The 142,873-nt window shown below is 35.8% G+C and overlaps 11 protein-coding genes, 1 long non-coding RNA gene and 2 other non-coding genes across 23 annotated transcripts; 10 read left to right on the forward strand and 4 right to left on the reverse strand.

Moving 5' to 3' along the window:
* Positions 1-11,180: 11,180 nt before the first annotated feature.
* On the forward strand, positions 11,181-16,120 carry LOC142613163 (pto-interacting protein 1-like). 2 transcript variants are annotated; one of them, XM_075785380.1, is made up of 8 exons: positions 11,181-11,422; positions 12,903-13,014; positions 13,313-13,563; positions 13,651-13,777; positions 14,019-14,292; positions 14,687-14,819; positions 14,942-15,028; positions 15,560-16,120. In XM_075785380.1, the coding sequence occupies exons 2-8, from the start codon at positions 12,930-12,932 to the stop codon at positions 15,686-15,688; spliced, it is 1,086 nt and encodes a 361-aa protein (XP_075641495.1). In that variant the 5' UTR covers positions 11,181-11,422; positions 12,903-12,929; the 3' UTR covers positions 15,689-16,120. The 2 variants fall into 2 exon arrangements, with proteins under 2 accessions (XP_075641495.1, XP_075641496.1); XM_075785381.1 differs by having other exon boundaries at positions 11,217-11,422; positions 12,920-13,014.
* A 7,410-nt stretch (positions 16,121-23,530) lies between these two features.
* Positions 23,531-29,755, forward strand: LOC142614155 (putative sugar phosphate/phosphate translocator At3g17430). Of its 2 annotated transcripts, none has more exons than XM_075786700.1 (10): positions 23,531-23,804; positions 24,365-24,616; positions 24,712-24,819; positions 25,670-25,701; positions 25,787-25,837; positions 26,482-26,543; positions 26,640-26,901; positions 27,671-27,936; positions 28,027-28,115; positions 29,244-29,755. In XM_075786700.1, the coding sequence occupies exons 2-10, from the start codon at positions 24,533-24,535 to the stop codon at positions 29,322-29,324; spliced, it is 1,035 nt and encodes a 344-aa protein (XP_075642815.1). In that variant the 5' UTR covers positions 23,531-23,804; positions 24,365-24,532; the 3' UTR covers positions 29,325-29,755. The 2 variants fall into 2 exon arrangements, with proteins under 2 accessions (XP_075642815.1, XP_075642816.1); XM_075786701.1 differs by having other exon boundaries at positions 23,681-23,804; positions 24,457-24,616.
* On the forward strand, positions 28,337-28,517 carry LOC142614349 (small nucleolar RNA snoR2/U65). Its single transcript, XR_012840424.1, has one exon. It is a non-coding gene; the product is annotated as a small nucleolar RNA snoR2/U65 (small nucleolar RNA).
* Positions 28,698-28,837, forward strand: LOC142614348 (small nucleolar RNA snoR2/U65). The gene has a single exon (XR_012840423.1). It is a non-coding gene; the product is annotated as a small nucleolar RNA snoR2/U65 (small nucleolar RNA).
* Positions 29,756-35,434: 5,679 nt separating the features above from the next.
* LOC142613561 (uncharacterized) lies at positions 35,435-39,041 on the forward strand. The gene is made up of 3 exons (XM_075785947.1): positions 35,435-35,956; positions 36,059-37,610; positions 37,706-39,041. Exons 1-3 carry the CDS (start codon positions 35,656-35,658, stop codon positions 37,887-37,889), a joined length of 2,037 nt encoding a protein of 678 aa, XP_075642062.1. The 5' UTR covers positions 35,435-35,655; the 3' UTR covers positions 37,890-39,041.
* A 3,948-nt stretch (positions 39,042-42,989) lies between these two features.
* LOC142613861 (uncharacterized) lies at positions 42,990-49,358 on the reverse strand. 5 transcript variants are annotated; one of them, XR_012840318.1, is made up of 7 exons: positions 44,815-45,245; positions 44,647-44,685; positions 44,334-44,409; positions 44,094-44,200; positions 43,666-43,692; positions 43,432-43,564; positions 42,990-43,315 (listed from the first exon to the last, which is right to left on the reverse strand). XR_012840318.1 is itself a non-coding variant. In XM_075786376.1 (6 exons), exons 1-6 carry the CDS (start codon positions 49,281-49,283, stop codon positions 43,261-43,263), a joined length of 405 nt encoding a protein of 134 aa, XP_075642491.1. In that variant the 5' UTR covers positions 49,284-49,358; the 3' UTR covers positions 42,990-43,260. The 5 variants fall into 5 exon arrangements, 2 of the variants coding, with proteins under 2 accessions (XP_075642491.1, XP_075642490.1); XM_075786376.1 differs by lacking the exons at positions 44,094-44,200; positions 44,334-44,409; positions 44,647-44,685; positions 44,815-45,245 and adding exons at positions 47,957-47,987; positions 48,768-48,860; positions 49,218-49,358; XM_075786375.1 differs by lacking the exons at positions 42,990-43,315; positions 43,432-43,564; positions 43,666-43,692 and adding an exon at positions 43,780-43,968 and having other exon boundaries at positions 44,815-45,146.
* A 4,824-nt stretch (positions 49,359-54,182) lies between these two features.
* On the forward strand, positions 54,183-56,763 carry LOC142611531 (putative pectinesterase/pectinesterase inhibitor 28). Its single transcript, XM_075783582.1, has 2 exons — positions 54,183-55,173; positions 55,893-56,763. The coding sequence occupies exons 1-2, from the start codon at positions 54,183-54,185 to the stop codon at positions 56,585-56,587; spliced, it is 1,686 nt and encodes a 561-aa protein (XP_075639697.1). The 3' UTR covers positions 56,588-56,763.
* A 1,013-nt stretch (positions 56,764-57,776) lies between these two features.
* On the forward strand, positions 57,777-62,433 carry LOC142612671 (peptide chain release factor 1, mitochondrial). Of its 3 annotated transcripts, none has more exons than XM_075784798.1 (11): positions 57,777-58,137; positions 58,211-58,329; positions 58,762-58,860; positions 59,621-59,804; positions 59,947-59,995; positions 60,084-60,162; positions 60,370-60,444; positions 60,521-60,598; positions 60,874-61,032; positions 61,875-61,970; positions 62,057-62,433. In XM_075784798.1, the coding sequence occupies exons 1-11, from the start codon at positions 57,981-57,983 to the stop codon at positions 62,249-62,251; spliced, it is 1,290 nt and encodes a 429-aa protein (XP_075640913.1). In that variant the 5' UTR covers positions 57,777-57,980; the 3' UTR covers positions 62,252-62,433. The 3 variants fall into 3 exon arrangements, with proteins under 3 accessions (XP_075640913.1, XP_075640914.1, XP_075640915.1); XM_075784799.1 differs by having other exon boundaries at positions 57,779-58,137; positions 58,214-58,329; XM_075784800.1 differs by having other exon boundaries at positions 58,002-58,137; positions 58,222-58,329.
* A 16,670-nt stretch (positions 62,434-79,103) lies between these two features.
* On the forward strand, positions 79,104-81,939 carry LOC142611800 (protein RADIALIS-like 3). Of its 2 annotated transcripts, XM_075783945.1 has the most exons (3): positions 79,285-79,840; positions 80,770-80,863; positions 81,428-81,939. In XM_075783945.1, exons 1-2 carry the CDS (start codon positions 79,554-79,556, stop codon positions 80,855-80,857), a joined length of 375 nt encoding a protein of 124 aa, XP_075640060.1. In that variant the 5' UTR covers positions 79,285-79,553; the 3' UTR covers positions 80,858-80,863; positions 81,428-81,939. The 2 variants fall into 2 exon arrangements, with proteins under 2 accessions (XP_075640061.1, XP_075640060.1); XM_075783946.1 differs by lacking the exon at positions 80,770-80,863 and having other exon boundaries at positions 79,104-79,840.
* A 2,160-nt stretch (positions 81,940-84,099) lies between these two features.
* On the reverse strand, positions 84,100-85,523 carry LOC142613651 (uncharacterized). Its single transcript, XR_012840300.1, has 2 exons — positions 85,377-85,523; positions 84,100-85,035 (listed from the first exon to the last, which is right to left on the reverse strand). It is a non-coding gene; the product is annotated as an uncharacterized LOC142613651 (long non-coding RNA).
* A 22,797-nt stretch (positions 85,524-108,320) lies between these two features.
* Positions 108,321-112,101, reverse strand: LOC142614076 (uncharacterized). The gene is made up of 4 exons (XM_075786617.1): positions 111,565-112,101; positions 110,627-111,210; positions 109,115-109,630; positions 108,321-108,780 (listed from the first exon to the last, which is right to left on the reverse strand). Exons 1-4 carry the CDS (start codon positions 111,782-111,784, stop codon positions 108,643-108,645), a joined length of 1,458 nt encoding a protein of 485 aa, XP_075642732.1. The 5' UTR covers positions 111,785-112,101; the 3' UTR covers positions 108,321-108,642.
* Positions 112,102-125,462: 13,361 nt separating this feature from the next.
* Positions 125,463-126,847, forward strand: LOC142614173 (uncharacterized). The gene has a single exon (XM_075786719.1). It carries the CDS (start codon positions 125,523-125,525, stop codon positions 126,729-126,731), a length of 1,209 nt encoding a protein of 402 aa, XP_075642834.1. The 5' UTR covers positions 125,463-125,522; the 3' UTR covers positions 126,732-126,847.
* Positions 126,848-128,121: 1,274 nt separating this feature from the next.
* Positions 128,122-130,252, reverse strand: LOC142611569 (two-pore potassium channel 5). Its single transcript, XM_075783638.1, has 2 exons — positions 129,138-130,252; positions 128,122-128,622 (listed from the first exon to the last, which is right to left on the reverse strand). Exons 1-2 carry the CDS (start codon positions 130,082-130,084, stop codon positions 128,490-128,492), a joined length of 1,080 nt encoding a protein of 359 aa, XP_075639753.1. The 5' UTR covers positions 130,085-130,252; the 3' UTR covers positions 128,122-128,489.
* A 2,798-nt stretch (positions 130,253-133,050) lies between these two features.
* On the forward strand, positions 133,051-135,086 carry LOC142613869 (acyl transferase 4-like). Its single transcript, XM_075786384.1, has 2 exons — positions 133,051-133,514; positions 133,962-135,086. Exons 1-2 carry the CDS (start codon positions 133,101-133,103, stop codon positions 134,811-134,813), a joined length of 1,266 nt encoding a protein of 421 aa, XP_075642499.1. The 5' UTR covers positions 133,051-133,100; the 3' UTR covers positions 134,814-135,086.
* Positions 135,087-142,873: the final 7,787 nt, after the last annotated feature.

The raw sequence follows: 142,873 nt of genomic DNA on the forward strand, positions 1-142,873 counted from the left end.
TGACCAAAATACTTGAGAAAAATTTGTTGCCTTGACACTATCGATCTCCTCTGTGCTTTTGCCCAATTGCCTCTATCTATCTCCTGTTTGCCACCAGTTGTTCACTTTTTAGCCTGTTGCTTCGTTTTCATTGCAAGGATTAGTTGTCCTCACTGTTTTGCTTGACTAGAATCTTATAGGCAAGGGTAAAAATTGGAGCTAAGGAAGATTAATGGGTGGCGGCGCTGTAGCGATGAGAAAAGGAAGACAAGTAAGTAGAAAAGTAGTGCCTGTAGAAGATGTATATTGGCAAAAATTGTGGTAGGGGTCTAGGGGATTGATTCTTTTGCACAAAATATATATATATATATATATATATATATATACATACACACAATTAAATATAAAACATTAAAGTGGGTGTCCTTTTCTTTTCTTTTTCTTTTTTTTTTCTTTTTTTTAACTTTTTTAATTTTTATGAAAATTTTTTCTTATTTTATAGCAAGTCAATAACCTAAAAAAAAATTATATTATTATATATGTCTTACAAGTTACAAGATAAGACAGGAGTCTTGACAACATAGTTATGTCCATTTTGGTAAATTATACCTATCACATACATTTTACACCAATTTTATCCAAATATTCAGTTTATAGAAACCACATTTTTTCATAGTTTTACCAAATAGTTAAGTGTGATTTGATAAATAGTATTTTCAAGACGCATGTTTTAAAAACACAATTTAAAAAAAATGTATTTTTTAAAACAGTTTATCCAAACCGCCCCTTACTGTACTTCCAAACTTCATTTGTCCCCGATTTTTAAAAAGTGCCCCTCCTTAATTCACCTTAACTAAAAATCCGTTCTTCTTCAAGATAATCCACTTCTTAAAAGAAAAATATCCTAAATGTTGTGGGTCCTATATAAAAAACAAAAATCCTAATTGTGGGTCGGTGGGTCCAATATTTTAAATATAATAAAAGAAATCAAAGGTGATATATATCTGATTTTTCGACCTTTATTCTTTATTTTAAAAGTATTATATAACAAAGCGGCGTCCCTTTAAGTTTTATTTGAGTTGAAGGTTTTTTTCTTTACCCTGATTTATATCTCAATTTACTCATAAGTATTTAAATTTCTTAAAATTCAATGGATCCTTGAAATCAATACACTAATAATAATATTTTTTAAATTTAATGAAATATACTTATAATTATTTTAGATTACCAAGAAACATAAAAATAATTAGATCAAATTGAACTCGAAATAAAGTTTAAATCAAATTATCAATGTAGATTTTTTTTTTTTTTAAATTATCATGGATCCTTATTTACGAATCAATTTTTCTTTTTCTAACTAAATTACAATATATATCTACATTGTATCTCGGCTTTATAATTGATTTTTTTATTTAAATAATTTGACAGTTACAATAAGTAAAGAAAGATGATTTACAATAATTTGATAGTGGTGAAATTTTAAAATATAGTCTCATATCCATTATATTCATTGTTTTTCTTTTGAGAAAAAATCCATTATATTATTGTTGATATTTCTAATTTAACTTTTGTTTACTTAAAGTTTAAATAAAAGAGGAAACTTTCAAAGACTATACTACTTTTATATGAATAATAATAATAATAATAATTAACAAAGTCTCCTCGGTACACGTAAATCGATCAACGTGAGATTATTGTATTTAATTAAAAAATAGGTGACCTATTCATCAAAAAAAAAAAAAAAATTTTGGTGACCTACCTTACAAAACCTCTTCATTGGTAGTCTTAGTTTAATCACGTTGGGTTTTGGGTATTGGAGAGTTTTATATCAATTTTCTTGTTTTTTGGCCAAATCATAGTTCACATGCTCATATGTACCTGTTAAAAGGAACCAATTACCAGTAGGGTTGGGAAAGCTAGTACTATAGGAAAGCTACGTGTTGTACAAAATAATGTTGTGCTTGTGCAACTCCTCCTAACATTTAAGTGTACCTAATCAAGTTCTATTCTTATTGTTTCTCAAAAAAAAAAAAAAAAAAGTTCTATTCTTATTGGTGTTTAAATGATGGGAAAAGTTAATTGATGTCTTAAAGACATTCGTTTGGTAAATATTTTTTAAACAATTTATGAAAAAATAATACTAACTATTTTTACGGTTTTTATATTTTCTATAAAAATAATTTTAAAATATCTTTAAAATATTCTATTTAAAAATGTTCTAAGTTCATTCTCATCAAAAAATGCAATTATTTTAACATTTAACATCTCAAAATCCTATTTTATCAATTTTAACATACCGCTTTACAATACACCCAACATCAAACATTCTATTTTTTTTTACAACTTCATTTAAATAATATTATTTTTATTTTACCACTATGTGTCTCTCTTTCTCTGATGAAACCCATCACTTTCTTCTTAGTCCAAGTAACCTCAGTCACAGCCACACCCACAACTAGCCACTGCCACGACTAGTCATTGCCACGGTTAGCCACTGCCAACCACCACCACCATATAAAAATAAATAAATAAATCACTAGCCGACAGCCACCACAATCCCCAACCACCAAAATCACAAACCTAAACTCACAATCTCATCACCACCCAAACCCACATCCTCATACCACCATCAACCAGAAAAACAAAACACAAAAACAATCATTGTCACAACCCATGACCCATCACCATCCACAACCAAAAACCCATCACCAAAACCACACCCACAGCCAAACACTACAGCCACAGCCACGGTTAGAATCAAACCTGAACCAAAACTCGAATAAAAACCCACCACCCATACCCAGATGGACCAAACACCCGCCAAACATTACAGCCATAGCTCTGGTCACAACAATAACCACCAAGAAACCACAACTACAAGAACCACAAAAAACCGCCACAACAACCACAAGACACCGGCCACAACAACCATAAGAAAACACACAACACGTCGATCTCCACATCGATCTCCTCCACACCGATCTCACACCATCATGCCATTCTCCTCACCACCAAGCTGATCTCAAACGTACAATCTCAACCGCACCACCAGGTCGATCTCCATGTAGATCGGTCCAACCCAACTCTGGTGGCAAGTTTTGAATGAGAAAAAGAGAGGGAGTGAGGACTAAAGGCTACCAGAGAAATGAGAGAGATATGGGAGACGGAGAGATAGAGAGCTGGAGAGAGAATAAATAAATTCAAAATTATACAACCTTGCTTCAGTACCGTGAGGGAGATGATGCTTGGGTTGTGAGGGAGAACTAAAGAACGAGAGGGAGAGTCTGAAAAAGTGAAGGAGAGTGATGAAAGTGAGCAGCGTATGAGGAGAGAGAGAATTAGATATTAATAAAATATTATAACATCTTGCTAAAATTTAAGTTTTAGCATTTTTGCATTCTTTGATGAGAATGCTATGAGGACAACCGTTAACTAAACACTTAAATGATATATAATGAAACGCTGAATAAGAAAACAAACAAGTCTAACTGGAACTTCCAATCGATGCCTTCTCAGCTCTCACTGTATATAGCACTCCAAGTGCCAAACTTGCATGGTCCAATTGCTAGTTATATCTGAAACCCATGTGAACTTAATTAATACATATATTAGAAAAAAAATTCTGATTTGTTCCTCAATTCTTAAGTAAAACTGCATCCATTTTTATAGAGTTTTAGATTGAATTATGCCATACATACATGATACATGACTTAAAAAGATTTGGAAATTGTTCATAGATATTGAGACACAATATTTGTATGCAATCAATATTCATTATTTTTTAAATTATATCTATTCTATTTTAGTTTAAAACCTTATATTTCGGTAAAATTGTATGATTTGACTTATTCCAAATATGTAGGGTTCAAATTTCTATCTTGCATTTGTTATAAGCAATTAAAAAACATCTATATTTTAAGCATGGCCTATTATTACTAAATTTATTGCTTTTATAAACAAACCGGTCACTCTCACTCCCATTTTTGTTCATCAAAAAAAAAAAAACACATCTTTTATATATATATATATATATATATATAGAGAGAGAGAGAGAGAGAGAGAGAGAGAGAGAGAGAGCAAATTTTAAGTGGTTGACAAGTGTCAACCTTATTACCAATAAAATGAATTGATGAAATGATGGGTTATTTATTTTCCATGGTGAAAAACCAATTACTCTTAAAAGTACATGCAATGCAACCAAGGAAAACTATTATTTTAAACAAACCTTGGGCGTAAACCTTCAGTTTTTCATTTTCTAAATTATTAAATATTGGACTCCCCTTTTGAATATATTAAGAGTCAAATTGGATGATCTTATTTTCTAGTTTATTCTTTGCTTAGGTTTGATTAGGAGACACTTTTTTAAGAACTCATGTTTTGTAGTTTCAATTATAAAGCTGGGTTTTTCAAACAAGATAAATATTAAAAAATAAATTCATCCAATCATAAGTACATAATTAGGTTCATGAAATATGAAACGTTGAATTATTAACCATTTTAACGGTTTATTATTACAAGCACACCAATAATGGAGAGTGATATTGATTGGTTGTCCCAGCAATCCAATAATGTTTTGGACGCAAGCATATGTAAGAAAGAAGAAAATCTGTCGTACTAAAACAATTTGGTTTTTTCTTCTTTAAAATGAAAAAAGAAAAAGGGTTTTGATAATCTTACTTATATAGCCCAGAGTGCCAGAGAGTTGTTGGTCTTGCCAGTGGCTCAGTCAGAAACTGACAAGGTCAACTCAAATAGTCTACAGTTGTGCAGGGTCTCTAAGGTTAACCTAGGTATTACACTCAACATTGTTGAAATTGAAAAATTATTTTAAAATTATTATAAATAAAAGTAAAAGTTACTTAAAATAGTACAATAGAACTTATAAATAGTGCCAAAAAATGTAGTAGGGCCCATAAATAATAGCAAAAATAAGTTAAATAGTGAAATAATTTTAATTTTTAATCCTCACCCAAACGCACACTAACTATTCAATAATAAGTTTTCAATTTCAGCAAAATAATCGATATTTAAACACACTCTTAATATGAATGGTTAAAATTTAAAGTTATAAAAAATAACTTTAAATCTTATCCGTTAAATATAAAAATGAGTAAAAGTAAAAAAAGTAAAAAAAAGTTGTGAGGAGATTGGATGAATTGCTTGCACCAGATTCCAATCCTGCAAAATATTACCTCGTTCACTAGCTCCAACTCAAACGGATCTAAAATGGGTTGGGCTCAATCACCACTACGAACTTCAAGGTATATAAGCAAGTTAGCTTTATCATGAAATTAATATAGGGAAATTTTCTTCTTATCTATATTTGTAACATGGTCAAGTGGTCAATGTTAATGGTTAAAGTTGAGTTTTTCATTATAATCAATCACCTTTTTTTGAGAAGTTACAATATATGAGTCAATTAAAAAAGTGTTTATTCATTTTTGCTTCCCAATACAGACCTAGGACTCATTAAATTTGTTCTTAACGAGTGCTCCAATGCTATTAATTATTAACAAAAATTTTAATAATATTTCATGTATTTTGTTAAACACTCTCCCTCTTGATTAGGAACAAAAGAAACTCTCACTCTGTTAATATCTTAGATAAATAAACATACAAGTATGCAAAGATTTAATATTTAGGTCAATCTATGAAGTGAAAACTCTCTCTCTCATACAAAGTTTAGAGGGCGTTTGGATTGCGCGTTTGCGCGTCCACGTCCACGTCTGATTTTTTTTTTTTTAAGCGCGTCTGTCACTGTTCATTGGCCATGAACAGTAATTTTGGCATGAACAGTATTTTTACGCATTTAAAAATTATTTTGCTATAGTGTTTTCAGTTTTTAGCAATAAGTTCTATCCAAATAGACCCTTAATATACATAACTATTAACTTTATTGTTTTAAGAAGGATTCAAGCATTGGCGAGTATAATATTGACACATTTTGTGATATCTAATGACTGAAGTTTGAATCTCACTTCCTCTCCGCTTCTCCTATTTGCCTAGCCAAAGAAAAAAAAGGGAAAAGAGAGGAGACCATTTTGAGGGATTTAGAGCTGGAAATGAAGAAATATAAAATGTGCACAACTAGATAGGTGTAAGTGTCAATTGTCACAGTAATTCGGACTCTAGCAACAATATCATGAACAATCCATTCCAAATTATAGTATATATATACATAACATATTGAGTTTACAATCAAACACATGTAACAGGTCTTTTTTCACCTATTACAACAATATATTTTGATGTGAAATAAGTGGTTACTTATTGCAACAGCACGTTTAGATGTAAACCTTATTTTGTTTTGAAATATATATTTCAAAACAAAATAATGTTTACTTATTACAACAACACATTTAGATGTAATAAGGTAATTCTTGCAACAATCTTAATTGATGTAATAAATTTAAGTTACTATTACAACAAAAAACAACCCACAGATGCAATAGTATATATATTACCTTAATTATTTTTATTGTTGTAATATTACTTGTTGTAACAGGTATTTTTTACATAATTTTAATCACATGACTTTTTTATAAATTGCTACACAGTAGATTTAATAAATAATTCTAAATTTTTTTAGAGCTAAACTTTGTCTTAAATGAAAATTAGAATGATAGTACCTCTCATTCCAGACTTTTTGGAAAACATAATGTACCCTTTATTACCATATTCTTCTCCTGCTTCCTTCTTTCTTCTTCTTCTTTCTTTCTTTCTTTCTTTCTTTCTTTCTTTTTCTTTTTGTATTTTTTTTTAACATAATATTCCACTGACTGAGCTCAAGTGCTCTTGATCATGTTAACTGTATAAAAAAATAAAGTTTGTAACAGATTTTATTCATTCTTTTTTCTTTTTCTTTTTGTCATTTTTCTTCACCATGACCTTGGTTTTTGTAATCGTTGCGTATGGGTAGGTAATGAGCACATGACATGAGCCAAAGAATCCAACCACAAGAATAGGCAGCATATCTTCTTCAATTTTCTCCAACCTGTTATATTCTATAACAATTCACAATTGTCAATTGCTTTTGTGTAGCTAGGAGACCAAACAGAGAAGAAAACCTCTGCCCTCAGATGACATGACCCGACAAATCACCTGGACTAGCCATGCAAATATTTTATACTCTTCTTTTTTTGGGCCATAGACTCACTCCAAAAGCCGAAGAAAATAAATCTAAGAGATTGCAACAAAATGAAATGGAATTATAATTAATTTTATTGTGGATTGATTCAGCATGCGCTTGGATTGCGTTGGGGCGAAATTTTTTAGTGTTTTGCTGAAAAAATGGTAGGTTCTATGATATTGTTTATGCATTTTTTTGTACTATTTATGGGCTCCACTACACTTTTTGGTACTATTCATGGCCCCACTGTACTATTTCAACTAACTTTTACCTTTATTTATAGTACTTCTAGTAATAAATTTTCAGTTTCAGCAAAATAAACGGTATCAAAACACACTCTCACAAATGACAAATTATTGAATAAAATAATTGTTTTTGAATGCAGCTCAAGCAGTTGGAGGTGGCAGATTGATTATTAAAAAAATAATAACATGCTTAGATTTTGTTTAGATCGTCTCCTACCTGACAAGAGATTCTTCCAAAACCATTATGACTATGTCCTTGTATAATACATGTATAATTATTAATTATAATTACAAAATAATACTACTTTCTTAATCTAGGTTTTGTCAAAGCTTATAAGGAAACTATATATTTTCATAACTTATAAGGAAGCGTTATTATAGAAGGACAAAGCCACGGTAATAGGTGGTTGAACTGTTTTATACATAATTTCAAAGAGAGAGACATGCCAAATTTGTAAGAAAAGGTGAGGCAGGTGCAGATGTCAATTTTCTAAGATGATGGTGTGTCAACTGTCAAGTGTCAAGCCATTCCCCTTGAATTTTGAAATGATGTGTGGAAATTATGTTTGTATCAAAAAAAGTTAAAATAAATTGTCCGAATTCTGAACTGTCCTAGATTTTCGTGCCTTGATCATGGGTTTTGACCTTGGTGACTAAACCCGTATTGGACGTTCTCAATTATTGGTGAAGATATTCTCTGATCCAAATGTTTAATAGAAGCCCAAAAGCAAAAGAATTTTACCAATTAAAGCAATACTACCGTTTTAAGTTTCATCTTATCCATGTTTACCTTTTAAGTTTTAACATCAGAATCAAAGGAACGTAATTTACCCAAGCTAGTTTTGGTGTGACACCACACCATGCCCAAATCCAAATTAAGGTAAATCCTGATTTGAGGTCATAATATCATGGTAAAAAGTGTGTGTAAGATTATGTGCAATAATTAACCTGAAATAAACATTGCTCTTCAAATTATAGGCCAAAGAGTTCACCAAAAACAACTCAGAACTTTCAGGTTGTGGCAGGGTATAGGACTAAGTTTATGCAAGACTAAAAGAATGTAAGACCTGGTAAATTGGGAGTCTCTTGATTAGGTCAAGTCTTTCTAGTTTCTAGGGACATTTCCCAATTCTCAACTCAATAGCATGCTGCCAAGAAGCTAATTATAGGATAATCAGTTTGACCAACCGCCTTTGGGCACAAGCATGAGGCATCCTCTCCTATGGGTAGTGATTATTCAGAGAAATCCGGCATTAGCGACAACATTTTCAATGTCAATTGGCTCCGGAAACTGTTAAGAATAAGATTTGTATATAGCCAAACTGCAGTGATAAAAAACTTGGAGCATGTAAGCAATTGTTACTTGCGATGACATTCACAATAGACAAAACATTCAATATGCACATTAGAAGGACAAAAATAAAAGGTAAGAAAACAAAAATAATTTAAGCTAAAACCTACATAAAAAAAAGTTGGCTAAAATGTAAAATGTACTTTCTAAGTTTGACTAAAATTTAACTTTACTTTCCTTCAATTGAATCCTTTAAATTTCAAATTTATTCAATTCGGATTTTTTGTCTAATATCATTACAAAAAAAATTGCTTTTAAGTATGCAATTAACTAATGATTTTTTTTTAAAAAAAAAACTAATGAAAAAAATTGAAAGTATTTGTACATAAACATTTTTATTAGTTTTATAGATTTTTTATATAAAATAATATATTTTTGAAGGACAATATTTTAACAAAATTGGACATTAGCCTTAAGTTGAATAAATTTGAAACTTTTGAAATTTAAAGTACTCAATTGAACGAAAATAAAATTAAAGGACTAAAATGAATTTTAGTCAAATTTAAATAATATACTTTACATTTTAGCTTTTTTTTTTTTTTTTTTTGTTGTTGTTGTTGAAAAAGAGCATAAAAAGTTTGAAACACTGATGAATGGTAGAACATTACTTTTCATGGATAGGCAAGGTTACGGTAGTAATCTTCCTCCTTATCCACAATATTCTTTTCATACAAAGCCACCACAATAGTATTCATTTAGAGGAGACCTGATTAGCTATAATCATGTAACGACAATTATATAATTTAATCAGGACATAACATGACATTTGGCTTTTATTTTGTATAAAACCCATCATGTCCCACACATTACGGTGATATAAGTTACATAATTGATGGCCGACTCATGTATCACTCATTTGTTCACATCCAAATTAAAAAGTTTATCAAAAATAAAAGAGAAATGATATGTTCACAACATTTTTACAACAAATCCTAAGTGGCAAGTTATTACTGGTTGTTATTGTTAGGGAAAAAAAGTAATCTTAGTGTTAGGTTCAAATTTAAACTAATAACAACTAACCACCTGTGATTTGTTGTAAAAATGTTGTAAAACTGTTGTGGACGTAAAGTGATTAATAATTAGTCTTTTCACAAAGCGCGTGTATTTTAAATCATAATTGAAACTAGTTATAGTTTGAGTGTGTCCTCAATTTAATGGATTTTTTTTTTCCTTTCAAATTTGAATTTTTTTATTTTGAGATATGAATTTTTTTAGAGTTTTTATTTTTATTTTTTATATTATAGATAATGTATAGAATTGTTAGTAGGGATCAAGTTTGATGAATAATTTTAAAATTTTCAATTTATCTCTATAGTTTTAATTTCATATCATTGTTAAATAAGGTATCAAAGATTTTTTTTATAAAAGTTATATACTTCAGATAGATAGATAATAATTCTTTCAAATCATCATATTCTCCCATATAAACTCTCTCATCAGCCTACTTTAGTAGTTCATAAGGAGTAATTATAGAATACTTTTAGAGTACCATAAATGCATATTCTCTTATCTCATGAAATAATAGAGTACCCTTGGTATAATGTTCACTTCACAAATATAAGTGATTGTGGGATGTGAGGGGGCAACAGAAGGGAGCTTCACACACATATATACTTGGATTATGTTATAGTAGAAATTTTATCTTGTATATTAAAAAAAAATCATACTAATTAAATTTATGATAAATCCTACAATTCATGTGAAATAGAGTAGTACACATTTATAGTATTTCGGAGTATTCAATAATTTTCTATTCATTGACTACTACACATACTTAGCGCAATGGTCACTTCACAAGTATAAAATGCTTTGTAGAGTATAGGGGCTAGGGACAAGGGGCGTTCAAGTCTCTAGGCGAGAGCTTCACACACATATATACTTAGATTAAACTAGAGTTAAATTTCTATATTGTATATAAAAAAAAAAAAAAAATTCCGTTCATAAGTTAATCTATGATCACAATCTATTCTATCCTATTTTGGAAAAACTTAGCAAATGTTCTAAAAACATTAGTTTATGGTATATTTTTAGAAATATTTTATGAAAAAAGTAATAATTAATTTTTTTGACAATTTTTTTTAATATTTTTTATAAAAGTAATCTCAAAACTTTCTTAAAATTATTTATTAACAATATCTTACTATTTCTGATACGGCAAAATCGGTAATTAAGGATTGACTAATCACATGTGAATAGTGGTAATCCATTAGCAAAAGTCAAGCAATTAGTCATCACAAAAAAAGACTAATTATTACTAGTAGTATTATTTAAACATAATTAGGGTGTTTCTCAGTCATTGGAAAAAGACTAATTTAGCAAAAGAAACACTCAAATTTCAAACCAATCAGCTTCCGACACGTAACAAAAAATTGTTCAACTTTTATAGTGTAGTCAAGTCTGGCTAGCTCAACCTCATCAGCCCACTTTGCCACACTATCAAATTTAAATAATTAATTAAATAAAAGTAAAAATAGAAGTATATATAAATTGCTGTGAGGAAAATCCAGATCCTGTAATAATTTGTATATATAAAATAAAATTGAATTCAATTTTCTAGACTTCAAAAGTCTGAAAAGCGCTTTTAACCTGCGCACTCTGTCTCTGCTTATCGTGCGCACACCTTGTACGGCTTCGGAACTCAGATCTCGAATCGCAACACTGATTCAAGCAACAGTGAGCTCTTCGTGCTTTTTGTACTATCGTTTCTCCGATTTCCAGGTACGGATCGGTCTCTGTAGCTCTTCGAAATTTTCAGTAACTGTTAGCTTTCGTAAAAATCGTACCAGTTCTCGCTTTGTGAATCAAATTTGGCTTTGAATTCGTAGATGATGAAGTTTCCGAGTAAGAAATGAAGTGTTAGTTCTGTTATCTAAAAGCCTGTGATTGATCTATGTTCTTTTTAGTATAACTATTTTTCGCTATATATATATATATTATTTACTTTTTATTTTTGGTTGTGATTGGTTTTGATCTGCTGAATCTGTGTGTGCATGTTAGAATTTATGATGCAAAGTGAGGTTGTTTGAACTTGAACAATGATATGCAAAAAAAAATTTGAGACTGAATTTGTGGAATTTTGAAGTATCTTAATGTGATGAACTAATAGGAGTGAGAATTTGAATCAAATCTCATTTGTGCAAGTTTTTGTTACTCAGACTTGCCTTGCCGAGAATTGAATGCAGGCAATGTTTGGGCTTTTGGTTGCAGGGAAGTTTATTTTAGGGTTTGTTTATGAGTTTGCGTAAAGCGTTATTTATTGCGGAGTTTCATGAGTTTTTTCGTGTTATAATTGTTGAAACATTGCTCTGATTCCTACTTGTACTACTTGATATCTTTAGCAGTTTATGTGTCAATTTGGCTACTATGGTGGTATTGCAAATTGCAACTATATCTAGGGTCGGAAATGTTGTGTTGGAATTTTGAGTAGTTATTTGCGTGCACTTAGATAAGAGTTAATGGGATTGTTGGTTATATGATAGACAATAAGGTATTTATGAAATTAGTTTTGTCATTATTGGGTTTGGAGTAGCATGATTTGAGTAGGAATGCTAAGGTTGTAGCCAGTTAGATTGTAACATGGGTATAACTAGAAGGCTTAATTCGATAGCTAAAATTCAGACACTTAGGTTGGCTACAGATATTTCTAGACTCTTCATTTAGCTTCACATAGGTTCATATTGTTCATGTATTGTCATTGCCATAGGCCACATTATTCTTGGTCTTCTTCTTGTGCACGATAATCTGTCTCATAAAGAGCTATATGTAGTAGGAATACAGGAAATCTATGACTTGAACTGAGGACTGACCTCAAAAATGAAGGAAGCAAAATGAGGAAAATTTAGATTGCTTTTTTCCCATTATTTTACTTAAAGCCAATCCTTTTAGTGGAACAAGGAAAATGTATCATGATTCTGATTGCGGAATATAGTAGCATATTGCTTGTGTGTCTATGGTAATACATTCGCATATATTGAACCATGACAACAACTCATTGCATTTTCTTTGAATAGATTGATGGTATATTGTTCCTTTAAACTGCATTATTAAACATTTATTTTTGAAATGAATCTTTTGAATGTTGATCAACTTCTCATAAAGCACTTCAGCTAGTCTGTTCTATATTTTCAACTCCTGCAAATTTCATGCATAAATGTCAGAGTTGCTGCTTTGTTCATTTTGTCTGATATTTTTTGATCAGAGAAGAGTATTCTTTAGGCAAAGAATCATGAGCTGCTTCAGTTGTTGTGACGATGATGATTTCCACAAAGCCGCTGACACTGGGGGTCAATATGCGGTGAAAAGTTCAGCAGGTATTTATGATCCTAGCTAGAGTTGTTGCATCAAGAATGAATTAATTCAAGCAACTATGTGCTTAATCACTAAGAAACACTTGAATCAAAGGAGTTTAAAAAGTGTACCTTGGATACTTGGATTTAAGCTGTATGGTTTATGGTGCTTAATGCCTTTTACACTTAACAGACATACACACATGGTGCTCATATACTGCCTTTTAATTGTTTCTTTTTCTCTTGATATTTTATTGTTATATTCTTTTTGTGTGTTCATTCAGTTACTGATTTCGTTAGTGTAATCTGGATTGGTCTGCAGGAAATGATGGAGGTTATCATGCATCAGAAACTGCACCTAAGGGTGCACAAGCTGTGAAAGTTCAGCCCATTGAAGTTCCTGCTTTACTAGTGGACGAACTAAAGGAAGTTACAGAAAACTTTGGGACAGATACTTTGATTGGAGAGGGATCATATGGAAGGGTATATTATGGGATTCTTAAAAGTGGGCAGGCTGCAGCCATCAAGAAGTTAGATGCCAGCAAACAACCTGACGATGAATTTTTAGCCCAGGTTTAGAAGACAACTGTAACTTGCTATCTTTGCTATGTCAATGGGATAAGTTAAGCTTTATATTTTTATTAATGGTTGACTTTACAGGTTTCTATGGTATCAAGGCTGAAGCATGACAATTTTGTTCAATTACTTGGTTACTGTATTGATGGAAATTCCCGTATTCTGGCCTATGAGTTTGCATCTAATGGATCCCTTCATGATATTCTACACGGTATGTAGGTCTTTTATTTGCTAGTCTACATGGTATAGAAGATCAAAGATCAAATTGCAACTGTAAAGGTTGAAGGCATAATAATATTTTTGATGTTTTTGCTGCATTTTCTTGGTTCATTTATATGCTGAAGTAAGAAAGTTTCATATGTAACTTTTCAATTTATAGTTTAGATTCATTTTTCTGCCATATCACAGTTTCTGAGTAGTGTTAGTGTTCTATTTGTAATTTATTTATGCAGGGAGGAAGGGAGTTAAAGGAGCACAACCTGGTCCTGTTCTTTCATGGGCTCAACGAGTAAAAATTGCTGTAGGGGCCGCAAAAGGGCTTGAGTACTTGCATGAAATGGCTAGTCCTCACATCATCCATCGTGACATCAAGTCCAGCAATGTACTAATCTTCGATGATGATGTTGCTAAGATTGCAGACTTTGATTTATCAAATCAAGCTCCTGATATGGCTGCACGTCTTCATTCCACTCGTGTTCTTGGAACCTTTGGTTATCACGCACCTGAGTAAGCAATTTGTGGACATTTGCAATCATACATGTTTTATTGAATAGCCCATCATTTGTTGTATGAAGTGTGATATATAATCATGAAGGAGATTAATTCGCTTAACTATGCATGAAATTGTCTGCCTAAGATTTTGTTGAACAATTATGATAGGCATCTCCTTTTGTAACTCAAATAGTGCTCCTTTTGGTTGCTTAGTTATTTTGTGACGACAAATGAAAACTTGGCATTTTCTCTAAGGCTAACCGAACTTCAAAAGGGTTGCAAGTCTTTTACATCCTTATTAAACTGAGCATCAGCTTGGGCTGCAAATGATTCTATATTTATAACTTGATGTGAGACTGCATTCCTTGAGCACCATACTCTTTTTTCATTCTGTACTTGTGTTTGGCAGATATGCAATGACTGGACAGTTGAATGCCAAGAGTGATGTGTACAGCTTTGGTGTTGTCCTGCTTGAACTTCTGACAGGGCGAAAACCTGTTGATCATACATTACCACGTGGACAGCAGAGTTTAGTTACATGGGTACTAAATTGTCCTACTTTTTCCTTACATCTAGCACATCCACTTTGTTTTTAATTATTTTCAACTTAAAAATATGTTCCATGCACCCAAGCTGATTACAGTAAGGTTTTGAAATGTGTTAGGCTACCCCAAAACTTAGTGAAGACAAGGTTAGGCAGTGTGTTGATACAAGACTTAATTCAGAATACCCACCTAAGGCCGTTGCAAAGGTATTTACTTTGGCTTATTTTTTATTGTTGCATTCCTCCTTTGTTTTTTGTTTTTGTTAATAATCGATTTGTACTACATTTCTGATTTGGTAGTATTCCTGATTAACAATGCACAAAACATGTCAAACATGCAGCCTCAGAACATAAATTATGCAGGTGGTTAAATATGACTCATAAGAGTGTAATACTTTTTTCCTTTCCATTCCTTTGATGAAGAGAGATAGGTGGTTGTCAGAATGTGTCAAGGACAATTGCGGAGTCCCCGCCCAAAAATAATTTACACATGTACAGACAGACAAATGCTCAATTGAAAAAAAATAAAAGGCAAAAAAGAAAAACCCAAGAGGGTACAATGGCTTAGATTTAGGTACTGCCCAGAAATGGAAAGCATTGTTATAAACCTTCAATGCACACTTGGCCGACCTTTATTAGAACTAAGGCTAATTAGGCCTTAAAAGATCTGTTGTATCAAGCCTTTTCATGGCCACAAAACATCTAATTTTGTTAACCCTTCGTCTGTCTGAATTACAGATGGCTGCTGTTGCTGCCTTGTGCGTGCAATATGAAGCTGACTTCCGGCCAAACATGAGCATTGTAGTTAAAGCCCTCCAGCCACTGTTACACGCCCGTCCTGGACCTGCTGGTGAAGCACAACACTAGTGATTCTGTCTCTCTCTGCCTGTGAGTGTGCGCATGTGAGCATGCATATATAACAAATGGATTGTTTCAGAGTGGTGGTAAATTGTTTGATCAAGGTTCCATGTGCTTCCATTATATACACACTGTTTATTTGTTCATAGTTTGTGGGGCTGCTTTTTTTTCTCGTCTGGAATTATCCTTAATTTTTTTTTTCTTTTTCTTTTTCCCTTCCCCCAAAAATGGTTGCCATCTTTACCTAAATTGATGTGTAGCTTACCCCTGTTTGTCATCCGCCCTTCCCCATAATAGTGGGGTACCTAAAAGTGTACCCAAGTAGCACTCTAGCAAAACATTGTAGTATTGTGCCTCAAGTTGGCTTTGGGCGAGACATTGTGTATCTCCATTAATTGGCATATACTTCAGAAATGAAATGTTATGAATATTCTTTTTTTTTTCCTCTCATTTTGTCATCCATCAAAGGTAAATTGATGAGCTTGCTCTTAAACTACAACATGGTGATTCAATGAAGAATGTCTAAAAAAACAAACACTGAAATTATAATTTAAGATGTGATTGTTCTAAGAAGTAAAATGCGCATGGCTGTCACATAACAACTTACAGAAGATCAAGAAGCCTAATTTGATGCCCTGAAACTAGGATTCCAAATGAAAGCTGCTCTTTGATAGCTTTCTTATGCTCCCGGAGCTGAGTATCTTATGTATTGCCGAACAAGATGAGCCAGGTGATGAATAATTGTATCAGGGCTGTCAACTGCCTGTTAAGGGTTTCTTTGTTTTAGTTTAAAATGTCAGTTTATTTATTTTACTGTCAATTTACGTGTAATTCTTCTTTTCATTTCTATTAAAAAAAAAAATCATTTCTTGCAATTACTTTTATGCATATTTCTTTAATGAAATTAACCAATAAAAATAAGATCATTAGCCGTTTATAATCAGTTTAGCATTCTCAAAAGGCATTTTACCGATGTAGACTCAGAAAGAACTGCAAAAATTGGATACAAGAAATGAAATTGTAACATAAGTAAAGAAGAAATTTTTGATTTAGTACAAAGTACTAAGTATAAGAATTATTCACCTATGACCTATTCATATTCCTAAATTCCAGGAAGTAGAAAAAGATGTTTACAGAAGGGGTGATTTATGTATGTTAACAATAAGATACTTAAGGAGCAGCTATATGACCCTAATGACATTTTTTCCCCTCATATGTTAGATCCAGCATTCAGGAGTCGAATTCCCTTAACTTTTATTTAATTTAATTTATAAAAAAAAAAAAAAAAAAAACTTAAGGAGCTAATGGCCTTTAGGAGAAGTGGCTATCATTTCAGTCTTTTTTATTTTTATTTTTTATTTGTGTCAATTTAATCATTTTGCCTATTTCTATTAATGGATATTAAAGGCCAAAAAATATATATAATTTTAGTTTTTTTTTAGTTCCTTAAAAGAGAAAAAACCCAAAAATTAAAAATTTTCTTTAAAAAAAAATTAAAAATATACTAGTACATGTTTTCCTCCAATTAAGGGAAATCCATTTAACATGAAGAAAATTTTCTTTTCTTTAAAAAACTCGAATGCAAACTTTTTACGCACAATTTTTTTTTTTTAAATTACTACTACTCGAATGCAAAAACCAAAAACCAATCTAGATTATTGTGGTGGGTCTTTTTGTGATTTTGGGCTGGACTACCTCCTGCTGTATCATGGCCCGAATATTCTGGATAGGAGAGTCGGGACCGGTTCAGTTGTGACCCACCTTGAACGAGCTTGTACATAAACAATATGCCTCATTTGCTGAAACTTTAATCACATGTCCACGACAGACGCAATTGCTATAGAAGAGCCACGACAGACAAATATGATAAAATGATAATGAAAGAAATAAGTTATTGTTAAGGCAAGACAAGCGAGAAATCCTTAGTCAAAACAGGAAAAGAAAACACATTTTGAGTGAGGTTACAAAGACGAGATGAGAAGTAATAACAATAAGTGAGAAAAATCGAAGAACGAAATATCAGTTTGCCACGTTTGATTGTGCTACAGGGGTGTGCCCAAAGAGGGAAACCACTTCCTCAACGTGGGTAACTTCACAGGATGACCCTGCCATGGAAATTACCCACTCAAAGGGAATGGGCCTAAATGGCTTGTGCCTAAAATGAGTCATATTTTCTCCTTACAGAGGGTAAACTTTTAGAGGGAGAGAAGGGATTAGCTTATAGGTGAATACCTGTCATTCTACACTCTCTGTTTTCTCTTCCTGACTCTCTTTTTTCTCTGTTTTTGTTATTTCTAATTTTTTTTCTCCTCTTTTCCTTTTCTCGGTGCTTACTTATCTAACAATGTTGTAATTCTCTCCTAGTGGTTACTATTGTCGTCCTCCTTGATCCACTATGCACGACAAAGGCCCTTTATATACTGCCTGTCGTGACCGGCTTTTACTATTTTAGCCTTTAACTACCTTTGTCTGGTCTGGGTGTCTTTGCTGACCACCACTGGTTCCTTAGCTGTTTAGCCATCACCACTTACCTGTGCTTGTTGCGCCACTCCCCAGCACCAGACAGAGAAAATTATTCTTATCCGTCACGGTGTGAGTGTTTTCTCTTCCTATCCCTCTTGGCATGCATCTAGTGGTTTCAACTCATCCTTACTTCTTTTGGGTAGTATGTTATTTTAGTAGGACATTTCCCCCCCAAAAGAACCTGAGCAGAAACCCCAGAATAGGCTTTCCCTTCTCCCCACTGCCAGACCATACCCTCTCTTACCTCTAACCCATGACCCACCACTTCCTGTATTGGCTGGGTACATGCTGGTGATGTATGGGCCTTACGCGTGCTCCCATTCTGTGTACGTCCAAAACTTATCCGCTGCTCATGAATTTGCCATGGCCTGGGGGCTAGTCTGTGCACTTTGCCGCTCATCCTTGACCCCTTATAGTTTGAATTGCTTTCTGATTTCTCATCCCTTACACCTTGCTTGGTTGTGGGTTTTTCTTCCTTCAGCCTATTCTTTGCTCTTTTCGTAATCCTGCTGCTATTTTTCTGTCATACCACTTTGCTGTCCCTATAGTGGTATTATTTGACTCGTGCCTGCTGGCTTTCTTTAAGCCTGTTGCCTATTCTTCTCCTAACGACTCAATAGGGTCATTGGTTTTATATTCATGCTACTTTGGGCTTTTCTTGACTCATTTTGTTGCTTGTGGGCTTCATTGTCCCATTTCTGTCTTCGTGAGCATCCTTGGCCCATTTGCTAATTCTTCATTCCCATGGGCTTTTACTAACTCTCTTGGGCCCCCTCTGGCCCAATTACCTTATTCCTCATCCTTGGGGGCTCATGGGTTTCCCATCAACCCCTTACTTTCTTACTTCATTACTTTGGGTCTGCCGTGGCCCATTCTCACTTTGCTACGTCACAAAGTGCCCATGTGTTTTCTACTTCTCATTCTGGGCTCCTTTAGGCCCATTTGCTTACTCAAGGCCCATTTATGTACTTTATAGGCCTACGAACAACTGCTCCTGCCATCTAGGCTTAATGGTTTTGCTAACCATCCACTAACTCTTCTCTACTTATATTGTTGGATTTCTTCCTGCTATTGGGCCTCAAAATGATCATCAACAATTATCAATCTCAATCTTTAATTATTCCATTCATCTCAAATTGTTTGTCATGTTTAAACAAAGTTATAAAAAATTATAGTTTTTTAAATTAAAAAAAGTAGCCATAAGAAATTTGAAATGCAAAGTTATCAGTGGGAATAAAACTCTTCTGGATCATTTTTTTTAACAAACTAAGTGACGTGATTAAAAGGGCTCCTAGACTCCTACAACAATTAAATGAATGTTTCACTGTTGGAGTTTGGGTATTTTTTTTCAATAAAAAAAAAATCAAACCTAAAAAACATACTCCTAATTCAATACAAACACTATCGGCTTTGCATTCTGTTAATGCTCATTTTGGCAAGGAGACCCAATAGCAGGAAGAAGCCCAACGATATAGGAGGAAAAAAGTTAGTAAATTAAGTTAGAAAACAATCAAACTCGAATAACAGGAACAATGGATCAAGGGCCTAGAAAATAGCAAACGGGCCTCAAAAAAAGCAAACGGGCCTAAAAGAGCCCAGAGAGAGAAGTAATAAACCCATGGACACTATGAGAAATAGAAAACAAGCAAGAATGAGCCAAGGAGGCCCGAAGTAATGAATTAAATGAGTAAGGGGTTGATGAGAAGCCCATAAATCCCAAAGGAAAATGATATGAATATTTGGATCGAGGAAGCCCAAAAGACTTAGCAAAGACCCATGAGAATGTGGAATTAGAATGGGTCAAGAATGCCCAAGGGAAGGAAATAGGCCGAGGATGCCTAAAAAGGATGAAATGGGCCAAGGAAGCCCGAAACAACATGAATACTAGCCCAATAATAATACTGAGCCACTAAAATTAAGCAAAGGAAAAGCATATAGCAGGCCTAAAAGAGGTCCAGCATGCATAGGGCAAATAATGATATAGCAGGTTCGACAGAATGGTGCGGCAGAGGTACCGACAAACTCGCTAAAGGGATAAAGAATGAATTAGAGAAAGAAAAGCCCACAATCAAGCAAGGCCTAGTCCATGAAAGAAGCAAGCTATGAAGAACAAAGGCTCAAAAATCCATTCACGCCACAAGAAGCCAAGAATGAGCAGCATAATGCACAGATGAGTTTTTAGGTCATGGTAGTCATGGCAAACGCATGAGCAGCAGACAAGTAATTGGCACACATGGAGGTGGAGCACGCACAAGATTCAGGCACCACTAACTTGTACCTAGCCAATACAGGAGTGGTGGGCTATGGACCAGAGGTAAGAAAGGGTATGGTCTGGCGGTGAAGAGAAGGAGGAAGCCTATTCTAAGGTTCCCACTTAAACACTTTTGGGAAAAATGTCCTGTTGGGATTGCATACTACCTAAAAGAGGGAAAAATGAGTTGGAATCACTAGAGGCATGTCATGAGGGATAGTGAGAGAGAATGCCCACCCTTATCCGGATGGGAATGCCACGGTGAATAAGCAAACAAAATAAGACTCTTTGTCTGGTAATGGGGTGTGGCACAGCCAGCATAGGTAAGTGGTGGTGGCTGGATAGCTGACAAACCAGTGGGTGGTCTGGAAGGACACCCACACCCAGACAAAAGTGGTTAAGGGGTGAAATGGTAAAAACCTAGTTACGGCAGTCAATATAAAAGAAGCCTTCGTCGTGCACAATAAAACAACAACAACAACGAGAACCAGGAAAAGAACAAGAACACAAAAATAAAAGAAAGAAGGGTGTGATAAATAGAGAAGCAAAACTTAGAAAGGAAAGAGAGTTAGAAAGAAAAATAGAGAGAATAAACAAGAGTGAGATGGTAGGCATGCACCAATAGGCTAATCTCTTCTCTCCCTCTAAAAGCCTATCCTATATTGAGGATTAAGTTTTTGAGCATAAGCCATTCAGACCCATTCTCTTAAAGTGGGTAATTTCTGTAGCAGGACCTTCCTATGAGATTACCAACAATGTAGAAGTGGTTCCCTCCTTGGTCTTAACTCCGTAAGGCAACCAAGCGCAGCAGACTAACCTTTTCTTATTTGTTTTATTATCGATTAAATATTGGTGTTATCTCATCTGCATTATTGACATTATATTTATATTGCGTCTTTATTGGCATATTGCTCTTTTCTTTTTTTTGGTTGGAAATTCTTTGCTTGTCCTGGCTAACAATAAGCACATTTCTTTTATTATTGTTATATTACACTTGCCTGCCATAACTTTCTTGTAACAGTCTCATCTTCTACAGGCATATGACCAAGGTATTAACAAAGAGACTCTAATTTGCGCACAAGCCGAATTGAGGTGAGTTGCAATCAGACCGGTCCTGACTCTCTTACCCAGAACCTTTGGGCAGTAGTGTGGCAGGAGGAAGCCCAGCTCATAATCTCAAAAAGACTCACCACACTTTCAAATTCAAACTTATCTTTTAAATGATATCTAAAAATAAAGACACTCCTAGCTACTATAATGGGTCTATTGGGAATATATATTTTTTCTTTTTAAATGCTCATAAAATAAAGTAGGGCATAATAGGAAAATTTGTAAACTAGTGAATTTTATGTGGCGTTTGGTACCGGGGAATCCATATTACTCCTGGTATTCAGATTCCTAGAAAAATGATTCCTTACAATTTGGATGCTTAGGAATGCAGCTATTCCTATGTTTGGTTTCATTGGAAATCTTTTAAGATTCATAAGAATGTGAGATGATAATGTTTGATTTATTCCGAAAAATCTTAATGAATTATTTATTTTTTCCATTCTATCCTTAGATTTGAATGTGAACAACCAAGTCTTTAAAAAAAAAAAAATCTTCATCTAAATAAATAATGAAATACAAAATATAAATTATTAATAATTTGTTGAGCAACACACACAACAGCAAAAGTGAATGCCTGGCAATAATGGAGGGTCCCTTTCAAAATTTGTTTTTTCCACATGTGAAACCTAAATGAAAATTTGTAAAAAAAATATCAATATAGTTGTCTATCCTGTTTATATTATTTTGGCGGGAAAATATAAAGATAAGGGAAAAGATATTGATAATTTTTTTTCTTCTTAATTGCTTAAATGATAAGAAAAAATGGTTAAAATTGTCAATTTATAATAAATACAATTTTTTTTTTAAGTTTGGAAATCTGGATACCCGCCTATCTTAAAGAGAATCTACATTCCTACTAAGAGGGGTTTAAAGGAGGAATCTAGATTCTCCTGATATCTGATTCCTTGGCGCGAATTGCAACCAAATATGAGAATCTTTAAACATTTTTAGGAATCCTAAAATATTACCTCGTACTAAATGCCACGTTAAGTTTAGAAACATAACAATATTTTGAGATATTCAAAATAAAATACATGACCAACCATTTGAAACATAGTACTATTTAACTATTTATCCTTATGTTGTCAAGATAAGCTGAACTTTTAAACAGTAGTATCAAAGGTTCTCCTGCACTTAGAAAAATTAGATATTTTAGGGGAAGAGTTAACAAGGACATTAGTTTATAAAATATTTTTAAAAACTTTTTAAGGAAAAAATAATTAATTTTTTAGTATTTTTCATAAAAGTGATGTAAAGACTTTTTTAAAATAATTTATTAATAATTGATTTAAGGACACTGATTAATACGATATTTAGTTCCATACTTGACATTTGAATGTGGTTTTGTATTTTATCCTCTCTCCATAAAAAAAAAAAAAAACCCTATTAGGGTCTGTTTTGGGATCCACTTATTTTGCTAAAATTAAATTTTTTTTTACTAAAAGTACTGTAGATAAAGGTAAAAGTTAGTTGAAATAGTACAATGAGACCCATGAATAGTATAAAAAGTATAGTGATACCCATAAATAGTAATAAAAATAGATAAAATTTAGATTCAGTATTTTAGGTGCTGTTCCTTAAGTTTTCCTTTTAGGATTTAGCCATATGACTACTTAACTAAAAAATACATTTTCATTCCATGAGAAAAAATCTGCATGGCAGAATCTTAAGAGAGGAACTTAAAGAACAACACCTAAGTACTGTACCTAAATCTTACCCAACAAAAATATGATAAATGGTAAAATAAACCGGTAAAATTAAGCCTTCACAATCGTGCACTTTAGTATTATAATTTTGTTGTTTTTTTTAAAAAGCTTTATATTTTGTGGCTTAAATAAATTGTGGGTCAGAGCCCGAAAGAGAAGTCTCAACCGCCAAATGAATGCAAAAAACGACGTCGTTGTCATCGATGGGTCTGTAAAGTACCGAAGTTTATATATTAATGAATGTTGGCTGTTATGGCAATAAAGACGAAGCAGAAACCAAAAACAAAAACAAAAACAAAAACAAAAACAAAAAACACGCTAATATATAGTATATGGGTTATATTACTCACACACGCCTTTGCCTTTCTATCTTCGGATCTCTCTCTCACTCACTCTCTCAAACCCCCAAACCCCGATTCTACAATTCTCACCCTAAAAACCTAAACACGACGTCGCTTTCCCATTCTCTCTGCGCCATTCCCTCTCTTTTGAATCAGATTCGCAGCTTTGACTCTCTCTCTGTCTCTCTCTCTCTGTGAGTACACTTTTCCCATTCACATTTTGTATATTTTGTTTCCACTCCTTTTCTCGAAAAAGAAGAAGTAATTGTTTGTAATGTAGCTGTGAAAAATTATGGCAAAGATAGATAATGTCATGTTTAGTAATTTTTTAGGCCAATAATTAGCTATTTAAAATTACTGATTAATTATTAATTAATAGTTTTTGATATGAGTTGCTTTGGGGTGATTATATATGATCCAAATTTGAGTTTGTTTTTCCATGCTGGAGATACATAATGTTGTTACTTTAAAATTTTTTTTTTATTACTTTTTTTATTGTTCTAATTGAAACAGCAATGGGTGAAGGGAAAGATTTCTTGTTTGTTGTGTTGCTTGATTGATTTAATTGAAAATGTTAAACAATTGCTTGCTTTTTAGTAGAAACTTAAGGTAGTGTTTTATAGGATTTGGATTCATTCTGGACTTTATGATATTATAATGATAATAATGTGTGTAACTCTTTTGCAAGTTTTAGTGATATAAATGTGGCATTTTTGGTGAAAGCTTTTGTATTGATAGTTGGTATGTTGAACAGGGGGAAATCTCCAGTTAAACAGTGTTAGTCGCACCATCTTTATGGGGAAATATTCTTGGCGTACCCTAATTTTTCGTTTGAAAAGCTTGTAGTGTTTGAGGCTTGGCATTTCGCAAGCAAGGAGTTATTTTATTGAAGGGTTTTTGTACGAATTGTAGTCGGGACACAATGCTCAGCAGGGAGCATCTCTTGACCTATATTTACCTTCTAGTCTACATATTGCTTTCATCTGGGGTTATTTTGTACAACAAAGTAAGGCATTCTGTTTTTTCAGCTCTTTTTGTTTCGTCTTGTTTTGTTTTAAATATTGAATAATGAATATTACTTTGCTTTTTGTTCATTTGCAGTGGGTTCTCTCGACAAAGTACTTCAATTTTCCATATCCTATAACCCTCACTATGATTCATATGGGATTTTCTGGTGTGGTTGCAGTCCTTCTCATCCGTGTTTTCAAGGTACACATAGGATCCCGTTTGAACTAGAGATGCCTTCACTTTGAATAGTCTTTCTGCTTCTCTTCACTATGTTTGATGCTATCAGCCATTCTTTTTTGGTAATTATAAGGAACTTTGTAGAAAAAAATTTGTGGTGAAGATTTATTTGATAGACTAACCCTGAGTAGTAGACATAGGATTTGGTAACACAACTCTAGTGTTAATGGGGGTTGCAACAATTTTGTGATATGTGCTCTCTTGCTTTTGTTCCCATCTAACTGCATTGGTGATCATTGTTCATCTTATGATTTCCGGCATTTGGAACTTCTAGGGTCTTAATTTTCACATTGGAAGATTTAGCATAAAAATGTAAAATACTTGTGCAAGTTTTTGTATTTGAACAAGCTATCATATGACCTCAGTGTATCAACAGTGTGGTAAACTAAGTCTCAAAACATGTTCCCAACCCAATTTGATGGGATTATGCTTAAGTTGAGTGGAGTTGGTTTGAGTGCTTTATGTTCAGTTTTAAATTAGGTTGAGATTTGGGATCCTAGGTTGAGTTTGCTTGTATACAAGAGAAGAAATGATTTCCTGTAGGACATGAAAAAGGAAGACAGGTATGATGTGGTCCCACATAAAAGATGTAAATATTAAAGAGCTAGTATGGGGACAAATGAAGATTGAAATATACTGTTTAACTTTCTGAAATGTTGTTCTTTGTTTAGGTCTCATCCCTTTTCTTTTTCCACTTTCTTCTCATCTGTTTAATTTGTTCTTTGTGCCTAGGTCTACCTTTTCTTTCCTGCATTGTTTTCCCTTTATGCTATTCTTTGTTGGCCAAACAGTTGATATTTTTTTATTGGTGCAGGTCATTTCTCCTATTAAAATGACATTCCAAATGTAAGCTTGTGACATGCACTTTGATTTTTTTATTTTTATGTGTCATCAAGACTTTCTTCCTTAAGGAATATTCCTGGCTTTGCAGATATGCTACATGTGTCATTCCTATAAGCGCCTTCTTTGCATCTAGTTTATGGTAAGTAATGTATATTGTAGAGTTAGACTTCTAGTTTGAATCCAGTTACTGTGTTCCATTCAGATGGGGACAATTCCAGGATGCTATCTTGAGGCTTTTCTTCATTTATTTTTCCTATGTTTAGATGAGGAGCAACAATTGAAATTTAGCTAGTTACTTCTTAATGTGGTTCTATGTGTAACTTTGAAATTAATAATTGCCTAAGATTGTCTCAACTGTGAACAACGCTACCTAATTCTCCTGGATTGCAAGGAGAGTCGTTTTTTGTGCCTTGTGAGTATTTCCATCGTTATGCAGAAAGGATTGGTTGAGGCAATTGATTGGTTAAGGTAGTTTATTTTCTTTCTTTGCTATTATCGAAATCTAAATTTCACGCAGAGTTTCTTGGGCTAAAAATTTTAATTATCAAATGCTTCAAAATGTATGTTAGACAATTGATTTTGATCATTAGTAATTTTTTATGAGATAATGTGTTCATGACTTGAATACTTGCTTTTGCATCATAATGTAGATTTATCAAAATTAATAATGCGTTCAATCTGTAACTTGTTATTTCCACATCCTCAATGGCATGGATTTCATGTTGGTTCTCACATGTTAAATTGTATATTAAAAAATCTCTAATGCATTTTCTTTGTGGACAGGTTTGGCAATACTGCTTATCTGTACATTTCTGTGGCCTTCATCCAGATGCTTAAATCCCTGAGTATGTTAAGACTCTGTATTTGTATATCATTGTTATGCCTTGGGAAACTACTAAATGGCTAAGTAGTGAATACATCTTAAAATCTGGATTTTACAGTGCCAGTGGCGACATTCCTCACTGCGGTTGTTTGTGGCACTGACAAATTAAGGTGTGATGTGTTCTTGAACATGGTGCTCGTCAGTGTTGGAGTTGTCATTTCCTCATATGGGGAAATTCACTTTAATGTTCTGGGTACGGGTTATCAGGTCATGGGAATGTTTGGTGAAGCTCTCAGGCTGGTCTTAACACAAGTTCTTCTTCAGAAGAAGGGCTTAACTTTAAATCCTATCACCAGCTTATATTACATAGCTCCATGCAGGTATATCATTCTCACGTATTTGGAACCTTTGAATGATAGTCCCATTTGTGGGTTTGAATTGTTGATTCAAGCATGAATGGTTCTTTTGTGATAGTTCAGATCTTTAAATAACTTGATCTTGTTATGGCTAACCCCCCTCCCACCCAAAGGAAAAAAAAACTAATTGAGGATTCATGAATCCTCTTTAGTCTTTATTACATCTTTGACAATAATGCCCCTCCTCACTACTTTCATGTCATTGTTGGCCTTCCTTTGGCCCATTTTTCTTCCTTCAGCTTAAATCACTCATTTGCTTCAGTATATTTCTAGATCTTTAATAAATTATTATACTGAATTGTGGATCCGGCTTGTGTTTAGTTCAGGAGCGAACTGGACACAGCCACGTGTGGAGATGTATCCACTGTGTCCCTGAAATATTATCTGGTGCCTCTGATCTTTTTGATCATTTATTGATGGTATTTTATCTTGCATGGTTTTGATCACTTATTCATGTCATCTATGACTTTACTATGATATTGACAATGATGGGAGTCAGCTATTTCCTTCCAACATTGCCTTAAATTGTGCTCTTCTCATGCATTGTTCCTTGGGCTGCTAAATTTTAATGCGACTCTTGAGGAAAGAACATTTTGGGGAGTGTGGGAAAAGCAAAATAAAAATGACTCTGTATTTGATTCCAGATAAATCAGTTGATATGCAGTCTGTGGGTAAAATTATATTTTTATGCTGTTCTGCTGAATTGCTCATTCCCATCCATTGTCATGTGCAGCTTTGTCTTCTTGTTTATTCCTTGGTATTTTCTAGAGAAGCCTGTAATGGAAGTTTCCCAGATTCAGTTCAATTTCTGGATATTCTTCTCAAATGCACTTTGTGCTCTAGCTTTGAACTTCTCAATTTTCTTAGTAATTGGTAGAACTGGAGCTGTAACTATCCGTGTTGCTGGAGTTTTGAAAGACTGGATTCTCATTGCCCTTTCAACTGTTCTATTTCCTGAGTCTGTGATCACTGGGCTCAACATAATTGGTTATGCAATAGGTACGTTTTTGGCATGTCATTTGTTTCAACTTAAACTTTTTTCTAGTTGATATTTATGTTTACTATAGAACTAATTCTCTCTTTCTGCAGCTCTCAGTGGTGTTGTCATGTATAACTACTTGAAGGTCAGGGATGCTCGTGCATCTCAACTTCTTATCGAAAATCTCCCAGAAAGAGTGGTAATGGTTAATCTTTTCCGCTAGTCTTATTGTATTGTAGCCTTGTAGGTTGATTGGTATATATGCTCTTTTTAGTGTATGACTTACTGGAACAACTTATTTAGCTTTTTGCTGAAAGTGTGCTAAAGTATACTTGTATTTTGAAAAATTGAAAAAAAGTCGGAAAAAAGTGAGATTTTAAAAAGAAGTTCATAAAACTAAAAGCAAAAAGACTGGCTTGGAATCCAATGCCAAACAGACACTTAATCTTAAATATGTGAAAAATATTTACCCAACAGCTTTGACTGGTGATGCTATGATTGGACCAACTGGCCAAGAGCAATTTTGTGTTTCGCATCTTGATAGGAACCTGTGGATCTTATACAACATTGGTCCACGGAACTGTTTTCTGCGATTACATTCTTGTCTGTTGATTGGTATATATGCTCTTTTTAGTGTATGACTTACTGGAACAACTTATTTAGTTTTTTGCTGAAAGTGTGCTAAAGTATACTTGTATTTTGAAAAATTGAAAAAAAGTAAGAAAAAAGTGAGATTTTAAAAAGTTGTTCATAAAAACTAAAAGCAAAAAGACTGGCTTGGAATCCAATGCCAACAGCTTTGACTGGTGATGCTATGATTGGACCAACTGACCAAGAGCAATTTTGTGTTTCGCATCTTGATAGGAACCTGTGGATCTTATACAACATTGGTCCACGGAACTGTTTTCTGCGATTACATTCTTGTCTTTTATGTTTATATTTTCTTATAAAAAAAAAAAAAGAAAAAAAATCCCCAACATTTGAGGAAATTGTGCATTAGCCATGACATGGATAGGCATCATCAAAATCAGATGTCTGGCCTTACGGGGAACCTAACATCTTATAGATATTTTTTAATTGGGGAGCAAATACATAATCTTAATCTTCCTACCTCCAATTCTGCAATCACTTTGGAACTGTCACTATCTGATTGAACTGCTTTACCTCTGCAAGTTTCTTCAAAAGAGGCGGATTAAGTTGTGGGACCATAGTTATATTCATTTTTAGTTACAGGGAAAGCATTTCTCCCCCAAAGTAGTTCTGGAATGGTTTCCCATATTTTTCAACTATTCATCTTGTCTCTTCTTTTTATTTTCAAACATTGTAGGAGTTGAAGACGGAGAAAGCATCTGATCTGTATGACCCCAATGACAATGTACACAACATTAGTGGTGGAAGGAATGTATGAATGATTTTGTTCCTGATTCAAATGTGGATGAAGTAGCTGGTTTAATTTCTTCCTCAAGTATGTCTCATCTCTCATCTTGTGAGAAGCCAGCTTTGTAGTAATACAGCTTAGAATCTGAGAATGAATTGCAAAAGTAGCCAGTCAAGGTACAGATCCTTCTTTTCTTACTGTGGAAATATATATATATTTCTTTCCACGGGGCATCTTTATATATATGAATATGACTATAAATTGATTCACTGTTAAGACTTTGAGCAAGCAGTCAGGTTTAGTTTCATCCAAAATTTTCATTGAAAGTGTCATTCCTTAGCAGAAAATTATAGAATACACTGGGAGTACAATAAATTTTGGACAATACTCAGGGCCATATTGTCCTTAGGCTTGTAACTTTAAATGTTGTTAAATCTATGAGGAAAAAGTTTACATCTAAACCACTACGTGGCAATTGATAAAATCATACTCTTATACTTTTCAGTCACTATGACTTATTTAATTTAATGAGTCATGTGATTTGTTTAAATAGTATGGCGTAAATAATTTTATTCTTCACCACATAAAGGGTTGGAAGGAGATTCCTTCAGGAAAACTTTATTGGGCAGATGATAGATTATTCTTCAAGATCATTCATATTATTGTGATTATATCTTTTGGAATTTTATTAAAAAAGAAGTGTTAGTTGAAAAATATATCACGACAAATGTGACAATAGCCAAGAGCTGGTGGACCGTGATTCAAAATGGGCCATCTGCCTAATACAATGGATGATGCAAGGATATTACTTTATGGAGCACGGAAAATAGAGCAGTTTCCATCCAAAGTTGTTCGTGGTACCAAAAGCATGACTCCTAAACCCTCTCTCTCAACAAAAAAAAAGTTCATTTGATCTACTATCTTTTCTTCTGCATTTGTCGAATGGGACTACTGGCTTTGCAAACCAAAGTTAAATAAATTACAGATTACTTTAGTTAGTGGGCATTTGCGTCAACAAAGAAGAAGAAAGTTTGTGGGCATTAAAAAAAAGAGGGTTTAGCTTACCTTCAATACTTTTTTTATTGAAAATTTCTTATTATTTTAAATATACAATGACAAATGGTAGTAGATTTTAGGTGAAACTATACTATTGGTCCTTGAAGTTTACCTTGTGTGCGTAATTGGTTCTTTAAGTTTGAAGTAAGCATAATTAATCCCTTAATTTTTAAAATTGAGTTGTATTAATTTTTTTACTAACTGCCGTTAGTGGTATTACTTAAGTGGCTAACGGAACAATGACTTGGCATTTTTTTAATGATGCTGTATGTTTTTTAATTAAAAATTAAAAAAAAAATAGTTTTCACGTTAAAAACAATATTCACAACCTAGTACTAACCAAATTAAAAAAAAGTATTTTCTACCCTAGCCGCCGCCCCTTGCTCATGATTGGACTATTTTGTTTGAGCTAGACAGTAGTAGCCATTTGTGAAATGGCTGTATTAAGATGACGGCATCTCAAATCAACAAAAATGTTAGACAAATGTTGTTGTGAATGTGTTATTGCGTGAGCTTCCTGTGGCATCAAATTGTCTTTGGTACCTCAACTATTTAGCATCAACGACAAGCAAATAACCTGGGTGACCTTTGAGCATACATGGACCAATAAGACTGTAAACTGAGCCAAAACCTTGAAGCAATGCCATATCATATAAGGCATTAGATTGTGATATTGGTCCTAACACATGAGATAGTACATTGACCAAAAAAAAACAATAATCTATGAATAAAAACACTTCGTTGTACTCCTTCACATCACAATGTTTAGGCGGTGTGCGAGAGAATCAAGGACGCAAGTGGTTGTCGCAAGCGGTGGCTAGGGCTTGGGTTGTCGCTGGTAGCAACGACTAAGGCTTGGGTCTCTACTAGTGGTGGGTCTATGCTTGGATTTCTTTACTCAATCCCTCTCTCGTGGGTGGGTTTGTGATTTTTTTTTTTAAGCGGTGGGTTTGTGAATCAGTTGCATATACTAGTTCTAATTTGGTACTGGTTTGTGAATTTCTTGCTTATAAATTTATTTTGTAATTTTTAATAAAAAAAAGCAATATCATTAAAAAAAAATGTCAAGTCATTGTTCCGTTATCTAATTTGGTACTGGTTTGTGAATTTCTTACTTATAAATTTATTTTGTAATTTGTAATAAAAAAAAAGCTATATCATTAAAAAAAAATGTCAAGTCATTGTTCCGTTAGCCACGTAAGTAATATTACTAACGACAGTTAATAAAAGGACTAATTCAACTTAGTTTTAAAACTTGAGAGACTAATTGTGCTCACTTGAAACCTGAGGGACCGATTGCACATACAAGGTAAACTTGAGGGACCAACATTGTTTGCCTAGATTTTAATCTCCACATTTTATTTAGTTAGTGAGTAATGTAGTAATTTCTCATTAAAATAAAAGAAAATTCCAACTAAAAAAGTACTAGAGTCTAGAGGTAAGTCAAACCGAAAAAAAGCAATACTTTTCTTATTACTTTACTAATTATAATATTTTATTTTTGAGATAAGTAAAGAGTAGAGTAGTAATGTATTTTATTTTTGAGAGAGAGAGTCTAGTGCCACAAAATTTCCACAACTTTGCCATAACTTTTCTACATGGCGAGTTATAAGTGATGGAAATAAAATAATGGGTTTATGTGGGTTCATGATTCACCATTCATGAGTTGTCACATAACAAAGTTGTAACAAAGTTATGAAAAAGTTTGTGACACTAGACTTACTCTTTTTGAGATAAGTAAACAGTAGAGTAGTAGGTGAGGTTCAAACTACAGACAAAGAGTACTGCACATGGGATGCCATTATAACATTACCTATTTTTTACGGAAACAAAACGAAGAAGAAGAAGAATGCAATTACAATTGGGCTATACTTGAACTCCGCTTTACTAATTATAATTGAATAGTAATAGGAATGTCCAATAATTCCTAATAGAGTATCTTCTTGAAAAAAAAAAAAAAAAAAGATAACTCCTAATAATTTCATTATAGAGTCTAAACATAAAAAAATTCCTCCAAAGTTTTTAGGATAACTCTTATTTGAATAACTCTACTATGGAGTTGCTAAAATCCTATCTATCTATTTTAAAATGAGTAGATTAGACTTTACCTTATTCTTAACATTTAAACAAATTATCACCACTTTGATATTATTCGAATGGTTGATCATATGACAAATTTAATCCACTAATTTTCAAAATTTATGGATAAAATTTAGAAACTCATTAAATTAATCAAATAACTCAATCGAATTATACTTAGAAAGGGAATGTATATTATGAGACAGTCTCATGAATTCTCTCTATTATAACTAATATGCGAGATCCACGTGTATAGAAACCACACTTTGTAAAAGAGAGATGTCTCATAAAATAATTTTTCAATTAGAAGAAGGTGACAAGCTTTAACAAAATTGAAGAGCATGGGAGCCAAAAATCATTAAAAAAAAAAAAGTTCAACATTCTGCTCTCAAACACTTCAAAATTCTGTAAAATGCTAGTTCAACATTGTAGCGTTTGTAAAATTTTATTCTCTTATTTTGATTCAATCTTATCAGAGTCCTCTTTCTAAACTCTAAAAAATATATGATAAATACTGTAATTTTTGTAATTGATGTATACATATATTTTTTTAAAAGATAGATGTATGCTGTATTTTTTTATTTATAGGAATGCATGCTGTATTTGAAAAGTAGATAACTAACATAATAAGAAAATTGTAGTTAATTTAAAATTTGACTAAAGTTTATAAACTGAACGTTTTAAAGTGGTTAAAAAAAAAGTTATCTCAAAAAAGAAAAAAGAAAAAAGAAAAAGAAAGAAAGATAGTACTAAGCTCCAAACTTTATAAATTAGTAGTAAAATATAATGTGAGGTGGTAGTGATTGACGGCAGATCTAGTGGGGGCAGGACGTGAAATTACTGAAATATCCTCGTCCACTGGAATAGACTAATGCACAACATTACAAAGACCATTCATTGCAATTGTCTTTTTCTTTGCCCCTCAACCACCTCTTTTATCAGTGGTTTTCACCCGGCATCTAATTTTTCATCCCAAAGTCTAAAGACTTCCTTTTCATGTTGAACCAAAATTAAGACCATTGTTTTCCTATCAATAATCTTGCAATATATTGCTAACTTAATTTATGTATATATGTATGTGAACTAAAGTCAATTCTTGCCCCTTTCACACACTATATACACTTATATTTATGGAGTGAACATCACGCCAAGTGATACTAATTTTTTTTGTTCTCATTTTTATCTATTTATAAAATTAAGATTTTAATTCTTTCTATACTGTTATTGTAAATATATATATATATATATATATATATATATAATATTGAAATAAGCAGTGAGCTTTTATTCTTTCCTTCAATCAAAGTCCATTCGTTTTCCTCCTTTTATATATTGAGTTTACATTAATATGTATTATAATCACAACCACCATAAATATAAATACACGTAATGAATATAATAATTATTAATTATTATTCTATCTCGTATAATAATAATAATAATAAAATAATTGACTTGGCAGTTACCCCATTCATGGTCCTTTCGAAGGTCCGGCCGGTCAGCAAGGTCTCTCTCTTTGCCCGCACCCCAAGTTAGAATTTTCAATTTTCAAAATGTGCAATCACTCAAACTCATTATGCTTTTATTTTTTTAATAACCAGACTCATTATGCTTTGTTTATAAAGAAGGAAAATGCTAACGATGCCATAGGGAGATTATTAATAATACGTCTTAGAAAAGTTTTTATGAGAAAAGAAAAAATAATTAATGTATTGATAACTTTTTATATTTTTCATAAAAGTGGTATTAAAATTTTCTTAAAATAGATTGTTAACTATTTCCTAAGGACAGTCATTAGCATTATCTTATAAAGAAAAACAATTTATCTATACTACTATTTAAAGGAATTTTTCTGTTTGGGATCTTCATTATTTTTTTCTTCAAAAATGTCTTTACGCTCCTATTTTAAGTAGAGATAAAACTAAAAGACAATTCGATAAAAATATAACTCTAACTCTCACTAAAATATTGCCAAAAAAATATAGTCATTCTACTGTTGATTTTCAAATTGCTTTATCCACTTATAAATTAGATTATTAAAATAAAAATTATATATATAAAATAAAAACACGTTTTTTTTTATACTACTATTTAAGGGGGTTTTTATTGTTTGAATTCTTTTTTTTTTTTCAAAAATGTTCCTACACTCTTATGTTTAAGTAGAGACAAAACTAAAGGACAATCCAGTGAAAATGTAACTTCAACTTTCACTAAAACATTGCCAAAAAAATATGATCATTCTACTGTTGATTTTCAAATTTCTTTATCCACTTACAAATTAGATTCTCAAAATAAGAATTATATATAAAAAAAAACACAAGTTTTTTTCTTATAAAAAAAACCTTTATTGCACGTGCAAAGCACGAGTGATAAGGCTAGTATTCTATTATACATAAAGCACATTATATTTTATTTAATGACAAAATTGAAAATATACCATACCATATATAATTGTTATTAATAGGTCTCTTTTTTGTGTTTATATATGGAAATATTAAGTTATAAAAAAAAAAAGTAATTATGAGATTAAATTTTGTAAGAACATGGTGTATGTAAAACCTATATTTTTCCTCTTCAATTTGAACATGTCATATCATCTTATTACATCTTTAAAAATAAACATAATTACACCCAATTAATTCTAATATTCATATAGTATAAATTCAACCAAATTGAGAATCTATTGAGTTGTTATTTAGTGTAGTAAGACGTATTGAATTTTAACTATAACACTGATGTAGTAAACGCATAAAACATGAGTTTTACATTATATTATTACCAAATTCGGATTCTTTATTTAATAACAGGTCAAAGCTTAGTTCCGTGTGTATTTCCACTAGTGATCAAAACAGTGTATTGTGGTAATAAATACGGTAGAGTTGTGTTGAGTACGCCGTACGCGGAAATCACAATGATGCGAAGGGACAAAATAGTAAAATCACGCCTCGATTCGCGTCAGATATAGTGGCAGTTTCACACACACACAGAGGAAAAAGAAAAAGAAAAAGAAAAAGAAAGAAAGAAAGAAAGAATCAGAAGAAGAAACAAGAGAAAGGGGAAAGAGGAGAAATCAAATACACAAACGATGATGCTGCAAGAGATTTGAGAAAGAAGAAGAAGAAGAAGAGGAAGGTGAATTAGAGAGGAGAGAGGAGAGAGAGAGACTTTTTTTTTTTTTTTTTTAATAAAAAAAAAAAGGAAAAAAAGAGAGAGAAAGATTGTAAAGATGGTAGGAGGAGATGGCATGAGCGCAACGACGACGTCTAGTACAGCAACAATAGGAGGAGGGTTAGCGGAAGCGCAGTACGTATCGGCGAAAACGTCGGTGTGGTGGGACATAGAGAACTGTCAAGTGCCGAAAGGGAGTGACCCACACAAAATCGCTCAGAACATCAGTTCCGCACTGGTCAAAATGAACTACTGCGGTCCCGTCTCTATCTCCGCTTACGGCGACACCAACCGCCTCAACTCCGCCGTTCAGCAGGCTCTCTCCTCCACCGGCATCTCCCTCAACCACGTCCCCGCCGGTAACCCTTCTGCAACTCTTCCTCTAATTTTTTTGTTATTTAGTTGTAGATCGTATTAGATTAGATCTAGTGTTAATTTGTGAAAATATAACCTATGTATAGGGGTGAAAGATGCGAGTGACAAGAAGATATTAGTGGATATGTTGTTTTGGGCAGTGGACAATCCTGCTCCGGCGAACTATTTGTTAATATCAGGAGATAGGGATTTTTCTAATGCTCTCCATCAGCTTCGGATGAGGAGATATAATATTCTTTTAGCGCAGCCGCAGAAGGCGTCCGCGCCGCTCATTGCTGCGGCCAAGAGTGTGTGGCTTTGGACTAGTCTTTCTGCTGGTGGCCCCCCGCTTTCCAGTGGCGAATCGTCCCAGTTTGCTGCTAATGGTTTTAATTTCCATAGTTCGAATTTCGATATGCCTACGTCTGTGCCTATGTCTATGCCTATGCCTATGCCTATGCACTATTCTGCATCGGAACCTAGTCAATTTAGCCAATATAGCAGCCAACCGATGCAATTCGATAATCAAAGGCCTTCTAGTGGAGGTAGTGGTGGAGGAGGAGGAGTAGGAGGAGGGGGGAGGGGGGAGAAAAACTTTAAAGGGAAAAATATTCGAAAAAACCTAAATCAGAATCAGAATAATGTATCGCGATCCTCAAGTGTGCCAGTTTCGTTTGAAGAGAGTAAAAACAACAATGACTACCAGTACCAATCGGCACATATGCAAACAAAGCAGTTTAAGAAAGCCCCACATGAATTCTTTGGTGGCATGGAGCCTCCTGCTAGTCGTTCTTCCCCCAATTTGTTTCACAGCAGTGTTGATAGTTCAGCTGGGAGTAATGCTAGTAATTTCATAGGAAACCCACAAAATCAATATCCTAATCCTTTGAGGCCCAACAACCCCCCACAAATGCAAAATTCGTTTGGACCTGGACCCGAGAATGTGCATCATCCAAATGCTCATAGTCAAGGTTTTCAGCCAATTCCTCAAAGACCTGATGGCCCTAGATATTACCCTCCTCCACCTGATATGGGTCGGTTAACTATCTCTGATTTTCCCAATTATGCTCAAAACCCTCCTAATGAGTATCGGCCAAGCTCTACAGAATCTCCATATCCTCCAGCTCGCGCAAACGGGCCACAAAAAGGCCATAACCTGCATGGTGGCCAAGGATTTCATCATGATAATGTGAACAACAGGTATCCTTCGCGTGGTTCTGAATATCCATCACAACCTGTATTATCCGCGAAGGCTGGTAATGCTGTTTCTAGTAATGGTAGCTGGGGATCGCAAGGTCGTGCACCACCTTCTGAGATTGTTCAAGGGCTTATTGGTGTCATCCTACTTGCCTTAAACACCCTGAAAAATGAAAAAATTACGCCTACTGAAGAAAACATAACTGATTGCATTCGTTTTGGAGATCCGAAACACAGAAATACTGATGTAAGAAAGGCATTGGATAGTGCAATTGAGCAAAATATGGTAGTCGTACAGAACGTAGGTGCATTGCGGTTCTATGTTGGTAAAAATGAAAGATTATGGAAGTGTGTGAACCCTATAGGTGGTAATCCTAACCAGTACCCGAAAGCATGGGATAGCATACAGAAGTTTCTTACTACCTCAGCTGGACGATCAGCAATGATGGCTTCTCAAAGCAGGTAGAGTGGTTTAATGATTTTTTCAATACTTTTGTCTTCCTGGATTAGCAAATTCTTACTACTTGAACAATTGCTGTCTTTTCTTTGCACTGCAGATACGAAGCAGCTTTGATACTAAGGAAAGCATGTTTAGAAGGGCTTTCTTTGGGCGAAATATTCCAGATCTTGAATATGGTCGTCGCTAGAAAATGGATTGTTCATCATCACTCAGGATGGCAGCCGATTTCCATTACTCTTGCAGAGACTAAAACTGATATAGGGATTGAAACTGGTGCTTGACTTTATCAAGTTCAGTTTTGGTACCAAAAAAAAAGTGGCCTTAAGATTGTTACAGGTGCAAGTTTATCGTCATTTAATTGGATTTGTTGACTGGAGGAGCGTGGGTCACTTTTGATATGAACTATAATATCTAAAAAACTATGGTAGGTGGAACTTCTAGATTGTGGATTAAGCAGGTTAGGTTATTTGATTTTTTTTTTCCCCCTTGTTTGGCTGGATACTAGCTGGCGTCTACGGAGAGAGAGCTTGCTTTTATTAAGGTAGCCTATTAGTCTATTATAATTCCCCCACAGTGTGGCTGCTGGAAGCTGCTCTCTGCACCATATTCGTATCTTTTCAAAGGTTATTTGGACCTGAACTATGAGGCTTTTGTCTGAACAAGCCATCTATTAGACATTTGGTTCTTGCCAGATATTGCTTAATTATAGCTTCTACTCCTTCCTAGGCCTTGTTTTTAAATCATAGGGTATTTTAGGAGAGGCACTATTGGAAGAGTGGTAAGCTTTCTTTTTAAAAACATGAAGTCTTGAACGAGTTTCAAAGCCATTGATGTATAATCATTTGTAGCATGGCCGGCATGATCAGGTTATGCTGACTTGTGATATAGGGCCCCCGGAGATAAGTTCTATTGAAGATGTGTCCTATGTCTGTATTCTGTTCTGTTGAAGGTTTTGAGATGGCAACTACAACAAATGTGGAGTTTAGTGGTTCAGTTAATGGACTGGAAGAAAGTTATTGAGAAAAAGAAAGCAACTCCATAGGCATCAAAGAATCTTATAAGGTATGCTCTTCTCAGAGTTTCTTTATGGCTGGAGACTTTTTGTATTGGTTTTGGGAGTATGAGACGGAGCATTGTCTAGCATACGGCTGTATGTGAATATATGTTTTCGATTTCTGGATCATGTAGGGTTTGGTCATAAATAAATTTGCTTTGATTTGGGGTGGTACAGCTGGAGCTGTCTTCTACTTAGACACTGTTTGTATCAACCATACTGCTGGTAGAAAACAATACAGTTCTGGGAAGAACACTGGTAGTTGCAATTTGGAAATGTTGTTTTTTTGCATTTAAGTTCTTTAATGTTGTTTTATACCCAATATGTAGTAATAAGTTGGCTTAATACCAGTACTGAAAGTATTTGGGTATGCTTCAAATATGATTTTATTGCTGTTTATTTTCTCTTCAGTTTCATTTTTAATGGATTGTTTCAGCTCAAATTTGGGAGAACAGGTTTGCTTGAGTGAAATATGTGGGGAATGTTTCTTAAATATGATGTTGAAACATGAAACCCATATATCTTTGTGAAGAGCCAGTATGATATTTTTTGGTTGTCTTCAGTGTTAAGAGCAAAATGAGAATCGTTGATCCGTACCTAGACCGGTATGGGTTTTCAAATGAATTGTTTGAGGACATTTGATTTGCTTAAAACCCAATCAAACCTGGTGGATTCTAAGTAATCTGCTCAATTCAAATAAGTTTTGCAGAATTGTTCATGTATTTACACATACCCTAAACCAGTATATACTTAAGTTTTAGGTTAAATTACGTAGCTCGCTCTAATTTTGTCCCGAATTCAATTTTCTCTTATAACAATATAATTCTGTTTTTAAGAGGGTGCAATATGTAATTTAACTTCACTTTTAAAATGTCTTCTTATAAAAATTTGGCATTGGTTTTTAGAAAAATAAAAAATAAAAAAAGTCAATTTAATTATAAGTTTGGAATAGTTTTTTTCTTAAAGACACGAGTAAAAGAAAAAAAAAAAAAAATCAATTATGAGTTGTAATGTGTATTCTTTGAAAGGAAAATATAATTTTGAATATTTTGAAGTAATAACTTAAAATAGCTTGTAGCTAAACTCTTCTTAATTGATTTTTTTTTTTTGGAAATTTTTTTAATAGTATTTTGATTCAGTTTCTACTTTTAGCCAGTAAATAAATATAAATAAACTTTTAATAAACATTTAATCCCAATGATTTTTTTTACAAAAAAAATTTATCTTGATGATAATTTTTAACAAATAAATAATAAACTTATTGTGAAAAAAAAAAGAACTCATTTCTATACGTATTCTCACCTTGTCCACCCACAAAATTTTTAATTAAGGGGGACAAATTTGTAAAACAAAAGGTTATAATTTAAAATCCACTAAACCCGTAGTTTACAATCTTTTATCTCTTATCTTTTCTAAAATTGAAAAATCCGCACTATATTTTCCTCCTCATCTCTTATCATTTTTAAAATTTAAATAGACACACTCGAATTAAGTATGCTAGTCTCTCTCTCAGTTGGTGGACGCACGTGTTTCATACGTCGGTGTGCTTTGAAGTAAACGAGAATTTGAAGCAGCTAATTGGTGTATGTATATGGTCAAATTTTGATAATTAATGATTGTTTGGTCTTTACTGGCTGGACTGCATTTTGTATCAATCAAATTTAAAAATATACTGCATGCTTGTAGATTTGTCGTATTTTACACGCAGTTCCAAATTTTAATTATTAAAATAAAGGAGAGACGAGAAAATAACTATTTATAAATTATAATATATATACAATCATTGTTTCTATCAAATAACAATCGCTAATTTTGTTCGATTCAAAAGTTATTAGTGTAATTACTGTAACCATTTTCCCAACTTTAGGCCAAATACACGATATACTACCAGCCTTGACCCACACCAACCTTTCACCTAACTTAAAGGGTGACTATGTATTCCTACAATTTCTGAGACTGGGTCCTGCACTTTTCTGAAAGAAGAACTTTAGATAAACTGTTCATTTTACTTTCTCCTTCATGTCCTACTCCTTTTGTTTCTGAATAATGAATATCAATTATATATCTTGTATATGCAGAGATCCACGCACTATTACTCTAAGTAAACATAGATACATAAATTACTTTCTCCTCTCCCAACAGGTTATTTATTAAAATGATTGGAAATTTATGTTGGTATATGAAGTCCCATGTTCATGTTGAAATTCATTTTGGTCATAGACCTTTCTCTCAATTTATCATATTTCTGTGTTATTCCTTCCGTCTCATATTTTTCATCTTGTTAAATCTAATTTTTTTAAGGGAATATTTAATAAGTTGTCTTTTAAATAAAAATATACAAATTTCGTTATTCGAGAACAAAAAGCTTTACTGATTGTACTAATTAGTACTCACAAAATGTATATAATTTTTAATAAAGTAAATGATAAATTAAAAAAGTCAATCAATATTATATGTATTGAATTTTCAATTAAATAAGTGTTATTTTGAGGCATTTTAAGTACAATAATATGGATCCAAGACAACATTTATCTACAGGTAACAGGTTTAACATTGCTTACTCAAGAATAATAATGTCAGTAACAACTAACAAGGTATGAATCCATCAATCTTTTTCTCAAAAAAAAAAAAAAAACCATCAATCTAATTGTTTTGAAATTTCTAGATTTGATTCATTACTTTTGAAGCTACAAGGCTTAATTTGTTAGGGTTTAATTTATTACTTTTTAAACTATAGGGCTTAATTTGTTACATTCCTTAAATTATAAGATCTAAAATGTAATTACTATTAGATAAAAAAAAAAATTAACGTGAGCGTCTAAAACTCTTTAATCACTTAACTATTTCCTTGAGTGTATGTATTATGTAGTGCTCCCGTTTCACACACCAAGAAATTACAAAAATGAATTCCTTAAAGGTGACTCTAAGAAATTGATTAGGACTTTTCAATTCAAAATCACATTAATATCATGAAATCTTGAGAACTACTAAGTCTTAAGTACCAAGTTTATTATTATGCAGGAACTCAAGATCGCATGAATCTCATGATACTTTGAATACCATTAAACTATTCCTTAAGCATCACTTCATCTCTTAAGCGTCACTTTATCTTTTTTATTTGGCTGAGGTCGGTAAAAAATAATGCTGACCGTAGTATATGTTCCTTTTCCTTTTTGGTTGCCTAGTGTGAATTCCATATATGTAGCCAAAAGGATAAAAAGTTGGAGCTCTATTTACGTTTCTTTTTTCTTTTGGTCCAAATACCACGTTAAGGAAACTGCTTCTAAGAGTTTAGCTGTACTAGAATCCAATCCAATCCGAATGGCATGACGTGAAGCATGAAAGAACTTGATTCAGTTGATTGTCAATCTTCCCCACCTTTCGCGAAACCCCAAGGAACTTTCGGCTCCTTTCCTCATAATACATATCAGATAATGCTTCTTGGGCAACCTTTTTTAAGTGAAACTTTATTTACTTTTTTCAAACTTTTCCGAGTGAAGAAGCCACCTATTTGCATATTCTCAAGAAACACGAACCAATCTGCAATCAGGTTATTTATGGACTATTGTATTGATACCATTCTTCCAATATTAGTGTACCATTGATGCCACTCTTCCTTCTCAAGACTCCATCGTCAAGGGTTTTGTAGTTCAGCCAACATCTATGCATGTTCCTAACGTAAACATCTAGGTTTGAATCTTCTCTTTCTCGTTGTATGATTTTTGTTTATTACTTTATTGTGTAAAAATACAAGTTTTGTAGTTCAACTAACACTTTCGCGTGTTTCTAATGTAAATATCTAAGTTCGAATCTTCCCTCTCTCTGTATGATTCTTGTTTGTTACAGTACTTTATTGTATAAAAATACGAGTTTTGCAGCTTAACTAATACCTTCGCATGTTTTAAATACAGACATCCTTGTTCGAATCCTCTCTCTCCTGCTTTATGATTTTTGTTTATTACTTTGTGTAAAAAATATAATTATTTAAGAAATTGTACGTTCTCTTTTGAGGTGAAGCCAAAGTGAATAGTTTCTATTCTTGTTACTTGTTCGGTTCCTTTTCATTGTGTAGGCCATGGACCACAAAGGCAAAAGGAAAGATGGAAGTATATATTCAAAAATTTCACTAGAGAGACCAAACTATTATCTTCAAAATTCGAAATATTTACAAAAAAGTTCAGTACAATGTAAAGGGAGCTTTAACATTTTCTTTTTCTTCTTTCCATCCTATCTTTGTTTATCTACATTACTATACTACGGAAGATAAACTATCCTGTTTTTCACTTTCTCTACCTTATTTTCTTTTATAGAAAGTAAGCAAATGGAGTTAAATCTAACTTTAAACTTTTTTAAAAAGTTGGGTCCATGTGCCATTTTGAAGCTTACAAAGGAGGAAACTAAGAAACAAAATCCATTCTGAAACAGAGACCATACTTATAATATATACCAACACATATGTTCTTTGATATCTGGGACAAATTATTCTTTTGCTAACTGCACTGATGAGTTGAAAATTACAATTAATTCTGAAAAGTATATATTTTTTTTCTTTCTGACAGAATATAATGTGTATTATGATTCCACTAAAGGGCCGGGGATCAAGGAAGAAAAGGATTGTGAGAAGGATGTGCGGCCTTTTCCTTTTTATAAGCCCTGAGAAGCAAAAACATAGAAAGAAGTTAAAGAACATATATAATTATTCAAATCTTCTCAAATAACCTCTTCTTAAACAGAAAATGACCATCCTCATAATTGAGTCTATTAATCACCTTGTAGCATTTAATCCCCCGAGTGCAACTGTTCCCAAAATAATAAAGAGGAAAGGGACTCGAATCAAAGCGGCATTTCCTCTTCCTCCTTGTGCTCTTGGAACTCCAGTTCTCACTACTCGTGTATTTGTAACTGACCAAGATAAATGACATCTCAGACAAGAATTAACCAGACAAGCTAAATTAAATGAAAAAGACAGAGGTGTAGAATATGATTTTTTAAAAGGAAATTACCTGAAGATGAACCTTGTCTTCTTGTACCTGTGGAAGGCATCATAAAAAACATGAATGTATCAATGTCAAATCTGTTATTATCATTATTATCTCATGAAGGCATATCCACTTCATTATCCTTCCAATAAGGTGATCAGCTTTCCTATCATGGTTTGCAAACCCAAAACCAAATAACTTCTAGGTTTTGATTGGACAAACTTTAACTGACTCCATCATTAAATTCAATCTTAAGAGTTTCTTGGTCACTTATATACCAGAGTTTATGGAAAACAGAGCTACAACCATAGATACAAAGCACATCATCTAAAAATTGAGATCAAGTAATGGCAATGAATTCAGAAAACAGATTAGAAAGCTGTAAAGTAAACTACGATATAGGACATTTGATTACAAGAAAGAATTAATTGAAAGATAATGGGCAAATATACCTCATTAACAAATAGAGCTATCTCCCTAGTACTTCCAAAAACAAGAAGTCGAGCTATTATTGTCACTGATTCAGATGTTGATATACCAACAACCACCAACATATCAACTGCAGTGAGGGGGAAAAAAAGGATATACATGGTGAAGTAGAATAGAAGTATAGGTTCTGACAGTTGTACTAATCAACGTAATTAATATTTTTTTTGCTAATCAAGTTACATATAGCGTCGCAGCTGAATTACCTGGATCAAGCTCTGTTCTTGTACTTATAGCCAAATCCATTCCAAAGTCAGCTTTGGAGGAAACAAAATCAGGAAGCTGATAGGATGACATCAGAAAACTGGTTAAAAGGAAAGTAAAGCAAAACAGTTTAAAAGAAAAAAAAAAGAAAAAACAAAGGAACGAGTATCAACTGCTTTATATGGGCAACTAGTGCATCTGAATGAACATTTTCACATTCAAGCACTAAGGAAGCAACTAAATTGCTTTAAAATTAGTTCTGCCATAAAAATAGAATGTCATAGGCATAAGATAAAAACAATAAGAAACCAGTACCTGCATGGAGGCAGCAATCCTTTTCCCATTGTCTGATTCCTGTCAAACAATACATTCATTTAGACTAAGAATCACCTCAAGATAATATGTCTCAGAAAAATTATGAATTTGAAATAAGAAATAATGAGAATTATGATAAAGAACATAAAAATTCATTACTTCTCATACCATTATGAAATCAGGTTGATACCAGAGAGGATGCAGGAATAATGAATTCCAGTGGTTGTCTATCACACTCCAGAAAGGTTCATATTTTTGTGCATCATCACCATGAATGGCTTTAATTGCAAGCTTAGCTCTATGCATGTCATTATATATAAAATACATTGACCGGCTTTCATCACTTTCCATCTTTTGAAGAACTTCTGCTATAGGTTCTAAGATTTTTTGTGAATTCTTTAGATATTCCACCACTGAGAAGTTCCTGATCCTTTGTGAATTCTTTCTTCATAAAACTTAAAAACCATGCGCTGTTATAGATAAATCTTGTAATTTTTTCGGCTTTATCCATGCATTTTTCCTACCTTTTTTATATTAAGAAAATCATCAGCATTTTATCAATGCAATAGACGGCACATGATTTCAAAATAAAAATTTCCTTTTCTCTTCAATAAAAATTTCTTACTTATTATCTATGATGGAGGTTAGATAGAAACATCTTAGCAGGAACCTTTTCACATTTAAAAGGAGACTTTCCTCACCCATCTTTTCCTCTACCTTGTCCAACAGCTTAAAAAGGTTTGCAGCATCTTCTATTATATCAGTGACATCAATGGAAGAAACAAAATCTAAACCACGAGGGCAAGAAACCAAAAAAATTATTATTTCCTACCCTGCACATCTTTCCAACTATCAGCCATGATAGAGCAGCCAGTAACTGCCCAATATGCTTTAAACTCTGTTACATATTCTTAAATGGTAGTGATCTCATCTTCAAGGAATCAATCAGATATTAGTTGGCTAAAAGGACCTTTCAGACCTTGTACATATTGGCCAACCAACTCTAGCAGTTTATGGAAGTACGGGGAGTTTGCTGCATTCAAAGGGATTCCTGAATGATAAAAGAATTTGCAGATGGCAGATAACACTTCCTTGCAAGTTTTCTTCTCACATATCATCTTTGTTCTTACTAGCTTGAAGAGTGGGGATGTCTGGCTTTTCAGTGATTTCAAAAATACAGAATCTAATCTTGATCTTTTAGTTTCAGCAGCATTGGTACCAGGACACCTCCCCTTGACATTATTTCCAATTTCACTGTCTAAAACTTTATAATCCAAAGCCAGCATTTCCCTATTTACATTGCAAAAATCCTTCATCATGCTCCTCTTCTTTCTCATTGTCTGAATGCATATACAGAGTGGATATTGCCTTAATAACTGGTTTCCAAGGCCTTCTGCCAGTACGGTGCCATTTCATGTTCTCCTTAATTTTTAGATACACATATTCAGGTGCCTTTTCACAGTATGCAACTTCTCCTGGGATCCTAGCCAGATGTTGTTTGAACCTATTTATGCCTCCACTGATTATTTTTTCACAATCGTTGCATTTAACCCTTTTCTTCATTTCATCTTGAGGAACAAAATGTTCCCACGCAGGGTCTACGTGTCCTATGTCCGGAGAGGGGAGAATCCACTATTTAAGTTGTCATAAGTCATCACTTTCTTTCCTTTCTGTTTATATCCTACACTTGCTTCTTACATCCCATTATATTCATTAGAGTGGAAATTAAAGATCCGCGTTCAGATTCAGACTGCCTTCACTTCCTAACAGAATGACATCCTTCCAGGTTTTTCCTCATACTCAAGCATACATCCTCCAGAACCTTTTCACAATGAGTAACCTCTCCAGTCAGTCTAACCAAATGTTGCTACAATCTAAATATTCCACTGCTGACCATTTTCCCGCAATAGTTGCATTTAACCTTCGTTTTCCTTTCATCCTGAGCTATACCGTTCTCCCATCCAGGATCAAGATATCCTAAGGACCAAAGTGGGGCCATCTCTTCAACCATGTGGTAAGTAGCCAGCTGTAGAAACTTTATCTTCTTCCTGTATATGATTGGAAATAATCAAATAAATAAACTGCTTCAGAAAATAAGAAACCCCCCCTCCACCCCCCCCCCCCCCCCCCAACCCTCCCTCCCAACCTCGGGTGGGAGGTGAAATTGAAAGGAACACAGATATACATACATATATATATATATATATATATATATATATATATATATATATATATATATATATATATATAACTCACCAAGGTGGGCCCTTTGGACCCACCTTTGGGAAGTAAACCACAGATATACAATTCCACCCACCAGAGTCGTGTATTAGGTAATCTAGGGGAACTAAGTTTGTGTGTCTAATCCCACAGGCAAATACCATTCAGGGTTTAAAAATCTTCAAAAAGCCCTACACATAATTATAACTTTATAAGTAACATGAAATCCTAATCCTAAGCAGAAAAATTCAAAACTATAGTGGAAATTGAAAACCAGTTCTGGTTTTATCACCCTTATTATCTCAAAGGAAAATTCAATTTGGTGCTAAGTCTTATACAAACAAAAATATCATGTCACTGATCAACTAGTTAATCTTCACAATACGATTTCACCATGAATTTCAGTTTTGATACAGCTGAAACAAATACCATAAATTTTCATAAATTCTTTCAAACTTTCAATTCATCATACATGATAATTTTTTTTGATCCATTCATAATAGAGTGACAGTTTAATTATGTCAATAGTGTCTGCAAGGCAAAAAGGGGGAAAGAGATGTGAGTCGTACAATGTATTTGCCTGTCTGATAGACTGGAATTCCTTCCCAAGTGCTTATCTCCTGTTGCATGTCCCCAAGACTATCCAGTTGGCTTAGATATCTTCTTCAGAATCCTCAAATAAATCACTTGATCGAGCCTAAGCTAACACTTAAAACTACAGTAACAGTTAAAGGGAACTCAACAATGGGTACAATGAGATATACAAGAGAAAGGGCAAAGGGGAAAAAAAGAAGAAGAAGAAGAAGAAGCAAATTGGAAAATAAGTACAGAAAATATCAAACAACTCAACCAAATCAATGTCATTTCAACAGACAAACAGAAACAGCATAAAGTGGCATGGTTTAAATAATGCATCATTCTGAAAATTTAGAACATGAATTTTATTAACGTCTTGAGTTGATTATGCTAAATTGGTAGATTGAAAATCGAGATTGAAAAGTTTGTCCAATAACTTCTTTAGTCCATTTGGGAGTTTGCAAACCATGACTCTATCTTACACCTCTGGTCTTTTTTACGATAGGAAAATTACCAGACAGCAGGCAAGAGTATGCTTCTGAAATCTGCAGCAAATTCACATGTTGAGGTCAGTTATTCCATGACTACAAATGAAACTGACATAATTATCTGAAAGAAAATGCAAAATTTCAGAAAATAATGAATAGCAGTACTCTGTAATCCTCATGTTAAAATAGGGGTTCACATACTCATGTTCTGTCATCCGAGACCTAATTAATGTGAAAACAATGCTAGAAAAGGCTATGGCCAGGTTAAACATACTTTATAAGTTTATTTCATCTACAGACAGAAAATGGCTGAAAGGTGATGAGGAGTCTGATTTTCCTAGCTGATTCTAAAATTTATGCTAGTGAAAAGATTGTGCAGTGTTGACATTAACCTTGAAAAGGCTCTATGGCAGACAGGAACCTGAACTCCCAATCAAGAACTGGCTTTTCCAACTGTGGAAGACCAATATGGTAAATCTATGATTGTCTCCCATATCTAGTGTTTATTTTTCAAAAAGGAATAAAATAAAACATAATTTTATCACTTATGAAAATGCAGCATTCCGTATATTTGATCATAACCTCTACAAAAATCATACAATTCTAGTTCTTCCACTCCACGATATCTAGTGTCGATCTTTCATTGATCACAAGTGATCATCCCCCAACCCAATAAAGTACCAACCAGACACACCCCAAACCTTATCTAACATTGCATATGGTAGATCATGTATGTAACTATAGTAAAACTAATTATGCAAGCTAGGCAAAAGAGAAAAAAGAAAAAAGAAAAAGCAATTACCTAAACTTCAAAATGTTTAGGCACAGTATCCTTACCGATTTGAACTTTGACTCTGCGTGGGGTTTTTGTTGAGCTGGAAAAAGGTCAGGATGAGACTCCCATACCTTCCTTTTGTAAGCTGCTTTAACCTACAATCATAACCCACACCATAACAATTACCAATACTAATCATCAACTAAAAAAAAATCCTATGGCACAAAAACTACAATCATACAATCCATCAAAATCACAAATTATCAACAAGACCCATTCTCCAGTATGTATGAGCTAGAAATTGAAACCCAGAACCAATAATTGAGCTACAGTCTCAAACTACAACTCAAAATACAAACTGGGTCATCCACAAAATCTAAAATTGAGTCCATAAACTGAGTCAAATTAGCTCCTTTAAACATGATAATCATCATCCAAAAAAACCCAAATTATGCAATAAAAACAATTATGGGATCAGAGGGAATTAGAGAGAGAAACTTGAATTAGGGTACCTGAGAGAGGGTAGGGTGAGAATTGGGAGGGAACCCGAGCAAGGTTCTGGCCTCATCACCCTGCATTTCTGACAGGTCGTCTTCTTTATTGTTCTGGGATCCTTTTTTTCTTGAATTTATAGCTAAAAAATCCTAAATTTTAGGAGTCTATCTAAATGAGGTTAACCTTATTAATGAAGGTATTTTTTAACCCCATATTCAAAAAAGAAAATTATATTATTGCATATTTGGTGTGATGGTCATTCTACAAGTATAAATTTTTGTGGGGTGTGGGAGGCAATTTGTGGGGTGTGGGAGGCAAGAGCCGGGTTTAAGTCTCTAGGAGGAAATTTCATAAACATATACACTTATATTAGGCTAGAGGAGAAATTTTATCATGAATTAAAAAAAAAAAAAAATCTTATCTATACTATTATTTAAGGGATTTTTCCCGTTTGAATTGGAGTATTTTTTGTTCCAAAATACCCTTACAACCCTAGATTTAAGTAGAGAAAAAATTCAAGGATAGTCTGGTAAAAATACATGTCTAACTTGCCCTAAAACATTGCTTGCGAAATAGAAACACTCTTCCACTAACCCACTTCTTCGAAGTAACTATATGTTTATTGTTTTTTTTAAATAGAAAAATAAATTAAACAAGCCTGTGTTTTTTTCCTTAAGAAAAAACACCCTATGTTTCTAAAAAAAAAAAAATTTAAAAAAAGTTATCCAAAAAAAAACTAAATTAAACTAAATAGATATATAAACTTGTTATTTATTTATTTTTTATTTTTATATAAGTAGATACATCTTTAACTCCCACTAAAACGTTACCTACAAAATAGGACCACTCTCCTGATAGTTTTCAAATTGCTTTTCTATTTTTTTTTTTTGTAAAGGTTAATAAATTGCATCCATTATAATTTGTATCACACTCCTAGATTTTTTTTGTGATTCAAAAATGTAGTAATCTCACATTATAATGGATTTAAATTATTAACTTTTACAAAAAAAAAAAGGGACTTCTCCTATTTGGACCGGATTTTTTTTTTGAATTCTAAAATACTCCTACATCCCTATGTTTAAGTAGAGATAAAACTAAAGGACAATTCAGTAAAAATATAACTCTAACTTCCACTAAAATATTGCCTAAAAAATAAAGTCAATTTCCTGTTGATTTTCAAATTTATTTATCCACTTATAAATTAGATTCTTAAAATAAAAATTATATATATAAAATAAAAAAATATAGATTTTTTTTTGCTACAACTACTAAAAAAAAAAGCATCATCGCAAGCGCGAAACGCGTGTGATAAGGCTAGTATATAGTATAAATTCAAGAAAAAAAAATATGTACAAAAACTGTTGTTATCTTTTAAAGGTCTTATGATTTAAATTTGGGTAAGCTACATATTTGGTCTCTATCATTTAAACCATATTTCAATTTTGTCCATAATTTTTCAATTGTGTCAATTCAGTCTCTAACATTTTAGTGTCATGTTAATTTAGTCTCTGCTGTTATATATTAGATGAAAATTGCTGACATGACAAATGATCAAAATAAAATTTTAGTTTATTGTAACATCAATGGAAGTTAATTTTTTTATTTTAGCCATTAGACAAGTTATCAATTTTCGTCAAAAAGATAACAGTAAAGACTAAATTGATATAGTATTGAAAGTTTAGGGATCAAATTGACACAATTAAAAAGTTAGGGATCAAACTGAAATATGGTATATAGGATAGAGATCAAATATGTAATTTACCCTTTAAATTTATATAGTAATATGGTATGAATTTAACTTTTTTTGAGAAGGATTGTATGGGTTTAATAACTTATTATGAGTTTAAGTAAGAAAATAATTATATATAACTAGCCTCTAAGCATGCACGTTGCACATGCTCAGATTCTATTTTTTTGGGTAAATATATATTTTGCATCTATTTTTTTTTAATGAGCTTTTTGTTGCATAATTTGTCTATTTGTTGTTGTTTGGACTATTTTTATTATTATTTGGGCTAATATTTTATTTTTGTTATTTGAGCTTTTATTATTTTTTTTAAGGGGTAGTTAAGAAATGTGTTTGGAGATCAAGATTATTTTTGGAGTAATACCACATCTGCAAAATTTTCACAATAAGTCCTAGGTATGATGTCAGTAATGGGCTTGCATTAAAATCAATATCAACTTACCAGACCATTTTGAGTGTGTATTATGTTGTAAAAATATAACCCTAACTTCCACTAAAACATTGCCTAAAAAATAGGGTTACTTTCCTATTGATTTTCAAATGTATTTATCCACTTATAAATTAAAATTTCAAAATAAAAGTTAAATATATAATAAAAAACATAGATTTTTTTTTTGCTACTACCACTAAAAAAAAAAGAAGCCTCATCTCACGCGCGAAGCGCGTGTGAGGCTAGTTTTTTTTAATGAGATTTTTGTTGCATAATTTGTCTATTTGTTGTTGTTTGGACTATTTTTATTATTATTTGGGATAATATTTTATTTTTGTTATTTGAGATTTTATTATTATTTTGTTTAAGGGGTAGTTAAGAATTATGTTTGGAGATCAAGATTATTTTTGGAGTAATACTACGTCCGCAATATTTTCATAATAAATCCTAGGTATGATGTCAGTAGTGGGCCTGCATTAAAACCAATAACAACTTACCAGACCCTTTTGAGTATGTATTATGTTGTATTATAAGTTTTCCAAAAATCTCTTTCCCTTTACCCTGTGTGTGAGTTTATTATCGAAAAAAAAAATCAATAACAATTTACCACATAAGATTTGTTGTGAAAATATTGTGGATATATCATTATATTGAACCTATATTCTTGAAATTTTCAAATAAGGTGTTCAAATTTTTTTTCAAGGATAGAGAAAACAAGTCAGTCTAATATATATATATATATATACACACATTTTTTTTTTGCAAGCAAGGAGCTCAATGCAAAGCAGGTACGGATTCAAGTGGTGGCCCAAGGGGGCCTGAGCCCCCCTTGGGTCCAAATTTTTTTTCTTTTAGTTATTATGTATTTTATTTTTATAGCTGGTTTCAAAACCTTAGACTCCCATTCTTCTCAATAAGACTAACAAGTTTGATCCAAATAATAACTATTCAACTCAAAAATTTAACAAAAATAATAAAAACATTCACAATGGTGATTGTATTTTAGCAAAAAAAAAAAAAAAAAAAATTTTTACCACCAAAGAATCAAAAAATCATGTGTTGTTGGAGAAGTTAAAGCTACATTTTTTTGCAACTACAGTAAATTGGTATTTATGCTAGTTGACTGTAGCATGTTGTTAAAAATAAAATATAATCTTTTATTAAAATTACTCTTCCTTCAATTAAAAAATTCAAATTTTCTCTCTTCATTTTTTATTATAAGGAGCATTTATATTATTTTAAATGAAGTGATAAAAAATAGAACATTTGATATTACGTGTATTGGAAAGTGGGGTGGTAAAATATATAAAGTAATTTTTTAAGGTGCTAAAAACTAAAATTTTTAGCAATACCACTATGAATGCTCTCTAACTTCAACAAAATAAAATCCTAGCCAGCCTAGTATTTAAAAAATACACATTATTTTGTTTTTGTTTTTGTCTTTGTTAGTAAATGATTGCATCTTAATATCTTCATCTTAATATTAATATATATATATATATATATATATGAGTATAATAAGCTAAATAAAATGTGGGAAATGAAAACCTAATTAATCATTTATTTATTTTTGTTATAGAATGATTGTTTTTAAATAAAACAACAATTAATTCCTTTTACGTTAAAAAAAATTTAGTCCCATTCAAAGAGGGAAATATGATCTTATGAGATAATGATCACGATCATGAAGACTACTGACATGGTCTTCACTAACCTTCCAACCAATAGAATGTTATTATTTATATAAATGTGATATCATTTGGTAATTTTTATTTTTTTTATTCCTTGGGCTGATTAAGAAACACACATATACATTTGCATTGATAACATCATTTCATTGGTAAGGGAAGACCACATTAGTAGTTCTTCCGGTGTAAATAATAATTTCTTTGAATCTCTCCTATATAAAGATGATGAAATGTTATAATTAGACATGAGTAACTATTTTATAACATTTTTACAAACTTTGATGATGTGACAAAGTCTTATTAGTTTTTATTTGGGCCCCACTATTAACATCACAATTTTTATATAATCGCCCGCCACATTAGCATTTTGTAAATTAGTTTGTGGTTTTAATATTTTCCCTCTGACTAATAGGTTAATATTTATATAAAAAAATAATAATTCAATTAAAACTCAAACATGCATGCAAGATAGGGAAGTTAATTTCTCCCGTGTTATTGCATAAGTATTAGTACACGATCGAACTCCTCTGTCAACATAATTAATTAGAGCCATTCAATTTGAAACCACCAAAAATAACTGGTTGCTTGGAATGGTAAAGAAGTTAAATGATGGTGGTCTGTTTGAACTGTCCTAAATCCTAATCTAGCTAATTTTAGCATTGCCATTGCCTTTGTGACATAACCTCTTTTTGGGAGGTTATCCTTAGCCACAACAATACAACTCATCTTCCAAAATATCGGTCAGCCATTGAAAGTTAACGTTCACTAACTACCATAAGGTCCATAACCATCCATGCAGAGAGATAATAACAAAAAAGATTTATTACTCACACTAATTAAAGAAAATTAAAACAGCTATAAAAACATACCCTATTCATGTCTATCTGCTTCCACACCAAAAAAGAGAGAGAGAAGAACTCGCATTCTTTAATAAAAGCATCTTAATTTCTCTCCGACCCGCCTCGCCTTAATTAATTTCATTTGGCGGGGAAGCCGGAGTATTTTGCTTTGATTTGGGTGGGAGAGACATACACACATTGTATATATATATATATATATACACACATTGAATTGAAAAACATTATATAAAAAAAAAAAAAACAACAAAAAAAACAAGATGATAGGAAAAGCCGCTGTATCTGCAATTTCTGTCATTCTTGTTGTTGGTGTAGCTCTTGCTATTGTGGGTGTAGTTCAACACCAAAGTTCGTCCAAGAGCGACAGCGCTAGCGACCAGATTTCAACACAACAGAAGGCTGTCTCAGCCTTCTGTGGAAAGACAGATTACCAGGAAATTTGCCAGAAGACCCTTACCCCCGTTGCTGACCAAGGAGTCAAAGACCCTAAGGAATTTCTCAAGGCTGCATTACAATCCACAATCAATGAGGTTTCCAAAGCATTGAACTTCTCTGATGATCTCATAAAGAATGTGTCATCTAGCACCCCTAGAGTGAAAATGGAAGCGGAGGATTGCAAAGATTTGTTACAATTCGCTGTGGATGAGCTCCAAGCCTCGTTCTCTATGGTGGGTGAGAGCAATGTTAACAACATGACTGACAAGGCGACTGAGATTAAGAACTGGTTGAGCGCTGTTATCTCGTACCAAACTTCTTGCCTTGATGGGCTTTCAGAAGCACCTGAATACCAAAGCCTCATGGGCAAGAATCTCCAAAATGCTTCATCGCTCACCAGCAATGCTTTGGCTATTGTTAGTGAGCTTGGTGCAATCCTCAAGGCGTATGGTTTGGAATTCAATATCAAGCCCAGTAGTGGTAGTCGCAGACTTCTCGGTGAGGATGGGTATCCAACATGGTTCTCAGCCTCAGACCGCAAGCTTTTGGCTGCAAGAGGAGCCAGACCCAACGCGGTTGTGGCTAAGGATGGAAGTGGACAATTCAAGACCATTTCTGCTGCACTTGCTGCTTACCCCAAGAACCTCAGAGGCCGATATATTATCTATGTCAAGGCTGGAGTCTATAACGAGTACATTACCGTAACCAAGGATCAGAAGAACGTCTTCATCTATGGTGATGGACCCAGAAAGACCATTGTCACCGGCAACAAGAGCAACAAGGGTGGCTTCTCCACCTTCAAGACTGCCACCTTCTGTAAGTATAATGTCACCCATTTAAAATTTTCAATTCGAAAAATAAAATGTTAGCATGAAATGCTTTCAATTCATTTTAAGTAAATTGAAGAGGATTTTATTTCACTTTTTAATTATGTTATTGTTTTGTGTTTTAAAAATTGACGTATCATGTTATAAGATCAATGTATTAAAATTTGTAATAATTAATAATTATAATATTAATATATAATAGATTTTTTTAAAAATTAATCCAATACTCTAATGACACAATAGATTTCATAAATATTAAGATTATATGTTGGGTAAGTTTATGTTAGCTTTTAATTTTTGCATATAACTTTTTAAAATTTAATTTTTTGAGAGTATAATTATCCTTAGCACATTTTCAATAAAAAACTAAATAAATTGGTGCCAAATACATATGTTGTAATTAGTATACAATAAAAGTAATATTAATGATAGTTCAAACGATAGTTTAATAACATAATAAATTTTATAATTGTTAAACTGATATATTATGATTAGTGTAAAAAAAAAAAAAATGATATTAACAGTGATTCTGGTGAAAATCATGTAACACTAATTACAATTTATCATCGCTACAAATAAAAAAAGTTGTGTAATTCACTCATTTGTAATACTGTGATTCAAGTCACAATCTTGGTTCACAAAAAAGAAGTGTGTACTGTGTATGTAATAAACATTTGCACCTTGTTGTTTTGCATGTGCATGATGCAGCTGCAATTGGACAAGGGTTCATTGCCAAGTCAATGGGATTCACCAACACTGCTGGTCCAGAAGGACACCAAGCTGTGGCTCTCCGTGTCCAATCAGACATGGCAGTCATCTACAACTGCAGGATGGATGCGTACCAAGACACATTGTACGTCCAAGCACATAGACAATTCTACCGCAACTGTGTGATTTCAGGCACTGTGGATTTCATCTTTGGTGACTCTGCCACAGTTATCCAGAACTGTTTGATCATCGTCAGGAAGCCTATGGACAACCAACAAAACACAGTGACTGCACATGGCAGAGCTGACAAGCGTGAGACCACAGCTTTGGTTATCCACAACTCCAGGATTGTCCCAGAGCGAAAACTCTTCCCTGTCAGGTTCAGGTTCCCAACATACTTGGGAAGGCCATGGAAGGAGTATGCCAGGACTGTGATCATGGAGACTACTTTGGCAGATTTCATTAACCCAGCTGGTTATTTGCCTTGGTCTGGAGACTTTGCCCTTGCAACCTGTAGTTACTTTGAGTATGGTAATCGTGGCCCTGGTGCTACCTTCAGGAGGAGAGTGAAATGGAGAAATGTCAGAGTCATCAGAAGGAGTGAGGCTCTTCAATTCACTGTTAATTCTTTCATTCAAGGCAATTACTGGTTGAAGACTACCGGAGCTCCTTACTTGCCCGCTTTGAAAAACTGAGTCGTGGAGGTAGTGATTGAGAGAGACCCACTAAGATATCATTCAAATGTTTGTATAACAATTTGAGGGTAAACTTAGATAACAAAAAAAAAAAAAAAAAAAAAAAAAATTACATACGTATTATTTTGGCTAAAGCCGATCGATCGATGGGCTTTGTTTATGTTTTTAGCAATTTGTGTCTCTTTTTAGTGTCCTTGGGTCCCTCTTTCATGTAGAATGTGATTTTGTTGTGTCATTATACAAGAAAAGAAAAATTTGAAAAATCTGACTTCTTGTATGTTGTATGCCATTATTCAAATTATTAATAATATATATATGATTATATAATATTAAAATAGACCATTTGAATTAAAAATAAATAAGCAAGTTCTAGAAATTGATCCAGATATATCAGAATAAATACAACGGAGTTGGCTCATATTTGGTTCTAGGCCAATTGGCCTCAGGACTTTATTGGGTACCGCAAAATCAAAGGTATTTTTGAGGTTATAACCAAATAGGGTAATGTCATATATAAGCATTATTGTAATCCTAATTTCTCAATAAATGATTCTCCCCATTTTAAACCTTGCCCATTTCTTCCATTTCATTGTCTAAAAGAAGAAAATAAAATTTGAATAACGAAATTGATAGCTTTTGATATCAAAACAATCATATTCTTAATTTTTCATATAGCGGATCATTAGCCGTTCACTTTTATGGATGTAGGTACAATGTCGAATCATATGAAATATCTATGTTAATTTGGTTAATTATATAATAATTTGGTTATTTAAGAGCACTTGCACTACGAGACTAGTACTTGTATAATAGAAAAAGAACCACATTTTAACCAATTAAGCCCAAAATTCTCCCATATCAAGCCATATGTAAAATAGTGTAAAAATACATGATTATTATAAGTAAGCGTGTAAATTTACACTAATATTATTTATTTTACAGTTAAATTATTATTATTTCTTTAGGTAACCCAAGAATGAAGAAAAATAATGGATAATAGTTATTATATGTGAAATAAAAACAATTTAAAAAAAATTCAGAAACATTGACATCTTATTAAAATAAAGTATAATATAGATTATTTGCTAAGGATGTTTGAAAAGTAAAAACGTAAAATAGTCTCCATGGTTTAGGTCAGACTGAAAAGGGTCTGGATTAGTTCCAGTGTACTTAGGTACTAGACCCAAAGTGCTCTTGACCCAAAAATAGACAAGTGTTAAATAACAATAAAACTAGACCTACTCCGGCGCAAAACGTAGAAGTCTCACATGTGAAGGGGCTCTCGTAGCGGGTCTGGCCTTTCTAGTTTCTATATACCTCACCTCACCTCGCGTGGGGAAAAGAAAAAAGCAGGGGAAACAAAGAAGAAGAAGAAGAAGAAGAAGAATAAGCAATGAGAATTCATGGAGGCAATCTGGTACGGGCACTGAAACTGTTCAAATCCTCTGCACCAATAATACCAGGACGCCCAAACCAACCACACAATCTTCATTCTTCCGTCACTTCTTCTCTCATCTCCGACTACTTTCGCTCTTACTCTACACCCACAGGTACGTTATGTTTTATTGTTTTGTGTGTGAAATTATGGAGTATTTGTAGACATTTGAAGACATTTGAAAATAGCAGAAGTGCAGCAGCAGCAGCAGCAACCTCAGCTGTCGGCCGACCTCGTTAGAATAATGGAACAAAGGTTGTCGGCTATTGAACATAGGACTACTTGTCTTCACAATCTCATCAACCAGGTAATTTCATCTTCTTTTTATTTTTTTTAAAGAAAAAAAAATAATCATTATACTTTATTTATCAACCGTTGGTCTGGGTCGAATTTGATTTGCCAATCCGCGTTTTCAAAACCTACATTTTGCTTGAGTTTTCTGAGTAAATTAGCTCCAAATAGTTATAAATCGAATTATTAAATCATTTTTAAACCATACTCAGAAAACCCAAAAAAAAAAAAAAACTTTAACTTAATTATGATATCAATGTATTAAATTTATGAAACAGAGAGTAAACACAATCAAACCTCATGTGGGTATAGTGCAACTTTTTAACCCAGAGGTACAAGTGAATAAAGTGTAATTAGTTTAGCCCTTTTTAATCTTGGGAAACTTTTTTTTTATAAATTTTTTATATGTATGAAAGAAATGGTTAGTTTTGATGTTGAATGAAGACAGCCAGAAGTGTCACCGGCAGAGTATGCAAGGGCCAATAAGGAGCTCCGGAAGCTCAGGGGTTCTATGGAGCTTATAGCTCATTTGAGGACTAAACAGAAGGTACTTTGTTAACTCTTTAAACAATTGCTGCTGAGTGCTGATTATAAATTGAATTGTGATCTTTTCAACATTGTAGTTTTTTTCCCCTAATTTTTGAATCTGATGTTGGGAAGTTCATTGCACACATGGTCATGGTATATGAGCCAAGTGTTAATTCATAGGTGGTAGTAGTGTGACTAGTGTCTATGTGTTATTATTTTTTGGGTGGCGATGTGGGGGGGGGGGGGGGGTTTAAGTTAGTTCTTGCACACGTCTAGTTGTCTTTCTCTGTGTTGCTATTTGAGAGATGCTGACCACATATATTTGTCTTAAAGGACTAATGCTGATAACTGTGTTCATAGAATGCAGTCATTTTTTGATATATTAGTAATAAAATCAAATCTTGTTTGAGTCTTCTTGTCTGTTCTTTAAGTTGTAAAGCTAGGAAATGAATCATAGTCTAAGCCAGTTGATAGAATTTCATGCCTTCGTTACTCACCTACCAACCTAGGTCTAAGTTTCCCCGGTTAAAGAGTGATACAGTTAAATATGTGTATTAGGTATTCCTTATTGCTTAAAAATTCCAGCCTATGATGGTTTTCATGTTTGTTATTGCAACAAGTATGGGTGCATGCAATCAACGACAATGTCGATCGGTTGATGTTTTGCATCTTGCCGAAGCTGTAAATGATATGTACTTGCTTTCTTACAGTGCTTCTTGCATAGCCAATTGGTTAAGGTGGTCAGAAGTGATATGATGTTTCTATTTTTCTTTCTGCAGGAGATTAATGGTTTGAAGTCACTGATGGCTGAATGTCCACAAGACAAAGACATGCTTGATATGGCCACTGAGGAATTAGGTCAGGCTATTGAAGAAGAGAAAAGGCTGCAGAGTTTGCTGCTCAAGTCCTTACTTCCAAAGGATGATGCTGATGAGAGGGACAGTATCTTGGAGGTGAGAGCAGGTAACAAAGGCCTATAAAGAAGGGCATCTTAGTGCAACTTTTGTTGAGATCTACTTCCTTGTCAATACGTTTCAAGGTTTTTTAGGCACCTTTTTTCACTTCTTTTTATAATCTTTTTATAATTGATGAAACCCTTAATCAGGAACGGGTGGGGAAGAGGCTTCTTTGTTTGCAATGGATGTGTTTAAAATGTAAGTTATTACAACAAGTTTAGAATCTCTAGTTGTATTTATTGTACTAGTTCTCAATGGAGATGTTACCTTGTTTGAATCATGACAGATATGAGAGATACTCACAAAAGAAAGGTTGGAAATTTGAAGTTGTAGATATAACAGAGTCTGATCTTAAAGGATACAAGGTGACTGTTCCATTCTCTGTTGAATGTCAAATTAATCCTTTTATGAGCCCCACCTTTAAGGAATGCAAGTAAATACTTGGTTCATATGACTTACTACCTATAGGTAGTTGTGGAGTCTGAATCTTATGTTTTCAGTATTACAGCTGGCATTCATCTTGTTGTGATGTGTCTTTCTCTTTTTTTTTGACTTGTAGTTCTCATTTACAGGAAGCCAGTGCAGCAATTTCAGGAGCAGGTGTTTATGGGAAACTTAAATTTGAGAGTGGGATTCACAGAGTTCAGGTTTCATTGCCACCTGCCTAACTCATTTTCATGATGTCAAATACCAATGACAATGACTGACATTTTCCTTTGGCAGCGAGTCCCAGTCACAGAGAAGTCTGGACGTGTTCACACCAGTGCTGTTTCTGTTGCTATTCTTCCTCAGGCTGATGAGGTACTAACTTTCCAGTTGAAATTGTAGGACACCGTTATCTGAATGTGGGATCCAACTATATTTGAGAGTTTGGTTTCCCCTTCCCAGATGGAACATCCTTTTGAGTTTCTATGTTTTAGGTCACAAACAACTTATCGCTTTTCTTTGCTCATTTGTCAGTAGTCTGTGTAATGTTTCAAGTATGAATATCTGATTGATGGTTCTCTTGTCACTGAGGTTTCTATTTTTATACAAGGAATCATTCCCTTTATCATACATGTTTGGGTCTTCTGCAGGTAGATGTCCAGTTGAGGAATGAAGATTTGAGAATTGATACTTATAGATCTGGTGGTTCTGGTGGGCAGCATGCAAATACCACAAACAGTGCTGTTAGAATAACTCATATTCCAACTGGGATGACAGTGGCCATACAAGATGAGCGATCTCAGCATATGGTATTATTTTCTGAACTTCTGCAACTGTTTTGCAACAACCTTTGGAACAGAACTGACATTTTTCTTACAAATTCTGGAAATCATAATCCCTTAAACAGAAATACTGATTTGCTAGATTTGACAACCTTTCCCTAATTTTACCATGAATTTTATTGGTGAGTAATAAACTTATAAGCAGAAAAAATCTTCTGTTGAATCTTATAGTAATTTGCATATGAGGTAGTTGGATTGTATTTTTGACCTGGCATATATATTTATATCTCTTTTTTACTTTTATTTGGTACAAAATCGAGAGGGCTATTCTCTATTTAGTTTTCCAGCTTTTGCTCTTTATTATATATTTGGAGAGCTACAGCTTCTAAATATTGGTTGTGTTGTTACCAGCAATGCCAACCTGGATAACTATCAATTGGTGTTGAAGTGGAAGAAAGTAGTCAGCAGCATATAGTTTTAGATCTTATGGTTCACTAATAGTGTCTCTTTTCTGTATTGTTGTCTTATCTGAATTATGCATAACATAGGTTTTACATAACTACAGATTTTTGAACTCCTATGCTCGTTATTTCCAACATAGGTAACATGCAGCATACTTGGATTACTTATTAAAACCTTTATATTTGGCAAGCGAAATAAGTTATACCTGTTATTTGCAACATATGCAACATGCAGCATAGTTGGATTACTTTTTGAAACCTTTGTATTTGTAAGCAAGATAAATTAATCAGCAGGCTGTGTGCTTTATTTACTATGCCTTTATGATCTTGATCTTATCCTGGTTCTTGTCTTCCGTATCATGTTTTCATCCCCTTCTCTATTTTTTTTTCTTTCTTTGGTTTTATTAGAACAAAGCCAAAGCACTTAAGGTGCTGTGCGCAAAGCTATATGAAATAGAAAGGTCTAGAATTCAGATCAGTAGATCAAAACTACGATTGGAGCAGGTACGTGAGATATGAGATGGGTTTAGGTTTGGTTTGTTTAGCTGTTTATTTTGAGATTGTTATACCTTGTACACATTTCAAAACAGATTGGTAGTGGGGACAGATCTGAACGCATCCGTACATACAACTTTGCTCAAGGGCGTGTCACTGATCACCGTGTTGGTATCACTCATTATGCAATAGATGATGTGATGCAGGGAGAAAGTCTAGATGTCTTCATCAATGCTCTTCTTTTGCAGCAGGAAATGGATGCAATTGCATCTTTTGGTTCTTCCAAGTGATAATTGTTATTTATTTATTTATTTTTTTGATTCAATTGAAAGTCACTTTCTTTATATTTTTCCATTCCTTTATGTAGAGAGAGAAAGAGAGCTCATAATTTTTTTTTAAGGTATGATTTATGTTGTCATTAAATGAAACACATGCTCTACATGTGGGTTTACCGTCATTTTTGTTTGCGTAAAACAGTAGACATTTTCATCACCCCTGTTTTATTGTTTGCGCCCATTAGGTTTCTCTTAACTTCTGTTTAACACATTCTGTACATGCACTATCTTCTCATAGACCATGAGAAAGATCAAAGAAAAGTTACTTGCATAGGCATTATAAAACTCATTTAACCAATCCAGGCTGACAATGTACTAACAACTAGGGGTGGTCATAGGTCAGTTGGGCTTAGGTTAGGCATCAAACTGTCACTTGACTCGACCATGTCAGATGGGGAAGAGATGAATCCACTGTCCACTTATGCAAAACAACCACTCGACCGTTTGAGAGTCCTCAAATTGGCAGTCAAATTTTGTTGAAATGGTTTCAACTTCTTTGATTGATGATGCTTTTCAACGACAACAAGGCTTGGCTGAAGAGAATGATAAAATTGTATAACAGTTGTAGATCTTGCCCTGAAACATGTGACGAAAGTTGGCAGCGGTGTTCAAGCAAAGTTGATGTTATTTGGCGATGATTTAGTGGCTGCGTAGCGATGGCTCTATGGCAGAATGTGGTGGAGATATATGAAAGAGAGGTGAGAGGTGGAGGATTCAGTTGAAGGTGATAGAGAAAGGTGGGTAGTGCGTGGGAGTAGGAATAAGGGGATAAGGTGCATTAGGAGTAGGGGTGGCAAATGGGCGGGTTGGGTCATAAATAGGTTGGGTGTGTAATTATCCATTTATGACCTGTTTATATATAAATTAATTATCCATTACTAACTTAAAATAGCTCCTAAAACCAATAAAATGACTAAAATACCTCCAAAATCATTTTTGGGTTTCAGGGGGTATTTTGATCATTTTATTGGTTTAGGGGGTATTTTGGTCATTTTAGAGGTTTCGGAGGTATTTTAGTCATTTTATAGGTTTCAGAGGTATTTTGGTCATTTATTAGGTTTCGAGAGTATTTTTGGTAATTTTAAGGTTTCAGAGGTATTTTGGTCATTTTTAAGGTTTAGGGGGAATTTTGGTCATTTTTTAGGTTTAGGAAGCATTTTGGTAATTTTTTGGAATTTGGGGGTCTTTTGGACATTTTAGAGGTTTGGAGGGGGGGGGGGATTTTGCTCATTTTAGAGGTTTTGGAGGTATTTTGCTAATTCTGTGGGTTTTGGGGTATTTTGGTTATTTTTTGGGTTTTGGAGGTATTTTGGTTATTTTTTGGGTTTTGGAGGTATTTTGGTTATTTTTAGGTTTCGGGAGTATGTTGGTCATTTTTTGGGGGATATTTTGGACATTTTAGAGATTTTGGAGGTGTTTTGGTCATTTTGGGGATATTTTGGTTATTTTTGGGGTTTTGGGGATATTTTGGTTATTTTTTGGGTTTTGGGGATATTTTGGTAATTTTTAGGTTTGGGGGTATTTTGGTAATTTTTTGGTTTTAGGGGGTATTTTGGTCATTTTTAGGTTTTGGGGCGGTATTTTGGTCATTTTTTGGGTTTCGGGGATATTTTGGTAATTTTTAGGTTTTGCGGGTATTTTGGTAATTTTTTAGGTTTTGGGGGTATTTTGGTAATTTTTAGGTTTCGGGGGCATTTTGGTCATTTGTTGGGTTTTGGGGGTATTTTGGTCATTTTTTAGGTTTCGGGGGTATTTTGGTCATTTTTTTGGGTTTTGGGAGTATTTTGGTCATTTTTTAAGTTCCAGGGGTATTTTGGTCATTTTCTAAAAATTTAGATTTTATGTTGTTTATTTAAATTTTAGATGGGTTTAGTGGGTATTAGTGGATTTATCCATTTAGATACATCTAATTAAATAACCAAATGTGTCTTTACCCATTTAACCCAAATATTCAAATGGGTTGGGTTAATACTTATCCAAATAAGGTGGATAATGGGTGGGTTCATAGATATGAATAAAAATTGCCACCCCTAATCAGGAGGGACATGTCAAAGCAAACTGGGCCTTTAGGTTAGCCTAGTTTGAGTGGGTGGGTCAGGTGAGGCAAGTGCTTGATCATTTCTACGGATGACTTTTTATATAAAACTCATTCACTTATTGGCCAATGTGACCAGTAGAGTAGGATTCATTATATATCAAAGCAAATGTATAGGGATTATTTCTTGGAGAAGATTCAAAATTTTATGAATTGATTTGAACTCTAGATGTCTTTCTTGGAAACACCAAAGTTCCAATTGAGTTACAAGGCTCTTGGCATTCAATATTTTAACTTTGTGAAATACTAAATTTCACCTTGAATTTGGACCATTTTGTCTCGTAGAGTAAATGAAGATATCTGTTTCTGTAATGGAATATGCTTTTTTTTTTTAAATGACAAAAATTATTAATGTTTGACTTATGAGACATGGTAATTTACTATGAAAAACAACTGTCATATTTAATTAAAAGAGACCCAAGATGCGTTTTTAGGCCATGAGCTTAGTCTGAGGATGTTTACCTGTTCGAGGATGTATTGATAGTAATAAGGATGTCAAACTTAGAGACCCCACGAGCAAATGTGGTGGCAGAAGTTGATGGAAGTAATTCGAGGAGGGGTATCTCCTCGGCTAAGTGAAGTAAGGGTCAGATGGTACGTCTTGTTAACTAGAATGATATTTTAGGAGGTCTTGTGGATGAAGATATGTTTCACAGGGGCACAGAGAGTAAAAACAGTTGGGAAATATCTTAGAGAAAGCTTCTACTACCGCATTGAATGCTCTGTACCTAAGTCTCTGGCTGCATTAATGAGGAAGTGATATTTGAATAGTGATTTTCAACCTTACAACTGTTATCTAAAGACTTCAAGAAGGTGCTGATGAGACAAGTATCAAGGGGAGTAGTCTAGGTCTACACGTGGAGAGCAAAAATGAAGGGGGGAAAAGAAGTATAAAAAGAAAGAAGGCCCTGGAGAAGAAGAGGGAGAAAGAGAAAACATTGTAGACTGGATATCTGTAATTAATCTTTAAGAGACAAGAAATATAAGAATCTGTTCCTTGGCTTGAGTCCGAGGACAAGTTTCATCATATAAATTCATCCATCCTTATCATTTTGTAATCTTGGGCCACTGTTGTTACTGTTTAAGCTCATTAGAAACAAGATTTTTGACTTACTTTCTATAAATTTATTGTATTGGGCTTTTTAGGCATATACTCTTTCTCTTGGTGGGCTTAGGTACAAATTGTGACCTTATAATTGGCGCCGTCTGTGGGAAATCTTTGGTTTTTAGTGAGTTTAAGGTCTAGTTATGGCAAATTCAGGTCCACACCAGATGGAGTCTAGGGGGTCCCAGCGTCAAGATGACTTCCTCAATCTCGAACGAGGTGGAGACCAGGAGGGAAGTGTACATACCACCCATACTAGCAGGAGTTAGTCAAGAAATGGAAGTAGAGTCTCCCATGAAGAGAATGCCAGGGCCATGCAGTTGGAAATTGACCGTTTGAGGAGACAGTTATGTCACGAATGGCGGAGGTGAGCTCCGTCCATTTTTTACTCTTCTTCTGGTGAGAATGAGGAGGGCAGCTACAGGCCTAGGTCAAGAACTCCCCCTAGTGAGTCTTACTCGTACGAAGAGAGTAACCCCTATAATCACAGGAATAGAAATTCATCCAGCAAGGGTCTGGGAACTGGTGCTATGAGCCGGGCGCTGAATCAAATTTCTAAATCACCCTTTACACGTAAAGTTGAAGGGGGAAAGCTTCCTCGGCGTTTCACTCAGCCAACATTCACCATGTATAATGGTCGAACTGACCTTGTGGAGCACGTAATCTATTTCAACCAAAGAATGACTGTGCACTCCAAGAATAAGGATTTGATGTGCAAGGTTTTCCCATCTAGCTTAGGCTTGTCATGATGAGGTGGTTTGATGGCATAGGATCAGGGTCTATTGATTCCTTTAAGGAACTCACCCGGGCATTCGGATCTCACTTTATTACATGCAGTAGAGTCCCTCGGCCTTTGGATTCTTTGTTGTCTATGGCTATGTGAGAGGATGAAATCTTAAAAACATACATAGACAGGTACTGGGAGATGTTCAATGTGATTGATGGGGACTTTGATGATGTGGCCATCAGAACTTTCAAGGTCGGCTTACCGGCTAAGCATGGTTTGAGAAAGTCGTTAACGGGGAAACCAGTTAATAGTGTGCTCCAGCTTATGGACCAGATCGATAAATATAAACGGGTTGAGGAGGACCAGCAGCTGGGTAAAGGAAAGGCGAAGGTGTTCTCTCAGGATAGGAGGGACTCCAGGTCGGATAAATATAACGATAATTGTCCTCGGCGAGATTTTGCTAGGCAGACCGGGTCTGCTATTGTGCCACAGGCAGTCAACACGGTATTTCGAGAGCCAGTTCATCAGATTTTAGAAAAGATCAAGAATGAGCCATACTTCAAATGACCTAACAAGATGAGTGGACACCCCGCCAGACGCAATCAGAACCTTCATTGTCAATATCATCAGGAGCGCGAACACACCACTGAGAATTGCAGAACCATGTGGTATCATTTGGAGCAATTGGTTAGAGATGGAAGGTTAAAATAGTTCTTATATAGGCCCAATGGATAGGTTGATCATACAGGCTGAGGCATTCAAGGGAACACTTCTTCAAGGCCTCCGTTGGGCACCATTAATGTCATTTTTGCCGCTCTTGAGAGGACGGGTCCGTGTCCCTCCCGTGTAATGACTGTAGCTCGGTCGCTACCAGAGGACTCTAATCATGACCCGAAGAGGGCTAAGGTTGCAATCCAACTGGCATTGAGTTTCTTGGAGAAGGATAAGGTTGGAACTATGCAACCACATGATGATGCTTTAGTGGTCACGCTCAAGATAGGGGGTACAATGTGAAACGTGTATTGGTGGATCAAGGTAGTGGGGCGGAAATTATGTACCCCGATTTGTATAAGGGGTTGGGGTTAAAATCAGGGGATTTGACTAGTTATGATTCACCTCTAATAGGTTTTGATGGAAAGATGGTTATACCAATGGGGCAAGTCAAGTTGCCAGTACAAACTGGGATAGAAGTTGTAGAAGTCAACTTCATAGTGGTGGATGCATATTCTCCATATACGGCCATTGTGGCAAGACCCTGGCTTTATGCCATGGGGGCTGTTCCTCCCACTTTGCATTTGAAGTTGAAGTATCCATCTAGTGACTAAGTTGAGGAGCTGATTGGAAGCCAATCTACGACTAGGCAGTGTATGGTGGCCGCAATTAGACATCCAATTGAGGGGGAGTCCTCAGCATCAAATACACACGGTTTGTAGCAATTAAAGGAGTCAGTATTATCAGAGGATCTAGTGGTGGAAGCAAAATGTGAAGGTTTAGAGTGGGTTTCTATAAGTGATGTTAAAGAGAGGTATTTTCAGATAGGCGCCCAGCTGCCTCCTGAGGAGAAGGAAGAATTGATGGAGTTCCTTAGGGAAAACATTGATGTTTTTGCTTGGAATGCTTGGAGATCATTTAAGGAACATTCTGAAGGTGTCAAGGAAGAGGTAATCAAGCTCAAGCAGGCGTGAGCTATCAAAGAGGTCTTTTATCCTGATTGGTTGGCCAACACAGTGGTGGTCAAGAAGAAGAATGGAAAATGACGGGTATGTGTAGACTTTATTGATTTGAATATAGCGTGCCCCAAAGATTCTTTTCCCATGCCTCGCATTGATTAACTAGTGGATGCCACTATGGGGCATCCTCAGATGAGTTTTCTGGATGCCTTCCAAGGATATCATCAAATACCCCTGGCCTTAGATGATCAGGAAAAAAACGGCTTTTGTTACTCCTACAGGAAATTACCATTACAAAGTGATGCCTTTTGGTTTGAAGAATGCAAGGGTTACTTATCAAAGGATGATGACCGAGATGTTTGAGCCACAATTAGGGAAAAACATTGAGGTTTGCATAGATGACATGGTGGTGAAAAGTAACGTAGTGTCCAAGCACGTGGAGGACCTTGAAATCATCTTTAAGATACTGAGGAAACACAAGCTATGCCTTAATGCTTCTAAATGCTCCTTTGGTGTGGGATCAGACAAATTTTTGGGGTATATGGTCACTCATCGTGGAATCGAGGTCAATCCTGATCAGGTTAAAGCCATAAGTAGCTTGCAGCCACCTTGAAATCCTAAAGAAATTTAGAGATTGACAGGAATGATGGCTGCCTTAAACCGGTTTATTTCTCAGTCCGCGGATAGATGTAGGCCTTTCTTCTAGTTGCTGAACAAATAGAAGGGATTCGAGTGGACTAAGGAGTGTGTTTTGGCTTTTCAACAGCTTAAGCAATATCTTTTTCGACCACCTATTATGTCCAGGCCCGAGGTGGATGAGGTGTTGTTTGCTTACATTGATGTGGCTTCTCATGCTGTCAGTTTGGTGCTGATAAGGGTTGACGACGGTGTTCAGAGACCAGTCTATTACGTAAATAAATCATTGCATGAAGTTGAGATTTGTTACTTACCACTGGAAAAAGCCATTTTGGCAGTGGTGCATGCCACGCGTAAGCTTCCCTTTTTCTTCCAGTCTCACACAGTTGTGGTCTTAACCCAACTCCTGCTCAGATCTCTACATTAGAGTGCTATTTATACAGTAAGAATTACCAAGTGGGGAAAAATTCTGGGGACTTTTGATATCAAGTATATGCCACGTACTTTTGTAAAAGGCCAGGTCCTCGCTAACTTGGTGGTCGAATTCGCGGAGCCCTCGTTAGAAGAAAATATGAAGAAGTCAGACATGGATGAAAAATCAGTTGACATGATTTCCAAGAAAGAATCTCTATCGTGGAAGGTGTACGTGGATGGTGCGGCAAATAAAAAAGGATCTGGAGTGGGACTAGTTATAATATCTCTAGATAAGATCATCATTGAGAAATCTTTGAGAATGGGTTTCTCGGCCACAAATAATGAAGCCGAGTATGAAGCTCTATTGGTAGGAATGACCATAGTTCAGAAAATGGGAGGGAAAAATGTGGAGATGTTTTCAGATTCAAGATTGGTTGTAGGCCAGGTGGAAGGGGAGTTAGAAGCTAGAGATCCGAGGATGCAGGAGTATTTAAGTTAGGTTAGATGTTTGCAATCAAATTTTAAATCTTTTGCCTTAGAACAAATCTCCAGAAACAGAAAACTCATGTTGACTCTTTAGCCACCCTGGCAATGTCCTCGGCACAGAGTTTGCCTTGGGTTATTTTAGTAGAAGATTTGTGTATGCCTACCAAGATGAATGTGGATATAGTCCGTGTTCATTAGATCAAGGTGGGACGTAGCTGGATGGACCCCGTTGTGCTATACCTTAAGGAGAATATCTTACTCGATGAAAAATTTGAAGCTGACAAGGTACGTAGGAAGGCTCCTCGATTTTGGTTGTCCAAGGATAAAAAATTATACAAGTGTTATTTTTTAGGACCATACCTGCTGTGCCTAATATGCTGAAGGAAGCACTGAAATATGTAAAGAAGTGTGACCAATGCCAGAGGTTTGCTCCCAACATTCATCAACCAGGGGGTGTCCTTAATCCTTTACCTAGTCCTTGGCCTTTTGCTCAATGGGGCTTGGATATTGTAGGACCCTTTCCCAAGGCAGCAGGGAATAGGAGATGGTTGCTGGTCGGCATAGATTATTTCACTAAATGGGTTGAAGCTAAGCCACTATCAAATATCAGGGATCTGGACGCAAGAAGATTTGTTTGGAAAAATATTGTCACCTGGTTCGGAATTCCTCATATCCTTATCTCAGATAATGGTGTTCAGTTTGATAGTAAGGCATTCAGAAGATATTACTGCGATTTGGGTATTACAAACAGATATTTCACTCTGGTTTATCCGCAAGGGAATGGACAGGCCGAGGCTGTTAATAAGGTAATAGTTAATGGGCTAAAGAAGAGGTTGGATGATGTTAAGGGGAGATGGGTGGAAGAGTTTCCATATGTCCTTTGGACCTACAGGACTACACCTTGTAGGTCCACAAGAAAGACTCCCTTTTTAATGACTTACGGGGCCGAGGCAGTAATTCCTCTCGAAACAGGTTTCCCGATGCTGAGGGCAAGCTCTTTTAGTTCGAGCAACACTGATGGGTTGTTAGAAAGGAATTTGGATTTGGTTAAAGAATGAAAGGAAAGTGCCATGGTTTAAGTAGCATATTATCAGTACAAGCTTAAACAGGGTTATGACTTGAACGTGAAGTTAAGACCATTGGCACTAGAGGATTTGGTGTTAAGGAAAGTTTTGGGTACTGCAAAAAATCCAGTTTGGAAAAAATTAGGGCCAAACTGGGAAGGGTCATATCGTATCACTTCAGTAGCTGGAATATGGACTTATTATCTAGAAGATCTGGATGAAAATGTTGTACCACGTCCCTAGAATATAAATAACTTGCGAAGGTATTATTATTAATGAAAATCTTTTTTGTTATATATAGTCTATTACTTCATGCGTTACATTCATTAGTTCTCAAAGAATCAAACAAAACCTTGGTTATGCTTGGCTTCTCGGACTACATACCTTGGAAAAAATGATATCTTCCATTATCTCTAAGTGTCAAACAGAATCTTGGTTATGACTGGCTCCTCTGACCACATACCTTGGGGAAAATTGATATCTTCTATTATCTCTAAGTGTCAAACAGAACCTTGGCTATGCTTAGATCCTTGGACTACATACCTTGGAAAAATTGATATCTTCAGTTATTTCTCTAAGAATCAAACAGAACCTTGACTATGCCTAGCCTCTCGAACCACATACCTTGGGAAAATTGATATTTTCCATTATCTCTAAGTGTCAAACAGAACCTTGGCTATACCTGGCTCCTCGGATCACATACCTTGGAAAAATTGATATCTTCAGTTATTTATCTAAGAATCGAACAGAACCTTGGCTATGTTTGGCCCTTCGAACCACATACCTTGGAAAAATTGATATCTTCCATTATTTCTCTAAGTATCAAACAGAACCTTGGTTATGCATGGTTCCTCAAACCACATGCCTTAGGAAAAATTGATATATTCTACTATTTTTCTAAGTGTGGAAATTGATTTTGGTTACATTTTTCTCCTCGGACCATAGTGATCTGAACAAACTGAGGTTCATGAGTATCACTTAAAGCATTTGCAAGCATATCATATATATATATATATATATATATTTATGGTCTGGTCAATATTTGGATGCTTCATCAAGAGCTTTAGGTCTATGTGGAATGATGTGAATGATTACTCTGTTGTAATGTATAGATTTTAAAATTGCAAGGGTGATTTATTAATATTGTTGACTTAGTAACTCTTGGTTCTATTGAATAGATAGGAAGGTATTATTTGTGGAGATTGTCTCATTGCCCCTCTAGTTAGGTACTAAGAAAGACAAAAATTACACAAGGAAAGGATATAAACATAACTATCATGAATAAAGAACTTGTAATTTTCATTTACTTAGCTCTCGGTAAGAGGCAATTTGCTTACAAAAACCTGATTACATAGTGGCAAAATGCCATCATCAAGGAAAATATATAAAGAAAAAATTACAGAGGAAGTAAAATCCTAGGGGCTAAGCTTTGGCTGCAAGAGCAGGGTCTTCTTTGGCTGGAGGAGGATGGTCTTCTTTGGATTTGGCCTCTACCTCATTCACTTTGGCCGCATCATCTTTGTCTTTAGCAGTATCCTTGGCCTTGTCATTGTCCTTGGCCCTGGCAGCATCCTTGGCCTTGGCATCGTCCTTGGCCTTAGTAGCATTGTCCTTGGCCTCGGAGGAGGGCTTGGCCTCCTTGTCCTTACCTTTATCCTTGCCAACCTCGCCCTTTTGGCCTTCATCACCAGTTGGGTAGATCCTTTGGAAGCTTCAGAGGGCGGAGGAAGGCCCTGTGCAGCAAGGGGCTGCACAGAAGATTCTGGAGCAATGACAGGAGAAGGTGTGGGGGCAACTGGGATCTCACGAATGTCAGGATGGAAGTACACTTTCCTAGGTTGCCTTCATTTCGAGGAAGTAGAGACCCCTGCAAGGTCAAGGGCTTTCTCCCAAGTTTCCTTACAGTAATCCCTACACACCTCAGTCAGTTCCTTAGCTAACCAGATCTTAGTTTCTTCTACTCCGCGGATGTAAGATGCTTGTTTTACGGCCTTGGCAGCTTCCTCGGTTGCCCGAGTAGAGGCTTTGGCTTTCTCCAAGTCCGCCTTGAGCTCCAGAACTAGTTGCTTCTGCGTGGCCAGATCAATTTCCTTCAGATGAAGCTACTTGCGCTAGTCCTCAGCCTGGGCCTTTGTGCTATGTAAGCCAGACTCTACGCTCTTACGCGCCCTCTCCTCAGTAATCAATTTGTCGGCCAGCTCCCGCTTCTCCTGTTTTACGGCCCCTAGGGTTTTAATGGTTTGGGCGTGGCGTTGGATCTTATCCTGGGTTTTCTTTCGAGCATCCTTGACCCACTCCTCGACCATAAAAACTTCTTGGATAGCCTGCATAAAAATGAAAGAGGAATCAATAAAGGATTAAAAGGAAGCCTTAAAATTTATCTGAGATAAGTGATAGCAGAACTTACCATGCCAAGATCTCTTTTCAACGACATGAAGAGGTTTTGCTGCCTCATGTTTTTTAGAGCATCCTTGTCTTTCGGCAAGAGAATAGGTTGCTCTAAAGCCTCAACAATGTAGGCCGAATGCCTCCTATGGAATTCTCTAATAGAGGAATCCATGGGATGGCGGTGCCATCCAACTCTAGTTGAGGAGCCCAAACGTGTTGCTGGAGCACCTCGGTTGCAGTCGGACCCTCCCTGTGGTCTGCGGGGGCGACTCGTTTATCTTATGCCATTTTTTGTTGCTTAGCCCCCTTTAGAGGGACCACTTCTCCCCCCTCCAGTTCCTGCTCCTTCCTCTTCTTCTTCAAGTTATCCATAGGAAGTTGTGGTTATAAGAGGAGGAAGGTTAGGTGGAAGGGTGTGTGGAAGTTGGGTTTTAGGGGCCTCTTTGGATGATGACTCTTTGTGCCTAGCAGCCATTATATCCTTCAAACCCTTCCTTGGATTCAAAGCCATTGATTCTTCTCGACCTCGCTATCTACCTCAGCGATTATCAAAGGAGGGAAATGGGCTATTGATCTATCGGGCTCACTCTCGGAGTCTGAGAGGTCGATTGGATTGATTTGCTCCTCTTCTTTTTTTTTCGAGTTAGAATTAGTCTATTTCCTCTTTGAGAGACAAGTGTGAGGAGGTAGATTCCTCCCTAGAAGCTGCTACTTCGGGATATACAAGAGGGAGAATTACTGCTATTGGGCGTACAAGAAGAAGGGGAGGAGACTCGTCGAGCAGGTCTTGTTGGGCAAAAAATCCTGCTTTAGAGACGTCTATTCTTCGGCGCCTAGGGTCACCCGCTGTGATTGCGTTACCTACATCTTGGAAGATGGTTGATATTGGCTCAAAGCCCAAGATGAGATGGACCGCCCTCAGTTGCTCGTCTTCACTTACAAATACCTCGGACCTTAAAACTCTGTTGAGGTCTTTGATGTTGGTTAGGCTTAAGCGGGGCGCTACGTGTTGCTTGTCTGCAAAAACATCCGAGGAGCATCATGGTCAGACCAATAAAATCCTCCACCAAAAGGAAATGAAAATAAAACAAAAAATGAATGATAAAGCTAAAAGAACTAAATCCCGTGTTGAGGGGCCTAATCCTATGGAATCGCACCTAGTGTTCCCTCTTGAACTGGGCAGTGAGGACCGTCGTGCCACTCCCTGGAGGTGATTAGGTAGTCGTCTTTCATGCCCTTGTTGGACTTGGGAAGACACGATATAAGCCTAACAACACTAGACCTAGACTTGAGGTAATACCTCGAGTTAGCGAGTGGGTGACACTTATACATATGGACAACGTCGTGCCATGTGAGTCTCAAACCCATCTGCTCATTAAGAGCATCGACGCTACCTAAAATTCTAAATACATTGGGTGCACATTGGTGAGGGCATAACATATGGTTATACAAGTAGCCTCGAGTTACGCTCCCCATGGGAAGCGTCATTCCTCCTTCTATGAATGCGATTATAGAAATGACGACCTCCCCTTCTTTCCTATCGGTAAGTATCTGGTCTGGGGCGCAATACCTCAAACCAACTCCCTAGGGGATGTGGTATTTGGCTCGAAAGCCCTCTATACCTGCGGTAGAGTCTATTAAGTCTTTGAATCTACCCATTTGAACAAAATAAAAACGAAGATTTAGAAAAAGGGGAAAAGATTAAGAGGCCGAGGAGAAAAAGAACCTAAAAGCATGAAAACTTACGAGAGAAAAAATAGATGACTCTTCAGGAACTTCTTGAGAGTTAGGAAAGTGAGGGATTGTTAAGGGCTAACCAGTTTATGAAGTAATGGAAAAATGGTAACCTCCCAAATGTTTTATATGAGAGGCGGGATTGAGTGGGAGTTATCCCACTCAAAATTCAAGGAGAAATTCTGACTGTAGGATTTGCATCATACCATTGAATGTGGAGGACAGGGCATCGCTTGGAGCATTTAATGAGGCATCACGGGCTTCGAAGCGTCAGAAACAGTTTCAAGAGTGGGAAACGACATTCTTACGTGTAGAGGTTGGGGAAGCGTGTAGAAGCTGTTACGTTGGGTCAAAACCCTAATTTTCTCGTCAGATGGGAGAGAAAAATGGAGTTTTGAGGGGCTATTGTGGGGATAAAAGGCCCAAGATGCGTTTTTGGGCCATGGGCTTAGTCCGATGATGTTTACCTGTCCGAGGACGGACTGATGGTAATAAGGATGTCAAACTTAGAGACCCACGAGCAAATGTGGCGGAAGAAGTTGATGGAAGTAATCCGAGGAGGGCTATCTCCTCGGCTAAGTGAAGTAAGGGTTAGATGGTACGTCATGTTGACTAAAATGATATTTTAGGAGATCTTGTGCATGAAGATATGTTTCACGGGGACACAGAGAGCAAGAACAGTTGGAAAATATCTTAGAGAAAGATGCTACCACCGCATTGAATGCTCTGTACCTAGGTCTCTGGCCGCATTAATGAGAAAGTGATATCTAAACAGTGATTTTCAACCTTACAGCTATTAACCTTACGTCATGTTGACTAAAATGATATTTTAGGAGATCTTGTGGATGAAGATATGTTTCACGGGGACACATAGAGCAAGAACAGTTGGGAAATATCTTAGAGAAAGATGCTACTACCGCATTGAATGCTCTGTACCTAGGTCTCTGGCCGCATTAATGAGAAAGTGATATCTAAACAGTGATTTTCAACCTTACAGCTATTAACTAAAGAATTCAAGAAGGTGCTGATGGGACAAGTATCAAGGAGAGTAGTCTAGGTTTACACGTGGAGAGCAAAAATGAAGGGGGGGGGGGGGAAAGAAGTATAAGAAGGAAGGTCTCGGAGATGAAGAGGGAGAAAGAGAAAACACTGTAGATTAGATATCTGTAATTAATCTTTAAGAGAGAAGAAATATAAGAATTTGTTCCTTGGTTTGAGTCCGATGACAAGTTTCATCATATAAATCCATCCATCCTTATCATTTTGTAATCTTGGGTCATTGTTGTTACCATTTAAGCTCATTAGAAACAAGATTTCTGACCCACTCTTTATAAATTTATTGTATTGGGCTCTTTGGGCCTATACCATTCCTCTTGGTGGACTTAGGTATAAATTGCGACCTTACAATAACATTCTTAAATTAGTATACCAACACATATATTAGTCCACCACAATCTCTAGCTCACATGGCTTCACGTACTAATTTATAAATGCTGTGAAATTGTTGTAGTTTTTTTTGTGTGTTAGCATTACTTGTCAAATTATCAACAAAAGAAAATAAAGTCAAATTATCAACAAAAGAATATAATAGTCTTGAACTTGTGCACGCGGAGTGTGAGCAACCAATGAATCTAAATTTATTCTTTGAAAAATGTGTATTATAAGTGATGGTTGAATATTACTTGTGCCATGAGATCAGCTTAACCATATCCATTTTAATATTAACGTTTCTTTATTCCCCCAAGTCATCAATGAGTAATTCTATGATTCTATATTGAGAAGCTGAGTTGTAATTAAAGCTCCTTATTGGCCCTGTTGGGTCCAAGATTCATATTGGGATTTCGTGTCGGCTTAGATACAGAAATCATTTACTATTTTTTAAGTTTTGGTAAATTTCGTTAATATATTATAAGGTTTAGGCTAATAACAATAAGTTTCAAGACTTTTCAAAACTAATTAATTTGGTCCTTAAAATCAACTTCATTCCTAATACAATTGTGAAAAATGACTAACAAGTCTAACAATACTTAGGGGCTAAGTTGGTTTTAGAGACCAAATTAATTAATTTTTAAAAACTTTAGATTTGGTTGGCATTAACCTAAATCTCTAAATATGTTAATAAAATTCACTTTTTTTTTTTTTTTTTTTTTCTGATAAATAGTTTACTATTTGAGTAATTGGAAGGGTTACTAATTGAGATATTTATTTTTGTTGCCTTTAGTTTTACAAGTTGAGGAATTTCTTCAGCTGTTTTAAGTTAATAATCCATATTAGCAAAACTTAAATACAGTTATATATGTCTAAATTGAACACCATTGGTTTGCTGATAACTAATTGGTCACTGGTTCAAATCCTACTCAAGGAGATTTTTGGTTTATCGCTATTTTGACCTAGTGAGCTCTCTCATTTTTTATAGTTTATCCTAGGATTTTTCTAATGTATTTTTATTTGAAAAATATTGATTATTAATTCAATAATTGAACCAATAATCCAACGGTTGAACCAATGAAGCGTCATACAACTCTCTAGACCGTTCAATGCTTATCGTTCTGATAACTATGAAATATTTTATTATACATAGAGTTCAAATTAAGGTGCATTTAATATTTCTTTAAAAGACCTCTTCATTCTTTTTTTAAAAATAAAGTATAATTAAATAAAAATATTAAGAAACATTTGAAATACACCATACAATCACCTTGAACTTGAGCATTCAAGCTAATGTATTATAAATATTGTTTAAAACACTAATATTACTATTTTCGTGTATGTTTAATAAGTATTACGGTTCACTAAAAAAAAAAGCTAATAAATTATTGATAAATGTCTTTTTAATAACATAGATTACAGCTTATAATTGCATACTAAAAAAAGTTTGATTTCCCCTTTTCCTTCTTATGCTCTTTGGTGTCCCATCAAATGTAGTGAGTTTATTAAAATTGAATTTTATTATATTTTAATTTAAAAAAAATGCCACATCAATTAAAAATATATTAAGTTACTATTCCGTTAGCCACATCAATAATAACATTAGCGACAATTAACAAAAAGACTATTAATACTCATTATTGAAACTTGAGGGACTAACAACATTTACTTAGAATTTAGGAGACCAATTGTGCTCACATGATAAACTTCAAGGATTAATAGTATAATTTTGCCTAAATATTTATGTCGTTTCTAATTTATAGGTTAAGGCATTTCATCCGCTGTTTAAGTTGAGGCATTTCATCCATTGTTTTAAGATAAGTTTTAAGTTAATATGTTGGTTTTTTTTTTTCTTTTTCTTTTTTCATATATGTTCCACTGATAGCAAGTGCAGAAGATGAACTTGAATCTCTTTAATTTATAAAAAAAAAAAAATCTAGATAATACAAATGTACCACAAGAGTAAACTCTTGGCAATATACGGGCATTTGAATCCTTTCACTTTTGATTATAATCTTGTCTCACCAACCTTACCCCTTGTCCTGAAGCTAGACCACAAATTATCTTCCTTCCAAACTCATCCAAGTCAAGGCATGCCCCACACACAGAAGTAGATAATAAAAATCATGATTGTTATCTTGCAATCAAAACACAAAGATAATATAATCATGATTAGTAGTCTAATCTTCTAATAAAATAAAATTTAACTGCTTCAAACAAAGTTGGGGGGGTGGGGACTAGAGAAAGAGAGAGATGGGATTGTCTAGGCTGGCAGAGATCAATTGTGGGGCATAAAGTCGGTATAGAAAAAATGTTGCCACTTTTTCTTACAAGTTCTATCTTCCTAACCTAGGAAATGAGGAAAAAGATCCAAGGCTTTTCAGTTACAGTAGTGTGTTTTAGACTTGTTAAGTATCAACCAAATTACAATTACGTATATATGTGAGTCACATTCACGTATATATGATAAAGAAAATATATGGCTACAAGTAAAGCCCAAAGATATGGTGCAAATCCACTGGGGTCCAAAAATGTCCGGATTGAAGGAGACATTTGAACATATATAACATAAAGCTACCTTACCCTATAAACCTGTCATACAAGAAAAATAGAAAAAATGTGGGGCTGCTTATTACTACCAGATACATTTTCTTTTCTCTCTCTCTTGTGATTTAGGTTCATTTCATGTCTTTTTACCTCTTATTATATGTCTTTCTCTATTAGAAAGTCCATGAAAGTGACGCAATTGCAGACTGTGATGACTTGAAAATTTATATGAAAAGATGAGGCATTGTACATGTAATTCCCACCCACAAAAGTCCCTTTCTTTTCTTGTAAGGTAGAAACGTAGAAACTTTGAAAGATAATATTAGATGAAAATTGAAATCTGTCGGCTCCTTTTCATTATGGGGTTGATCAAATTTCTAATCTTGATTAAAATTTACATGTGATGTGGAAGACTGATAATCCAGGATCTATTACCTTTTGGTATCCAATGCTACAAAATAAAAATAAAAATATATATATAAAGAACACAAAATAAAAAGAGATTCTTTGGTCTTCGAAGAAGTAGTTAATGAGGTTTGAAGTTTTGTCTGCTTTTGATCATTGGTTTCCAGTTTTGGCCTAAATGGATCAAAATAATATATTATATGATTATATCATACCAAGATATTATATAATTATTTAATATATCTCATTGCTTATGTTTGTTTTAGATCTGAGCTAAGGAGGGCCTATTGTTGTCTCTGACAATCTGACACAAGGCCTCCTTAATAAAAACAAGCTTTGTAGCTCATAACAGATTCCTGACACTCCCTCCAGAAACTCAGGGGTGTTAGAATCTAGTTAGGAGAATCAAACTAGGTACCAGAAAAGATATTTAACCCATTTTTTTTTCTTCGATGAATACTAGAATGTAACTGAATCATTGGGAATTCCTTATTTTTCTCAAAAAAGAATCAAAGTGATCAAAAGGGTGTGGTCTAGACTAGTGCCAGTGCTAGTAATATGGATGACTTTCCAAAGGTTTTGTGTGGGTGGAGCTGGGAGGAGAACAAGTTGTTTGAACTGGCTTTAGCAGTGGTAGATGAAGAGGACCCAGATCGGTGGGAAATGGTTGCAGCCATGGTTGGTGGCAAGAAGAGTGCAGAGGATGTGCAGAAACATTATGTGATCCTTTTGGAGGATTTGCAGGTTATAGAATCTGGAAAGCTGGATCATAAACTAGGTGAAGCTCAGCCTTGTGGTCAAGTTGATTGCACACAACCCAGATGCTGGACTGATGAAGATAACAGGTATGCAGTTCTCTCCTATTGCATCGCAAAAGCTTTAATCTTTCTCCCTTTGTTGGTTTATTTTAGATTTGTTTTTGCATGTTCAAGTTTTCTGTGTGTTTTTCATACATTCCTGAATCATTTTGTCTTTATCACTGTTCCAATCTCATCTATATTCAACAGAAAAGAGATACCGGGTTTATTTTGGTTTCGAAGGGATTCATTCCCTTCTTGTTCTTTTCTTTGGTCAGTGATCTCCCGCCATATCAGCATATGCACAATGGAGTCAAATTGCAGTTTTAAATATGCATTCTTCTCAAAGAAGGGGAAGATAATCCTTAATAAAACCTACATACGGAATTATATACTATATACTAAAGATCATTGATTTTAAAAGCTGTGTGCTCAGAATCTCTTAATTTATTAAGCTCTTTTAGGGTCTTAACATTCCCAGTTCGAGGAAACGAAGGCAAAGTAAAATTAGTTGTGTTCATTTCTGTAGGTCCTGCTTGATCCGGTGCCAAAAATTAGATGAAATTGTAGCCTCGTACTCCTTTGGGTCTTTTAAGTTTTCTGAATGCCTCTACTTTCATGCCATTTGGTCCTCGTCTCATCCTCATGGCTTTCCACTCAGCAGTAAATACTAAATGGAAACAAACTCTTGCATTAGAATAAACCGCACATTTGCATCACAGATTAATTTTGTTTCGTGTTTATATGATTATCTCATCATATAATGCATTACATTAAGGAAAGTAAAATGCTATAAAGGGATCATTTTACACACAAAACAGATAAGAGGGCATAGCTATGTTCACTAAACATGGAACATCGTAATGCCTCGTAATAAATATCCATGAATAACATAGTTTTTAAAAATAATTCTCCATATCAAGACCTGAACAACTCTGCTATATTTCAATGTTTTGTGTGATTTTACTCAATTTCAGGTTGGCTATTTTGGAATTTTATGATTGCAAAAATGAAGCTCAATTCAAAAGCTCAATGAGTCCTCTGGCTGAACTGTTGAAATTCTGACGAGATGTAAACGATGCCTTTATTAAACCATTCATTTTAAATTAGGGTTACAGTAATTTGTTTGTTACACATCATATTCTCAATGAGATGAAGTTTTGTATCCATTATGTGTAAATCTTGTTGACAAAGTGAAGAGAAAACAAAGGAAGTTCATGTCTTCAGCTTGACTCCTTAATTATTTCTGCAATCAGTGGTTGCAGAGTAGTTTGCCATGAAAATGTGATGTGTGTGTAATACATAGCTCCAATGAGCATGTGAAAGCAGTCGGATGAAAAATCTGGCATCTTAGTTGTCATGTGGGTGTTAAGCAGCACTGAAAATTTTGTTTGGAGTAAATTGAGGCATGCATACCCAGCCTAGTTCCCAAAATTGTTACATATTAGATAAAAATGAATTGAATTTCTTTCATTTGATTTGATTGCTTCAATGATTAATGCTGAATTGTAGTTTGTCTGAACAATATTAAATTAAAATCATAAATGTGAACAAAATCCTCTTCCTTCCTCCACTCCTCCCCAGTTTGTGATATTTGCAGCTAGTTTCTGATTTTGTAAATTATTTTTATTGCAGCTTGCTTGTTCAGTGGAACATTAACTGATCTCTGGAACCTTTGGCTATCCATAGAAGCAGATTGATATCTTTACAAGAACATGCCCAGTTAGAACTCAGCCTAAACAATGTTGATGCTTATGGTTAGTGCATCAATCTGAATTTTATTTTATAGTTTGTAGACGCTTTCAATCTCTTCTTTGTAACATGGGAATGATCAGTAAAACGCAAGCAGAAAGACTATGATTCCAGACTGTAAATAGCAGATAGCGAGATATTGGTAGAGCCTCCGCTATTAACTTGGACTCAAAAACACATAACAGCCTCTTTCCTGTGCTGGCTGCTTCATCCACAAACCATAATGTGGCCCAGATATATGGTTATAAATGTGAAGGACCCTGAGCATTTGATTCACATTTTCATTTTGTTGTGAGGTGTACTATAAATGTTTTGAGACCTGATCTATTTCTTTAAAATTATTCTGTGACCATTGAAATCTTTTTAACATATTTAATTGGGTGTCTAACTGTTAATGCTGGCATGTGATCCTAACATTCCAAAAATTCCTCATTATTCCTCACATGGCTATGCTAACTTTGGAGCATCACTATAAGTATAGATTAGAATTACCTGTTCAACAAATATGTGAGTGACAGGCCTACAATGAGTTGAGGCCTCTTGTGTTATAATATCTCTAATAGCTCGACCCTAAAATTACTTATTTTTAAAACTTTTTCCAATTATTTACGTAGTTTACTTTGCAACTATGTCTCTTCCTCTCTATGGCTCTTCATCTCCTATTCAATATTATGTTTCAGAAATAAATAAATAAAATCTTTCTACTTGATGCTGAAACTGAAAGGTTGAGGAGTAGTAATGGTGAAATGATTGAATTTCCAAGTGGGTCCTCCACCTCTAATCAGAGGCTTTGTCGTTGCCATCAAGCTACATTTCCCATCTACAAAGTTTACATTATAATAATTCTATGACAGAATTAGAAAGCATGAAAGAAACAGTTTAGGTTAGTCGTGTGATAGTTGCTGGACCTGGATGTGATGCTTTGCCAAATTTTGTGACAAGGTAACTGACACCTTTCCAATTTAGTACCTCCTTTGTAGAGTAACTTTCAAGTGTCCTCCCTTTTCCCTTTTCTTTTCATCTTTTGTCATTGTCAATCCTAATATTATACAGTACATCCCTTCTCCTTTCCCTAGCCCCTCTAAATTCTAATTACCTCACCTTCTTATTATCAGTTTCCATTTTAATTATATACAAAGCATTTTTAAGTTTTTTTTTTTTTTTGAGAAACAAAATAGGATGAGATGCTTGGAAAAAAAATAAGGAGCATCCATTCAAGTTTTTGTTAGTTTCCTTTTTTGATTTTTACAACATAACTGAAGTAACATCCGTTTATGATTTTTCATTTGGTGTTTCCTTATCCTTATTTATTTAATTTTTTTGAAGAAAAAAGTTGGTTTGAGACTTTGAGTAGACCTTTGAGGGCTCTTAAATCATTTTCAAAGTTTTTTTTTAGGCTATTTTGTTTAGTTAATTGTAAATGTTTCTTGATTTGTTAGATCATTAATTCTGAATTTAAAATGACTTCTAGAATGTTATTTTACAAAATTTCAAGACCTAACATTTGTCTTCTTAAGGGTTGTTTTGTTTGTTCTTTGTGCATGGTTGATGGTCCAAATATTAGCTTCAATTATTGTACAAACACACATGATGCTACGATTGTTTGTGGTGAGAATAAATCAATGGCAATTCAGCTAACATAGGTTCAAAATGTGAGCTTGACATATATCAACCATTTTTTAAAGTTTTGTTGAAATAATAAATTAAAGACTCAAGATGAACGTATCAAATACTTACCGCATTCAAGTAGAATTCACAAAAGAGTAATAAAAAAAGTTTTTATCAATACTTATAACATTACACTCACACCACTCTTAACTATTTCTCTTTGCTTTCTTATTTTCTTACACTTATTCTTACTAGCTTGCTATGTCACGTATATTGCTACACTTGTGGATGCATTGATACAACCCGTAGGAAGCCTTGTATAAAAAAACAACCCATACACTAAAGAGAAAGTATTAAAAACCTATCACTTATTATAAGTTAAAATGGTTAAATGCATATAATAAAAAAAGTCAATTCTCTACTTATAAAAAAAAGTCATTTCTTTACTCACTAGCCAATGTGGTGATGACCCTTACATTTGCAATATGATATTTACTCTCCATCTATATTGGTGTTAACATGAGATATTCAGTGTTCAAATCTCCACTCTAAAATATATATATTAATTAAATCACAGATCATATTGAAAACTTCGTACCCTACAAATTGATCTGAATGAAACTATAGCGTGTGCGCGTTAGCTAGTTTGAAATGGTTTTACTATTTATATTATATCCTAGTCAATCAGCTGAGCTTGTTACTCAAGCGGGGACCAGAAAATGATCCGCTCTCCCTGAAATTATTAAGTAGGAAAAAATCCCGATTCATTGGACCTTTCCATAGAATCAAATAGAAATGCCAGAAAGACAGTTTTCTAAGAGCCCAAATTATATAATCGAATAAATCTTTCGCTATCTGTTACTTGTTGGGACTCCTCATTCCCCTTCAATTCACATTGTTCATACAAAAATCCCTGATAAATTATAAAACAAGATCATTTTGCACCATATCTAATGGATTCCTTGGTTGAAGATAGAACTTTGGCACAGCACAACATGATTTAGTATTTACAAAATAACATGATACAAGAATGGAACCCTGCTTAGCCTGTGCAGAAGAAATTCAAAACCCACGATTGTCATTTCATAATGGTTGCTAGCTGCGGTTCGTCCTCGACAGTATTGGTACAGTGTCCACAGTAATACATTACAGGCTGTAACGTTTACAGGGATATTTCAAGGAACGAAGCTCAAATAATGTGTGCAGTTTCTTGGTGCTGCTAATTTCTGATCTCTTTGAGGAGCTAACAATGCCAAAAAAATCCATCCCTGGACAAATTCTAATATTTTTGAAGCCCAAACCTGAGGAACTTTTCAATAGACAATATCAACATAAAGAATTATTATTGTTATTCTTATTTTTTTTGGTGGGTATTTATGTCAAGTCTAATACCCCGACTAGCTATAAAATCAAGCAATCATTCGTCGATCCCTTAATTAATTAATAATAGGCAAAATGCCACTTTTAGTTAACAATTTCCATCAATTTCAAAATTTAATGGAAAATTCATGTATTCCAAAGGGGAGAAATTCACTTTGTGAACATTGCTCAATTTCAAAATTACCCTTTTAAAATTTTGAAATTGATATAATTGTTAATATTAATGGGCATTTTGCACATTACAAATCAATCCCATAAGTAGTATTGCTGGGTCTCATGGTTTAGTGGAGGGATTGAATTTGACTTACAGTTTAAAAGATAAATTACAATCAAACCTAACATTTTACTCATTTTTCAAAATAAGAAAGTAGATATAATTAGTGACACGTGTCACCATCTTAACCGTCCAGTGCACTGGAGTAGGAGACCCAAACTTTATCCACTACACTCAAACGAAGCACATTTGAGGAGATGTAGTCCTGACAATTGCAGAAAATAATGATCTGCATCAAGCAATATGACAAAATCACATAGCTAGTTGTATAGTAACATCTCCAAGACTAGAAATGAATTACTCAAAAACACATTTTTTACTACAAAAAAAACAATATATATGCAAGCGTGTGTGTGTGAGACATACTAAAATAAATGAACGAGGAGAGGAGAAGATAAGAAAGAGAGAGGCACAGCCAGGGAAGAGGCAGTGCATGAGTAGAGCCACAACAGGTTGCTCTTCTCAATCTCAAATCTATGCTGTTGATAGTTCCATCCATGCTCTGCCTGTTCCCCGTCTATGTTTGTCTTTTGCTGCTCCTTCTCTCTCTTATTCTAACCCCCATTTTACCTTACCGCATACTTGTCACCATCTCAGCTTCTCAAAAATAAGATTGCCTCACACTTTGATTGATTACTTCGTGGGGTTTCTGTTTGATCTATGCTGTAATTTTGTTCAAATATATAATGAAACAAAGGCAAACCATTGTCGTACATGTTAAAGTACTACCAAATTTTGGTTGAATAAGCTGACCATGTACTACCTCTTTTGTGTACTAGAAAGAAAAGGTACTAAGGAGAATGAAATGTACTACCCTCTTGCATCTATTCAAATTATGGTACTGCACCAAATAATGAGAAATACACAATTTTGGAACCCAATTAATTATAATATTAGCGGTTCTTTCAAATCTTATTGAGTTGAAACTTGAAATTGTTCATGACTTTTGTTCGGTATCTTTTCATAATTAAAGTATCTTTCCTAGTTCAAATGAAATACCTATGATTCCTTTCTAAGACTAAAAGTCGAAGAAATAGGTATTAGATACATAGGTTTATACTTTATACGTGTAAAAAATAGATGATGGTGGAAAAGGAAAAAGTCAAGGTTAAAGGACAATAACAACTTTGTTTGAAGCTAGCATATGAGGCTAGCTGACCATGACCACCAAACATTATCGTTCAGAACCACCACAGCCACCCCACAAATGGAAGAAAAGTAGAGAAACATCTCCCTTTGACACACATGGTCCATGTATACAAACATGTCGTATTCAAGGGAATGAAGTAAAAATCAAAACATTCTCAAAAAAAAATCAAAAGAAGTAACATATATAAGATGAATTCGAGAAAGATTATGGCCAATTAAAGAATTCCAAAAATAATTTACCAAATCAACATTTTCTTTTAAAGATATGATAAGATTTGACCTTATGTATAATGTTCGCTTAATTTTAATAAATAATAATTACGTTAGATATGGCTTCAAAAAAAAAAAAAATTACATTAGATATCAAAGAGTCTCTTTATTTGATGATGATAAAATATTTTATCAATTTAACTAACTTAAGCCACAAATCAACTTACGTAAGGTTGCCCTCTCCCTTGTGTGTATTTGTTTCTAAAATCCAAAAAAAAAAAAAGACTAATGGATACGCAGACAATTAGGAATGGAGCCACACTAGGGTCCAAGGGGCCCTAGCCCCCTAAGTTGAATAATTTCAATTATTTTTTTTAAGGCCAAATTTGAATTGAGTCTAAAAGAAATACAACTTGGCCCCCTCTACATCTCAATCCAAAAAACCAAAGTTCACACATCATCATCCCAAAATTATTAATAAAAACTTATTACAAAAATAAAATAAAATAATTGACAACCAATCATGAACCTCTCTCTCTCTCTCTCTCTCTTTATATATATATATATATATATATATATATATATATATGTGTGTGTGTGTGTGTGTGTGTGTAAGTGCACAAATGTGGAAACGATTATGGGCGGGGCGATGAGCGCTTAAACAATATGAATTTGTAGAGTGTGGGGCAAGCAGGGTTAGAAGTGTGGGGGAGTAAATGACAAACCAAAGATTGCAAATACTTGTAAACAACAAGGAATATTGTAAAACGGCCTCCTCGGATATAAGCGAAGTACAGAGCTGTTCTTATATTATATCTTTCTCTTTGTCTGTTTCTTTCTTAGGTTACAAAAAGTCCGTCCTTCTTTCAGTCCCAGGTTCCTCCTTAAATACTCATCTTTTTAATACTTTGTACACGTGTTGCCCCAACTCCTCCCTTAGCCTAGATATTTCCCTTTTTTTTTAGTGCCTTTGAATAGTAATAATAAGTTTCCCTTCCACTGTTCAAGTGTCACTTCCCCATTAATGCGGCCAGGGTGGTAGGTGCAGGGTCTTTAATGTGGAGGTAGCAGCCTTTATCTTTGACATTCTTCCAACATCGGTGCTTCTAGGACATTCAAGGGTTCACCCCCTTTAACCATTGGTTTTGACCGTGTCCTTCCCTAACCTTTACCATGAAGTCCCGGGTCCTCCTGTGTCAGTCTGAGGGGAAAAACATCCTCGGCTGGATCTTCAGATCCTCGGCGTATGGGCCGACCCGTAGTACCAACAAACCCTAAACCCAAGAGCGGGTCGGCCCTCCTTAGCAAGACCCAACGGCCCATATTCTCATCAAGATCTTTTTACTCCCCACAATAGCCCCTCAAAACTCTAATTTTCGACATCCGAGGAGAAAAATAGGGTTTTGATTTGACGAGGATCCACTCCATACACTTTACAAGTGATGGCACATATGGAAATCGTTTCGCGTCCCAGAAGATGCCATTTGGCGGTTTTATTTTCAAAAACGCGCGCATTTATTACTGTAAGTTACTCTTTGTTTCCCATGTTCAACGGTGAGATGGGCATCCAACGATCCTCGTTACTCCACGAAATTTTAGGCGGGACAAATATAATTACGAGGCCGCCTTTTCGCACGTCGGGACGCTTCGGGAACCTGCGCCTTCATTTAATTCATCAGGGATCAATCCCATCAAAACACCAACAATCATTCTTTACCAGCAGAAAACCGTGGGAACCTGTACCTTCAACCTTGTAAGTTCTTGCTTTCTCTATTCTTAACCTTTTCTCCTCGGATACAGTCCTCGGCTGTCTTCATAAACCTTCTCCCTTTTAGAGTCTAACCTTTCGTTCTTTTCTAATGGGTAGGTTTAAGTGTCTAGTTGATACCGCTGGGATGGAAGGCTTTAGGGCCAAATACCATATTCCCGGCGATGTAGGGTTAAAATATTGCCGGCGAAGCCGTGGCCGGTTCTAGGAAAGAGGGGGAGGTTATCATCCCTATGATAGCCTTTATAGAGGGTGGGATGACCCTTCCAATGAAACCTGTAACTAGGGAATACCTTCGCAACCACCGGTTGTGTCCCGATCAATGCCTCCCAAACGTTTTTAGAGTTTTGGGTAGTGTAGATGCTCTAAACGAGCAGATGGGTTTAAACCTCACATGGCACGATGTCGTGTTCCTATATGAGTCCCATAAACTTTCTAAGGTAGGTTATTATATTAAGTTTCGGTCCAGCACCGTTAGGCTAATCTCCTGTCTGCCCAAATCCAACAAAGGCATGAAGGACGACTACTTGATCGTGTCTGGGAACTGGCACGACGGCCTCCACTGCCCAGTTGAGTGGGGGGATCCAGGTGCGATGTCGTAGGATTAATCTCCCCACAACACAACTTCTTCTAACACACACAGAAATGCGTATTCGTACTTACTTAAACTTGTTAAATATTTGTGTGAATCTGACCAGGTTTGTTTGTTTTGATGTCTTTTTTGCAGATAAGCAGCACGTGCGTCCTCGTCTGAGTCACTGTAACGTCGCAGATCTAAACCGAGTACTTCGCTCCGAGGTGTTCGTTAGCGAAGACTTACAACTCCGGGCTGCTCATCTCGTTCTAGGGTACACTCCCCTTTCCTTGGACTTCCAAGAGATAGAGAACGCCATAATTGCGGGCGACCAAAGACGAAGGAGGATAAACGTAGCTCGGCCCCACTTTCTGGACTACCGCAACCTCCCGGACGCTCCTAACACCTTTTTATACAACCAGCCTATAGCAGCAATTCCCCTTGCTGTGCATTCACAAGCAACTGTCGTTCCAGAAGAGCAGGTGTCTTCCTCGCACACACTTGACGACGAGATAGATCAATTCCATCTCGAAGACACCGAGAGACCTCGCGGGAACCAGTTTGTGGTACTTTCTGACGAGGAGGAAGAAGCCACCGAGGCCTCTGGAATTGCAGGGTTTGTGGTTGCCCTTCCCGAGGACGAATTTGAAGAAGACATGGGAAGAATGGAGGGTCTCCTCACCGATAGAGTACCTAAGGTTGTAGAGAAAAAGAGGGGGACGTCTCAAGTTCCCCGTCTTTACCACCACCTCCCCCTCCTCCGAGTGAGCCAAAACTTCCGGCCGAGGATCCCAAGAAGAAGAGGAAGGGGGATAACGAGGGGACGACTAATAAGGACCCCGAAACCACGACAACAACTCCCGGCCCGGCCCGAAGGCGGACAAAGGCAAGGGCGGGGCCCGCTCGGTTGAAATCGGGAATTCGGGGACGAGGCGAAGTGCGCCGAGCACCGACCACCTGGTCCCCCGATCTAAGGCGGACGGCGCACCCATCTCTGCCCGGTCCGGCATAAGGGCGGTTCAACGAGGCCATGCCCACCACCTGGCCGAGGTTTTAGAACGCCCTCTCCTGGCACTTGCCCAGGACATGGAGACCTTGGAAAAAATGGGCCGGCCACAATTATTTCTCTCACTAAAAAAAGAGACTTAGCGGCGGTAAGTTTTTCCCTTTTTTAGGAAGATTCCACTTTTAACAATACTTATAAGTAAGTTTGTTTTTTAATATTCTTAACTCCATCATCCTTTGTTACGGGGCTATTCGGGAGGTCTTCGTAGCCAGAGAAGTTTATAGAAGACACTCGGAAGGTAGCCGGGCGAGCTCGAAATCGAGGCTTGAGAAGTCCTTGGGCACGACCATGGCGAGAATGAGAAGTTGACCTCGAGAGGTGGCTGATGCGAGGAGAAGAGAAAAATGGGGTCGAGTCGAAACTTGAAGACTATGAAGACCCGGATAGAAGGACAGCGCAAGCTCCTTAGTGAAAGAGATGAAGAGCTCTCCCCGAAGCTCGGGAGTGCTCGGATGCGAAGAAGGAGCTGGCGTTGATGAAGAAAAAAGCCGGCTCCTTCCAACTCTCTTCAAGCCGCCAAGCGGGCGAGTTTCGAAGAAGGGTAGCAACCACGGAGAGCGGTGACGAGAGGAGTTCGCGGCTTTATGCCGCGAATACTGTCAAAAGTATGGGGGGAAGCTCTAAACGCAGCGGGAGTTCCTCTATCTTCGGATTTGAGGAAGTCAGAACGTTGGCTTCCCCTAGAAAGCTCTGAGGAGATTGAAGAGGCTCTGCTTGCCACTCCTACCCACGAGACAACTCTTCCCGCTCTACCTACGGTGGTCCCACATTTGATTCATGATCACACAGAAACTTCTGGTTCCAACAAAGAGAAGGAATGAAGAGGGGATGCGAGAGGAAGGGCCGAATCGAACGAGTGGAACCCAACGTCCTTCCACGACGACGAGATAAGGGAAAGCATGTTTTGACTCCCTTTGAAATTTGGAGTTGAGGGAGACCGAGGGCACTAGTACCTCTCAGCAAGACCCCCCTACCAAAGCTTAGGACCTATCTTTAGGACTTCTCTTTTTCTATGTTTGAATTATATGTATGTAATGTATATTTGGCTAATTAATGAAGAACAATCTCACTTTACTTTTTACTTGGGTTGTATCTGTTTTACTTTACTCCTTTTTTTTTTATTTGTTATAAAGATTGCCATTAGCACATAACAAAAATTTCTTAAAGTAAACAAATCTAACTCCAAGGATTACACGATCATAACTTCCACATAATCATATGCACATTATTAAGGGTTTAACAAAAGGTTGTATGGTTGAGATATTTAAACAGTGCCTTTGAAAAAAAGAAGAGAAGATCCTGTAAAACGATTAAACCCTTGTAATGTACAGCATCCTTTCTAGTAGGATGTAAGGTCCGAGGGCCATTCCTTACACAAATTTGCTTGACATTTAAGGATATAAGACTTAAGATCCAAGTTAATAAACAGCAACGCATTAACACCCAGGCATAATCAGAAGTTAACTTTAATCAAAGTCGTGGTCCGAAGATAAGTCTTAACCAATCTTTCGTTTAATTCTTAAAAATTGTAACTTCAAATGTTAAATTCCCCAAAGTAGGAGGTCCGAAGACCCGGCATAACTAAGGTTTTGTTTAACAAGTGACAAGACATCAATTTCCACAAGGTTGGTGGTTCGAGGACTGCACTTAACCAAGTTTCTGTTTGATTCTTAAAACTAGTAACTTCAAATGTTAATTTTCCCAAAGTAGGAGGTCCGAAAACCCGGCATAACTAAGATTCTGTTTAACAAGTGACAAGACATCAATTTCCACAAGGTTGGTGGTCCGAGGACTGCACTTAATCAAGTTTCTGTTGATTCTTAAAACTAGTAACTTCAAATGTTAATTTTCCCAAAGTAGGAGGTCCGAAAACCCGGCATAACTAAGGTTCTGTTTAACAAGTGACAAGGCATCAATTTCCACAAGGTTTGTGGTTCGGGGAGGCGCACTTAACAGCAAGTTTGTTTGATTCTTAAAACTAGTAACTTCAAATGTTAATTTTCCCAAAGTAGGAGGTCCGAAAACCCGGCATAACTAAGATTCTTTTTAACAAGTGACAAGACATCAATTTCCACAAGGTTGGTGGTCCGAGGTACCCAATCAAGTTTACGGTTGATTCTTAAAACTAGTAACTTCAAATGTTAATTTTCCCAAAGTAGGAGGTCCGAAAACCCGGCATAACTAAGGTTCTGTTTAACAAGTGACAAGGCATCAATTTCCACAAGGTTTGTGGTCCGAGGACTGCACTTAACCAAGTTTCTGTTTGATTCTTAAAACTTGTAACTTCAAATGTTAATTTTCCCAAAGTAGGAGGTCCGAAAACCCGGCATAACTAAGGTTCTGTTTAACAAGTGACAAGACATCAATTTCCACAAGGTTGGTGGTCCGAGGACTGCACTTAACCAAGTTTCTTTTTGATTCTTAAAACTAGTAACTTCAAATGTTAATTTTCCCAAAGTAGGAGGTCCGAAAACCCGGCATAACTAAGGTTCTGTTTAACAAGTGACAAGACATCAATTTCCACAAGGTTGGTGGTCCGAGGACTGCACTTAACCAAGTTTCTGTTTGATTCTTAAAACTAGTAACTTCAAATGTTAATTTTCCCAAAGTAGGAGGTCCGAAAACCCGGCATAACTAAGGTTCTGTTTAACAAGTGACAAGACATCAATTTCCACAAGGTTGGTGGTCCGAGGACTGCACTTAACCAAGTTTCTTTTTGATTCTTAAAACTAGTAACTTCAAATGTTAATTTTTCCAAAGTAGGAGGTCCGAAAACCCGGCATAACTAAGGTTCTGTTTAACAAGTGACAAGACATCAATTTTCACAAGGTTGGTGGTCCGAGGACTGCACTTGACCAAGTTTCTATTTGATTCTTAAAACTAGTAACTACGAGCATCAGAGCTACCCATAACTTTGAAATATTAATTGACAAAAGCTCATTTCATTAATAATAATACCTTCTAAGATTATTTACATTCCATGGACGTGGTATAATTTGTTCGTCCAGGTTAGCTAGCCTATACGACCTTATGCCTGCTATTGAAACAATGCAATAGGGGCCTTCCCAGTTAGGTCCCAGCTTACCCCAAGCTGGGTTCTTAGATGTGCCTACAACTTTCCTTAATACAAGATCACCAAGCGCAAGTGGCCTTAGCTTCACGTGGGCGTCATATCCTCGTTTTAGCTTCGCGATAATAATAAGCCATTTGGACCATATTGCCTCACGCCGTTCCTCAAGTAAATCAAGATCTTTCTCTAGAAGTCCCTCATTATTCTACGGACTAAAAGAACTTGTCTTTAGAGTAGGAAAACCGGATTCCGGTGGTATCACCGCCTCGGCTCCATAAGTCATAGAGAATGGCGTTTCTCCGGTGGACTGCGGAGTGGTCCGATCGTCCATAGGACATGAGGGAGCTCTTCTACCCATCTGCCTTTCGCATCATCCAACCTCTTCTTGAGCCCGTTGACTATGACCTTGTTAACGGCCTCGGCTTGCCCATTTCCTCGAGGATAGGCCGGGGTAGAATATCTATTTGTGATACCTATGTCACCACGATATTGCCTAAAGGCGTTCTTGTCAAATTGAACGCCATTGTCGAGATAAGTGTATGCGGTATACCAAATCTAGTAACAATATTTTTCCATATAAATTTCTTGGAATCAACATCTCGGATATTGGCTAAGGGCTCGGCCTCGGCCCATTTAGTAAAGTAGTGTTCCACGGCGACGACCATCTTTTGTTGCCGGCGGCTACGGGAAATGGCCTACAATGTCCAAGCCCCATTGTGCGAAAGGCCAAGGGCTGGAGAGAGGGTTAAGAACCCCTCCGGGTTGATGGATATTAGGGGCAAACCTCTGGCATTGATCACATTTTCGCGCATAATCCTGAGCCTCCTCTGCATAGTAGGGCCACCAACCTAAGTCGGGGCTGCATGGGCTAAGGATCTTCCCCCGGTATGGCTCCCACAAATTCCCTCATGCGAGTTCCTCCAATAATATTTGTTGATTCGGGGTGCATACACAACAAATACGGTCACGAAAAGGATCGTTTGTATAACACGGTCCTCGGACAACCGGAAACGCGCGCCTTTCGACGTGCCTTTTAGCCTGTCTTCGGGAAGAATGTCATTTTTAAGAAAAGATATGATCGAATCCATCCGGCTAGGACCAGGGCCTTATTAGATGGATGCGAGGCGCGTTAGCCGATTACAAGAGAAGGTTCTACCAAATCTGAACGAGGATAACCCTTGGTAAACGTTGAGTCGAGGATGTTGCCAACGTAGCCAAGGAATGCATGAGTGTTTCCAGCTCCTAGAAACGTGAGCTAGGGCAAAGAAGTCGAATTCGGCTGCAACTGGCGTTTGACTGGGCCAAATATTCCACGTACAGGGTCTCTAGCCTCCATGGTCCCCATGACACGGCCGACCACTAGCGAGAGTGCGAGAACACATGGATTTCCTTGCCACCCATCTTATGTACCATTTGCATGCCTACTAAGACTGCTTCATACTCGGCCTCATTGTTAGTAGCCGAGAAGGCCAATCTCAAAGATTTTTCGAAGACAATACCTTCAGGGGACATTAAAACAAGTCCAACACCAGACCCCTTTTGATTCGCAGCCCCATCCACATAAACTCTCCAAGCTGAGGGCGATACGGCTGTGATAATACCAACTGATTTTTCACCCATGTGTACTTCTTTTGAAGTTTCTTCTAACAATGGTTCAGTAAACTCTGCCACCAAATCAGCGAGGACCTGTCCCTTTACCGAAGTGCGAGGCTTATACTTAACATCAAAGGCTCCCAAAATGGTTCCCCATTTTGCCACCTACTTGAGAATAATCGACCTTGCGCAACACGACGCGAGAGGCAACTGGGTCAAGACAACCACAGTATGAGATTGGAAATAATGAGGAAGTTTACGCGTGGCGTGGACTACAGCCAGAAGCGCCTTTTCCAAGGGCAGATAGCGCACCTCGGCCTCATTCAAGGACTTACTAACGTAATAGATCGGTCTCTGCACTCCGCTTTCATTCCTTATAAGGACTAAGCTCACCGCGTGAATAGCCACGGCCAGATAAGCGAATAAAACCTCGTCCACCTCGGGCGAGATAAAATGGGTGGCCGAGAAAGATATTGCTTAAGAGTTTGTTGGAAAGCTAACTCGCAGTCCTCGGTCCATTGAAACCCTTTCCACATGTTCAACAACTGAAAGAAAGGACGGCACCGGTCAGCTGCCCGAGAAATAAATCTATTCAACGCAGCAATCATTCCAGTCAATTTCTGAATCTCCTTTGGGTTCCTAGGCGGCTGCAAATTCTGAATAGCCTTAACCTGAACTGGGTTTACCTCTATGCCCCTATGAGTAATCATATATCCCAAGAATTTTCCAGATCCCATGCCAAAAGAACACTTGGAGGCGTTAAGGCGCAACTTATACTTCCTTAGCATCTGGAAGGTGTCGGCCAAATCTGTCATGTGCGAAGGTACTGTCTTGATTTTCACCACCATATCATCCACCATATCAAACATTCGGGTCATCATTCTTTGGTAAGTAGCCCCCGCATTTTTTAACCCAAATGGCATGACCTTATAATGATAGTTCCCGGTTGGAGTAATGAAAGCAGTCTTCTCCTGATCCTCTAACGCCAAGGGAATTTGGTGGTAACCCTGGAAGGCGTCCAAGAAACTCATCCAAGGATGTCCGACAGTAGCATCTACCAGTTGATCAATCCGTGGCATTGGGAACGAATCTTTAGGACAGGCCTTGTTCAGATCAGTAAAGTCCACACATACTCTCCACTTGCCATTCTTCTTTTTAACAACAACAGTATGAGCCAACCATTCAGGGTAGAAAACTTCTTTGATAGCCCCCGCCCTTTTGAGTTTAAGAAACTCTTCCTTCACGGCCCTCGGAATGTTCTCGGGAAGATCGCCGAGGTGGCTGCCTCCTCGGAACAATGGCGGGATTGACGTTTAAACGATGACAAATGAAGTTCGGATCTACACCAGAGCCTCGAGGGTCCCACGAAAAGACATATAAATTATCCTTAATAAATTTAAACAACTCCATCTTCTCTTGGTGTGGCAAAAGTATGCCAATTTGGAAGAACCTCTCTGGATCATTTGTTATTACAAACTTCTCTAACTCCTCGCGAAACGGCCACAAATCATCATCTGTCATCGCTCCAGTGCCTCGGAGGCGGTACTATGACTCTGGATGGGTAAAGTTGATGACTCAATTTCCGGCCGACGAAGCACCGCGGCCGATATGCATTGCCTAGCCACCACGCAGGGGGATTTCCTCAACATGCTCCCAGGGAAATTTCACCTTAACATGTAGGGTAGAGGAGACGGCTCCCGGAGCGTGCAGCCATGGCCTAGCGAGGATGGCGTATATGGAGAGTACGCGTCAACCACAATGAAATCCACCTCAACCGTTTCGGTGCCGGATTGAACGGGTAAACGGATCTGTCCCTTCGGCACAACGGCTCTCCCTTCAAAGCTTATAAGTGGGGAGTCGTAAGGAGTTAGATCCTCCAACTCCAACCTTAGCCCTTTAAATAGATCGAGGTACATGATATACGCGCGCATTGCCACGATCTATCATCACCCTCCTCGCATCATAATTCCCTATCACGAGGGTAACCACGAGAGCATCATCGTGGGGTTTGGATAGTCCCAGCTTTATCCTCCTCGGAGAAACCCGAGACGGGTAAAGTGCCCTTTAATCTCTTCGGCTGCTACCCACATCCTCGGCTGAGGATGGGAAACCGCCATCACCCTAGTGGGACTGAGCCGGTCCTACCGGGTGCGGCGAAGATAACATTAATTGTTCCCGATGCGGGCCGGGATGAATTGTTCCTACGGTTGTTTGAACCAACTTGACTAACTTGCCCAGGTGACACAAATCTGCTTTAATCTTCCCTCACCGAGCCAGTACACTCTAGATGGTTCCACGAGGTCGGCCGAGTTCTCGGTAGTGTGGCCACATCCGATAGTGCTTGACAAAAAGGTTTTGATTTCTTTTCGCAGGGTCCCCTGCCATCTTTTCGGGCCATCTGAAGAAGGGTTCTTTACGAACTTTTTCTAATAACTGATGCACTGGTTCTCGGAACACAGTACTTACAGCCTGAGGTGCCGTCGAGCCGGATTGTCCAAAGTAATCCCTCCTCAGCTTGTTGTTGTGATATCTGTCCGACCTGAAATCCCTTCTCTCCTGCGGGATAACCTTCTCCTTTCCTTTCCCCTGCTGCTGGTCTTCCTCTACCCTTTTGTACTCGTCAATACGATCCATAAGACGGCGTACGCTACGGACGGGCTTTTTAGTCAAAGACTTTCTTAGGTCGTGACCAGTAGGGAGACCCACCTTAAAGGTATTAAGCGCCACCTCATCAAAGTCGTCATCTATTTCATTAAACATCTCCCAGTATCGGTCGGAGTATGTTTTCAGTGTCTCCCCTTCCTTCATGGCCATGGATAACAACGAGTCCAATGGTCGAGGGATTCTGCTACACGTAATGAACCGCGAAGCAAATGCCCTAGCTAGCTCCCCAAATGAGCCTACAGACCCCGATTTGAGACCATTAAACCATCTCATAGCCATAGGTCCCAAGCTGGAGGGAAAGACTTTACACATCAGAGTCTCGTTGTGAGAGTGCACTGCCATCCTCTGGTTGAAGTGACTCACGTGCTCCACCGGATCAGTCCGGCCATTATAGATGGTAAAGGTGGGCTGGGTGAACCTCCTGGGAAGCCTCCCCCTCTCAATCCTCCGTGAAAACGGAGATTTAGAGAGTTGGTGCATTGCCCTACTCATGGTATCGCTACCTAAGCCCCTAGAACCGAAGCTTGCTGCACGTACGCGGGTTGAGTGGTCATCCTCCTCACGGAGGATGTTGCGGCGGGTGGGGGAACAGGACCTTGAACTGTAACCAACTCCTCTATCCTTCTCTGAGGAAGAACTAGACGAGGACGGGGAAACCTTACGTTTAGCACGGCGTAACTTCCTCTTCAAACGATTGATTTCCTTCTGCATGGATTTAGAACCCTCATCATGGGTAGTGCTACCCCCTCCATGAGTATGGCTAACGCCTGGGTATTCTGTATGGACGCTTCCCTCACGATCCCTAAGATGTTCAAGACGTGCGAAATGATCTTCCAGTTGTGATCCTTGCGACTCTGCATGGGAGCCTAAGCCTGCCATAATACTCCTACCTCTTCTAGACTAGATTCCCACAGACGGCGCCAATTGTAAGTGCACAAGTGCACCTGGCCCCAAGAACAGTTATGGGCCCAGGCCCAATGAGCCTTAAACAATATGAATTTGTAGAGTGTGGGCTTGAAACCCAGGTTAGAAGTGTGGGGGGAGTAAATGACAAACCAAAGATTGCAAATACTTGTAAACAACAAGGAATATTGTAAAACGGCCTCCTCGGATATAAGCCGAGAGCTGTTCTTATATTATATCTTTCTCTTTGTCTGTTTCTTTCTTAGGTTACAAAAAGTCCGTCCTTCTTTCAGTCCCAGGTTCCTCCTTAAATACTCATCTTTTTAATACTTTGTACACGTGTTGCCCCAACTCCTCCCTTAGCCTAGATATTTCCCTTTTTTTTAGTGCCTTTGAATAGTAATAATAAGTTTCCCTTCCACTGTTCAAGTGTCACTTCCCCATTAATGCGGCCAGGGTGGTAGGTGCAGGGTCTTTAATGTGGAGGTAGCAGCCTTTATCTTTGACATTCTTCCAACATCGGTGCTTCTAGGACATTCAAGGGTTCACCCCCTTTAACCATTGGTTTTGACCGTGTCCTTCCCTAACCTTTACCATGAAGTCCCGGGTCCTCCTGTGTCAGTCTGAGGGGAAAAACATCCTCGGCTGGATCTTCAGATCCTCGGCGTATGGGCCGACCCGTAGTACCAACAAACCCTAAACCCAAGAGCGGGTCGGCCCTCCTTAGCAAGACCCAACGGCCCATATTCTCATCAAGATCTTTTTACTCCCCACAATATGTATGTATATACTTTGGCTTTTTAAACTTGAAATCCTGATTCTATTCTTACCGACAATAAATGGTAGCTCTAGAAATCTTTTTTAGGATGGTTCACTAAGAAACTTAAATTATACAAAATTTAATAAAGAGACAATTTGAATATATCAACCTCACAAAAAAAATGCAAATACATGAAATATTACAATTTTTTTTGTACTAACAAAGAGAATATGAAAAAAAAATAGACCAATAAAAAATAAAATGCAAATTGAAAATGATGATATAAGAATAATAAAGTGGCCACAAAAATTTTATAACAAATCTTATGTAACAAGTTGATAGCCTGTTATTGGTGGGTAGAACATGTCAATATTGAAATTTAATTAGAATTCGTAACAACTTACCACATAAGATTTAATGTGAAATTATTGTGAAAATATTGTGGATGTAATATTACTCTTATATTTATTGAATTCAATTTCTTATGATTCTCAAGTAAAGGTATTCGACATTTTTATTAGAGTGGTCAAAATAAGTTAATTTAATATATAATATATATTTTTAAAGTATATATATACAATTTTTTTTTTCAAGTCAGGTGGTTACAAAATATATTAGTTTAAAATAATTATTTATATAAATTTTTTTTTTTGACAAGTGAGGACCACCCTCACATACGAGTCGAGCCGCCAATGCCGACAATTGAAGAGTGCATGTTTATTGCTAGAGACAGGTTAGCGGATGTAAAAGAAGCCATGAACTTCATGGAAAGCATGGTTCACATCATGTATTTGCCAAAACAAACTTTATTTAATAGATGAGAAGAAAGTCTCCTTCATATTAAAGATGCCCAATATTAGGTGCAAACTAAAGTCACAAGCTATGCAAACGATATTATAGTGAATATTGGGAAATTTCAACATATATATATATATATATATATATTTTTTTTTTTTTGCCTTTTTAGCTTCAAAACCAGGAGGACATTTACGGTTGGTGATTGACCAAATTAAGAAACAGAAACTAGGAAATGATTCTGAGAAAGAACCTAGTTGCCGCCAAGAAAAATACACAACAAGAGCTGCTAATATCATATGTGATATGATTATGTACATAACAATAGTGAGGAGCACAAGTGTCTACACTCTGATTAATTATTAAAACATTTTATATCTTAAATTTAGGTAAAATTATTAGCAGCTAAGTTTTAAAAAATTTAAAATTCTACTCCAATTACAATTCTATTACCAATTTTTTTAAAAGCATATATATATATATATATATAATTATTTTGACATTTAACATAATTTTGTATTTTTATTATTATTTAAAATCTACTTGGCATTAAGACTTTTAAAACCCAACCTTTGTTGTAGTTGTAATATGATATATAGATTATAGATGCATATAACATATTATTTTATTTATATCTCAGAAGCATATAAGATTCTTTTTTTTTTTTGTTGGTAAACTAGAGAGATTTTAGAAACTAAGGGGGAGAAACATTGGCACTCACAGAGCGATCAAAGGTCACTCCGGAGTTGTCTAAATTAACAAGAAACAGAACCTTAGAAGGAGGACTTAAGAAAACAAAAAAAATCTACATTTAATAGAGCACCACACCACGCAAGAGTGTCGGCACATTTGTTCGTGTTCCTATAGCAATGTTGGATTTTCACTTGGGGAATAAGCCTTAGCCCTTCCTTGCAGTCCGCCAGAATCGAGTTACTTGAACTAGAAAGGTCATCTGCTTTGCCAAGAAGATGAACCAGCAACTAAGCATCTAATTCAACTATCACAGCAGGCAGTTTGAGAGAAATACACAGCTGGATACCATCCCGAAGTGCCCAAAGCTTTGCTGCGACACTAGAAGCCCACCTTATAGCTCTCGCATAGCCTCTGATCCAAGCTCCATTTGCATCCCTAATAAGGCCTCCTCCCCCAGCCTGACCAGGATTTCCCAAGGAGGAACCGTCAGAATTTAATTTAACCCAACTAATTGGCGGCGGAAGCCACTTAACTTGGACTGTTGACTTGGTGTGGGCATCATGGTAGTTTGCTCCAACAAACACATACTCCATCGCCTTTGCCAGCACTTCCTCTTTAAGGTTTAAAGAAGGTTTGGCATTCTGAAAAACAACCCTATTTCTTCGGTTCTAGAGGCACCATAGCCCAATTGGAAACACAACCTTCCAATCAACCTCCAATGGACCATAACTGGCCGTACTACACACATTAAGCCTACACCAATCCAGCAGATTCATCCCATAGAAGCAATTAACTTGCATCGGGGGGGAGATAAATGCCCAAAAGGATTTAGCAAAGCTATAGGATCTCAATAAATGGTCAATGGTTTTTGAAGAGTCATTGCACAGAGGACACGTATCAGAAGCTAGGATTCCGCATTTTGCAAGAACAGCTCGCATCGGGATACTCTCGTGACAGCACTGCCAAAAGAAACATCGAATCTTTGGGATAGTGTGAGCTTTCCAAACCCAAACTTCACTAAATTGCCCACTGTTCAGATTACCCGATATGGAGCAAGCAATGTTATACGCATCTTTGGCATCAAAATCTCCATTAGGTAAAGATATCCAGGCCATCCGATTCGCAATGTTGGCAAGATGGGGAATGGGCGTGGCCTTAATGTCTAAAAGAATGTGTCTCGGAATGAGGAATGAGCATTTAGACTAGTCCCACCCTGTGGCATTAACCATATCCTTGATACGGAGAAACTCTTCCTCCCGTTGAAGTGGGCCGTGAAGAAGGTTTCTAAGGGGCCCTTTGTCCAGCCACCTGTCACACCAGAAAGACAGATTACTATCTCTGCCAGCTACCCACTTGGAGCCCTTTTTAAACACGTCATGCCCCTTTGCCATAGCACTCCAGACCTTAGAGCAAGCACGCTTAGGAAAACTCCTGCTAATGGACCTCCTTCTCAAATACTTTTGCCTAAGCACTCGAGCCCACAAGGCCTCCTTTTCTTTGTGAAACCGCTAGTTGAGCTTGGCAAGCAGAGCCTTATTTTTCTCACTTGCAGCTAATAAGCCCAAGCTGCCCTTATTTTTAGGTTTGGTGATCTTTTTCCAACTTATGAGGTGAAGTTTTTTCTTTGTTTCCGAATCGCCCCACAAGAAATTACAACTAAGCCTATCCATTGCTCGAGAAATTTTGGGAGGGATATCCACACATTGCATAATGTAATTAGGGATTGCCGAGGTTTTGGACTTAGTGAGAACCATTCTTCCCGCAAAGGAAAGCAGATGGGCTTTCCATCCAGCAAGACGGTTTTGAACCTGCTTAAGAAAGAAGCTATAATCCTGGTTGTCACCTGTTGCTTGATTGGAAAACCCAAATACTTCCCAAGATTAGGAGTAGATAAAAAACCCAAGATGTCACAAAGCCGATCTCTCTCATGGCCCGGGAGGTTTGGGGATAAGAAGACTCTGAATTTTTGATTGCTAACCTTCTGCCCTGACATATCACAGAAGGAATCAAGAACATCCCGAATTGCAGCATAGTTCTTTTGGTCCGCTTTAGCAAACAAGACTAGATCATCCGTGAAAAAAAGATGAGATATATTGATACCTCCTTGGGAAGCTCGGACCGGATTCCAGAGATTATCTTCACATTTATCAATAATAAGAGCTCCCAACACCTCCATACAAAGAATGAAGATATACGGAGAGAGAGGGTCCTTTTGTCTTATACCACTAGAAGGCAGAAAGGGGGGAAGGGCACCTCTATTGAAAAGGATTGAGACGGAGGAGGATGAAACACAATTCATAATTAGAGATATAAGCTGGTTCGGGAATTGAAACAAATGAAATGTGTCTCTAATAAATCCCCAATCCAACCTATCATACGCCTTTTCAAGGTCAATCTTAATTGCCCTAACCCCGGTTCGGCCTTTTTTCCTAGAGATAGTGTGGATCATCTCTTGAACAGTAATAGAATTATCCACCCCCTTCCTCCCAGGAACGAAAGCAGTTTGGAACGGAGACACCAAATCTGAGAGAAGAGGTCTAATATGCGCAATAATGATTTTTGTAATCATCTTATACACAGTGTTGCACAAACTTATAGGCCTATAGTTGCTGAGCTGCTCAGGGCTTGGGCATTTAAGGATGAGGGTCACTAGAGTTTGATTAAGGTAATTTGGAATTTTGCAAGAAGTAAAAGCCTCCTTTATTACCTTTCTGATCGAGTTCCCAACCAATAACCAAAAACGTTGGAAGAAACCAGTGTGGAGTCCATCAGGACCCGAAGCTTTGTACGGTTTAAGGGACCAGAGAGTTGCACTAATTTCATCATCAGTGATTGGACGATCAAGACTTTCTTTCTCGGCATCCTTCAGAGCACATTTCCAAAAGGGAGGGTTCTAGTAAGCTCGATAAGAGGTTGATGCATCTGTGGTAAAAAGCTTGACGAAACCGTCCCGAATAAAACTAGAAATTTCAGTATCCCCATTGAGCCAGTTGCCCATGTTGTCCTTCATACTCACAATACGATTCCGTCTTCTTCGCACCAAAACAGAAGTATTGAAGAAAGTTGTATTCCTGTCGCCTTGCACCAATAAATTCACTCTTGATTTCATTGCCTAGAATTCCTTCTCAATCTTGGACAAATCCACATACTCACTGATAAGCCTTTTTTCCTGCTCAACTAAGAAATCATTTGGCGTACTAGAAAGGGCCACTTGAATACCTTTTAACCGAGCTCTGAGGATTTTTTTCTTGAGGAAAATATTACCATAATGTTCCTTGTTCCACACCTTCGCTTTTGAGCTAAATTGATCAATAGCCAATTGAAGATTTGGGGCATCAATCCAGACATCACGAACCAAATGAGAGAATGAGGGGTGCGACAACCACATTGGTTGGAAGCGAAAAGGCCTGGGGAAAAAAGCGGAGGGAGGTTTGTGGAGAGACAACAGAACAAGGCAGTGATTAGAATGAACTCTTTCCAAATGTTGAACGTAAGCATCCGGATAGAGCTCGTTCCACTCAGAATTTGCAAAAACACGATCTAGCCTTTCCTGGATAAGGTTGGTAACAGGACGACGATTGGACCAAGTAAACCGGGCCCCAAAGAAACCAAGATCGACCATTCTACAAAAATCAAGACACTTCTTAAACCGGAGAGCTCTAGAAATTTTGACAGTTCTACCTCCAAACTTGTCATCACCAATAAGCACCTCATTGAAATCTCCCATCAAAACCCAAGGAAGAGAGTGAAGAGAAGCTACAGTTGTTAGATTATTCCATAAAAGACATCTTTCAGCATATCTAGGGGAAGCATAAATAGCTGAGAGAACCCAAGAATAATTAGAAGATATTACCTAAACAACGACGTGAATTTCTTGCTCAATGGTGGCAAGTTCTGAAACCTCAACTTGCGATGCATCCCACAAAACCAAGAGACCTCCAGCAAGCCCTATAGTCTCTGTGTGGATAGCTCGGTTAAAAGGCAATCTGTTCGAAATTGCTTTGGCTTTTAAGCCACCGATTTTCGTTTCAGTAATTACCATCACAGCAGGAGAATAGAGCTGAACCATATCTCTTATAACACCATAAAAATTGGGGCTTTAAGCTCCCCGAAAATTCCAAATAAGAAAATTCATAAGGACAGACTAAAAGAAAGGGGAAAGACTTCAAGAAGACAATGGGACTAACCCAGCTTCCTCAATATGCATCTCATCGGTGTCATCCTCATGGTGACCAAGACCAACCACGTCATCAACCCCGACTGCAGCATCAAGATGAGCACCCCAACCACCAGAGCTAGGAAGGTCCTTGTGCACAACACCCCTAAAATCACAAACCATCCCCTTCGTATCACAGTCGAAACTCTGGCGATCGTGCGGATTAGGGTCAAAATCTGTTTGGGCATCCTTTTGTTCCACTCTTGGATAGTCCCGGATTGTTAAGAGTTTGGCATTGGCAAAGCTGGATGAGACATTAGCGACAATGTTACCTGAAACTGGATTCCCCGGGATGTTGGAAATCTCCAATAACGGTGGTCTCTCCGGCTCCATCCTCGAGGATTCACCCTCCACAGGCTACTTCGATTTCCCCTCCAACATCCTGTCTTTGATTAAGCTTGAGCTACCGACAGAGAAACCCCTAAACTCCCCTAGATCCATCCCAAAATCCCTAGTAACGCCGACCCCCTTTCCTTCAATGGCTTTCCACTTTTGGGTAGGATTCCCTCTGTCCACCACAATAGACCTTTTAGAGTCATTGGATTTAGCATTGTAAGTCGTTGGTTTTTGACCTTTAGCCTCGGTATAACCTTTCACTGATTTTATGCTTGACACGTGTCATTGCCTTAGAAGAGAGAGAATGAGTGCGATCTGCAAATAGTGCACTGAGAGACAGAGGCCCCTCCAACATGCTTTGACCCACCGGTTTAACATGGTTAGCGTTGTCCTTTTCTTCCTGGCTTAGGCTTGGATCTAAACATCCTGGGCTTCGAGATGGGCTAGACTCCATAGAGTACTTATAAGGGGAAAGGCGTGCACCCTCTTTCTAAAATTGACCCTTACCTTTCTTTTTTCGTGTAACTAACATTCAAGTCCTAAAGGAACCCTCATGGGCCTCTGACATGGGCTCGGGTCACACCTCAGCATCGGTCTTAGCACTCTTGTCATCACCCATAGCTTCAACCCCCTTCCCCGTAGAGTTTGTTCTCACTGTTGGCTGCATCGTATACGACCACGATTCCGTTCTATGGTCTACTAGGCCACAGGAGACACAAAGGGAGTTTAGACCTTCGTACTGCACCGTTTGGTCTAGCTTGCCAATATGGAGAAGCCTAACGAGGAGCTTATTAAGTTTTATTTGAATGCACAACCTGGCATATTGACCCCACGCTTCCGATGCTGTGTGCGTGTCGATCCGCAGGACCGGTCCTATCACACTACCTATTTCGCGTAACACCGAGCGTTCATAGTATTCAAAAGGAAGCTCAGTTAGGCGAACTCAGACAGCCACCGAAGACTCAGAAGCTCGTGACGGTCTAAAGTTGGGTTCCCACCTTCTGATAGCTAAAAAGTGACCACCCATAAACCAGGGACCCCCTTTGAGAACCTTATCATGGTCAGCCTTTAGTGTGAATCTGATAAGGAAGCAGCCTCTGCCAAGGTGCACACAGTCCATCTTGCCTACTGGTTTCCACATGTGAATGATACATGCGTACAGAAACTGATACCCCACCGACTTGCCAAAGACTTTTATAATCAGTGCACTTGATAGTTGGGACCGGATTCTGGTTTTTGTCTCCCCTGACAAAATCACCTCCGCTTCACCGTCAGGATACACTTAAGTTTCCGTGTCCGAAAAAGATTTCGACCCCAAATCACATTCAAAGTCAAAAGCCTGCTCGTACGCCCCTGGTATATCACCAAGGAGTTTATCTCTGAATGATCTCCCAGGTTCCCCGAAGGAGATCGGGGAGGAGTTTTCCTGCGTGCCAGGAGCATTGTGCACTTCCTTAACCTTCTTAATGCTTCTTTGGAGCTCCTCATCTTCCTCCCTAGAGCGTCCAAGGCAATCAGACGTGGAGTTCCGCACATTCACGTACATGTTCTCGTCCATCATGTTGACCTAGTACAGTTTTAAGAACCCAGCCACTCCACGTATAGCATATAAGATTCTATTTGCATATAAGACTCATTTACATATATCTAGGTGTCAAAGTCGGCATATTTTCTTAAAGGTCCGATACCCACATTCCACGAGTAGCTTCTTGATTCGCCCAATTTAACATAGACTACATGACCAGGTTTTGGCGCCCATAATGGACTAGGGGTTGGTAGTAACCTTCTCAAGCAATTGAGCCTAATAATTAGGGGTGTTTGACAAGCTAGTTTAAACACATTTTAAACAACATTACATACTTTTTTCACACATTTTTTCACCCACAAGTATATCAAAAATACCCAAACAACATAACTTAAACTACTCTCCCAAACACCCCCTTAATATCTTGAACTAGTCCAGATTGATTAGTGATAGCGGCTAAGCAATTTTCTTGAAAGCCAGGTGGATAATTTACAAGCCCACCAATTAAATAACTTTGCTAAATAACTATTTATGTTTTGATATTTCTTCCAAATCCAAATTCTTTGATAAATTTGTATTAGTTTTCTCTAAAGAACTCATATGTGTGGTCACTGCTCTGACATCACTTAAACTCCCACATTGTGTTATGATGTGAGACCACTTAGGCACTAATTAGACTTGCCACTACTTGAACCCACAACCCTTGGACTTATTGGTATGATAAATCACAAGGAGTTCCTACCACTAGACCACCTCCCTAAGCGGTATAATTAAACTATAGTTGAAATTATATAATTTGATTTTTTATTTATTTAGGAACTTAAAGAAATAGGCTCACCAACCTTGCATAATTAAAAATTATATATTAATTTTTACTACTAAATTGACTATGTATATTATTTATCAATTACAAAATAGTAATATGATATCTTATGAATTTATTTTATTAATAATATCAAGTTTATACATATATGTTTCTCAAAAAAAGTTTATACATATATATATATATATATATATATATATATATATATGTATAGTATAATACCGCATCATACTCACAAACTTATTGATAACACATTATTCTGTTTGAACTTGGTTTATCTAATAGTCAAACCTAAATTTGTGCTAGAGTTCATTTGATTTACTAAATAAATGAATATAAACAAGTTTTTTTTTCTTTTTTTGAACCGAGTCCAAATTGTTCATAAATAATTTAATTAATTTATGACCCAAAACTTCCTTTCCGATGGGGCAATCTTTACATGCCCATAATAGTTGAGAGGGAGATGGACACCAACACGTTTACTAGTGAGAGAAAGGTGATTTGAACGCAAGACACTTTCCAAGCAAAGTCTTGTTGGCCCTAGGCCTTGACCATCAGGCCACTTGCCACGTTGGCATTTATATATTTTACTTGTTGAATATTTAAAAACAAGACCTATCCAAAAAAGAAAAAGAAAAAAAAGAAGAAGAAAGCCCTATCATCCTAATACCATCCCATCATTTGTTGCATCAAAGCCGAGGTCATTGGTAAATAATTAGTGATTGCAAAATAAATTAAACTTTGGGATTTCTTCAAATTCAAATCTCCTAAGCTTAATTTATTTTGCTGTCACCAATTATGCATCCATCAAAGCCCAAGAATAACATTTTCCCTCTCAAACATCTTATGAAACAGTCACAGGCCCCTCAGGGACTCTGGTCCCAGCATCTTTACCTTTTTGTGACAGCATAAAATGAGGCTCATAAGTTGCATCACTGAAGCAAGCATGCAACAAAGAAAGCTGCAAACCAATTTAGTGGAAGCACTCATCTCTCTGCTTTATGTGATCAATAAACCAACATTCAATTACCTGGTCCAAGAAACTCATTGTCTTGATTTCACATTAAAAGTTTGGTATGTTAGGTGCCAACCCACATGGTAGGTCCATTCCACTTTTTAGAACCAAACCACAATGATGTAATGTAACGCATAATTGTCCCAGTGTCCAGACTACTTGAATTCTGTCTACTTGCGCTTAATTGGAGGAGACAAATTTAGGAGATTGTCTAGTTGCTTATTGTCATATACTTTGTCGGGTAATTGCCGCTTAATTGGAGGAGACAAATTTGGAGGTCAGTACATAATGCAACAGAGAGATGCAGATGCTAATGCTAATGCTAGACCATATGAAAATAATACCAGGACCCCAGGAACCAATTTGCTTGGGTAAGCTTATAATATATCAGTAAAAATTGGGAAGATACACTTGTACATGTAAATGAAAGATTCATTCTTGATGACAATCTTTTGATTTGCTTGTGCGTTGAGAATTGAATTTTTCACAATGTCTGTATGTGTCTAGGATGTGGAAGCTCTGCCCTTGCGGGCTTTTTTTCCGGCTTCCTCATCCTAAGTCCTAACATTCTTTATCAGCTCTATTGCAAGTGTCATGAAATATTCTTTTTCCGTTCTTTTGCTTACTTTGGAAGTAAGAGATGAAGAAACGGCTAGGAAAAAAGGTAGGAAACTAATTATGAACTTGGGGGCGTGTATATCACGTTGAAGTCGCTAAGAGTCCATTCTGCTATTTCATCTTTGTCACTAACAAAAATTTCAGTACCCACATCTAGGGATGTCCATATTCTTCTAGCAGGACGGGAACCAGGATCCTGCAAAAGAAAAGAATGCATCGCTTTTAATCAGATTCATTGCAGTTTTTTTGGTAGTAGTAACCTGACATAAAAAATGCATCAATTATTAGTCAAAAGGATTCATTACATATCTATACGAGTAGTAGGTAATTTTGGAGTACAGTTGATGTGGTACTCCACACTAATAAACGCGAGTCACCTAATAATAGACTAAAATTAACTCTCTCATATTACGTTATGAGCTTATGTCATATTTTATATGAAATGACTTGTATTATTTATTGGAGGACTGTGTCACTATAATTATCCTATCTTTTAGTAGTAGTAATAAATGACTTTCTAAGTTTCTAACCTGATAGAAGTAGAGTCTACTGGACAACCCACCAACATCAAGCTCCCATGCCCTTGCATCACCAACCCAACCGTCTCCTTGTTTGATTGGATAGCCGTACTCAGTCCATATGGGGTGTGGCAGCAACTGAACAATTTCTTGTGCTTGAGGATTGCTATAAGGATCACAAGTGCTTACAGGTTGCTCCAAATGTTGAGCATTACCTGGAGCACAATAGTAATGATAAGCTCCATATGGGAATTGAGCAGTATCATTCCTGGAGATCTTTTTGTTGTCTGGAGTAATATGATATGGTGGGCAATTGCCTATACTTGTGGAGCTGCACCAAGCTGGAGTCTCAGGGTTGATGATCATCTCACTATATCTGGTTACATCAGTGAGCACATCTCCATCACAGGGATCACCATTGTTCTTCCAGCAGCTACCCATATCTATTAGGTAGAACTGGCTCTTGGGCCCTCCTCCTCGTTTGATATCCAAAGTCAGCCTGACCTTAAAATTAGGTGACTCTGGTAGCTGAAATATAACTAAAATTGTGACTACTGGAATGAAAGGAGCACGGGCAAGACAGCATGCTGAATCTATTTTTCTAAGCATTTAATAAACATGAGTACATGACCAAAGCTGGACTGAGACCCGCAAATGTCAATTCTGGTTCAAGTGGTCCAAGTGCAGACTTGTTACAAGGTGATGTTAAATTAATATCCAATTTGGTCTATTTCAATAAATAATCAGGACAGCAAGTACATAAGTGCTAATGGAACACAGTGAGAATGATTATTTAGTTTAAAACTTTTGGGGTACTATTTCAATGTTGTAATGAATATGCTTATGAAGTGAAAAATGAGAAGAGTTCTTTTTTGCTTGATTAGTTGGGGAAAACCTATGAGTCTACAACCAACTGGCAACTCATGGTTGCAGTGCTCAGCATTTGAAAAAAAAAAAAAAAGAAGACAAAAACAGAACTAACAACTGCATGCATTTGCAAACTATATAGGCAGGGTTCATGTGATCCATTGGTAACAATTTTTATATAATGGCCTTGTGACCTTCACTGAATCTTAAAGCACAAGTTAAGGATAAGGACGACTTTATGTTTGACCATGGTTAGGTATGAATTTTTAATTCATATGAATCAAATAATAAATCTATTCAGGGGAAGAGATCAATGGACAAAGATTAATTATTTATGCCTAGACCTGACATGGAACCAATTGATTGCAGGAAGGCCAATTAGCAGTCCAATAACGAGCTTCTCTTGTTATCATATCTCCTTAAAAAAATCTAGAAAATCCAATCTCTCTCAACCATTCACTAATATATGTTTAGGTCACCAAGAAAAACAATAAGACTCATTTCTGTTATTTACTTTATTAAAGTAAAAAAGAGTCAAAATATACAATGAAAAATGCTTACTATATTTCAATTATAGCCTAGAGAGAAAAAATTTCAAATGGGTATTGAATTAATGACTTCTAAGGAAAAAATAGCTTCCAAAGAACTCATACTTACTGTTTTGAGCATTCCCCTTGTGTTATAATGATACCCACCAGAGAATCCTTTGGTTGCATCAGCTCTGAGGTATAGCATCAACCATGGGTACTTCTTTGAGGTCTTGAGCTTATGATTGAATACCCAACTTCCAACACCAACTTTTTTCTCCCAAACCACCTCATAGAAAGAGATTCCACTAAGTCCAGCACTAATGTCAGAATCCAAATCATAAGTTCCATTAAAACTTCCTCTCATTCTACCTCCGCCTAACAAATGTGTATGTTGATGATACAAGATGGGTTGATTCATACACCCCTTTCCAAAGCAAGGAAACCTCCCAGGATTGAAAGGAGGTACCTTTTTCCCATTTTCAGGACACAAGCCAGACTGAGTGTCATAGTTACCATTTTTCAGCATGATCATCCAAAACTGCCATGGACTTGGGGTATCAACTTGACATAAAGCACCAAGATACTCCTCCTTCTCTGCAGCATAAAGGTCTACATCATTTGCAGCGCCTGGGCTCAACCCTGGGAATGGTTTACCCACCCCAAGTTCGTTATCAGCTTCTGAAACCTTGTGTCTCAATTCCAGAAAGGAACCTGCCCATTGTACCCAATATTCAGAATTCCTTTGTTAGTTTTTTTTTTAAAAGCCCAACGTAATGCTAGCTATTGACCAACATGATTATATTATTTAATTTCAATTGTTTACTACAGCCAAGAACAAATCATGCATTCTGAACATATATAAAAAATGGAAGCAAATAAAGAATATTCCCATTGGACATTGCCATGGCATTTAGATTATAAATAGAGGAAAAAGATTGAGAATTTCTATATAAAACAGAAAAAAGAAGAGAGTAAAAACTAAGAATTAAAAGCAAAACACATGAAAATAAAAAGGACAGCGTTGTTCATTCTTATGTTTCCTTCCATGGTAGTAGACATGCTTACTTGAGAGATCAAAACAATCAGCAGCTCTGGGACTCCCCATTCCAGGAGCTTCTTCTCCAACTTCATTGCAAAAGTTCCAAGCTTCAAATGCCACCCTCAGTCCATCTCTTCTCATTCCTGGGTCTCCCACTGCTGAGATATACTGTTCACCTCTTGCACCAGAAGCAATTATCACAAACACAGTTACCCACGAAAACAGCACATGCAACAGTAGCTCCATTGCTATTTCCAGGGTAGTGTTGTGTCACTGTTGTGCTTCACAGACACAACAGAACAAGCTGAATTTTATTTATAGGCACTTATTAACACAGGCATAGTTAGTTCCTCAGTAACTGTGAGGAACTAATTGACACTTATCAGCTTGCGGTGCTATTGACCCTTTCCATTGTTTTTTTAATTATATTTTATAAGTTGTAACTGTGAGACAGTGCTCATTTCCATTTCACCCCAATTCTGGGCTCTATTTTTGACAAAATGGAAACTAGTTTTTTCTTTTTCTAATGGAAAATTATTAAACTCTCACGAGAAACTTTCTCTAATTGTTCAACATTGAATCCTAACAATTTTTTTATGACAGAGTATGAAAATACAGTCCTAAATATGGACCCACCTCATCAAATGAGTAACTCATATTTATTTTTAAGGATGCTTAGTATTTTACACAAAAATAGTACTCTATGATTAAATGTTACACTAAAAAATTTATGAGATTGCTTATATTATGAAGAAAAAAAAATTTATTGGAGCTTTTGTTTATTTTACTACTTTTCTTTTTCTCTTTATAATTGAATTATTATTGTAACTAATTACAGGATATTAAAGAGACACCAAGGTCAAGCACTGAACCAAGCAAAAACAAATTTCGTTTTCTTGTAATCTTATCTTTTCTTTTTAAAATACAGGAGGTTGCTTTGGTTTGATTAGTTGACTTGATGACTCCAGGAGCAAGCCAAACCAAGAAAAAACAATTTTCGCTTTTGTAAAGTTCTCTTTTCTTTTGAAATACAAGATAGTATGATTTTATTACATAGTAATGCTAGAAACACAAATAATCTCACGATTTTTTTCACAACTCAAACACATGATGAATTGTGGATGGTGGAGATATTGACTCATGTGAAGTTGTGAACCCATACTTTTGTTTTGTTTTTTTGTTTTTTTTTAAGTTGTGGGAAAAATTATGTAATGATTTGTAATTCTAGCATTATTCTTTATTGTACCATCTATTCTCTATTGTATCATTAGGTCGGCACTTGGGTCCACCTACTTGGTTACTAGTGGGTTTTAGTCAAAAAGAAAAAGCGCAAATCTAGATTTTGTATAAAAATTATTTAAGTGGCAAAAATTATTTAAGTCATTGTCTTTGAAAAATAAATAAATAAGCAAATTTTTTTTTCTTTTTTTTTGTGTGTGAATAATTTGATATTTAGGTTTGAGGAATTTGAACTCTAAATATTTCATTAAAAAATATATTAAGAAGTATAATTAAAATGTGTTTGAATACCGCTTATTTGTTGAAAATTGAAAACTTATTGTTGAAAACACTGTAGCAAAATATTTTTTAATTGGCAAAAACAATGTAGCAAAAACTCTTCACGCGTTTTTAGTACTTCACTGGTTCATGAATAGTGCCATGGGACCAGCCAAACACAAACGCAAACGCAAATCATCACAAAACAACCGGACGCTTAAAATTTTTTTTTTAACAAGAATTGAAAGAAAGTAATAAGAATGAAAAAGGGAGAGGAATTTTGATTTTTTTGATAATTAATTGTAAAAGTGTCTTTTGATTAATACGAAGTTATGAAATAAATGCATTTGGATTCGGAAAATAATAAAGTTATGTAGAAAATACAAAATATTAATAATATAGACGTAAGAACGCAATTTGTGCCTAGGTCCAACAAGGAGGGTATAGGTCCAAAAAGCCAAAAACAATAAATTTATAGAGTATGGGTCAGAAACCTTATTTCTAATGAGCTTACATGGTAACAACAATGGCTCAAGATTACAAAATAAGGTTATATGGTAACAACAACAATGAGTTTATATAATGAAATTTATCTTTAGACTCAAGCCGAGGATCAGGTGCTTATATTTCTTCTTACTTAAAGATTAATTACCAACGTCCAGTCTACAGTCTTCTTCTTTCTATCTCTCCCTCCTCCTTTCTTCGGAGCCTTCTTTCTTCTTATACTTCATCCCCCTTCATCCTTGCTCTCCATGTGTAGATCTAGACTACTAACATGGATACTTATCTCATCAGCTCCTTCTTGAAGTCTTTAGGTAATAGCTGTAAGGCTGAGAATCACTGTTCAGATATCACTTCCTCATTAATGCAGCCAGAGACTTAGGTACATAGCATTCAATGCAGGGTGGTCGATACCGTACCGGTACCGGCCGTACCGACCGGTACATACCGTACCGGCTAGTGCACCGATACCGGTACCGGTACACTTCTATTTTGTACCGGAAAAAATACCGGTCGTGTACCGGCCATACCGGCCAATTTCGGGCAATACCGGCCGGTACAAAAAAAAAGCTTTTTTTTTTTTTTTAGTTTTGTAATTTTTGAATTTTTGTAAGGGCATAATGGTAACTTATTTACATTAACTTATTAGTATTATTTTTTTTCTTAGTATGTAATGAACAACTAAGCTTTCTATTTTTTATATTGTGTTTTTTTTTCTTTTAATTGATACTAAAGTCTAAAATTATGAATAATTTGTTTTGAATTGAGGTAATGTTTTATGATAAACTTTTATATTTACTATAATATAAGTGAAATATTATATGCTTATAAACATGGTTCTAGAGATTTTGGTGTGTGTGTGTGTGTGTATATATATATATAAAATAGCAGTAAACCCGAAACGGTATACCGGTATTGACCGGTATCCGAAATATATCGTACCGGTGGCCAAACCGGTATAGCCTCCAGTACGGTATTGACTTTCTTGATTCAATGCGGTGACAACAGCTTTTTCTGAGATATTTTCCAACCGTCCTTGCTCTCTGTGGCCTTATGAAACATGTCTTCATCCCCAAGACCTTCCAAAATATCATTCTAGTCAACATGACGTACCATCTGATCCTTACTGCACTTAACCGAGAATGTACTCCTCCTTGAATTATATACATTCACTTCGTTTGCATATTTGCTCTTGGGTCCGTAAATTTGATATCATTATTACCTTCAATCCGTCCTCGGACAAGTAAGCGTCCTCGGGCCAAGCCCATGGCCCAAAAAACATATCTTGGGCCTTTTATCCCCACAATAGAATTTTTTAAACAATTAACTTGTAGTAGTTAAACAAAAGAAAATCCCGTTTAATATAAGTTAAGGTTGAACTGAAACTACTTCTACTTGACAGGTTAATTTTTATATTGATATGTATTCGGCTTTTGATATGAGTTAAGGTCAGGTTCATAGTATAATTTGTGTTTTGCTTGTGTTTTCCCGTAAATGGAATTTGATAGATTCATAGTATATGTTATCTTTTGCCGAAATTAGAATTTGACAAGTTTATAGTATAGTTTGTGTTTTGTATAAATGAAATTTGACAAATTCATAGTATAGTTCGTACTTTGCATAAATGGCATTTGACGAGTTCATATTATAGTTTGTGTTTTGCTCATATTTTGCATAAATGGAATTTGATAGGTTCATAGTATAAGTTGTTTTGCGTAAATGAAATTTGATAGGTTCATAGTATAAGTTGTTTTGTGTAAATGAAATTTGATAGGTTTATAGTATAGTTTGTGTTTTACATAAATGGAATTTAACAGGTTCATAGTATGGTTTGTGCTTTGCATAAATTGCATTTGACAAGTTCATAGTATAGTTTGTGTTTTGTGTAAATGAAATTTAATAGGTTCATAGTATATGTTATGTTTTGCATAAAAGGAATTTGACAGATTTATAGTATAGTTTGCGTGTTTGCATAAATGGAATTTGACAAATTCATTGTATGATTTTTGCTTTGTAATAATGAAATTTGACAGGTTTATAGTATAGTTTGTGTTTTGCCTATGTTTTATGTAAATTAAATTTGATAGGTTCATAGTATTGGTTGTGTTTTATGTAAATATAATTTGATAAGTTCATAGTATAGTTTGTGCTTTGCATAAATAGAATTTGACAGGTTTATAGTATAGTTTGTGTTTTGCCTATGTTTTATGTAAATTAAATTTGACAGGTTCATAGTATTGGTTGTGTTTTATGTAAATATAATTTGATAAGTTCATAGTATAGTTTGTGCTTTGCATAAATAGAATTTGACAGGTTTATAGTATAATTTGTGTTTTGCATAAAAGGAATTTAATAGATTCATAGTATAGGTTGTGTTTAATTTGTGTAAAAATTTGATAAATTTCTAGTATAGTTTATGTTTTGCATAAATGGAATCTAACAGGTTTATAGTATGGGTTTTGTTTTGCATAAATAAAATTTGATAGGTTCATAATATAGTTTGTGTTTTGTTTATGTTTTGCCTAAATGGAATTTGACAGATTCATAATATATGTTGTGTTTTGTGTAAATAGAATTTGATAGATTTATAGTATAGTTTGTGTGTGTGTGTGTGTGTGTGCGCTTTTTATTTTTTATTTTATTTTTTTGTGTTTTGCGTAAATAGAATTTGACAGGTTCATAATATAGGTTGTGTTTTGCGTAAATAGAATTTGACAGGTTTAATGTATAGTTTGTGTTTTGCATAAATAGAATTTGACAGGATTATAGTATGGCCTGTTCTTTGCATAAATGAAATTTGACAAGTTCATAGTATAGTCTGTGTTTTGCTTGTGTTTTGCATAAATGGAATTTGATAGGTTCATAGTATGGTTTGTGCTTTTGTATGTTATGATCTTAGTGTCCCACATTGGTTAAGTGTAAGCTTAACCATATGTTTATAAGCTCTTGGGTACCCTCCCTTTGCAAGCTGGTTTTCAAGGGTGAGTTCTATTTTTGAGTTTGTAACATTTGGTATCAAAGCCAACCATCACCCCAATTAATTGGGTGTAACTCATTGAGTATGGGATCAAATGAGTTGTAGTTTTGTGGTCGGATCTCGGAAGGGCCAACCTAGAGGCTGAATTAAAATTACTGATAGTTGAGTAGAGCCACCAAAAAGAGAAAGGGCTACCAACGGGTCAGTGTCGCTAGAGTGAGCCGTCATGGACGTCGGCTGCGGAGCGTGGTGGTATGCTAGCTTTATAAGCTCTTGGGCACCCTCCCCTTGCAAGCCGGTTTTCAAGGGTGAGTTCTACCTATGGGTTTGTAATATTGCATAACTGGAATTTGACAGCTTCATAGTATAATTTTTGTTTTGCGTGGAGGAATTTGACAGGTTCATTATATAGTGTGTTTTGCGTAAATGATTTTGACAGGTACATTATATAGTGTGTAAATAGAATTTGACAGATTCATTATATAGTATATGTTTTAAGTAAATGGATTTTTACAGATGCATTATGTAATGTATATTTTGCATAAATGAATTGTGATACATTCATAGTTTAATTTAATTAGAACAAAAATTAGTTTCATTCTACTCTTAAAAGAAACTTTTTTGATAAATATAGGAAACACATTTTTTCCAAACAAATGATTGTCATGGAAATATGGATTTCTAAAAATATGATTGTTCGATATAAAAAACTTTTCATAAGTTTTAAAAAATATGACCGTTATTATAATGATTATTTGAATATATGACCGTTGGAAACAAATAATAAAGAAAGAATGAAAAAGAATATTTAACTGAGATGGTATAAATATAAAAATTGGGATGTTAGGTGTATTGTAATGTGAGATAAAGTAACTTTTGAGGTGGTAAAATAGTAACCGGTTCCCATTCCCGGATGCTAGTGCTCTTAGAATTGATTGATGTTAGGGTATTACAAATTTACTATATAGAACTAACAGCTGTGTCAACAATAAATAAAATAATTTAAATATTCATTTATTAATTGGTTGAAAATCATTAATCACATTTATTTCTACATTATTTTGTTAATTTTATGTAGATTTTTTTATAAAAAATTTATGATTTTCAAATAACATTATTAGTAATTTAGGATTGTGAAATTCTATGTCCTTAAATTATTTATTATTGTATTTTTAAATTCTGTTAAAAATTAAATTATACACAAAATGTTTAAAGTAAAAAGAAACATATACAATGGATATACTTGAATAAATAAAAATAAAATGTATTTGAAATTATTTCTTAACCTCTATTTTAGACACCTGAAAAAAAAAAAAAAAAAACTGTTCCGATGTTATCAAATTTTAGAGACACCCAATTTGTTTTTTTTTATTTATTTATTATTATTTACAATCGCTAAGAGTACAAGTTTTGATTTAGTAGTTGATTTATATAAAATTGATGCTCTAATCACAACTTACCGCATTAACAATTAAGAAAAAAAAAATTAAATTGTAAATTTTTTGGCATGTCAACTTGAAATGGAGAGAGCATATTTCACGGTTAAGATTTATTTCCTATATTTAATAGGATCTTCTCAATTTCAATGAAACAGAGAAAGTAAATTTCTGTGTTAAAATTTTATTCCTTAGATTGAGCCACTACAAACTAACATGTTATTTAAAATTTTAAATATTGTGACTTGTCATTTTTTTTTTTTTTTTGAAAGGGTGACTTGTCATTTTTAATATTAACCTTGAAACTTTATTCATTTCAAATGGGAAGGGATTTTTTTTTTTAGAGGAAAGACATATCATATCATTTTAAATTTTAAATAAAGTAACACCGAATACAATGTTAGATTTGTCGTATCTAATCTGAATAATAAAGTAGGTTAATGAAGAGAATCTTTCACCATGTTAATCATAGTCTCATATACTAATGATAACTGTCCAAAAGGTCTGCAAATTGGTTTCTCCCCAACACCCTACCCAGGCTGATTTTTCAGGAAAAAGGGCCAGGTTCTTATCCTTTTGTCTGCCTTAGTGGAAGGCTTTTCCAACCATTGAGGCACTGATGAGTAGTCTGATAAAATTACTCGCATGGCTAAATCAGTGGCCCACGTACTTCTAGATTAGAGGGTGATGATTATCTTATCTGGTACCAAATCTTCAATTTCCACTCAAATGTATATAGGTTTTGCTTAGTCCATATGGACTTCTTGCATTCACAAACATAATGATTATCGATTTCTAAGCATTGAATATTATTCTTTCAAATTACATCTGGGGTGATTGTTTCCACAAAAGGGTTCAATTCAAATCCTCAAATGTTACGTAGAATTGGCTAAGAACGAACTCAAATTTGTCAAACTAAACGTATGAGAGTACATCACCAAAACTAATGTCTCGAGGATCATGGATATAATAAGGAAACAGGTAGCGAATTAGGTGGTGCGTAACACTATTCAAAAGGCAAATAATACATCTAAACAGATGAAGATGACTCATGCAAATTGACTCCTCCACTCCACCTGGGTTGCTCTGCGTTGCAGCCATCAATCATTTTTTTACTTGCATGTTTCTCATACAATACGTACGAGAGAGATCATGATAATCTAAGTAATTGATATTTGTAGAAGAAAATGTCAATTTTTTTGGCTCAATGAGTATTAAAACCTTAGGAAATGTAACATTTGAAGCTCATGGGAAATATTATTGCAGACCAAACTTCCTTGACAAAATGAAATAAAAATTGAACGTATGGGAAGGTTCACTTGGAGCTCTAGCAAACCAGCCAAATCAATGTGGTGGAGGTAGCTTGTGTTTATCCAGTTGGCCATGAAATTTTTCTTCCCTTGCGAGTTGCAACTTGCAACATAGGCTTCAAACTCCTTTGAATTCACACCAAGTGAGGTTTTTTTTGTTTTTTGTTTGGGGGGGGGGGGGGGGGGGGGGGGGGGGGGGGGGTTATGTGTACATTGTACGCTAAGTCTTAATAATAGTTGTCATGACTAGATCTTTTCTTTCACACTTTTGTTTTGAAAAAAAGAAAAGAAAAAAGAAGAAGATGTTTTTGACCACCTATTTTCCTTGCTTTCTTCTATTTACTCATCATATGTTCAATTGTTCGTGACTACCAACTTCTGATTTTGGGTAGTGTTTTGATTTTGTTATCTTTTCATTGTATATGCACACCACCAAAAAAAAAAAAACAAAAAAGATTATTGGTTAGAAGAATTCCTTTGGCCTTGAGGTACAAACATAATTTTTGTGTCAGAATTAAGATAAAAAAACTACATAAAAATGAATCATATGAAGTAAGTTGAGGGTTAATTTAATAGACCTCTATTTCAAAAATTTCATGTACTAGGAGTAGTGTAGTAATGTATAATTAATTTATTATGGAGTGGTTATTAGTTCACCTACAACACCTGGTTGGTTGAAATTGAAATCGACAGGCAGACAAAGACAATAAAAGGGTTTCTACTTTCTAGTTTCTAGCCCCATCTTTACTCATTAGTCATTAGTCATTAGCCACACGGGTACTACACGGTCTACAAGTTGTGGGCCACAGCTCAGAATAAACGTCGGTCAAGCCATTTGATTAATTATTTTTGGCAGTATATATTGGTTGGGATTGATTATTGATCGATCTCTTCCTCTACGCCCATAGTTAATAGTATACCATTGAATGTCAATTATAGTTACTCAATTTCTTTTTTAGTCTTTGTTTTCTTGTTTATTGTCCAACTCTGCAGCACACAATGCACATTCACATTAGCATCAATATATTTTTAGTCAAATTTGTTCAGTTTTGTTAGCTAACCTAATCTAATATTCACAAACAATTGCATGAATCTCAATACTCTATTACTACTAGCTTATAATTTCATGTATATCATAAAATACATAATATAATTCTTATATATATAATTTAAATACTATTGATAGTTATTTTTATATTTCATTAACTCTTTAAAAAATTTTGTTAGGATATTATTAGGTATAAAATGTAAATTGTCTATGTTTATTTATTTATTTATTATTGTGAAGTATTTTTTCTAATCTTTTTTTTTTACGATTCATTTATTTTAGACTCTTTGGTTTTTGTACTTTTTTTTTTTTTGATGATACAAGATAGAATTCTACTCTAACCTAATTTCAGTGTATATGTGTGTGAAGTTCATTTCTGAAGACTTGAACCCCGACCCTTGTCCCCCACACCCCACAAACATTTATATTTGTGGAGTGACCATCGCACCAAGGATGCGCAGTGGTTTGGCTTTTGTACTTAATAGCTCATTTGGATGAATATTTATAATGTGTTCCTACATTTGATTCTAAAATTAAGAAATAAAATTCTTTAAGAATAAATAATTTAGGACACATGACACAAAATTGAAACTCTAATTTGAAATTCTAATTTAAGTTTTTCTTAATTTCACCTATTATTATATATATAGATTACATTTTAATACTGCTTCCTCTCTCTAAAAATATATTCTTTTTTTTTTCACCAAATCATTCCCCAAAACAATTTATTTTAACAACCATAGAGCCACCAAACCAAAAACTCATAGCAAAAAAAACAAACACACACATACACACACTAGAAACCAAACATTATAATCAAAGAACACTCTACTAGATTGCCAGAGTACCACCAACTTGTGACACAATGCACCACCATGGAAGGCCATTGAGTTTGATATCAGGTTGGAACATAGGATTCAAAGCCATTTTCTGCTTCTCTCTCTTCAAATTTGATTTTGTTTGGCGTTCAATCTTGGTATCTTTAACCCAACTAGGTATATGAACTTAGTACTCTTATACTATGTATATGAACTCATTATTAATGTTAGAAATATATAATAATATGTTAGATATATATAATACATGTTTACCAAAAAAAGATATATATAATACATATTAAGGCTAATATGTATTATATATCTTTAACAAACGAAAGTCAGTCAACAAATCCTAGTCAAAGTCAATTGTCAATCAAAAGCTACATGGTCTGGGTTGGTTCCAAGTTTCCAAATCGGGTTGTAGAGAGGTTGACATCATCTTGATGACGTGGCACTGACTTGGACTAGGGCCAACGTGGCTAGGGCCGGCGTGGCTAGGGCTTGCGTGGAGCTAACGTGGCTAGATGACGTCATCAGATGACGTCAGGATGACATCAGAGGTTTTCGGCGCATGGCTGGTGTGTGCAATGTCCACTGGCGCGTGGAGGAGAAACCAAAAACCCTGGCGGTGTGTGTGAGCGAGATCGGTGGCTAGACTTCTCACGTTTTGTAGATCGGAGGGCTATGAGGCCGACAGAGCAGTGCGTGTACCATAATCCAATCTGGGATTCGATAATTTTCGGTGGCATGTGGGAGGAGATACCAGAGGCTTTGTCAGCGAGTGGGGGCAAGTGCGAATGCTGATGGAAGCCAAACTTCTAGGTTTTTCTCGTGATATGCCGTGGACCACGTCTGTATTGTTGGTTTCATTAGGCAAAGGCTTGATGTGCACAGATTTGATAGGTGAGTGGCACGGCTTGCTTGAGAGATCATAGACCTAGCGGTGAGGTAGCAACAGAGTTTCCGTGGGAGCTGTGTGATGCTATAGGCCTAGATCTGAAAGAAGGCGTGGGATCCGATAATTTTCGGTGGCGTGTGGGAGGAGATACTAGAGGCTTTGTCAGCTAGTGGGGGCAAGTACGAATGCTGATGGAAGCCAGACTTCTAGGTTTTTCTTGCGATATGCTGTGGAGCACGTCTATATTGTTGGTTTCATTAGGCAAAGGCTTGATGTGCACAAATTTGATAGGTGAGTGGCACGGCTTGCTTGAAAGATCATAGACCTAGCGGTGAGGTAGCAACAGAGTTTCCGTGGGAGCTATGTGATGCTATAGGCCCAGGTCTGAAAGAAGGCGTGGGCACTGTTGTAGATTTGTGTTGCGCGTGCGGGAATCTTGTTTGTTGTGTAGAGATGTTTATTTGATGCCAAGAACGAAGTTTGACTTTGATACCATGTTAAATATATATTAGCAACGCAATGTGTTATACTATGTTGTATATGCTAGAATGGATGCAGAATGGGAAGTATAGAATAAAAATACTGAGAACACGAAGGTTACGTTGTTTAGCCTTGTCAGCCTACATCCATAGAGGAATACCTTAATGACTACCTTAAGGACTACCTTAAGGACCACATCTTTAATATATAAGAGTGTAGTACAATGACATGTGTTACAATGAACCCTAACATGAGTATATATAGGCGACTAAATCATAAACTGCTAGTATAAGTAAGTATGGGCTTGGGTCTATAACATTGGGTTAATATGTACTATATATCTTTAACAATTAAAAACTAGTTGAGATTTATATTTATTTGTTAGTAATAGGTATCGTTTTTGTTAGTAAGGCATAATGTGAGATGTGGTGTTTGGTCACCTTAGTTCACACATCACCACTGAACTGTGGATTAGAGAGAGAGAATATGAATAAAAAAAAAAAATTGGGTGTTTTGGTGAACAATACCTTAATAAATGTATTGATATATTGTTCATTTGTTATTTTTCCACGAGAATTGTGAGTTTGATGCACACACCATTTAAATAGGTTTAGCTATAATTTTTAGAAAAATCTTATTTAGATGAGCCTGATGTTACTATCGCTAATTGAGTTTCCTCATGTATTCGAGAAGGAATCATCCCCATCCCCATCTCTTCTATTTTATTCTATTCTATTCTCTATTTTCAACTCTTGTTGTGCAAATGAAATAAGGTTCCTCCTTTTTTTTTGCCTCCTTTCTCTTAATACAAAGTTTATTTGACATTAAACATAAATCATTCAGTCCAAGTTTTAAAAATATTTTAAAATAAATATGAAAATGAAAAAGGAAAATAGAAGTACAAACAATATATTGTAGAGGAATGCCTATAAATACCATATTATTTCCATTATTATATTTCAATTTAGTAAAATATTATGTTATTTTACTATAATTTTATAAGGTATTATACCTAACAACTAAGTTAGTCCTCTAATGTAGTAATTTATTGTATTTAGTATACATGTTTTCAAATTTTCATCACACTTTAAAATAATATATATATACACACACACACGCCCATAGTTACTTGAAATTACATGACAAGTACACAGTGTAAGCCTAAGTTTTTATGAACAATAAATTAAATAAAAAACTATAGAATAATTTAAAATAAATAATGAAACTTCTTTTAAATATCTTGAAAAAATTAATCATTTAATTTTAATCAAATAGTTTTACTTAAAGCAAATTAAGTTAATAATATTTAAGTTTGGACTATTTGTATACAAATATAATATGGGAAATAGTTAATACTATATTTATAGTACTTTCAAAAATGGAAATTCTCTACTTTTCATTTTTTTTTTTATAGAAATATGTTACATACGTACGTGTATAATATAATATACTACACATATAGGATTGAAAAAAAAAAAAACTCAATCCTGGAGCGATTATGCTTTCCCCTCCAAATTAAAAGGGGGAAATCCCTAAGTTAAAAAAAAAAAGTTTTAATCTTTGAAAATTCCAAGATTATGATGGACTAAATTAACCCCAAATATATCTTTATGCTTCTTTTTTTAGAATAAGTACGTTAATTTTTTTTTTTTTGTATAAACAAATATGATAGATTATTTTCTTTTATCTTTTTGGAGAAGAATACTAATCATTATCATTAAAAAGAAAAGTAGCTAAAATAAGCTATGAGTACATTATTGATGTGTGATGGAATATCCTCTATCCACACAAATAAATCACTCATATATCTAGTCAGCTTATGAGTTACAAAATTACTTTATCTACGGACATGAGAAAAACTAAGCTAAGATTACGCTAAAAGGCTAAATGGCTATATTAGTTTTGCAACAAACGATTAAATTCTCATTAATTAGGATAGTTCACTTTAGGTTAAAAAAAAGTTTATTAGCTAACTTTAAAGAAATTTTAAAAGTCTACTCTAATATAGTTTAGTTTAAATAAAACTCTATTAGCCAAGACTCGAGAAATTAAAAATTCTTACTCCAACTAAAATTTTATTTGAAATAAAATTAAAGAATTTTAAAATAATTTGAATTATTATTTTCATCTATCATAATTATTTTTAAATTTTAATATTATAAAATTTACACATTACATACCATCCTTACATAATTACACCAAGTAGTTCAACATATTTTGCAGTCCGATAATTTAATCCAGATATAACTCTACTAAAGTTTCAAGTGGCTGATTAAAGTTTCAATGTTATTTTGAAAATATCTATATTGTTTATATAGAATTTTTAATTAATTTATACATTGTCAGAGCATACTACTTGCTTATAAAAAAGAACTCACACCTACTCTTTTGGGTCATTAATTCAAATGGTTATGAAATTGAAAGAAAAAAAAAATTGTGAAAAGATACTGCCATAGTATTAGTCTAGCTATAAATAGTATCTTACACAAGATTTTAGTGACAAAATTAAATGAATGTACAGAATAATGATTGACTGTCCCAAAAATTCAATTTAATAGAAAATATAAATTTAATCATTATCCAAAATTTAACATGGCCTAATGGCTTTACTTCTATACCCTAGTAAAAAAATTAGAGCATGGTAGAAATTGTAGTTTAGATAGACATATCACATATACGAGTTACTCAAAAACCTTAGAGAAGGAGTCTCCTAGGATTTCATTCTCTGCAGCATTCTAGCATTGCATCTGGCCTTGAATGGATCAGAACCGTTCCTTGCAATCTTTCCCATGCAGGTCCCACACACAAAACAAGATGCCTCTTCAATTCCAGCACATGCTGATACCGTAGACAATAAAAAACCCTTATTTACTTGTTGAAGGGTTTAAGGACAGGGTTTAAGACTTGCGTATCACTCTTAGAATAACTCATACAAAACCCTAGCAAGAGAAAGAACAAAAACAAATAGAACCAGAGCAGTTCAAATTTCACACCAGAGAAGAAGAAGAAGAGGCCAAAGATGTTGAAACCCAGTAACCTTCACAGCCTGAAATCTTTGAAACACCATGTAGACATGGCCTCAAGTTTCAGGGCGCTTACAACCTCGTCTTCCTTGCTTCTCAGGCAACCCTATCTCCTCGACACTCAGTCCACCACTCAATCTCCTCTCCTCCCAACTCCATACCAATCCTCAGTCCGTAATTTTTTTAGTTCCAGAGACCCCAGACGTGCTCACCAGATTAAGCCTCCCAGGAACAAGATTATCCAAATCGTCCCTGAGAAGAGAGCTTATATAATTGAAAGGTTTGGAAAGTTTCAGAGGATTCTTAAGCCTGGAATCAACTTTCTCGTTCCTTTCATTGATAAGATTGCATACGCACACTCCTTGAAAGAAGAGGCTATTCCCATTGGTGACCAATCTGCTATTACCAAAGACAATGTTACTATCAGCATTGATGGGGTACTTTATGTGAAAGTTGTCGATCCAGAGCGAGCTTCTTATGGTGTTGAAGATCCTATTTATGCTATTACTCAGATTGCACAGACAACAATGCGTAGTGAGCTTGGGAAAATGACACTTGACAGGACCTTTGCTGAAAGAGATGCATTGAATGAGAAGATTGTGGATGCTATCAATGAGGCCGCTACGAGCTGGGGCTTACAGTGTCTTCGGTATGAAATCAGAGACATATCGCCACCTAAAGGGGTGAGAAGAGTGATGGAGATGCAAGCTGAGGCGGAACGCAAGAAGAGGGCTCTAGTGCTTGACTCGGAAGGTGAGAGGCAATCCAACATTAACATCGCTGAAGGGCAGAAGAACTCAGTAATCTTGAAATCGGAGGCTGCAAAGATGGATCAGATAAATAGAGCACATGGCGAGGCAGAGGCAATTCTTGCCAGAGCCAAAGCCACGGCACAGGGGATTGAGGTGGTGTCAAAGGCTATTCAGGAAAGTGGTGGTGTAGAGGCTGTGAGTTTGAGAATTGCTGAGCAGTATATTGATGCATTTAGCAAGATTGCTAAGCAAAGCACCACAGTGCTCCTACCTAGCAATGTCTCTGAACCATCTAGCATGATGGCTCAAGCTCTCACCATGTACAAGAACATGATTGGGAATGCTCCCAATAATGGACAGAACACGATGGGGAATGATTATAGTGATGGCGAGATGGGGAATGATTCCAGTGATGGCAATATTTCGAACTCCACAGAAAGTAGAAAAGAATAGTCCTGCTGGTCATTTTTATCTGCATTTGGTAATTCAATTTAGTTTAGTCTTGAATTCTGTTAGATTTATGGAATGTTAAACTCAACTGAAATAGGGTGCTAGTTTCTCATGCTTAATTTGATTGGCAGTGTCTTTTGGTCAATTAAGATTTTTTTTCCCCTGAAGTGATCATATAGGATGGAAATATGGTGGGTTTTGTGAACGCCGATTTCACTGTTCAAGATAAAACTTACATAGCCTTCCTATTCTTTTTCGTTTTACTTTGTACATAACTGATTTCATAACTTGAGTTTGGGAAGCTGCCAGGTTTGGAGTGACAATCCGTATCCCTTGGTTCAATAGTTAAGGTGAAACAATGTCTGAATGCAATCTGCATGATTGAATGTTTCACTTTGAGGAAAATTTAATTAATTCTCTCTCAGAAAAAACTAAGACCAGGTTATACAGTGAGCCATTGAAGTGGGCAGTAATGCACACCACAACTAGATACATTGATGCTTTTGGCAATATAGTCCCAACACATGCTGTCAAAACCAATTACCATGTATGGAACTATGTCATTGGAGAAGATTGTGTAGGGGCTGAGTCCCATTGTTGGATTCAGGTGAATTTGATAGGGTTCTGTTATTCTTTGGCCACTCGTTGTTGCTGGTTCCCCCATTCCCTCAGGCATGATTTTTGTGTTGTTTAGGCTACTTGATTTGCATCACAAACATGATTTAGGCCCTGTTTTGCTCTAGAGTGCAGCTGGCCACAAATGTGCCAATATCTTGAGCTTTTTTTTTTTAGGGTCAGAATATAATTAGAGATATTTTATGCACTTTCCCCCACTCCCCTCAAGCATGATAGTTTGAGGTTTTTAGAGTAGACTCCTTGATTTGCATCACAAACGTGACTTAGGCCTCTGTTTGCTGAGAGTACTGCTGGCTACAAATTATCAATATTTTCAGATTTTTTTCTTTGGGGGTCAGAATATAATTCGAGCTAGTTCTTAAAAGAACGGTTATTATTGAGGAATGTACTATTATTATAATTGAGGTGTAGTATTCTCAAACTCCACCTCCACTATATGAAGCCTTCAATCAGAAGCACGATACAGCAAGGCATTGGAAGAAAAGAACACTGCTACACAGATCTATGTGAGTTCTCAAAGAAAGGGGGTGAAGAAATGCCATTTTAAGTGAGAAGGTTATCAGCATTTGCTCTATCATCCTTTCACACCAATGATGTGCTCTGTGGGATCAATGGCATTTTATGATGGAGTCTGTTTATAGAATTCAAAACCATCTATATCTATTACTTTAAAATCCACTTATTTCTAATCCTAAACATTAATATAAAGAGCTCACTCGATATATATCTATATAACCAATATAGAGGAGAACAGTGGTTTAGAATTAGAAGTAAGATCATCCCAAGATCGTTTACTTTCCTCGTTGACTACTTGAATTATTAGTGTCAAATCTACATTATACAATTCAAACCCTCCATAGCAACCTCTCAATTTAATGGCTGTAAGAGAACCTATGATAGAAGGGGGACTTATCCCATTGCTTCTGTTTTTCACTGTTCCTATATGACTTGAAACCTTTACAAGTATCAATGGAAGAAGAAAAAAAACTAACAAGATTTACATAATATGTGAATGGGTGGTCCCTTGTGCACCTCCTCTCCCAATATGAGAGAAACAATACATTTCTTCCATCTAAAGAATAGAACCAGACTTCAGACTTCATATTTCTCGCAGTCACAAGGTTCCTATAGATCTGGCAGTGTTATCTTCCCAGAGTTGTTGCGATCAAGCTTACTGAAGTGATCGCAGATCAGCAATATATCTTTCTCCCCAATCTTTCCCATCTCTTTGAGCTTGTAAATTACATACTCTGATTTGCTAAAACAAATAAGGGAAATATTCAGTGTTGATTTCTACATGAAGAAGAAGAAAATTAAGAAATAATAATTGAAATGCTATATAAACAGACAAGCTTTTAGTAGTCTTGTCTACATCTATAAGCCAGTAACGAGGTGCTTGATTCCAATTAGGTTAGCATAATCATCAAATTGATAAGCTATTATCACACATGTGACAACTGTCTGGCACCATTAAATTGGCAACATACAAAACATAATTGATTAGCTTAGTTCCATACTCAAAACCAATTTAAAACCCATTATTGTCGATCAAAAACCAGAAACTTGATTTTCGAATAGCGGAAACAAATAAATGATCAAATTTACATGCTTGCAATGGTGCCAAACCAAATTGCAATTCACAGGAGACCAAAGGCATCCAATCCTATGTTCAAAATTAATTCATTGGTCACTTCTCTAATTATTGGGAAAAAAAAAAAAAGAAATCTAAAACAGCAATTAGCAAACATTGGGTTAGAATTACAGAGATCCCACCTAATGAAACCATTGTTATTGACGTCCGCAGCAAGCAAATCCTGAACTGTTATATCCCTAGACAACACCCACTTAGCAATACTTCTGTGCCTCTTATCAATCCTGGCCTCCACCAAATACAGAAACGCCCGTGCCACCATCAGCGTCGAAAACAAAAGCCAAACCACGGCGAACAACCGCCCCGGCAGCGTCTTGAAGGCCCTATCACCATACCCAACTGTGGTAACAGACATAACTGACAAATAAACTGAATCAATCCAATCCAAATCCTCCACAAAATACAACACCAAAGTTCCCATCCCAATACTTAACACCACTACACCAAGTGCCAAACCAACCTTAAGCCTAATTCTCATCCTACCCTTTTCTACATCAACAATACAGTCCCCAGCTGAAAACCCTTGTTGTTGGCGCTTACTATTCATTTTGATCCCAGTCAAAATCATGTTCTCTTGCAAATCTAGCACATAATTCACAACCCCACTAAGCAAAATATGAAAGAAAGCAAAACCTACCAACACAAACACACAAGCAAAGACCTTTGTAGCTGGTGTTAGTGGAGTTATGTCACCGAAACCAATGGTACACATAGTGACTATACAAAAATAAAGGGCATCAACAACCGGATGGGTTTCAAAACCTGAGAAGTTATCCTTGTTGAAATAGTATATTAAAACTCCAAGAGAGAGATATATGAAAAGCAAGAAAATGGCTTGCCTGATGATGAAGTTGGCGTCATCAGACTCTGGTTTTGGAATCTGGGGTGTCTTTGGTTTGAGGTCTCGCATGACAGCCATGGCTGGAGCTGTCCTGCAACGGTGCAGGCCACCCAGACCCGAATTCGATTTCTTCATGTGGGTCGATGACACATCTGGATCTTCTTCAACTTCGAGGATGGGTTGGAGTTGGGGCCTTGTTTGGGTGGCTAGAAAAGGCTCATTTTCCATCTGGGAAAATGGAGTGTAAAAAAGTGCTCTTTTTTTATTTTTTTTGTTCTCTTTACAGATCAGTGTGTGGTAGGTGGTGGGCTTGTGAACTTGATTGGGTGAAGTGGATTGATTTTATTTGATGCTTGATCATTGATCATTCATTCAACCTCATGCCAGAGAAATCAGACTGAAAGAGATCAGAGAGGTCCATCTTACGGTTTCTGGGCCCACCCCATATATATATATATATATATTTCTTTTTTTCTTTTTTCGAGGAACAGCCCACCCAATATATTAGGACAAATAAAATGCCTAATCATAGTCAACACCAAATGATTAAGACTAGGGAATCTTTTTATTTTTATTTTTAATTGAATATATTCTTATTATATAACTTATTAATCTAAAACCTTAAGAAAATTAAAAATTAATAGTTATATATTTAAATTAAATATTTAAATTTTAAGTTTTTGCATTATTAAATTATACATAAAAAGTATGTTTATCTCGATTGAATAGTAATTAACATTTAGTTTGAATGAAATTTGACAGGTGTGTTAATAACATAAAAAATATGTAATCCAGCGGATAAATTTTCAAAATATGTAACTATATTAATTTTTTAGCGAGTGTTTAAAGGATTTTTTTTTTCAAATTAGTTTAGAGAGAAACTTTATTAATAAAAATAATGTTAATACCACAACAAAACCAGCAACTTTGTCGCAACTTACTCAGATAGAGAGTAGTGAGTAGTGGAATAAAAGCGGTGAGTTTATATAGGTCTACAATTCATCACTCATGACTCATTACATAGGTAAATTATGACAAAAATTGTGAATTTTGTTATGGCACTAGCATTGCTTAATGATTGAGAGTTGTCCATTAGACAAGTTCCACCATTTACTATATTTACGTATTTTTTCCCACTAGTTTTTTGTTTTTATTTTATTTTTTTTGTAATTTTTAATTACAATAATAGGGAATGAGATATTAGAAATATAAAAATGTGATAGTTGAACTATAAAATTCTTAAATTTTTTCCGATAATTTTAGTTTAAGTCATTTTTCCCTAACAATCTAATTTCGTGAACATATAATACAAGCATCACATTACATACCTTTACAAGTAGTAAGACTGGTTAACGTTTATTATTACACGTGAGTTTTTTCTGTCCTTTTAGAATTAATTTTTTAATATATATTTTTTCTTTTTACCATTAGTCTCATGAATCTTGTACTTCATTGTTGTATTAATTGAAACTACTTAATTATGTTCATTTAAGGAGGAATATTAATACATCAACAAAAAAAAGCATATTTGCACTTCATTTAGAAGTTCATAAAGGAATGCAATAATTTTGATTGTTTTTTTTTTTTTTTTACAAGATAGAATTCTACTCTAGCCTAATCTAAGTGTAAATGTGTGTGTGAAGCTCCTTTCTGGAGACTTGAACTCCGACCCTTGCCCCCTACACTCCACAAGCACTTATATTTGTGGAGTGACCATCGCATCAAGGGTGTGCGATGGTAATTTTGATCGGTTTTTGAAAATGTGTTAAACTATGTAAAACAGTTTATGTTTAATAAATATTACTCATAATTAAAAATATGAAAGACAATGGAATATGATGTTGGTCTATAATGGTCATAGCATTTTTTTGCTAACCTTCTATTGTTTATTTGCACTACTTGTGCAGAGAATGACATTGCTCTTGCTCCAGTTATCACTTTCTTGCTGATCCCAAAATTATGTAAGAGTACGATTGTAGTGTTTATACTTTATACTAGAATTATCTCAAGTAATAAGAGTAAGATCATAGGACATGATTCTAATCTAATCTCATATATACCAAAAATTAATTGGTATCTTAGTTTAATAATAAAGAATAATAATCATGAAACAAATAAGTTATAAAGTATCATATCTGTCAACAACAAAATTTTGTACACACATATATAAATTCCATAAGTATATATTTAAAAACCAAAACAAAAGTATACAACAGAATTCATATTTTACAAAAAAAAAAAAAAAAAAAAACAGAATTCATACGCCAGGCAGAACAACAGGCCCATCGTTTAAGCTTTAAGCCAACTCAAAAGGATCAAATTAAGAAACATCACGTGGTCCTAATACACAATATAAACACAAGACACAAAATACCAATTCAATTCATTCATGATTGACTTGTGAAGTTTGAAATGATCAAACAAGTTGTTGAAGTGTTCCTCAGTAACATTTAAGCCCTAAGTTTTATGGAACTGAAATAAACTTTTGGAACTTTTGGAGTCTTTAAATAATCAACTTGAACTCTTTGAAACCTATAGATGCCCGAAAATTCTATTCTTTTTAATTGGTGACACGACTTATGTTTAATGTTTTAATTGTTAAAACCTAATTGAATTTGGTATAATTGGATTTCTAGTCAATAATCCATGCATGATCAATTCTGGGTCTAAATTACTTTTCAAAAGATGCGATGGATGCATTCTCTCCATTTTGGGAAGCTGCTACAAGAAGACATGACAGAGATATACAAAACAACTGAGAAGCCACATATATGTTCAACATGTTGATGTTCTTTAAATAAGCAAACAGCCCCAAATAAAGAAGATATCTTGAAGCAATGTTGGACCTATGCGTGAAGATAGGTCTACGCGAACAAACTTTCCACAATTGCAATTAGAGTCAAAAAAGATTTGATAGTGTCACTGTACCAGTAGTGTAATGTAATTTTCAATAGCAAATTGTCAAAGATTGAAAGTAACTAACACATATAAATTACTAAAAGTATAAAATACTCCATGAGAGTATACCTAACACAGAAAATAAAAAAATATATCATTTTGCTTAGAAATTTACCAAGCCATAGTTTTTTATTTGCGGAATGATCCACCAAACCATGATTAGAATTCAAGCCAAGGAGTTCATATTTTAAAATATACCCCATATATATTTCCACTCGATCACATAGCAAAATGGTATTCTTATACTTGCTAGCCCACCCTTATTCAGCCAGCCAATCTTCCCATAATGACTTTCTCTGTAATCAGATCAAGCAGAAGCCTGGTTAGGCCATCGGAAAAGACACCACAAGGCTCACTACTTGATCTATCTATCATTGATAGACTACCAGTTCTAAGATGCAATGCTCGAACGTTGCATGTGTTTAGGCATGGCCCTGAGGTAGCACGAGTTATAAGAGAAGCTTTGTCCAAGGCTTTGGTTCCTTACTACCCTCTTGCTGGAAAGTTGAAAGAGTCAAGCCAAGGTCAACTCCAAATTGAATGCTCTGGAGAAGGAGTGTGGTTTGTTGAAGCGTCTGCTGATTGTACCCTATATGGTGTCAATTACTTGGACGATGATATTGCATCCATCCCATATGATGAGCTTCTACCTGATCATATCCCAGAGAATGAAGGCATAGACCCACTTGTGCAAGTGCAGGTAAATATTCCGATAAGTTATAACCAATTCATTTTATTCGAATTATCTTCAAAATTAAGTTGGAAAGAAACTCTAGCCCTAGTATTTGCTAAACTCAATGTTGATTAGCTAAACATGGAACAAACTGCTAGCTAGAACCACAAGAAAAGTAGTTAGAAAGACGCTAATTAATGACACATGCTTATTTGATACAAGGGATGTGGGCTAAGTCAACTAATTCTAAATTCAAAAAAAAAAAAAAAAAAGATAAAGTTAAGTGGACTAAATAGTTTTCTTGTTTTTAGCTCAATGGATAAAACTTTCGTTCAGTATTTTTGTATTTTATACACAATACAAATTGATACGTGGTTATTTTAAGACACGTGTCGTGTCTGTGTCACATTTAGTATATAAAACACTAGACACAAGTCAAATTTTAAAATAATTTCATTGATATGTTATTTTCAGGTGACACAATTTGCATGCGGTGGTTTCGTGATAGGCCTCATATTCTGCCATAGCATATGTGATGGCCTAGGGGCTGCACAATTTCTAAATGCGATTAGCGAGCTGGCTAGAGGTGCCGAGCATCTAAGCACTGCACCGGTGTGGCAAAGGGATTTTTTTCCACCACCACCTGAACAAGCAAAGGTCACTCCATTGCCAAACCTACCACCACCAATGCCCAACTATACACTCAACCATGCAAATGTAGACATAACGCTAGATCACATCAACCAGCTCAAACAAGAATTTCGTCAATCAACTGGACACACTTGCTCTTCTTTCGAAGTTGTTGCTGCCAAATTTTGGAGCCGTCGAACACAAGCTATAAACTTTAAGCAAGATACTGAACTCAAGCTTGTGTTCTTTGCAAATTGCCGCCAGCTCTTGAACCCTCCCTTGCCAAACGGTTTCTATGGCAACTGCTTCTTCCCAGTGACAATTACAGCTTCAAGTGAGTCACTCACGCAGGCATCAATTTCTGATGTTGTGAAGCTGATCCAAGAAGCAAAGGCTAAGCTCCCAGCTAAGTTTGACAAGTACATGAAGGGTGAGTCTATCAAAGATGGTGAAGACCCATTTGCACCACCACTTGCTTACACCACACTATTCATATCGGAGTGGGGCAGACTGGGATTCAACCAAGTAGACTACGGGTGGGGCCCGCCAGTCCACATTGTTCCAATCCAAGGCTCAAGCATCATACCAGTTGGTATTGTGGGGTCCTTGCCTTTGCCAATGAAAGGTGCTCGATTGATGACATGGTGCGTGGAGGAGGCTCATCGCCAACCTTTCCTCAATCAGATGACGACTTGACAATAACATGAATCTTCCCCGAAAAAGATCCAAAAGTATAATTCCAGTGGTCTAGACCATTTCAAAATCCTTGAACCCCTTTGCTTCCTTTAGCTACATTGATCAGGGATAAATAAAGCATAAAATCAAGGTATTTTGTGTAATAAATAATAGGCCTTGTTGGACTTGGTGTGATGGCAAGAATCTTCCCCTAAACTTATATGTCGTGAATCTGAGTTCGAGAATCATTCTCTTAAGGGGGGAAAAAAATAAACTAAGTAGGAATTTTATGCACTTCTATTTAGATGATACATTTATCTCACATATGTGTGTCTATATGTATATGTCTAAATAGTAAATACTATTGTTAACAAAAATTAGTAGTTGCCCGTGCGATGTACAGATAATTTTGTGATATTTTATGTAAAAGAGTTTTGAATAATGTTCTACATAAATTATAAAGAAAAAGTAAACTAAATTAGAGTAAAGAAATATATATATTTTGAGATATTAAATGATAGGCGAAAAATGTGTTGACCCCTTATGATGAATTAACCAATTAATTAGCCAAGTGAATTAATTAGGTTCAATTACATGCAGTGAGCGTGGCAGCACAAACAAATCTCAAAATAACTAAATGCAGTGGAAATTAAATTTGACACGGTGATTTCTTTACGAATGGGGAAAACCTACACAGTAAAAACCCCACCAGGTGATTTTAAGATCACCACTCCCGATAATCCACTATTATCAAAACAAGTGGTTACAAGTAAAAGAATCCTAGTACCTTATACCAACTTACAATTGAACCCTTACTCCAATACTCAATTGGACTTGTTTTATAGTGACAATCTCTCCTTGTATTGCACGACACCCAGTACGTGACTAACCAAAAGGTGCACAGATCCCAGTACGCGACTTGATCACCAACTTAAGAAGGAGGTTGGCTGCAAAGTTCTTCTGTTCTTCAACATAGGAAGATCATGAAGTTGCTCAGTCACAAAACCCTACGTTGTTCAAACACAGCAGCTTCTCAAGAACTAGGGCAAACTAGGTTTCCAATCACACTTGATGAATTATGCTATTGTGCAATTGTGCTCTTGGCCGTGTAACCTAATACAGCCCTTAAAATAACCCTTATATATGTTTAGGGTTGTGAGAAAAGAAAACTCAAACACATACTCACGGATTGGATGAAAAACAATCCAGAAAACTGAGTTCATAAACCTTGATAGATAGCCATCTATCGAGCTAGCTGTTAAGCCACGGGTTTCAGCAACTTTAAAACCTCGATAGATACTAGTTGTCGAGTTTTAAAATCCAACACTTCATTACTTGATTCTTGGACAGACTTGCATGGCTTCAATACTTAGACCTGAACTCTTGTTCCTTGAAGTATTAAACACATCCTAGATCTACCCAATTACAAGTAAAGTTCATTTTGTCAAAGGATTAGCCAATACATGAAATGTTGACATATGTTCCTAACATCCAATTACATATGTCCTAACAATCTTCCCCTTTGGCAATCCGTGACAAAACCACAACAAATAAATGAACATATGAGAGAAGTCATAAATCACTCAACTCATACTTACTTGTTAAGCACAATAAAATCTATCCTAACACACTCTTGAAAAACTTTGCAAGAAGAGAGTTCATAACAAGGAAGACTTTGACAACTTGTATTTCTGAAACACTTAAACAAAACTCATCAAGGCATCATTGTGTGAAATAGAAATAAAAGATTGCATATAATTAAATAAGAAACATGTGTATAAAGAGAGAAAAGAAACAACACATATAGAGATAGGTGAAAAAACATACATCAAAATATATAAATCAAATATAAGTACAATATATGTCAAAATGGTCACAAGACCTAAGGTACAAGAAGAATATATCTAAAAAAGAAAGAAAAGAAAAAGATACATCAAAATCCTCACTACATCCCTCATGAACACTCAAGAACACTCCCCCTATCTCCTAACTAACCCTCCCCCTATGAGGATGACTACTCTCATCTCAAAACTACTCCCCCTTTTTGTCACGAGTGACAAAGGAGTAAGTACATCAAGTAGACATCTTATCATCACTAGGCAAGCTAGCATCATCATCCTCATCACTACTGGAGCCATCGTCACTCTCATCCTCAAACTCTGGTGGAGTTGGAAAAGAAGCAACCGTGAAACCACCCATCACAGCCTGTCGTCGTGCAATACAACCCACACGAGTGTTCACCTGACACAACTCATCATTAAGTGTGTCTAAGCGAGCATCCATGATGGCCTCAAGATTCACTCCATCCGCTGAAGACAAAGGAGCGGAGGTGGATGGAGTGGTAGAAGCTGGAGGAGCAACCGTCTTTGTCTGAGTCCGCCTTAAGTGAAGCTGTGCGAAACTCCGCTTAACGGTAACGGCATCAACGGCACATATGTAAGAGAAGTGGGGAGACTCAAGATATGAGACAGAGAAATGGCGAAGGAGCCGCGCGATAGCTGAAGGGAAAATGAGCTTATCACGAGTCGTCGTATCCCTATAGACATCTATAAGGGATAGAATGAAGTGAGAGGGGAAATTTATGGTAGAGTCCTCAATGAGGGAAAGCAAAAAGCGAGCATGAGGCTCTGTGATAGTGTTATAGTGAGAGAGAGGATGAAGAACAAAGGTCATAACCATGTTAAGAAACTGTGGACCTTTAGCAAAGGTCGTGCAACAGGTGAACTAACGATCACCCCAAAGAGAAGGTGTCTCACAGAAACAAGACGAGAGTTTGTCTTTGGACTTATTCCTTAGACGCTCACAACCAGGATAGTCAGGAAACTCTACCCTAGGAACGTGTAGTACCTTGGATACAATACCAGGAGTAACTACCATTTGTATACCTCAAACATGAGTGACAAACTGAGGTATAGAGGTGTCAAATCCGTGCATATTGGAGTAGAACTCCTGTATGATCACGGAAGGACATGTGACAGGAATGCCATAAAGAGACTCCCAACCCCTACTGTGAATGACAATGGGTAGGTCAATGTCAGAAAAATCGGACAGAATGACTTGGCATTCTGAATGAATGCCTTGTCGTGAAAAGTTCTCAAAGAAGTCCGATTTGGCCTTCTTATCACGGCACCGTACGTGAAAAGGAGTAGGGTCAAAAGGAGAAGAAGATGAAGATGCCCCGGAACGTAGAGGGTTTCAAGACGGAACAGATTTACGCTTAGGTGCCATGATGCAACTAACATAAGAGGGAGAAAGAAAGAGAGAGACAATCAGAAAAGTACCAAGCAACACATATATCCAAATATATAGATTTTAATGTACATATGCATGAGAATGCATGGACATGTGACATGCACAAAATAAAACATCATGGGCTCAGTCCAATCTAAATCTACCAACACACAGCATAGTAGCAAAGTAAGCACACATTTAAATGCATGAAACATTGTTGTAATGCTAGTGTGATGCAATGCATGAGGTATTAAACTTATTTAAGCAACACCTATCCCAAAAATTGCACAAAACCTTATCAATTTTGAAAAACCCCAAAAAATTTTAAACAACTCAAAACCTAGATCTAAATGCATGAAATGCATGAAAAATGAGAGATAGAGAGATCATACCAAGTGATTAGAAGCAAGAATAGGCTGAAAATCACGTGGAATGAAGGTTTAGAGAGAGAAAATAAAGTTTAGGAGGTGAAGAGCTTGAAGTCTGTCTAGAGAGATCGAGGGAGTGAGATCTGAAATTGCGAAGGCTCCTTATATAGCATCTTCATAAAGCTCGATCAATCGAGAGCTATTAAGAGCTATCGAGCTTTAAAGAGGCGTTTTTCAACTATCGAACCAGCTATTGAGGATCAAACGAGAGGTTTGTCAACAAAGAAGCTTGATGGATCGAGGTAGATATCAAGAAGCTATCGAGGAGACATAAAGTTTCTCGATAGCTATCTCGATCAATCGAGATTGCGATAAAGAAAAGCTGAAGAGTCTCGATAGATAACCTATTTGGTCGAGAGCTATCGAGGAGCTATCGAGATTACTTAAAAATAGTTTTTCAAAGAGAAGAAAAACACAGATATGAATGAAATCAAGCATGCAACTCAACCAAAGATCCAAACAACATTTTAATCTCTCAAAAACATCTTTCAACAAGAAAAATGTCATGCAATTAGATCCAAACACACACACACACACACACACACACACACACACACACACACACAGACGCACACACTAAACAAGTCTAACTAATTTTATATTTCAAAAGCAAGTTAAGACAGTTTAGTGAGCATACATTAACATAAGTATTCCTTGTGATGGGCAAATCACATTGTACCTGCACATGTATCAAAAGTAACAAAGAATATTTCGTGTTGTGAGTGAAAATATCGTAAGATTGCATAAGTGTCTCTATGTTATGACGATTTGAGATATGAGTAAATCAATTTAACTTACATAAGATCATAACTGTTTGATGGGGACTATCACATTTGATCTTTTTGCTTTTATTGTTTCTTTGCATATTTTTCTTTTATTAAGCATATCATGCATGGGCATACAAGAGAGAGAATACCCAATTATGTTAAGTTTTTTGACATTGTACTTTTACTATGCCGAAGCATATAGATGTCATTTCATAATTGGCGGGCAACAGTGGTGAGATGATTATTTATGCTTTTTTCTTAGGATTTTTTAGTCAGTTCTGTTAAAAGAGTGATACAAGTGTTAAGTACAATAGATTACTTAATCTTACTTATCACAAACAAAGAATCACAAAGCTTATTTGCTTAGTTGTGCACAAAGATGCTATCTAAGCTACAAGAGATACAAAATTTAGAAAATTTTGTTTTATTGGCCATTCAAGGTACACAAGTACCAATGTACACAAACACACACTGTTTTTGTATTTTTCTGATTTTTTTCAATTTTTTATTTTTATGAATGAAAAAACAAAATAAAAACAAAACTGAAAAATAACCAAACAAAAACAAGCCAATTAAAGCAATGCATAAAAACTAGATGCAAATGCATGAAGAGAAAGAGGAGAAGAGAAGATCATTCCATGGAGATAACACCAATGGTTTGACGAAGGAACTCAAACCATTTGCTATCAAGAGGTTTGGTGAACAAATCAGCCTTCTGGTCATCAGTGTGAATGAACTCAAGAGTAAGGGTACCATCTTCAACAAGCTCACGAATGAAGTGATGTCGAATCTCTATGTGTTTGGTTTGAGAATGTTGAACTGGATTCTTAGAGATATTGATGGCACTAGTATTGTCATAGTAGATAGTGAGGTGTTCTTGACAAATACTATAGTCATGGAGGAGTTTTTGCATCCATAGGAGTTAGGTGCAACAGTTACTGACAACAATGTATTCAATCTCCGCAGTGGATAAAGAGATGAAATTTTGCTTTTTACTCATCCAGGAGACAAGATTATTACCCACAAAAAAACAACTCCCAGAAGTACTCTTCCTATCATCAGCATTCCCAGCCCAATCAGCATTCGAATACCCGGCCAAGACATCGTTTGTGTCTTTGTTGTACCACACACCAAAATCGGCAATAGTTTTGACATACTTTATGATTTTCTTCAAAGCAGTCATATGGGACTCTTTGGGATTAGCCTGATATCTAGCACACACTCCCACACTGTAACTAATGTCTAGTCTACTAGTAGTGAGGTACAGAAGACTACCTATCATGCTTCTATAGAGAGATGGATCTGATGGAAAATGACATATTTGTATCTCATACAAAACATACGCAACGTAAAAATTAACGGATCTACTTCATTCGCAATTGTTAACATGTACTCTGCAGATTTCAAAATTCAAGAACAAGAGAGTGTACCTTAATGCGGTGAATTTCAAAGCCAAAGATCATAAGTTCTTGAGAACACTTTTAATCTTCACTCCAATTCCACTAATGCCCAAGATGTGTGATCTCTCAATCAGTTTTTGTTCAAGGGAGAATGAGAGAGTGTCCAACACTCACATATACACCATTTCACAATGATGTCTCTCTTTTTCATATCTTAAAATTCTCTATGTTTCTCTCCTTATAACTGATTATCTAATTGGGCTAGCTTTTTGGGTATTTTCAATTGGGTTTTAGTCTGTGGCTTGGAGTGGGACCAAAATGGACCAATAAGATACTAGCTTCAAAGGGCCTTGGGCTTTTCTGTCAACTCTTGACAAGTCTAAAGTCACTATTAACTATATTTAATATCACTATATAAATATAGTTGCACTCTAGGCCTTATTTATAAATTATATCCCAAGACTTTATTATACATGCAACCCCTTCATAAAATATTTGTAGTAATACAAAGTCATGAATGTAGACTGCCACTTTGTAAATTATTACATTTTATCCTTGAGTACCTGGTTTAATCCTTTAAAGTTATTCAACATATATTTATGAAATCCAATTTCATAAATATATACTTTAGTAACTTCTTATCAAAGTGGTTAGGCCTAACTCTCTGAATAACTGAACCCATTAAACTTATCTCAAGGGAATATTTTACATCTCCATTAAGAGACTATGAATTTCATCTTAAGAATATATGTTCCATCAACACTAAATGTGGCTACCCAACATACTGAGGTTTTGACCATTACTTTAGATCTCACTCCGAATATATCAAAGTAACCTACATTTCATGATCAGGTCCATTATCCTCTCAGGATTAAGAGCTCATGTAAATAGAAGTCGTGAGATTTATTATTCAATTGACAGTCGTTAGGAGAATAATAAATCTCACAGCGGTCCAGTTTAATATGTCTTAACTCTTAAAACGTATCAACGTATCAACATATCAACTAGAAATCTTCATTTCCATGATCAAGACAAATTATCTTAGTTGACACGTTATAGACTTCGCAGATGAAATGCCCAATTTCATCACCGACTACGAACTACAATTCTGAGTTTACAAAGAACTTGTGATTTATATCTTCTGTGATTTTTCACATAAATCACATACTATGCATCTCATGGACTATATAATAATGTCTCATATTCATGTTACCATTATTTTAGATTATAATCAAACAAATTTATCAATCACAATATTAAGTCATACATCATGTCATGCATAATGTCATACATAATATCATATATAACATCATACAATAGGATTTAAGGGCACTAATCCTAACAGGATCAACACTCTTTCCCAGGACATTAACAGTGAGTTTTACATTAGAACTCATGGGGTTCTAATAGAACTAGCAGATTTCAAGCCAAACTTTTTCACAAGATTTCTAGCATACTTAGATTGGGATATGAATATACCTGTCTCTTGTTGATGGATCAGCAATCCAAGGAAGTGATTTAACTCTCCAATCATGCTTATCTCGAACTCAGCCTGCATGAGTTTAGAGAAATCATGAGCAAGTTCATCCTTTGTTGACCCAAAGATGATATCATCAACACAGCCTTGAGCAACTGTCAACTTGCCGTCTTCCCTTTTGATGAAGAAAGTTTGATCAGTCTTTCCTCTTATGAACCCATGTGACACTAAGTATTGTGTGAACCGATCATACCAAGCTCTGGGGGCTTGTTTCAAACCATAGAGTGCCTTTTTAAGGTACAACACATGATCCGAAAAATAGGGATCAATGAATCCTTTTGGTTGAGCCACATAGACATCTTCTGTAAGAAACCCATTTAAGAAGACAGTCTTGACATCCATTTGGTAAAGCTTGAACTTCAAATGGCATGTTAGGGCTAGAAGAATCCTAATGGACTCCATGTGGGCTCTGGAGCAAATGTCTCATCATAGTCCACTCCTTCCATTTGTGAGTATCCTTGAGCCACAAGACGAGCCTTATTGCGAATCACATTGCCCTTCTCATCAGTTTTATTGTAGAAAATCCACTTTGTGTTGATGATGTGCTCACCCTCTAGTCTAGGCACTAATGTCCAGACATCATTTCTTTAAAATTGAAGCAGTTCATCATGCATGGCCTCCACCCAGTTTTCATCCTGAAGAGCTTCCTTAACCTTCGTAGGTTCAACCTGTGACAGATAACATGAATAAGACACAAAGTTAGCGACACATTTATCAA

This window comes from Castanea sativa, chromosome 10 (assembly GCF_040712315.1).
Source record: "Castanea sativa cultivar Marrone di Chiusa Pesio chromosome 10, ASM4071231v1".
Lineage (NCBI taxonomy): Eukaryota > Viridiplantae > Streptophyta > Magnoliopsida > Fagales > Fagaceae > Castanea > Castanea sativa.

What these genes read in the sequence shown, in the direction of transcription:
- LOC142613163 (XM_075785380.1), top strand. Translation starts at nt 12,930, where the DNA reads ATGAGCTGCTTCAGTTGTTGTGACGATGATGATTTCCACAAAGCCGCT. An exon ending in TTTGGTTATCACGCACCTGA is followed by an intron (nt 14,293 to 14,686) that starts GTAAGCAATTTG and finishes TGTGTTTGGCAG; the next exon opens with ATATGCAATGACTGGACAGT. An exon ending in AGCAGAGTTTAGTTACATGG is followed by an intron (nt 14,820 to 14,941) that starts GTACTAAATTGT and finishes GAAATGTGTTAG; the next exon opens with GCTACCCCAAAACTTAGTGA.
- LOC142614155 (XM_075786700.1), top strand. Translation starts at nt 24,533, where the DNA reads ATGCTCAGCAGGGAGCATCTCTTGACCTATATTTACCTTCTAGTCTAC. An exon ending in GGGTTATTTTGTACAACAAA is followed by an intron (nt 24,617 to 24,711) that starts GTAAGGCATTCT and finishes GTTCATTTGCAG; the next exon opens with TGGGTTCTCTCGACAAAGTA. An exon ending in CCAGATGCTTAAATCCCTGA is followed by an intron (nt 26,544 to 26,639) that starts GTATGTTAAGAC and finishes TGGATTTTACAG; the next exon opens with TGCCAGTGGCGACATTCCTC.
- LOC142613561 (XM_075785947.1), top strand. Translation starts at nt 35,656, where the DNA reads ATGGTAGGAGGAGATGGCATGAGCGCAACGACGACGTCTAGTACAGCA. An exon ending in CCTCAACCACGTCCCCGCCG is followed by an intron (nt 35,957 to 36,058) that starts GTAACCCTTCTG and finishes ACCTATGTATAG; the next exon opens with GGGTGAAAGATGCGAGTGAC. An exon ending in ATGATGGCTTCTCAAAGCAG is followed by an intron (nt 37,611 to 37,705) that starts GTAGAGTGGTTT and finishes TTTGCACTGCAG; the next exon opens with ATACGAAGCAGCTTTGATAC.
- LOC142613861 (XM_075786375.1), bottom strand. Translation starts at nt 44,997, where the DNA reads ATGGAAAGTGATGAAAGCCGGTCAATGTATTTTATATATAATGACATG. An exon ending in AAGAACAGAGCTTGATCCAG is followed by an intron (nt 44,201 to 44,333) that starts GTAATTCAGCTG and finishes CCCTCACTGCAG; the next exon opens with TTGATATGTTGGTGGTTGTT. An exon ending in TAGCTCTATTTGTTAATGAG is followed by an intron (nt 43,969 to 44,093) that starts GTATATTTGCCC and finishes CTCAATTTTTAG; the next exon opens with ATGATGTGCTTTGTATCTAT.
- LOC142611531 (XM_075783582.1), top strand. Translation starts at nt 54,183, where the DNA reads ATGATAGGAAAAGCCGCTGTATCTGCAATTTCTGTCATTCTTGTTGTT. An exon ending in CTTCAAGACTGCCACCTTCT is followed by an intron (nt 55,174 to 55,892) that starts GTAAGTATAATG and finishes TGCATGATGCAG; the next exon opens with CTGCAATTGGACAAGGGTTC.
- LOC142612671 (XM_075784798.1), top strand. Translation starts at nt 57,981, where the DNA reads ATGAGAATTCATGGAGGCAATCTGGTACGGGCACTGAAACTGTTCAAA. An exon ending in TTCACAATCTCATCAACCAG is followed by an intron (nt 58,330 to 58,761) that starts GTAATTTCATCT and finishes GAATGAAGACAG; the next exon opens with CCAGAAGTGTCACCGGCAGA. An exon ending in GCAATGGATGTGTTTAAAAT is followed by an intron (nt 59,996 to 60,083) that starts GTAAGTTATTAC and finishes GAATCATGACAG; the next exon opens with ATATGAGAGATACTCACAAA.
- LOC142611800 (XM_075783945.1), top strand. Translation starts at nt 79,554, where the DNA reads ATGGATGACTTTCCAAAGGTTTTGTGTGGGTGGAGCTGGGAGGAGAAC. An exon ending in TGGACTGATGAAGATAACAG is followed by an intron (nt 79,841 to 80,769) that starts GTATGCAGTTCT and finishes ACTCAATTTCAG; the next exon opens with GTTGGCTATTTTGGAATTTT.
- LOC142614076 (XM_075786617.1), bottom strand. Translation starts at nt 111,784, where the DNA reads ATGGAGCTACTGTTGCATGTGCTGTTTTCGTGGGTAACTGTGTTTGTG. An exon ending in CAAGGGGAATGCTCAAAACA is followed by an intron (nt 109,631 to 110,626) that starts GTAAGTATGAGT and finishes GTTATATTTCAG; the next exon opens with CTACCAGAGTCACCTAATTT. An exon ending in GTAGACTCTACTTCTATCAG is followed by an intron (nt 108,781 to 109,114) that starts GTTAGAAACTTA and finishes TTTCTTTTGCAG; the next exon opens with GATCCTGGTTCCCGTCCTGC.
- LOC142614173 (XM_075786719.1), top strand. Translation starts at nt 125,523, where the DNA reads ATGTTGAAACCCAGTAACCTTCACAGCCTGAAATCTTTGAAACACCAT.
- LOC142611569 (XM_075783638.1), bottom strand. Translation starts at nt 130,084, where the DNA reads ATGGAAAATGAGCCTTTTCTAGCCACCCAAACAAGGCCCCAACTCCAA. An exon ending in AATAACAATGGTTTCATTAG is followed by an intron (nt 128,623 to 129,137) that starts GTGGGATCTCTG and finishes TATTTGTTTTAG; the next exon opens with CAAATCAGAGTATGTAATTT.
- LOC142613869 (XM_075786384.1), top strand. Translation starts at nt 133,101, where the DNA reads ATGACTTTCTCTGTAATCAGATCAAGCAGAAGCCTGGTTAGGCCATCG. An exon ending in ACCCACTTGTGCAAGTGCAG is followed by an intron (nt 133,515 to 133,961) that starts GTAAATATTCCG and finishes TGTTATTTTCAG; the next exon opens with GTGACACAATTTGCATGCGG.